The 105348-nt window shown below is 37.6% G+C and overlaps 1 protein-coding gene across 3 annotated transcripts; it reads right to left on the bottom strand.

The window, feature by feature from the left end:
- Nucleotides 1–16675: 16675 nt before the first annotated feature.
- Nucleotides 16676–67599, bottom strand: RBM26 (RNA binding motif protein 26). 3 transcript variants are annotated; one of them, XM_033051409.2, is made up of 22 exons: nt 67236–67599; nt 56380–56498; nt 55547–55683; nt 54585–54673; nt 53803–54014; nt 51675–51935; nt 49358–49597; nt 47727–47867; nt 47208–47348; nt 46081–46192; nt 45147–45306; nt 43611–43775; nt 40128–40259; nt 39033–39104; nt 35802–35930; nt 33586–33660; nt 32771–32941; nt 28913–29017; nt 26730–26939; nt 23656–23742; nt 20813–20926; nt 16676–17494 (listed from the first exon to the last, which is right to left on the bottom strand). In XM_033051409.2, exons 1-22 carry the CDS (start codon nt 67304–67306, stop codon nt 17405–17407), a joined length of 3033 nt encoding a protein of 1010 aa, XP_032907300.1. In that variant the 5' UTR covers nt 67307–67599; the 3' UTR covers nt 16676–17404. The 3 variants fall into 3 exon arrangements, with proteins under 3 accessions (XP_032907300.1, XP_032907299.1, XP_032907301.1); XM_033051408.2 differs by having other exon boundaries at nt 47700–47867; XM_033051410.2 differs by lacking the exon at nt 35802–35930 and having other exon boundaries at nt 47700–47867.
- Between the last annotated feature and the right edge of the window lie 37749 nt (nt 67600–105348).

Genomic DNA, 105348 nt, shown 5'->3' on the forward strand with positions numbered 1-105348 from the left:
AACATATGGTTCTGTGGCTGTTGTCACAAGCAATTCGCTTATTGGATGAGGTCACATTTTTAGCAAATTGCTTGAAATTTTGTATGATTTCTTTTATTATTAATATGTACCAATAGAGAACCCTGTAGAAAACACTACAGTAGTAAAATTATCCAGCAGAATTTCAGAGCAATGAATATTCTGCCATTTCAATACAATATATATCCTATAAATAGCACTCTAATGGATATGAAATTACAAATACTGTTATGTTGTCGAAACCCTATGGCTTGTGCTATAGAGGAGGTCAGGCAAGATGATCATAATGGTCCCATTTGGCCTTACGATCTATGAATTTCCAAGAGTTATAGGTCTAGTTTAAGTGCACCCTCAGCATGAGTTGCCTTATTATTTAGCAGAAAGGGCGAAAAAGTAACCTTGTTCATGCTTATACTGTAATGCAGTAGGTCACCACACATTTTACCCATAGGGCAAATAAGTTTACTTTTTTTATGTAAAAAGAACAGGAAATTTAATATATGTCTTTCTTTATACATACCCCAGACCACAGAGATGTGCAGTGTGACCTGCTAATCATGTCTGTGTATGCTTATTCTTTTGCATTTAGTCAAGAGTGTAGCTCATGGGAAGGAGGTCATCCTTGTATAACAAAATACATAGGGCAAGATGGAGCAGTTGTCTCTCTTACATCATGATGAAGTTACTTGCAATCTAAAGCGAAACAAAAAGCAAGTTAATGGAAGTTTGTTTATTCTAACATCCAACCTAAGAGACTGAGCCAAGAAGAAACCTTTATTTACCCAAGCAGACCTGGGAAAACGAGAAAATCCCCATGAATTACATGAAGGTACTTACAAAAGCAGGGGAGACTGTTTTTAATCAAACATCAATAGATATCTAGTAGACGAATAAATGAAAAGTGCACATTTTATTATAGCTGAGGGAATATGGCAAAACATTTTTCACTAGTACTTGTGGAAAATTTTAAACACGTTTATTGCTCTCACTCTTTCAGTTTCTCTCACTTGCCTAGCAAAATATTTTATGGATATCAAAGGATATAGAACTTAAAAGAATCCTGCAGATTAGTTTCTGAAATTATAGATTGGACATTTACATCAAGAACTAAGTTTGGAGACCTGTGTATTCCCATTTACTTAGGAGACAGATTAACTTAATGAAGAAAGTTCAGAACTTAACTTCCCTTTAACCCCTACTGTCACAGGTATTTTGACTGCCAAACTCAGTCTCAGACCTGGCATTTTGTTTTCCAGCTGTTTAATTTGCTCTCTTCCATTCTCTGTTTCTCATTTCAGAAGAAATATAACAATACACATAACTACAGTAATTTCATGAATACAAGCCGCACTGAGTATAAGCCGCACCGCCGGGTGTTGGCAAACATTTCGTTCTTTGTCCATAAATTAGCCGCACCTGAGTATAAGCCGCTCTGTCCTTCGCAGCGAGGACCGCGTGCAACAAAGTTGCCAAATAGTAACAGAATCGCGGCATGGTGGGGGGTTTACTGGCTTGGCTTGGGCCATGAGGGCTCAGGGCTGCCGACAGGGCTGGGTGGCCCAGCTCGGTGCTGCCTCTGGGATCGCTCGCCCCGGCCCGGCGCTGCCCCGCGGTGGCAGGAGGGGCACAGAGCCCGCCGGCACCCGCGGCAGCGGTGGGAGGCGGGGATGGAGCCGCCCTGCTCCTGCGGCGGCGGCACGCGGGGACGGGAGCCCCCCGAGCCGCGGGGCCAGCAGGAGAGAGCTGCCCCACCTTCCCCACCCCCTGCGCTGCCTGCACAGAGCAGCTCCACCCGCCGCGCAACAGAGTAACCAATTTGTAACAACCGCGTAAATGCAGGGTTTTACTGGCAGGAGCTCGACTTTGCAGTTTGCACTGACTTGGTTTGCACTCCTGGGGTTGAAAATGTCAGAAAATTATTCACATATTGGCCGCTCCTGAGTATTAGCCGGATTTCTGTGTAGGAGCAAAATTTTGGTCAAAATGGTGCAGCTTGTATTAGTGAAATTACTGTAAGTTCAGAAAAATGCAAAGGAGGTAAAACAATAAGGATTTTTTTTTAATTAATGTAAAAATTCCAGGATTTAACAATAAAATATTCATGCTTCAAGAAGTTAAGTCAGAACCAAAGCAAGGCATTATTTTGTATTGTTTTCTGGTTAAAACCTGAGAAAATAATCCTATCCATAAGCATAGTTTTTTCTAAGACTGATACAACGTATAAGCCCAAATACTTAATTAAGTTCTACCAGTTTTAACATATCTATGGGATTTTCAGATCAAATCATTGCATGGTAAGATGAGATAATAGTTTAGCAATAAACATGAGCCCGGCTGTTCTTTTCCTCGTATGAAAAAAAATTTACTTTGAAAACACTACCTATTTCCTTGAGTAGAAAAATCTTCTGCCTCTTTGGTCACAAAGATCTCTCAGGATATTTCTGCTATTGAGATGCATTTTGTAAATGGGAGAGGCTGGGAGAGAATACTAGATTCACTCTGGAACATCTTGTTGAAGTTTACTCAGAGTAACTTAAAAGATGTAACAACATTCTGAAATTTGCCAGTGATCTTTTTGTTCTGGATCAGGAGCTGCTACTTCATTGATTTTCAGAATCAAACCTATTGCCAGAACAGTTGCAGTTTTTCAAGTACAGAATGAAGTTTTTTGTTAATTAACAATTTCTTGAATTTTTGCTGCTTCTCAGTTTGATGCTGTGGGCTTGATATGCTAATGAATAGTCTCTTCCAATCACCTGTATCTCTATTTTCCAAACATTTTATTTTGTAAATATGATTTATATATTTAACTATATATATGTAACTCATTAGCAAACTTGAGAAAGAGGGCAGGAAAGGAGGTCAACATTAAAAAGCTGTTAATGAGCAAGGAGATAAAGTAGTATGATGTGGAGGAAGGATGAGAAAAAAGAAATAATAATATATATATTCTATATATATTCTAGAGATTACAAGCCAAATATAGGAGCACAGAGTACAGCACAAGTTATTTCTCCAGGTGCATTTTTAATTACAGTAGAATTCAGACCCAAAAATGAGGACAGTGCTCTCCAACATACTGATTCGTGAATGATACAATCTGATATTGCTGCAGTTAAATACACCAGGTTTTGCCAAAGGCCTGTAAGAGTTCAGTCCATTTAGCCTTGTGAAATGAAGGCTACTACAACAGGACATTTTTTTGACAAGCATATCAAGGAAGTAAACATCACAAAGGGAGAAAAGCCATTTAAAACAAAGGACACCTAACTACAGATAACCTGGATGAAAGTCAAGTTTAGGCTATAAATTACAAAAATGAAAAGAAAATAAGGAGGGGTGGTGGTGTTTGGTTGGTTTCTGTTTGTTTTGGGGGTTTTTTTGGTACAAACTTACCAGAGAAACAGTTGGAAATATCCCACAGTTTTAAGATACATCCTTGATCAGTTTACGAAATAGATTACATCCTACTACTACAATTGTTTTCAGTGAACTTCACCTGACATGAAAGCCACTTTAGGGACTTCTACTCCTTCATAAACACAATAAAATTAAATTTTAAAAGATTTTAAACAAAATATTTCCTTTTTTTTTTTAGCAATATTTCAGCCACAGCTGCTGATGAATACTTCTTCCATTTGAAAACAACTGTTTTGATATTTTAGAACTCCTAGAAAAATACAGATTTTTTTGTTATACATCTAAATACCAGTTTTTCTTATCAAGTTGTTTTTAGAAGCCTTCAATGGTCTTGACAGATTTATATTCATTATGCTCATGTCATCATCCACCTTCTTAAATGATGACAGCTATGGGCATTCAGAGTATAACCAACCAATGACAATATCAAAGAGATGGATGATTTGGATTTGTAGATGATTCTATTGTTTTTTTAATAGATAACTGTTTGGCTGAACCTCCTGTCCCCTCACAAAAAAGCAACATGATATTCAACTGTTTAATTGTTGATTTCTTGGTATAAATCATAAAAAGCGTTTACAGCTAAGTAAAGAGAAAGTATCCTGAATTAGAAATACAAAAGCAGTTGCAGGGACATTTGGAAAGCATATTCAAACCCCTGAATTCTGAAAAATCACAATAATTTGAACAATACTTCATCCATGATCTTTCATGCCAGTTCAAAAACGGGTCTTAATTTCAAATGAATACAGAACCTCTGTAATAAGCTGCCACAAAATATCCAGAAATAAGAACGTGTTTTTATTCACTATTTCCATTTCAGGACAAAATATTAGCTTTCATTTTGAAATAATATATCTCCCTCCTATATACAATCAAAAGCAAAGACATTTTCTGGGTTTACAGAAGGACAAGATAAAAGTGGCAAAATGGAAAGGCATATACCAGTAATAGACTGCAAAATCAATTTAAGAAGTGCAACTGCAGTTGTCTTTCCCAGGTTTTTAATTATGTGTTTGTTTGCCATGGTGGCCTAATTTAGTCAAGTAGATGAGCCAACATTAAAAGCTGGTAGGAGAGGTAAGTAATCCCCAGGGTGGGCTGCTTGTGTAGAGAGTTTAAAAGCTACATGTACAGAAGCAGAAGCCAAGGCAAATTTGAGAAGGGGGTCCATATGATAAACAGTGAAAAGCCAGCAAATCAAATTTTTCACAATTAGTTGAACAACAACTGTGACAGGTTCAGCGCTTAGCATTTTCATTTGTGTGCTCAAATTTGGTTATCCGTCCTCTTTTATGCAAATGTGATGTGACAGGAGAAGCTGGGAGCACTCAAGCAGGCCGATCACTCACAACAGGAGCTAGGTCTGTACAGCTGAGAGGTCTGGATTAAATGGACTGAGTGCTGATGGATAAATGACATAACCCAGGCTGAAAGCCTCATGAAGTGATTTAGAACTTCCACAAGATGATGCCCAGAATATAAATTGTATTTTATTCTCAAATGTAAAAATAAAGGAGAGAAAAACATCAGCTTCTGCTAGTAAATAACCATACTTATAATCTAGCTAAATCCAACATGCTTGTTGCCTATTACAACAAGGAACTTGGGAAAACTCTAATAGGTATCTCTAATAATTGCTTATACACCAACCTTGTAACTCTACAACTCACTGTGATGTTTTTGTGCTTGCATGGGAGACTTGGAAAACTGATTAGGCAATTAAATCATTCAATCTACTTTGACAGATGGGAGCATGGCTGATGAAAAACATGCACAGACACGGAAAATACTTTCACAATGTACTTGCAAGTAATTTAGCAGCAAAAATTATCAGGTCAGAGAATTCTATCCTACTGCAGAAGGTGTAACACTTAAGATGATGTATTGTGCTAAAAGCATACTTTCATATGAAGGGCTAAAGGATGAATTATCTATGTAGAGCTCCCCCTTTGCCAGTTTACAGGAAACTGAAATTCTAGAGGAAGGCACACCAGAAAAGTATCACAGCTTGTCCCTTCGACTACACCACTGCATTATTGCCAGGTTAATTTTCAAGACTGTTGGTAATACTCAGAGATTGTTGAAGAGACCTCCAGACCTTACTAACGATAGGAAAGTTTGAATAAAATTGCCTACTTGAATTTCAACTGGAAGACTACTATTAATTTTCTTTAATAAGTTTTCTTCTAACTCTGTATCTCAGAAGACCACCATGTATTTTACACCTTTTATTAAATCCAGTAGTTACTACGGTCTACAAAATTTTAATTGTTAATTGCCATTTATTTCCCCATTAATTAAAGTACTAGGATTTTTAATTTTTTAGTACCCATTCCCTCTGTCAGTTAGTGACATTTATCTTTAGAGAGGATGGATTCCTTGTAGAACATTGTTGACAATTGTCACTGCTTTTGAAAAGAACAGATTTTCTTTAAGGTCCCTTCAACTACCAGTGGAAACAAACCATATTACCTACTGTTGGATTAAGCTTGACAATTCAGACACATCTGAATTAGTGAAACAAACAGGTCCAGCATTTATCACAGGCACTGGAACCCTACTGTGGGTTCCACAACTATTGTGTTGTTAGGCCATAGCACCTCAGACACCCAGATCAACTATCCCAAGACAGATTATTTCCAGCAGAGAATGTGGATATGGTTGTCCTGTTTTGAAGCCTAACAGTGTGTGTGAGACTTGTTCCATGCCAGTTGGCCTCAGCATCAGAGAACAGTCCCAGCCATGTTTAACTTACTAGTATTTATGTAGACCAGGAGGCTGAGTACCAACATTCCAACGGGGAACAAGACACTGAAATAACCTACGTCTCTAGTGAGTTCTACTAAAAGCAAAAGCTATGAAGACATGCTGAAATGTGATAGTGCTGGATATGCAGCAACTAAACCACAGCATTACTGCACAACTTTAAGTTATTTGGAAGCCACCACAGTCTACCATCAAGATCTTCAGGCAAGTTGCTACGGCAGAAATTGGTGTTACAAGTACATTTATGGGCTTTTCTCACCATTCATTTGGTTGTTGGTGTGGAAGAAAAATTCAGAAGGTCCTAGGATACCCACATCAATCTAAAATACCACTTAAAATTCATGCAGAGGGTTCCTAACATTGTTCCCATAACCACTAACCAATGCTAAACAGAGTGATTAGAGAAGACCATTCATTGTTCAGGCATTTGGAGGAAAACAAACAAAATGCTGAGTTCTTCAAAACTCTATGAGTGCTTTTACAAGTAACAGTATATATAGTATTTTGGGATATTTTAGAGATTTCCATGTGGATCCATGGAGATAAAAGTAGAAAATTCCTTTCATTGTGATTTTTGGACTCCAATAAAGACTGAAGATTACAGTCTACCTTTTCTTTCATATAAGTATTTTAATTTTGAATGGTTTTGATTATCTGATTTGAGAAAGCAGACATCAAAGCATACACAACCTCTCTCAGATAAGAAAGAACTAGGGATGGCTCCTAACACTTTTAAGGTTCAGAACAGTTACAAATCAGTTCAGAGAAAGACTGGCATGACAAGACCATTGATTCTTGTGCAGCTGGAGAGATATCTAAAAGAAATTAGGTACTGAAATTCTTTGCACTGCAAAAGTGTCCACTTCAAAGGTTTAATTGACACAAGCTCCTGTTAGTGTAACCATAAGAGTTTAGACCAGTACCTTTCATCTTACTCTGCAGCCATGATAATGAAAGAGGATTCCCTTGTTCCATGACAATAACTCAACATCATACAATTTCCCATCTGATATTATGATCTGCCCATTAAGCTGTTAATGTAACTGCTTCCTAATTTGTTCACTCAGGCAACAGGTTATACAGCTTAAAAAACAGGAAAGTTCCATTACCTGACCTGTTGATGTTATCTTACCTAACTTGGATGAACAGATTTGAACACACAAACACTGACTGAAAAAGTAGTCTTTCAAAAGAGTGGCTGTTGACACAACATACTCCATAGGAACTCATAACAAGGAGCACTAAATTCTGCAATTACTAAGTCATGCAGAAGTAATCACTAAAGTGAGGCTTCTCTTTACTTCTAGGTATCTTGGATTATAGTCTAAAGTTCGAGATGGAAGACTCTGTGAAAGTACTAGGCAGAATCAGTATTTCCTGGTCCTATTCTCTGGATTTAGTAGTATTTTCCAAATCTTATACAGCATGGCTTGTATGGAACAAACTAGGCTACCCACAGGCATGACAGACAGGCTATATTGCAGGAAAGGAAACCTGCACATTAACAATTGTTTGGCCAAGAACTTGAAACCTCAGCTTCCATCTGCCTCAGCACCCCCTTCTAGAATTTTAATACTGATAGTTTATTTCACCAACACCCAACGAATTTAAACAAAGCCAGCCTAACATCTAACCTAATTTCAAGTCCTACAGTGCAATGTACATCCCTACACTTACTCTGTTTTCTACCCACCTGCTGGGTTCTGTGACTAACGTCCCTAAATGCTATCAGAATTGCCTTTTTTCCCTGCCAATGGTTTGGCTTTTCTACACAGATCCATTAGAGAAAATGGTCTCTTCCTGCTCCAACCTAGCCTAAGGGCTGCTTCACTCCACTGGCAAAGCTGAGTTCTAGAAAGTGCAAACACAGTGACTCCGCTGCACAATGGTGAGTAGAGGAGGAAACCCTGCTGCTCCTGCATTTGCACTGCACTAACATATGAGCCATGCAGCCTTTGACAGAAAGCTACAATACTCACAATAAGCTAGATGAAGGTCCTGAAAGTCAGATCAAAATCTTTCAAGGTTTCTCACCTCTTTTGGAGATGATCTTTGATCTGAGACTGCCTTCCCCCCATCAGAACCACTGAGGGATATGTCTAATGGAGTCAGAGATCCTACAGCAAAGTCCCTGTTTGTAAGGATATTAAGAATGCAAACGGATCCAGAGAGTCAGCTCAAATGCAGGGCCATGCAGGTTTCAATTTAGTGGGTCACAGCTGAAGTACAGCATGTTCTGCGCCTGTCCAGAGTCCTGTGCAAAGTGCAAGGCTTCTGTTCTCAACCGTTCCTCTGATCTTCTGTGGAAGCACTTCAGCTTCCACATTCTGCTCACTAAAGGTTTTATTAAATGTTTTGTCCTGGCTCCTGTAAATCAGGGGAAGAGATAAACCAAGAGTTGAAGCCGAACATAGGCAAGCAAGAAGAGCACAATGGTGTGGGTTTTTTCATTGAATGTAGCATGGCTTGGAACAGAATCATTGGATTAAGAGGTCTACTGATGTCACCTCCTCACTCCTGTCCCAGCATCCCCCACCAGCAACATCTTTTCAGTCATCTGGTAGATTAGGAAGGTAATTCATTTGTACTATCCCATTTTTAAAGCATACCCCATTTCCTCAATTACTACATTATCACTCAAATACCTGCTGTGTCAAGCACAGAGGATGGGCAGAAGTGACCAGCCAGGACCCTCTCTGATGTTGTCACAGAACAAGACTATTTATGAAAACATTTTTGACAACTTAGTTCCGGCCTTAATGCTGCTTTAGCTAGAAAATGAAATCTTGAAAAACACTATAAAGTTCAACAGTGGGCAGAAATTATTTCACAGAAAGATTCAAACGCTAAAAACTAGGTCAGTATTTGTTAATTCAGGGTGACTCCAGAGAGTAATTCATAAGCTTCTAAATTAATATTTTTAAGGAGGTCATAAAATGTGAACTTTAGTAACTGCTACAGCCAATCAAGGTGCCATCAATCTTGCCTTAGACTACTAACACACTAGTAATTACCTACTCAAATTACTTTAAAAGTTTAACAAAAGCTTATCTACAGATAGTATTGTAGCATGATATACTGCCATCTTAAAAATGGTAGTGAACTGAATCCTCCTGGATAATCTTTTAGTTATTTCAGATTCCAATTTCTGTAATTTATTCTCCATTTATTCTGTGTTTTCCTGGTAAGCTGTCTTCAAAAAATTCAATATATAGTAGATTTGGAAAGAAGAGACAGTAAAGAGCAAGGACCTCAGTATTTTTAGTCAAGGATTACAGAAAACAAGGATGGAAAAGAAATAGTACTTACTTTAAACTCACTTGAAATGATATTTGGAGACAGTTCAACACAGAAACTGAAGAAATAAATATATTTTAAATTATTTCAATATTCAAAGTATTAGAACATAAATTTAGTCAAGACATGCAAACAATATTGTGGGAATTCAACACAAAACTGCATATACAGAGAGAGCTAACCTATTGAAACTTAAAAAGATCTAATATGACTTACATTCCTTATTTTTTCATTATATATTGACAGCAAAAGTGCTCTCTATCATTCTGTTGTACTGCCAATATCCTTATGTTACTTCTAATAGAAAACTTATTTTGTAATTCAGGTCACGCAGTAAGTGTGCTGACCAGCGCTTTGCTTATCCCACCATAAAGGCTACAGCTATTGCTTTTTGCTCTTTAATCCCACATTTTCCAGTAACAGAATACTCTCACAGATAAATTTGGCTACCTCACATTCATACATCTAAATACACAATACACAGGATGTTGCTTCTGGGAACAAAGAATTATAAATCCTAAACAAGAACAGGTAGTTTTGCAAAATAACTGATGAAATTGGAAAACTGGAAAATAAAACCAAACAAAACCACAAACAGCCCCTCCCCCAACCAGAAACCAAACCAAACAAGAAAACATGAACAAATGAAAACACCAACAAAGCCAACAAAAAACAAAACAAAGAAAAAATCCAACAGAAGTAGATTGTAGGACCACCAGAGTCCAAGCTCCTGAATATTGGAAACAAATATTCACCAATTATTGACTTTGTATTTTTAAAGTAGACAGAGTACCCCACAGATACTGAGTATGTACTCTCAGATGTGGCTGCAAAATCAGATTTTTAATCTTTCTATAGAAAGATTATCCCATTTAAAATGTATTCAAGTACATGAGCAGTTATGACTCCATATCCAGGTTCATTTTGCTACTAGAACAATGAATGTAAGTGAAGTTTTCAAGTATGAACAGGTAACATTTCCCTTCAGTATAAGAATTTGTTTGAAAGATGGTCAAGATTTTAATTACTTGGGTATAGAAATGCCACCTTTCTGAACATCTACACAAAATTCTACGCTTCAGGAAAGTTTTCTAACCCTGCTCACTTGCTGCTTACTGGATATTTCTATTTTTGTGCTCTTGATAAAAATTCTAATTTTACTTAACCTTACACAACTTTTTTTTTGCCTAATACGTGAAGGATGGTACAACCAATAGGAGAGTTTTGAAAATAGCACCAATGGAAAAAGCTGAAGATTGTATAACAGTGCAAATAAATAAATAATATCCAAACACTCTTCTCTGTTTTCTAAGGTAAAGTATTACCACAGAGAAAGTAGATGGAAAAATATAATTTAAAACTGTATTAAAATACTCTTTGTTTTCCTATTTAATGGGTACAATTCCCACATGGGGAATGTATAATTTTAAACATTACCTCTCTGAGAGTAGCAGTGGATGTTAACAATCCATCTGATCTGAATGCAAAGAAATAATGATAAATAAAACCAAGTAATTTTTACAACCAGAATTTCTCTTCTCACACTTCTGGTAAGGTTTTCATCTTTAGGTGAACTCAAAGATACTGACTCCTTGGAAGTCTTGAAACATTCTGTGATGCTTATCCACAGGTGCTGATACAGCAGCCCCCTTCAAGAAAAAACGAGAGTGCACAATAATCTCCACATAGCTGATTTTGTGAGTTAGGAGGAGTGTAATGAAATCTGTGGTGCCTCAGAACTTTCTGACATTGCACTAATGACTGAAAGGGAATAGATAACAACACAGAATGGGTCACATACATGTCCTGCATGGTGTTTGCCTAGTATGATTTGTGTGCGTGGGCATTGCACTTTCAGAGTTCCAACTGCTCCACTGCACTCTCAGTGTTCCAATGCATGGGCCAGCAGCAGCTTCCTGGTGCACACAGGCAAGACAGTGAGACAGTGAATGGGTGTACAAGGATGAGCAAGTATTGCACATCATAGCTGAAAAACTGTTTTGTGTAATTGCAGTGCACCAGTTGGTGGAGCTACAGTAGTAATTGTTTGGTGTATTTAAGATGAGTCTACCATAAAGCAAATATAACCAGCTGCAGTGGTGAAATTTATTCAAACTATGCTAGGGTGGTGATTTATTTTGTAGTTTGTATGAAAACCCAATGTTGTGTCCCATTTCTGTACACCTCCAATTTCCAACAAAAAGTTCTAGCCTTCCCTATTCCAGAGCACAAACACATTTTTAAAATATTAATTCTTACAAAAGCTTTGACATACAGGATGAAACCATCCAAAGTTTTCACTAAGTTCAAGTGTAATCTATCAAACCTAATTCAACTCCCAGAGCAGAAAAGGCAACAGATACATGCCTCTTGCAACACAGAAACATTCTTCTGTTTTATTCAGATTTAAGCACCTGGAGTCATGTTTTATCACTGGTACCTAAATCCAGAGAGATACTTTGTTTCAGCTCACACAAATAGAATTTCTGCTGACATAGTAGAGATGTATACAGGTTTTTGCAAGAAATGCAAATATTAGCATGAGAACTGAAACAGGAAAAATATCACTGAAGTGTTAAAATGGGAGCATTTCCTAGCTTTTGTGTTTCACTTGTGTAGCCATAGTGCCCTCTAGCAGTCGAAAGAGAAAATACAAAGCTTTATCGCTAGAAAGAAAAAGGGAAAAAAAAAACCACTCATGAAATCAGAAGTGTATTAGTCTTTTTGTTTGGTTTTTTTAAAGTAGAGAAAGGACAGTTTGAAATGAGATGAAGAATATTTCTTCAGGTTAAAACAAGGTACTTTAATGGAAAGGACACTTCTCTTGGCTTTTATGCCGCACAGCTCTGCAGAGCCGGGAAGCTCTATAAAAATGGGGGGGTTTACCCTAAAGGCATTTCTGTGTTTCAGCAGATCTCAGCTACACTATACATGCATTAGCAACATGCATTTTACTTTAGCAAAAGATGTAGATTTTTACATGCATAGATCATCAACACAAATTTTTGTGAAGTCTATTTTTTCTCTTTGGTTTTATTGCACAAAATTTTGTGCAAGACAAAGAATAAATTACGACATTTAAAACCGAAGAAACTTTTGCCATTTCCCTAGAGAGCAAATTATTGGTTAGAGAAGAGTTCATATGCCTTAGAGCTGGGACATATCCTGTCTGGCTGCAGACTATCACAAAAACATTTTTGAAAAGCTAGTGTTTCTTCTTCTTTTGCATTTAAAAAACACTAGGTTTAAGAAACAAAAGTCATTCTTCAAAAACTAGGAAAAGAACATTTGCACTGTTGAAGCTCTGAGGCCTATAAACATTTCTAATTTCCAATAATCTTCACAGCTTGTCAAGAGAAACTCTAATACAATTACTTCTCTCCCCTTTCTTTGCAAATACAAGAGAATATGCTAGATGATATTAAAGATCTGATTTTTTAAAGAAAATTTTTACCCATCAAATTACTATCAAAAAATGTATGTGTATCTGCAATGCAGAAAAATAAAATAGTGTAAAAGAATAAAAAGACTATTCTACCCTCTCTGCATCCAAGAGGCCAAAATGAAACAAACAGGTCTACTGCAGATGTTTTTCAGAAAAATTAATTTTGAAGAGCGTAGGTCTCAAACTTTTTCTTTCATTTTCTGGTAAGAAAATACTAAAATTCAGTTCCTCAACTAGACCAGTCACAGTTGCTAAATATAATATTCCAGTCTACGGTAGAGAGAGTTGAGAAACTGAATCAGTCTGTTCTGCTAACAGGAAGGATCATGGAATTCAAGAATTTGAACTATTATAGAAAAATTACTACAATATACCACAGGGTCAGATGAGATGATTTTCAAAGACATCAACTGGTCTCAGGATAACAAGCTTACTGCAAGAAGAAGAAAAAAATGTTAATCTTTTAACCAAGAATAAAGTACAATCATTCAGGTAAATTTTAGCATTAACACATATAGAAGGATTTTAAAAATAATTGCCTATTAGGAAAAAATAGATAGTATGGTTGGTATGGTATGGATGGTATAGGGGGTATGTTCCTGAAATCCTTCTCACTAGAGTTCCCATTAGATCTCAAGAGAACTCAAATAAAGATTGAAATCACTAAAGTATTTTTGTTGCAAGTGTTTTTGATGTTCTCATAGTTAAAACATGGTTCAGAATAAAACATGCAGAGGTACATTTAAATAAAAAAAAATATTATTTTATAAGACTCCACTATTCAGGTACCTGTGTAACAAGAACATCAGCACATTTATAAAGGTCTATGCTGATCTCTTTACACTGAAACTTAAGGTTCATCTTCCCCAAGGATAAATTTACAGCTATACTGGCTCATTTGAGAAAGATGAAGTTTTTTTCTTTTACCTTGATCAAGAACTTTTACTCTGACTTAAGAGGTTCATTTGAAAGTAACCAAGTATAACATCAATACAGTAAGATACAGCTCCCTTCAGAACATGATGAAGAACAATAAAATGTTTTCAAATTTCACTTGTTTTTCCAGAAAGCCCTCTAATTTCTGTTATTTGTTCCAGTTAATCTAATCTTAATTTTCTCATTTTAAGTTACTGTCCTAGTAGCAATAAAAAATAATACAGGATTAAATCTGACTATATTTTCATTAGTTGCAACATAAAGAAATCAAAGTTGAATTAGAGTAAATGAGGTGCTCTATTGAAGGTCTCTATCCCCTTACACTACTTCATAATTTGTACAACTGTAGTGTATGATTGGTCTTAAGAGAAGGAAACATATGAAGAGTACTGGCCATAAGCATTACTTCAGAGATATTTTTTCATTTACTGTTTTGTAGAGATTGTAATATAGTCTGAATTACTGATTTCTTTTCACTTCAAATGTTTTGTATTTCAACCAAATGTAGTTTTAAACAATACTGCCATTGAACCGCATGTCAGCTCACATCTTACTCAAGCCCTTTAGCATCCAAGTGGAGAATAAAATACCTTCTTAAATGTTACCTTTTATTCCATGGAAATTTTGAAAAGCTTTCTTGAGGAAAACCAAGTCAGCAGGATGTTTGGTTTGTTGATTGAAACAAGGATGCTGCTCCAGGTGACAAAAGATTTCACTGCAAATTATGTTAATAAGGATCTGACTGAACTGAAGTGACAAGCATTGGCTAAGGTAGTAGCAAAATGATGGAGGAAAGAGCAGAGCTAGACAAGCAAGAAAGAGTAAGCCAACAAAAAAATCAAATGAAGAAAATAATTTGATAATGACAGAATCTGTATAGAATCCATTCAGACTGCACCTGGGACACTGTTTTCTTATGCTGAATGACATAAAACCAACAAGATTGGTTTTGACTGGGATTGGTTTTAAAGTGAGAATAAACCAACCCATTCTCAGCCAGATGTTTTTCAGCCATTCAGAACGTCACAAGGTAACAGCAGGGAACAAAATACACACCAGGAGGAAGTTTGCAGAAGGAAGGTGACAGAAAGAATTTTAAAAGGTTTCCTCCCCTTACCAGTAGAGCAGGGTGCAAAGTTTCAATGAAATGAACCCAATATGGATACATTACCAGGCTGTATTCAAAACAAGCAGGCAAACTTGGAACCCAAGTTTTCAAATTATACAATACAGCAATTTCAGATTATTTGTAAGAAGCATCCATGTAAAAAACTACACCTATAGTTGCCATTAGCTTGTGTTGAATGACTGCAGTGAAAAGGCAGGTTTCAGCAGCAGTAAAGCATGCCACACACTTTATGGAGCATGGACAGTGTTTCCTATTCTGTAAGACAACACACAAAAAATCTCCACCTCGTGGACTGCCAATTTGGCACCAATTAGAACAGCTCATTCAGAGCGCTGGATAAAAAGGTTCTTAAAATATTTTATTTTGCCTGAAATTTGGTGTAAAAGGAAATCCATTTCCCAAATACAATTCCTTATGGCAAAATTTAGAACTTAGTGTAACAAGCATGGCAGTCAATTGTGACATTTCAATGTGAAACTAGGACTGTACAAAAATTTAAGTGCATGTTTTTTGCAAGAAGATATGCATACACATCAGGACAGAGGGGAAAACCAAACCAAAAGCTCAACAAAAAAAAAACAAACCCTAACCAGGATTCAGTTCTTAAAATCCCTTCAAATAATTGAAAAGCACAAACAAAAATGCTATAGCTGGAGTTCTTCTCAACAGAATGCTACCACTTCTACTTTCTTCCATTCCTGCTTCGAAATTGAAAAAAAAAATGACAGGGACATGACTTATACCAGTTCTCCCTCTTTTTCCAGCAAAAGACAAAAATATGGACTAAAGAAAACACCCTAATAACTGAAGTACTATCACAAAATCACAGAATATTTCAAGCTGGAAGGGACCCACAAGGATCATCGAGTCCAACTTATTTATCTGATGATAAATAAGACTGGTTTTATGATGTACTCATGAATGAATGGAGGGGAAATATTAAATCAAAACAACACCCCACCCACTCCCTTCAAAACCAAACAAAACAAAAAAAAACAATATCAAGACTAACACTTAACAAACAAGTTTCCTTTTGAAACTAGTCCAGTAAAATGCCACTAAATGGAAATAAAAACATGTCTTTCTGAGAGGTCTTTTACTGCAAAGGAGTAGGCAGTTCCCCTTCCGAAGCAGCAACTTCAGACCTCATATATCAGAAAGACTTGCTAGAAAGAGCCAATGAAGATTTTTTTGTGGAGTACACTAATATTTCATGTATTTTGTAATGGTGAATATGTGCTATAGTGTGTACTTAGGATTTTCCAAGTGTTCCTTTTGAAATTAACAAGTGCAATCATAAAAACACAAGAATATAAAAAACGCATTAGTTGTATTCTCAAATTTTTAGAATATTACCTACTAACTATTCAGATTCTCCTCACATATTTTTCTAAATTGTTCTTCAGCACTGCATGTTATTTTTGTGGCATCAAAGTTTCTTCTAGAGTTGCACAGTACAGAGATATTAAAAAATTCCTTATTGCTGGAGTATTATTCTATTTAAAATTTGACTTGCACCACTTTAAATTCAGAACACCCAGAAATAATTATGCAGAGTACACCATGTGTGAATGTAGATAAAACACGATTGAGATTGGGTTTATATATTCAGTATTATTTTAGTGTAAGTGATAGTGATTCAAGCTCCTTTTGTGAACATGGGGGTGGGGGTTGCCATTTGGAATGGTCTTTTCTCTTTTTTTTTTTCTTTTTTTTTTTTTTTTTATCATGAAGGACCATTGCCTTAGTTTTTTTGGTTATTGCTTTTTTTTTTCTTTTTTTTTTTTTTTAAGACCATTCCATTTCTTTATTTTTTTAACATCTTAAAGTCATAAGGACTTATATGCAAAGCAGTCATACACTTTATCATTAAAACCCATAGGTAAAATACGTACACAAATCCAACAAAAGGCTAGTACATAGTAAAGCCTAAGCATACTACTATGCAATATTATGAATACATAACTTTAGAGACTTCAGTTTAGTACTGTTATCTATTCATTTCTGAAAACATTCACAAAGATTTTAAATGCAAATTTTCATTCCGTATCTGGAATAGAACAAAAATTATCTATGTTATAACAACTTTTGGTCATTTGTGTTTGACCAATTCAGTAAATTACAAAGAACCCAAAGAATTCTGTAACTTTCTGTAGAACTATGTAATAAAAACATTGCATATGTTCCTAGTATGATGTCTTTAGCAATCATTTACTGAAATGTAACTCAAACATCAATCTCTCAAAATGTATAACTGACCAGCTGCTTTTTAATCTATATCTGAATCCAACTTCATCACAAAACCCCTTTTAATACAAAGATGCAGAAGTACATTAGGTAATACTAATGCAACACAGGTGCAGTTCTAGCATCATCGTTGATCAGTTGAATCATCTTCTCCATGAACGAGATTCATTCTCCTCTTCCTCTTCATCATCATCTTGAAGCAGTGAGTCATCCACCAAAGACTCTTCTTGAAACTTCAAGAGAAAAATATGGTAAGTGTTATATCAGAAAATGTTAAAAATCAGAAGGGAAAATACACATCTCGGGCACTTGCACTTTAGTAAAGAAAAAAATTTGGTTGTGAATAGGCAAACATTAATGCTTTCAAGAAAGTACACTGGATATGTATCTTACATACATATATTACTAAATAGTAAATGGAACTTTTTTCTTCTCAATAGACTTCAAGATGACGACGCACCTCATCCTTAAACAGCTTTTCTGATTCTTCAGTATATGTCATGTCCAAGCTGCTATGTCCCATGAAACTTAATATTCTACACTGAAAACTAATGGGTTTTGCATGCTCATAGTATCTATGTCTGTTTTTCATCCAAGAGCTTAATCCACCTGTTCCACAGTATCAAAAAGGTTGAATCTGGGATTTTTTTATTTTGACATCTTAATCAAGACTTAAATCAATACAAAAATTTAAACGATTGACGCAGGGCAACAGGTATTAAGAGAAATTCAAACTAACTATGTATTTTCAATTCCAGACTTCAAAGCCTTTCAATATAAGTTGCTTCAATTTCTATCTACATATAGGCACAGGGGAGTATATAAACTACCCTGTCTTGGGAATTTTTTGACAATCACACCTAACACAGCAAACTCTGCCATAGCTAAAGAAAGGATTAAAACACAAGGATGTCTTTCCCTAGCAAAACTGCCCAGCTATTATAGAGCAGCTGTGTTCTTTCTTGCTTATTCTTTGTGTCTAAGGAATTGTAGGTTTTGTGCTACAGTATTTCCAAATTCAGCAAGAGGTGCGAAGATTGATTTGCAAAATTAAAAAGTCTTCTGAAAGCGAGGAGACTCTAGGCTAAAGAAAGCCTAGAACTAAGCCTTCTCTCTTTCCAGCAGGCTCTTTTACAAGAGGGAGAAAAACTACTGTCTTCATTACTCTTGCACACGGAAAGCACAGCTTCAAAGGGAGCTCTGTTGACACCGGACCCATCTGTCAATGTATGCCTGTGTAGCCTGACCCTGACTAAAACACAGAAGCTTTTTGAGGACTTAGATTCTTCCTTGGTATTCCCTGATGTTCAGTGAGCTAAAATACACCAGTGCAACAGCCCAAGAGGAGGAGTCCTGGGCAGTGCAGAGTGCAGAACACTACAGAGCACAAGACTGAGGGGTAGTAGAGATGATCAAAAAGCCAAGCTTCCATAGAGGGAAACAACTACAGGGTGAGAAAATACCTGAGGGGAAGTATGACAGCGTCCCTGTATATTAAGAATCTTAAAGAAAGTGAACAGAGAACATGTAGGTGGCAGACCCAATAGAACAGTACTTATTCAGGCTAGACACAGCTGAACAGTAGAAGTCCCTGTTACAGGACATTACGCAGATTCCAAAGAAACCAGATAAATTAATATCATAAATACATGTCAAGGCCTTTCAACTACAAAGACACCACATCTGACTCGAGGTCCCTGAACTGCAACTCTTTATGATTAAAAGCTTATATCTACTTGTATCTACACGTTTTATACTCTTCCTAGGGTTTAGCTATTGACTCAGCAGAGTCAACTTCTTAGTCAGACACCCAGGTGTAGAACATAAAGGCATCTAGGAAGACCAGATGCTTTTGAAATTAGCTGGCTACTCACCAAGGATTTTCTCAAGCACTCAAGTCCAAAAGACTTTTCTCTTATTTTCATAAATGGAATGGGGAACCCTGTTTCATTATTAAGAATCTCACTGGTCTGAATTATATAGCTCCTGGTTTTTTTCTTTTTTTGAGACAAATATTCAGTTTCATTCAAGTCTTAAACCAGCTACCTTCTCTAGCATAGTACTCAGCTGAACTAACATCGCAGTATAGATATGGAATAATGAAGAAAACATTTTTCACGTGTTTACAATAGCTGCTATCAAACCAATTAAGTAGCAAGCAGACAAAATCAATGAACAGTAAGGGTTTTGATCAAGTTCAACTCCTAGGTATTTTCCATAGGAATAATTAGCTAAGGCAGTTAAATGGTGGATCTCTCTCTAGTTCACCTACCAATGAATCTGTGTTTTCGTTCCTTTACTCTGCTGAAATGTTTGCATATCCCTGCATGCCCTTCCTTCATTACACATAAAGTCTCAATGAAGTGGTTATTCAAGGAGACCTCTCAATAATGCAGACTCCTTCCATCAACACAATGCTGTTGATCTTCCCAGGCAATACTTCCCTGAAGGAGAAAATACCTGTGACAAAACACCTAAGATGCTCTGAAGATTCTGTAACATAGTCTCTCAGCTCAATCACAGCTCATGACCATCTGACAATGCTTGATGTTTGTGTATATGAGGAAAAGTAGCACTCAGTAAATTAGAATGTACAGATGTCTAATATGTCTATCTTCAACCGGCACACAAAAAAAAAATTAGCATTTCTGGAGACAGGAAGGCAACACACAAAGTGGCTTTCTTCAGGAAAAAAGCAGAAAGTGAACACCACCAAATGTAAGAAAACTAACTAAATTTGGCTGTATCAAAGCAAACTTGTGAAGTTGCTTCTGTGGTAGACTTGACAAAAATCCAGAGGAAAAAGATGCAGACGAAATATTGTCATCGAGTAAGTCAAGGGGCACTTCAACATTTCCATGCCAATTATGTGGATACAGTTAACTAACAGTAAATAAATTTGGTAAAAGATTGCTTGACTTTATCCCCAGGTGACATTTATCTTTCTGAATTCACAAGCACAGGTATTTTGAGTTAATGAATTAGATTGCATTAATACATATTGCCCCACTATTCCTACATTAACCAACCAGGATTATTTGGACAAGGTTTTAGTATCTCTCATGAACCATGATGAAGACTAACACTCAGCAAGAGTACTTTAGATGTCTGAATGAAGTCAGAAAATGCTCTGAATTATTCCTTCACCTGTTATCATCTGAGTCATATCTAGGAAGGAAAATTAGAGTCTGAAATACGATCTGCTAAGAAATTAGAGCCAAAAGCAGATGGCACAAACTCATGTTTTGGACAAAATCCCCTATCTCTCTCACGCAAACTCAAACTTGTGCCTTCCATTTTCTAAATATATCCTCTGAAGTTTTTTGTTATGTGAGAAATGAAGTATTTCTGCAAGGAAAAGCAAAGCATCTAGACTTTCAACACCCTAAACCTCAAGAAACACACAAAAATTACTTTCTGATATCATAATACAAGTTAGATTAAAAAACACAAGTATGAATCCACAGATAAATTTTCTTTTTGAAAAAGCTGTATTATTTCATCTTAAAAAAAGAAAAATTAAAATAAAAATAAAGAAAAAGCAAGCTTACTTCTTCTTCATCAGGTTCAGCTTCTTCTGTTTCAACAGCTGACATACTAGCAACAGGCTTGTTCCATGCCAACTTCAGCTCTTGTCCTTTGAAACGAGATCCATGAATTGCAGCCTAAAACAAGTTTAACTACCTTAGTTACACGTGACTTTAGAAAAGGAAGTCTAAGTTGCAATATGTTCATACTGCTACTAGGTTAAATGAAAAAACTTCATTCACTGCACATAGATTTCATACATCCTTTGAGGAAAATGATGAAAATACATTCCGAAGAAAATAAGCGTGGAAAAGCATAAATCATTTGGTAATGTGGGTAACATACTTAACCAACACCTTCGTGTTTTTTAGTATTATTTTGCTGAGTTCCTCACCTTTCAAAGACAGACACAAAACTGTTAATGCATAACTCACTGGAAGAAGTAAGACATCCCACAAATGATTTAACATATTTTTAAAAACCCAACAACCAAACAACTGAAAAAAGCCCCTCTGTGATTACAATTTAATCTACCGGAAAACGTTCCACTTCCTGTAAAGCTGTTGTAATTGAAATGTAAAAAATTCTAACTTATGGGATATTCATGTCTTTCTAAGTACCAGCTACATTAAGTGGTTGCTTTGGAAATAGTATGTTCAAATTAAAGTAACATGAATGAGCATAAATCAGCGTTAGCAACATTCCGAAATAACCGTCATGGTCACAAAAGATTTATAGTACAATCTGAAAGTACAGCATAATGTGAAATGTAGAAACAATTACATGTTCAATGACATCTGAACATGAATTGTGTGATATTAAAGTCCCCAGATATAAATTTTAAATCTGTACATATAAATTTATGATAAATTTAAAAGATTCTGTGCTTATTAAAATGCAGCTCAGGAGCTTTTTGTCCATGGTCTCATCACAATGTCACACAACTAGAATTTTTAGAAGTACTTATATGTGACATTTAGGTCCAGAAATAACTTGTAATCTTTGGAAGAAATTACTACTACATAAAAATGCAACATTTTACAATAGGGAATCTTCCTCTTCCTTCTAGGCTAGAACATATATGATCATAAAGCCTAGGCCTATTTTCATTTAAGAAGGTAAAATATTAGAAGCATTTACTTCACCATTTGCTTCAGCAGAGGTGTTTTATGATTACCTTCTACAACTTTTCAAATTGCCAGCCTTAATGCTTTAGTTGTAAACAAAGACATTCCTATGGAAATGTATTTAATATGTAAGAATAACTTAAAGAATACACAAATTTTCCTAGATTTGACTGAAGAGAGTTTTCATAAAACCTTCATTTTAAAATGATGGTGAAATTAGACACAAAGTGTAATCAAACACAAAATTGACTATTAAATATTTTAATGATCACCAGAACCTGGACATCTCAAACACTGATCATGAATCCTGAGCCATCTGGGAGAAGTAAAGACATTTTTGGATAGGCCACAAAAACAGATTATTGTTCTAGGTGACCTATTTTTTTTTCAGGGAAGCAGAGCTTTCTTTCCACACTTAAGAATATTTCTTATGTAAATGACAATGCCAAAGAATATGAAACTGCAAAAGGAAGTACCCAATACCAGGAAGCCCCAAAACTACAATCCCAGCTTCAATTCATCTATAAATATACTAATTACAGAAGCTTTTATCTTCAAACAGAACTTTTGTTCACTGCTGAACTTGTGCTCTTTCAATACAGCTGTGCAATACTGTTTTTCCTATATTAGTCAGTATACACCATGTACCATTAACTGTACCTCCTTTTTTACAGAATAAATACTATCTCCATACAGCTAAGTGCTCAACATTGCTACAGCTAAGAGTTTCACAAACAAAACAAATTCTATGTTTTTGTAAAACTACTTTGGGACATGGATATCAAAATAACTAACTATAAATTATACTTTAAGTGTTCAAAACTATTGTCCCCAGCAGTTAATCTGCACTGTAAACAGCAGTTATTTCTGACAATCACCTCACTGGTATCACAAGACAAGAGAACAGTCTGGTCAGGTATGAAAACTGTGTTCAGGTAAACCCCACAAGACAAAATCTGTGCAAAATAAAAACACAAAACGAAATCTTTCCACAGAACCATACTGCAAATATAAATCCATTCTTTCTATAGTCCCCACTATTTCCAGGAATACTCCAACCCAACAGTGACACAAGGATTTTAAAGAAAAAAAGTCATTTGCAGAAAACCTATGTTCATTAATTTGTTCAGCATCACATAATATACCTATATTACATGCCTACACCATGGACTAAGTAAGGCAGGAGTCCTGCTGAGCCAAATGTTTTAAGGTCTAATGACCCATATGTAATGAGACTGAATTATAACATAAGTCAACTCTGGATTTTAGTTTCTGAAAGTTACTTCTGCAATTCTTTGCTTCTGTAATTTCATATATTTCTAAAAAACACGTTAGAAAGGGGAAAAAAAGAAATAGATCAAATCCCATTTACACTACCAAAGTAAATCTACTACATCCCAAAGTAAATATACAGGTTGATTCTGCAAGATGTCAGTGAAATTCCAGACAGATTATAAGGGTACCAAGTCTTCAGGTGAAAAAACCTGGCAAATAAATGAAGACATCTAAATAGCAATTCCTAAGTGTTTCTCTTAATTTCCCTCTTACATCCTGCACTTCACTTTGCTATAAACTTAATTTCATAAGAATTTCAGTAATAACCAGTTCCGACATTTTTGTTTAATTTAAACTTTTATGTCAATAGTTTAAAAATAGCTAGCAGTATTACATTTCTTTCTGTGACATAAACAGAAAGTATTTGAATGCTGCAGTGTATTTTCAAGAAAGATTGTACTCACAGCTTCAGCTTCTGCTCTTGTTTTAAAAGTAATCACCGCATGGAGAGAAGAGTCATCTATCTGGCAATCTTCAATTTCACCATATTGCTTTTGATAAATAAACAAAAAAAAAGTTTAGTAAAATAGTTCTCCCACCTCTAAAAATGCAGTCCTAAATCAAATGCCCTCCAAAAACAGTAGAAAATTATAACAGTGTATACTTCACAGTCTTAATGCCAGAGTATTTGTCCTAGCCAAGAATACAGTTACTTGTACATGTACTTCTAGAACACCGAAGTGCTCTCATCTCTGGATTTCCCAACTCCTATAGGTATGAGGTAAAAAACTATGATAGAAATAGGCTGTTCTGCTTCAGTTTTTCTCTTCTGATTAGAAATGAGGGATCTTGAAATTACTGCATTAGCCTATTATGAAACTCTTGCATAGAAATATTTTTTGGGAGCCAGGAGCTGTAGAAAAAGTTTGAAAACTTGACTGTATTTCAGCATCTTAATAATATGACCTGTAATAGCCACGATGATACTGCTACCTTTGATGCTGCCACTACTGTAAGCTGCGAAGATCAACAGAAAACTACATCTGTGCAAGTGGATTGCACTGCTGATGTGCACAGGGTTATGGTATGGTATCAAAGAAACAGAAATACAGCTCAGAACATTTCCAATGGAATTTGAAACAACCTTAAAACACCAAACTTGCAACCTGCAAAATTCAATCATTTTTTTTTTCTCAGTGTTATCCTATTAACATCGTGAATAGAATTGTATTTGTTCATGTCACTAAGTTTCTTTTTTATTATTATTTTGACTTAAAGATAGTAAGTTCCCCATAAAAAGAGAGACGGGTCATTGTTTGATTTTTTTTTTTTTAAAGCTTCTTAAATTACTGCCTCACAGGAAATATTAAGTACACTGTCTGGAGTAAAATTCAGTGGACTAACTGGCTCCTGGACTTGTCCTGTCAGAGAGAATCACTGCCAAACAAAGAAAGGGGAGGGTGGCACACATGGAGACTGACATTATATTCTTAGCATTTATTCCAGAAAATAGGCATATTTACTTTTATTATACTCTTTAAATGGAGGATAAGTGTTTTTATAAATTCATGTTGATTCTTCACTATTATATTTGTAAAGAAACATTTGTTAAAAATTATGTTTGTCAATTTATCATTTTTTAGACTGAAAATAGAAGAAATAAGTAGAAAGAAGATCTGACTACTTAAGCTTAAGTACATTATTAAACAGAAATGCTTGGATGACTTTTCAAGATTTACAGTAATTTCACGAATACAAGCCGCACCAATTTGACCAAAATTTTGGTGGAAACCCGGAAGTGCGGCTAATATTCCGGGGCGGCTAATACATTAACAAAATTCTAAAAGCTGCCAACACGGAAGTGAGAGCCCGCGGCAGCCCAAAGCCAAGCTGGAGCCCGGCCGGCCCCGGCAGAGGTGGGAAAGCCTGGCAGAGGCGGGGCCAGCAGTGTGGGGGGCGGGCGGCAGAGCCTGAGCCAGCAGGGCGGGGCAGGGAGGGCGGCAGAGCCTGAGCCAGCATGGCGGGGGAGCCCGGGAGAACTGGGGCTAGCAGTGCAGGGGAGCATGGCAGAAGCAGGAAGGCCGGCGGGTGGGGCTGCCTGGCAGCGGGGGAAGCCCAGCAGAATCGGGGCCAGCAGCATGGGGGAGCCCGGCGGTGCGGGGGCCTGCAGTGCCGGCCAGGGCGAGGAAACGCGGCGGCGGTGCAGACGGGAGGGGGCGGCCGGCGAGCCCGGCGGCGGCAGCCCGCCGGCAGGGCTAGGGAACGCGGCAGAGGGGCGGTGCTGACGGGAGAGGGGGGCCAGCGAGCCCGGCGGCGGCGGCAGTGGCTGGTCCGCCGGCAGGGCGAGTACGTAAACAGCGCAGCGGCGAGGCGGCCGGTATGCCTGCCAGCGGCGGCAGTGCCTGGCCCGCCGGCAGGGCGACTACGTTAACGCAGCGGCGACGCGGCCGGCATGCCTGCCAGCGGCGGCAGTGCCTGGCCCGCCGGCAGGGCGACTACGTTAACGCAGCGGCGACGCGGCCGGCATGCCTGCCAGCGGCGGCAGTGCCTGGCCCGCCGGCAGGGCGACTACGTTAACGCAGCGGCGACGCGGCCGGCATGCCTGCCAGCGGCGGCAGTGCCTGGCCCGCCGGCAGGGCGACTACGTTAACGCAGCGGCAACGCGGCCGGCATGCCTGCCAGCGGCGGCAGTGCCTGGCCCGCCGGCAGGGCGAGTACGTAAACGCAGTGGCGGGGCGGTGCTGACGGGAGAGGGGGGCCAGTGAGCCCGGCGGCGGCTGCAGCACCACCCGGCCGGCCCCGTCAGCAACCATGAGCGGGCCGAGCCTGCCTGGCCCCGCCCCGAGCCAGTAAAGCCCGCTATGCCGCGATCCTGTTACTAATTGGCCAATTTGTGAAAGCTGCGCACGGATTCTCGCGACGAACGAAAGTGCGGCTAATATTCGGGGTGCGGCTTATCTATTGACAAAGACAGCAACATTGTCGAGGCACCGGGGTGCGGCTTATAATCCGTGCGGCTTGTATTCGTGAAACTACTGTACATATAATTGCACAATTTTCACTGTGACTTTCAAATTCTGGAAGTAGTGCAAAAGCACTGAAAATATTCGAATAAAATTTTCATTAAGAACTTGATAAAATACTTCAACAAAGAACGAACAGACCTCAGGTACTGAAAGGCTGGCGATAAATCAGTATTTGTTCTCACCTTTCCTTCAATTATTTTACCTTTCTGTACCTAAAAAATTGTAAAAACATTACATATGTCCGAGCAAATAACTAAATAACTATCACAAGCCATTTAATTTTGTAAGGAAAAAAAAAAAAGCCTTGTAAATGCTATATGATTACAGCTATAACTAGCTGAAGCAATAGTGTATTTTTCCTGGTTTACCTTTCCCTCACGCATCCTCTGCACACCATGCGCTAAAGATTCATTCCTACATAATACTTCCAGATGAAGTGAATCAGGAGAAAACAAGTCATTCAATAGAAGGATGTCATCCAAAGCAAAAAAAGAAGTGCAGTTGTGCCATACCGCAAAATGAGGCAGAAGATCTTCTCTGTCGCTTTCGGTAAATGCAGAGATTTCCAATGCCCTGGGCCGATGATCCACCACAGCATGCACAGGAACTCCTCTGCCTCTGCCCCGGCCCCGGATTCCTCTGCCTCTGCTACGCGACGCACCCCGGCCTCTCGTGTGAACCCCTCTACCGCGAACTGAAGAGAGAATCCCTCGCTTGGCAGCCTAAGATGTTTACACATAATGGACCAAGAGATTAAAATTCACTATCTCACTATTTAGACAGAATTAACAAACACATATTCTGATGTCTCCTAAAAGAACATCCCCAAAAAGCCCCAGAAAGAGAAGCTAGCAGGTCTTAAAACAACAGAAGGTGAACACTTAAATAACATTCAAAAGCTAATTCACCAAAGGTTAATTATTACCAGACCAATAATGGGATGGAAATAGGAAACAAGAATCAGGTATCAAAAGAGCCCTTATCTGTGAAGATTAATTCCTCATAGGAAAAAGCAACGTGATACCCATGAGGAGATAATTTTCTTATGGCTTTATTCATTAAATTGTTCAGATAATTTTACAATAGTATCTAATTTGCTTTTTAGTTTTTTATAAGCAGAACCCTGAGGTATTAGGTTTTTTTTAGTTTTGTTCTTTGTTTGGGTTTTTTTTAAACACCTTAAAATGTTTAAATGAGTAATTTGGGGCATGCTGACTCAAGAAACAAGCTGTAAACTATTTGGATTTTCTTTCAGTAAAGTCAGGCTCACCTGGAACAGAAAAACAGGTTACGAGTCAAAGAAACAACACATTAAATATTGTAGGAGTCAAAGCCTCAAGCACAATACGTGAATAAAAGTTTTTAAAATAATTTTTAAGAATACTGAAGGATCAAACAAACATCAAGGAGGGGGGTAGAACCCTCTTGTAATCTGTACAAGGGATATATCTCTTCCTGTTCCCTGAACAGGTAAGCGTGCATCACTGATGACCCTGTTTTTCTTCATCTACTTCTCTTGGTATTTGCTAAAGGTTTCAGAAAATTCATTTAACTATTACTGTCCTGAAAGAGCTCTTTTTTATCTAACTCAAAATACAAACAGACTTACTGAGAGATGATGACTTAATGAGGTAGGATTAGTGCAGTCAGCTATGATGTAACTTTATCTTGAATGTACACCTACTTTTCCTATTTTATATGTCATTCAATTCACGTACTTTCTGAGATACAGAATTTATAAACAAGCTTTCAGTACACTTATCCAACATTACTCACCATCAGAAAACTCGTTGTTAACATAAGCTTTTGTGTCATCTCTATTCAACTGGTTTGCTTTATTAGCAAAACTATTTTCAAAATTACCAAAGCTGCATAACAAGTTCTAAAGTAAGGTTTTAATGCAACTTCACTGCACCTATGTATTCCTATGCAGTAATACATAAGACATGACCAAACTTCATTAAGACAAGAGCAATTTAAGCGACACAGCAGCCCTGCTTAACAGTAAAAAGAGATAAGATTATCAAGTGATTCAAGTAGATATTACACAATCATATAGGCAAGAAAGTGCAATATACCACAGAACAACACCCACATCGTTCATAATTTCTCAATTAGACACACATATGAAGAATTTTATACTACCATCTCGATTTTTTTTCAAAGCAAGTACTGCAAGAAAAAACTGTGTTTCTACACATTCAATACCTCTTGAAACAATGTATCTGCTTTTGTTAAGTTCTCCTCTTGAAACCAACACTGTAATATTATAACTTTTGGCAGCTCAGGCTTTTTGATTAATCTCATTAAAAGGATGCTAACACGTAAGAACAAAAGATTAAGCAGTGTTTCTTAACTTTTCTGTGTCAAACACAGAAAAAAAAGACCTTCAGGCAACAATTTAAAAACAATACACATTGTCAAGAAAGCATTACTACCACAAATCTATAGAACATTATATCATCTAAACAGTTACAGAATTTAAACAGATTAGCAATCACAATTAAAGACAATACCATTTCTGAATTCCACTGCAGTAAAATGTTTTTTTAAAATATTACTGATAAATGTCTCCATCTACATGTAACTTAATACTGCACTCTGAATTAAAAATAGTTCATGATACAATATGTACGATAATAAAAGGAAAATATTTGATTAAAAGTTAGTTGCTACAAAAGAAGACACAACATACTTCCAGTTGCAGTTCTGTATATTTTCGTCTTAATTCAGTAACTTCTTCCCCAGCTTGCATCTTCTTGTATAAATCCAGTTCAGTATCTAGTAACTCCTTCTGCATCTAAGAAATTGTTACAGTAAATTATTAGTTCCACAACTGACATTCTCTACTACGGAAACAACTGTTCATTAAAAAGCTGTAACTCTGCCGGTATACTGCTTATTACACTGGGTTTCCACCTTCAAAAACAAACCGAGCACAAGCTTAGGAGCCGAGCCTTTGTGGTCAAGTAAAACTTTCATTTGAACTCTGTGATGTCAAACATTTTAGACCAAGCAAAGTCAAACCTAATGGATTTTTTTCTAAAGATACACACAATAAGAATTCAAGAGACTAAGGTTATGATGATAAGATGAACCAAAAGAAAAAGAAAAGGTAGTAGAGCTATGAATGAATACAAAATCTATGATCAGTACTGAGAAAAAGTGTCTAAGTTTATTAAAATGTCATCATGCAAAAGCACAAATGGTAGTTCTGCTCAGACCGCACTGGAAAAAAGGCAGGAAGTAACAAGACCTTTGCAAACAAAGGACTGGTCTCTGATGCACTCAAAGTTACCTTCCAGGACACAGTATCTTAAAAAAATTATTAAAGTTCACGAAACATATATGAAACAGAAAGATATCTCTGAACACCAATTAAGACATGTTCACTGGAAACACACAGGTGCAGGGATTTATATGACTGCGAAAACTTGAAGTTCCAATCCAAAGTGAAGTTTTTCTGTCTTCTCTGTTTTCATAGAAGAAGCAGGACCCACCCATTTCAGTGACATCACAAATGAAGGTTAACTATAAAAAAAGTTATGAAGGATTGTGAAACACTTTATGTTTACACATGCTGATGCAAAACAACAGCATGGAATGTTTGGAAAGGCTGGATGTCAAGAGATGAACGTTCTGCGCTTGTGACAGCTGGAAACCAAGCATCATCATTGACAAAGAAAGGTGATCCCTCAAGGTGATTCCCCCTCCCAAGAATCTTTAAAAGGAAAAAAAATTGCATTATTCCAGTGGCAACTTCAACCTCAAGTTTATTCAGCCCCATCTTCTGATTACCTACTGCAACCAGATGAAAAAAATCCATTATCTCCTGTATAATGGTTTTCCAAATTTTTAAAATTGGAACTAGTGTTTCTCTCAAATCCCACTGTGTTGCAATACATCAATGACATGACAAAGAAGCGTTTCTGAAGTTTAATGATGACCAGCAGTTAGCACTCACAGAGCAGCCAGTGACACTGGTGTAATGAAGACTTCTGAGGTTTATTATTAGTGGTCTAAATGAAAACTTCTCTATTACAGAGCTGTGCCAAGTATGAAGAAGAAAATACCTCCTTCAGGACACACCAAGAGGCAGCAAAGGTTTCTCACTTAAGGGAGATGAGCCTCTTGTAATCTGAATGAACTGGAAGAAGCAAAAATAGGTAAAGATAATGGCACAGTCATGGGGGCCTCATCTTCCATATCTTCAGGTCTTCTTCGGAGCTGTCCAGTTCTTAAACACTTGCAAAATGCAAGAGAACCAAGATCAAAGTCTTTCAGAAAATCGTCAAAGTTGTAAATCTCAACCAAAGGCTTTGTAAAACTCTCACTTTTACAAAAGTCAGATGGAGCTGGTCATTTTTGCTGTTTCAAATGTTAACAAAACTGCACACAGATAATGAACTTTGTCCGCTATGAAGTGAGTTTACTTAAAATCTTTCTTCATTTTCCATATTACAAAGGAAATGGAAAAGCAGCTAAAAAACGTCATTAAAACTTCAACATAAGTATTGCCTCACTTTTTCTTAGTATAAACAACTATCACACAAGGAAGTGGTGGACCAGGTTACCAAGCAAAGGGTGATGTGGGCAGAAGAGATCTCCAGATAAACAAAACTGGGTTGAAGAACCATCTCAAACATAAATTTACCAATCATACAAATGAGGGAGGGCCTAAACAACAGCATCACAGGGGCAAGATCTCCTTCCTTTTCTGGGAAATCAGTGTCTCTCTAAAGAGCCTATACACTAATACAAAAAACTTGTGAAATGGAGAAGGCACAGGATGTCTGTGTACAGTTACAGGGCTACAGTCTCCCTGGGACTACAGAAACAGCACAGAAAAACAACAGTGGAGTGGTACAGCGGACAGTCTCTTAAGGAAGGATGAGCCAGGATGACAAGGAGTAGGAGTTGCTCTTCATTAGAGAGTGCAGTATGAACACACAGAGCTCTGCCTGGGGACAGGTGATGAGCCATCTGAAAGTCTGAGTCAGGACGGATGGCAGACCTAAGGCAAGAGATATTGCAGTGTGTGTGTACTACACACTATCCAGTCATGTAAAAGTAGATGAGGCCTTCTTCAGACAGCTGGAAAAAAGCCCCTATTTGAATACTATGGGTCTGGGTAATTGCTAGAAAGGCAGGATGATTTCCAAGAGTTATATTCTCCAAGTTCCAGAAGATGTAGGAAATAAAGGTGGCAGGATGCTTGCCTGGATGAACATGATGATTCTAAGAACTTATATTCAAACCCAAGGTGTACAAGAGGTGGAGCACAAAAGGACCACAGTGAAATTGTCTTGAGCATGCAGGTAATTGGTTTGGAAAGCTGAAGTCCACCAAGGGCTTTGAATCTGGCAAGGGGGTGAGAAACAAGAAGGGCTTCAACACATCACTCAGCAGCTGTGAAGAATGTGGTTTGACTGCTGGACATTGAAAAGGACCTGGCAACAAAGGACATGATAACACTGGAGGTACTCAATCCTTCCTACTCCTCAGCTGTACTGGAAAGACTTGCTTTCATCAATCCCATATCCTGAGACTGGAAAGGCCTGGAGCAAGAATCATACTGATTAGTGTTGGAAGAGATCTTTAAGATCATGAAGTCCAACCATCAACCCAGCACTACCACTGTAACCCCTAAACTGCATCACCCAACACCTGATGCAAACATGACAGGGATGGTGACTCCAACACCTCTCTCAGAACCTATTTTGTCTGACCACCCTAGCAATCTATGCCTATTTTCAGAATAAATAAATGTTGGTTCAACTTTTTCCTGACACACTATATAAGAAGCTATAGTTGAGAACATAGAGGTAATTTCAGTATTTCTTTCTGGTATTTCTTTTCAAGGTTGTGATCTATTTATGAACAAATGCCTCTATATAAAGCAAAACACTGCATTTTAAAAAGGTAATATAATCGCATCTTTAGGCAACTGGGAAACTGGTAACAGCCATATATCAACAAGAATGGTAGGAGAGGAAAAAGTGCTTCTCACAGGTAAAATCCAAATATGGGCCCCTAGATCAAAGGAAAACCAATCAGTATAATTTTCAATCTTCAAAAGGTTAATATATTGACAAATTTCCGTGACACGAAAAAGTCACAGGAAATTACACAGCAGTACAGTTTGTTTTCCATATTAAGCCTGACCAGAAGATATTTGTGCAGCCTAACTATACTTCTTTCACATAAGAAATATTATCTTCATAATTTCTATTACAAATTTAAGAAAGCAATAGACTACACACAAAGCATTGGACAAAGTAAAAAAAAGAATCATAAGACTTTTGATTTGGTTTTTTTTGATCTTTTAGATGATGCAGTATCTCTGTAACAGCAGATACAGCCTTTAGACAACAGCATGGTTTTAATTAACTATGTTGCTTTGATAAGAAAGCAAAACAAATTGCACTTCAAAGAGGACTTAAAAACTAAACCAGTTAGGGTTTTAAATACTGCTGATGGGATTACTCATTTTTAATCTCCTGAAACAAACATGTGAATTCATCAATTAAAAAGCTGATCAAAACTTGAGTACCTGAGTTTTAGTTTTCATGCTTTTTAAAGGAGTCCCTCCTCCTGATGATACACCTTTCAATTCATCCTTTAACTTGGTAATGCTATTAGTCAAAATTTCCAGTGTTTTCATGATCTCTGCTTTGTCTTCTGACTTCATGGCTTTATTCTTCTCCAGCTTTGAAATCAGCATCTGTCCAGTTCAGAAAAAAAAAAGTCTTTTTACTCAGCAACTACTACTACAGATCAGTTTCTCAGTGGTCATTATAACTAAAGGAAAAAACAAATACTGCATTTCTATTGCTGTGACTTCCAAATCAACACATACAACTTCTAACACATTGTACTGAATCAAAATCTTTGAATCTCTGCTTTGTTTCCTCATGAACATCTGATATTTCTAATTCATTTGGACAGATTTGTTTAACACACTTGAATTATTTCAAAATTTTATTCAACTTAAATGACATTTTGGTTTTTTTCCTCTTCCTAAGCCTAAGTGCAGTCACGCATAATTTTCCACATCACTCTCTCCTGCTCTTCTCAAGCAGAACTTAGGCTTTCCCTTCTCCCAAACATATACACGTTTCTCCCAGATTAGGCAACATCAATTAAAACTGGACATAAATTGCATAAGCTTGTAATGCTTTTTTAAAGTGAACAAATGGGACAAGTTAGATTAAAACCATAAACTCAAAATAGTATGATAATGCCATTCTAAGAGAATGCTTATTTTATAGGTCATTTTTTTGTTCATTCTTACAAGTTCTGAAATATTTTACACTGAACTGAGATTTTATAACTGAATTGGTGACTATCTTTAATGCAATATTTTACCTTCTGTGTTTCAATGTGCTTCTCCAAGATTTCTTGCTTCTTTTTCCTCACATCTTGTTGAAGTCGCAATGCTTCCTAGAAGCATAAAAAGATTACAGAAAGTTTCTAGACTTTGAAGCATAATGCCAGAATAATATACTATACCTGGCAACTACACAGTAGTAACTTACAATAACAGAGAAAAAAATAGTAACAGGAAATGCAAGGTACTGATATTTCCAACTATGTTTTGGAATACAGTCCATCACTACATTAAACAAAAATCTAATTGTCTTTTTTAGTTAGATCTGTGCTGGGAAGATTTTATTATTGCTCACATATAAAGTAACATCATTCACAAACCCACTGAAAGCTGAAAGGCAACACGTAACACTATCTCAAGAGGTATAGCATGCAAGTGTTTAAACGTGTGAGCACAATTATTTTGAAAGCAACTGTAAATCAAGTCCATCAATTAAAACACAGTCTCCAGAAATGTTACAAGTTAAAAAGAAAACACATTCTATTTTCTAACCTTGAAGTGCCACCCAAAGAAAAGCACCTCTTTTGTGTCTGAGCCCTCTAACTGGGAAGCAACAAGTACAGCTATTCCATCTGCCAACAACAGAACTTGACCAGGCAATGGGCAAATTGAAATGAATTGAAACTGGTAAGTAAGAGACAATATTGCACTCTGAATGAGAAGCACAGGAGATGCCACCCTTGCTGTGCTCAGTGCCTACTAATGGTGCTTGTAAGAAAGCTGTTGCCTCTTGTTCTCAAATACAGAAGTTTTAGACAGCAGAAAACCCTTAAGAGCTTTGGTATCAACATATTTAATGGAATAGTAGGGGAGACGCAGAAGATGATCAGTTGGGATCAACTGCAAGTGGAGTATCTTACACGAGATTGTAAATGCACAACAACCACAGAAAAAGAAATAGTCGTCAGGTTTATGTATGTCTTCCCAAATACTGACAAATTCTGCTGCATGAAGTGTTAGTTTTGCAATACAGTGTGCAATCATTTTTCTGAAGGGAAAGGGGAAGGTAAGATAAGGGGATGAATGTGAAAAAAAGTCAGGGAGACAGGAGGAAAAGAAGGGAGCAAGTCCCACAAAATCATGTTTTTCCACAAGTTACTAGTATATTGTAACAGAAAACTCTGAAGGCAGGAAGGAGCACAAGATCACATTAATAAAGAGCCAATTAGGCACAATTTCAGTGCCCTCTCTCAAATAAAAACCTCTACAGGTGTTATGATGAGTCAACAATGTTATTACAAGTTTTTTACCATTTTACAAGTACTTAGCATCTTGAAAAGTAAAAGCTCTAATTCTACAAACATATGTTAAGGGACAAACATGAAATGAAATTCAAAAATCAGAACTGCTTTCTTTAAATTCTGGACCAATGGCAAAACTCACGAGCAGCTACAAACTGCTAGTTCAAATTACATTAGACATAAATTTCAGAAATTTAGCCATATTTGACCAAAATCTTTAACAATTATACTGATTTCAACACTTACGTTTGGACGTAACTTATACAATAGTATTGTGTTCATCATTTGTGGTTAAAAAACAGTAAGGCACACAACGTCCTGCATTTAGTTTCTCTAAATGGCAAGAATAAACCGGAAGAAGGAGTTTTGCTGTGCTCTCTTGAAAATTCTAAGCAAGCTAAACAGTAACTGAGTGACCTATTAAAGCCAAATACATTTCCTTTGAAATATAAATTTAAAAAAGACAGCCTAGCACTATGTAAAAATAAAAGTGGGTGCAGAAGAACTATAGCTTGGAAACAACAAAATGCAGAGTCATAAAATTCTCAGTTCTCTCGAAGAAACAATTTTTGCCACACGTACAAAACACACTGAGAATAGAGGCCAGTTCCAGAACAGTTCAAGAGAGAAGAACAGTGACTATACTATACTCCCTTTCACTCACAATAGACAATTCATACCTCAACGTGTAGGTTCTGATTCCAGGAAAAAGTGTTTCACATTTTGAATTTCTACAGTTTTAAACCTGCTTACACTGCCTGAACATACACTGAAAAATAACAAAACAATGCTGAATTTTCTGGTAATATTTAGGGGGGGAGAAATAAAACATTGTAGTGAATTCAATCTTGCAACAAGTTTCATCTACATTGTTGAGATGAATATACATAGTGCTCTACCTCTAGGTCACAAGCTCCCAACCTAGGTCCATTTTAAAAAGAAGCATAATTTACCTGTTTTTTCTTCTGTGCTTCATTAGAGTCTAGCACGGAAGTGGAAACAACAGGCAAAGATTTCTGTGCTGCCTTCAAAGCAGCAGGGTTGTACACAGTTTTTGTCAAGCCAGTAGAAGTAGATAAAACCTATAGGAGGAAATCGTTTTATTTTTTTTGCCAGTGAATTTAAATCTTTTAAAAAACCCATATAAGTGCTTGAAAATATATATGTCTTTTCTTTTGTCTCCTTTGATGATATGAATATAAAAATTTGGTGCAGCAATTATATTTTGAGTTGTTGAAGTCAAACAGTTTCTGAAGAGGCAGTACCACATCAGATATGTAAGATATCAACATCAGATTATAAATCCTCTCCATTGAAATTTCCTTATGTACTTCCAAGTTTCAAATATATAAATATTTACATACTTGAGCATAACTAAGGAAAGAGAAGATTGAGATTTTTGCAAGAGTAACTGTTGTTTTTGTGTTTTGAAGTCTAAAATAAGTATTTCATGGCTGTATGAATTTTCCAAGCAAAAGTTCAACATCATTTTAGAGACTAAGGTCCAATGTAGAGACAACAGTTTCTATTCATATACAGCTGGTGCAAAGCAGAACTTGCACAATCTGCAAGAAGTAACTCAAAGTACAAGAAGTCTTCAACATTATACAGAAAAGGAAGAGACTCCTATGTATCTTTATTCTCTTTACTACATTTGTAATGAGGTATGAAATTTCTCCAGACTTACTGAGAACACTGATGACTGCTTCACAATCTCTCTAAAACATACTATGCACATCTCCACAATACCTGAAGATTTGAACTGTACTGTTTTCTTAGTATGTTCCTTAAAGAGTTTTTTGGGCATGCTAATACTGGAAAATCCACAGCTAAGTACTAGAGATAATATAGGCATGATCTTGTCCACCTTGTTAGTAAATAGAAGAAATTATGCAATTGGTATGATTTCCAAGAGTTTAAAAATACTTTCTATGTGGAAAATTATAAGACGCATGCAGACTCTCTATTGTTCACCATGCACTCCATAAAATAGACAAAATGCCCACCAACAGGAAGAAAAACAAAAGAGACAGACAAGAAATAGACAGAAAAGACCAAGAGATTAGAAGAATTTACAACAGGAACAGTTCATATAAACCCTTTGCACTTCAGTGTGATATTTATACTATTGCTTCCCACAGTAAAGTGTTTTCAAGAGTACACAGTGCATAGAAAACAGCAGCAAAAAGAAATCAACACGTTATGGGGTACTGTAGAAGGTGGTACAAAATGCTCTAAGCAGACCATTACAAAGATTTTTTTCCAGATCTATTAAAGAACATTAAAGTATGCATATTCCAGTCATACAGTTTCTATTACACAGTAGATTTAGGATAGACTATAAGACAAACAAACAGAGGATCAAGCAAAGACAAAAATATTGACACATTCCTTTCACCCTGAATCATGAGTCACACCTCCTCATCTCTTTTATGTAGGAGATGTAAGGAGACATGCCACACCACCAACACAGACAAGTCAAAAGCAACACTAAGGTCTTCTAAATCGCTTAATACTATTCAAGAGAAGGAACAGTGTGAATAGCATGAATCTCTTCACAAGTCTAGAAATTTTAAGGCCCTATACAGATCTTACAAGGTCTCACAATTACTTTTTTATCACCTTTTCCTCCTGCTCTAATAGCTACCTCCCTTCTCATTGCAAACTTCTTGTCAAACATGCACTCCCATCATGCGCCAAAAGCCATCTAGGACATGGCACCCCTGTTTTTAGATGGATGTCAATCATTTTATTTCTAATGGTTATAGAATACAATGATTGCAAACTAAGCAAGGTATTTTCTTGTAGAAAGGCAGTAGTAGGTAAAAATAAGTCAAATCAAGTTTCAGAACTTGACTACAAAAAATGTCAAAGGAAAATGCTGTTTCACAGCAAATCCAGTGAACAGCCCAGCTACTCAGCAAAATCACATCTGTGCTATAAGACAACAGAAGAGAAAAACATTCTAGCATTAAATTTATTCTTTGTAGAAAAGTGTTTCAGGATAACTCAACTCTTACACAGTGAGAAAAAAAAGTATTTCCATTCAAGATGCAAGCTGAAGCAGACTTCCTATTTCTAAAATAAGCATCTATTATATATGCAAAATGTAGTTCAGGAATACACAGCAAGATACTTATCTGCAACTAATTTAGAGTACCAAAAATCGAACTAATCAAACCAACAACAAAATACAGTTAAGAAGCCTTGATCAATGCATGTAGGGAGACAACTCAGCTTGAAATGAATCAAATACACATTTTCCAATATTACAACTAATATTATCAACTTCAAGTATTGTTACTTTTCAATGGTAAGTATCTTTGGAGTGAATTTTACCTGTTAGATAATCCATCAACTGCCCTACTGAAAAGGTGTGGGAAGGGATGTGTGTGGGGAAATACAGTGTATGCTTCATTTATTTCAGGTCAAACTCACTCCCAATAGAAAAGATATATACCTAGACAGAGGAATCATGTTATAGGGTAAAACTTGCTATCTATCTACTACAAGTTTTCTCAAATGAATGCTAAAAGCATTGGGGGAAGCCTGTCCCTTGAAGGGCTAAACAGATCTGGAAACATGCATTACAAACTTTACTACTATAGTAAACACATCAACCACTTCATATTCTGAGAACTGGAACCACTGGCCAAAATACATAGCTCATAACCACAATTCAGATGCATCTTTCCCACGTTGCCTCTCTTTATCCTTTCTATACTCATTAATTTCCACCTTTATCTTTTCACAAGTACTGCAAACTGTAAAGCCAAATAAAACCATAGACGTTTACAACATCACCTTTTAAGGGGCACAGAAGTCCAGAAACATTTTTACTGAACTGTTTCCTATAATGTTATATATAATGGCAGAATTTATTTATTTTTAGAATTTATTTTTGTACACATCTACAGAACTCAGGATTATGGAACATATCAAGTTCTTTTTATGACTGAATAAAAGGAACTTGACAGATTAAACAAAAATCCACAAAATAGCAGCTTTTGTCCTTCTTATAATCATTTAACCATCTGCTGAGTTTTATTATGCTTTCTAAAATTAATCCTTCACAAATTATTGTATTTCTAGTTATGAAATAATATTGACACAAGGGGTTTCATAAAAAAATTAGTTCTTCTGAAAATAAATATGAGAGAAGAGAATATGAGACATTTTCTTACCTTTTCAGTTGTTGGTGTAACTGGTTTTGACATAAAACCCAGTCTATCCTTCACAGATAATTTAGTCACACTCTAAGAAAACAAAGCAAAATTATAGTTAAAATGTACACTACAAGCACTAGCAATTTAGAAAAAAACATTTAATAAAACCACACTTCTAAGCAACAAAATAAAAATATTCAAACAGTTGATAAAATTAATTTCAGGTATTTGGTTTTGCAGTTAATATATGTCTGTGTTAAAAAAAACAAAAACAAACAAAAAAAAATCAACCCCAAACAGTCTGTAACCGGGTAAGACAAATATGAAGCCAAATTTGGAATCAAAGATTACCCTACATATTTTTAGCAAGAATTTCAAGACATGCTAGCTGGCAGAGGATTATCTGCACAGCCCTTATAAATACACTACTGTTCTTGTGTTCTATAATCTGCCATTTGCAGATTACATGTGCATGAAATGCAAAAAGCTGTTTAAATTTAAACTACAAATGTGTTTTGATTTGTGCTGGTCTCCAGAAGTAAGCCAAAACAATGGCATAATGCTAATAATGAAATACTGCAAATATAATAAAACATTAAAGACTATTTCTAATGTAAGAGTCTGTCATTATTCACACTGATACTGTGGTTACATTCTTCCTTTTATTAGGGGTGATGTACAAATTCTGAAAATTCTTCTAGATACAGAACTTCATTCTCTAACAGTTTTAGGTATGTAACAGGTAAATTATATGTATATTTTAAAAAAAAATAGCTTGTAGTTATTTGGCTAGAGACTCACTTTATTTTGAAATCTGACACCAGCAATACAACACAACAATCCTGAAACAATCTGAGAGCCTTTCAGTTTTTCTTTTTAAACTATGTAAAAAGCTACAATACTAAAAAATTAAGTACTGTGCTCAGGTAAAAAAAACCAAATACCATTGCACTGAGGAAAACTTTAATAGGAAAACATCACTAAAAATGTAAGCAGATGCACTTTGAAGTAGTAAATGTGTACTTGCACTACAGAAGTATCAGGAACATTCATAGACTACAGAACCTATTTCAGAAAAGAAACGGCAACTCAGTTGCTCACTACAATACAAACCTGAGCAACTTCTGTGTTGGCACCCTGTGCTTCTGCAGGTTCAATATTACTCGCAGGTACTGGGCCGAGCCGCTCCTTCACCGACTGCTTCACTACAGGCAAAGTGGGTTGCTGCACTAAGGGCTGGATCACCTGGAACATCACCCCAGACCCCAAAAGGCACAGTACAAGATTAACAACAAAAGGCTGCTACACGTCATTCAGTTAGTACACGATGAAATTACAATGGCATTTATGTTTACACTTCTGTCCTTCTACCATTCAACGGCTTTTTCACCTGATCAGATAAACAACCACTTCAGGAGATTTATTATGTTATACTGAATATTTGCGTAGCACGAGTGTCAAAAACATCTGTTTTGCATTTGCAGCTTACAGAAGTGACCGAACAACTATGATTTATTTCTATTAATTACATTTACTCAGCTAACTTAAATTCTACCTGTTAGAACAAAACAGAAAAAAAAAGAAAAAGAAAAAAAAAAATCTTCTGATTCCTCTCACAACTCTTTGACCATCAACCATTTAGTTATGAAAAAATAATACAAACTTGTACCACAGACAATCTCACTTTTTACAGTGATATGTCACTTCTCATCTCCTATGTGTTTTACCTGGACAAAACATAAAAGTAAGGATACAGAAATGTGCAGTCATGGGACTGAAGGAAAAGAAAAGAGAGTAGATAATCTTTGAATCTGCCATGGATATACCCTGACAGCTAACACCTTTCCTTTTTTTTTCTTTGACAAAAACATTCAACAGTTAAGACCAAAAAATATGCTTCCAAGCAAGCTTATTGTCATATTTATAGCTCTCAGAAGGTCACCTAATCCATTTCTCCACTGTAGGGCAAAGTCAGTTTTGCCATTACTGACAGTATCTATCTATCTCGTTCTTTCAGGTTTCCAATGAAACAGGTCCTGTCACCCCTCTAGATAGAAGTGCTTCAGTAAGCTTTGGCATTAGAAAATGTTTTTTTAATACTTAACCTAAATCTTTTTGTGCTGCCTTTTAAGCCCACAACTTCCTGTTTTATCTACCTCAGATGTGGAGAGCATATTATTTTCTGTTTCATGGTAGAAGCCTTTTATTTGATGATTTATTGTAGTTGACTCCCACCATCTTTACCTAAGTACTTCCACCACTCTTGGAAATTCTACAGCAAAAGTTTTCCAAAGTAAACCTGCTGATAAAATAGCAATGGCTAAGAAATTGTGCTGGACCAGATACTACTGAACGGATAATTTAAAAATCAACTGACTTAACACTGAAGAAAATTCAAAAGCCTGTCTTTGGTGCCTCACAGAAAAAATCTGGTTGGAAGCCATTACAAATGCAGGTGAAATTAATTAACCCATAACTAATTAACATAACAGAAATCTCGACAAAATGCAAGTATTTATAGTATATAAAGAAGAAGTATAACGTTTCCATACTACTCACAGATATGATACCAAATACTAATTTCAGTAACAAGTAAACATTCATGCTCCTGAAAGACTTATGAACAAAAAATACCTGTTTACTGACTCAACAATTTGTTAAATATTACACCTTGAGGTAGAAGAGAGAAGAAGATAGAAGCATTGCACTTAAAATTTTGATTTCCTGTACGAAGTTTTTCTTGTTACTGTGTGCTGATAATAGACTTCAAAATGCAGTCTGCCTACACGTGCTGAATGGCTGGTCTTGGTGAAGCAGGAATATTCAATACTGTCCCCAGGACTAGGGGGAATTCATTCTCAAACCAGCAAAGTTAACTTGCTAAAGGTGGTGTTACTGGAAGCTGTTAACACCACTAAAACTTATGGGACTACTAAAAATAACAAATATATAGATTGAATGTTTGTTTGGCAATATAGAGTTAAATTCCAATAATACTCCAAACAGCATAATCAGCAACAAGCTGACAGTGCAGCCCGGGCTGTCCTCTGAGTAAGAGGAAACGTATGTAGGAATGCAAATGACGTACTCCGCTGCCCTCTTCTGGCTTAGATGAAAATCAAGCTTAGAAAATAAATACCATTTTGAGCAGCACTACTTTAGGCAAAGTATTAAGGATATCGATAAAATTGAAAGGATAATAATAGGGAAGATAGCAAGACAGATGTCATTAAAACCGAATTAATACCATCAAGAGAAAGCAGGAATTCTCAACTCAGAGCAGCAACTGAAAGAATCCTCTACCAAGTCATTCATGTATTATATCAGCATATATAATTAAGTGACCACTTCTACAGAGCCTCTATCATATTTCTGAAGCACAGAATGTGCTGCTCCACACTGATGGCAAATCCAATAGAACGGGATACACAAACATTTTGAAGGATTTGCTACACCAGCTGCTAACTGAGAAGACTCGACTCAGAAACCCATAGAGCCAGGGAGAACCCAAGGTTCCCTCTTCTCCTTGAGTACAGCCACTACCGTACTGCTGACAAATCTGACACAAGACTTGGCTTGGTTACAAATCTACCCTTCACAACAGCAACTGCAGTTTTGGGGTTTTTTATATGTTGCCAATGGTGCTATGAACATGACAACTTTCAAAAGGTGTTCCTCTGTAATTCAATAAAAAAATGTAGATTAGAATGTTTCAGTTGTAAGGGACCCACAACAATCATCTAGTCCAACCACCTGGTCACTTCAGCATTGACCAAAAGTTAAAGCACATTGCTAAGGACACTGTCCAAATGTCCAAATACCTCTTTAACAGTGACAGGCTTGGGGCCATCAGCCACCTCTCTAGAAAACTTGTTTCATTGTCTGACCTCTCTCTCAGTGAAGAAATGCTTCATGTCCAGTCCGGACCTCCTGTTATACACCTCCAATCCATTCCCAGACCATTCTGTCCTTGGATATCATAGAGATCAGCAACTACCTTCCTACTTAAAAATGTCCATGAACCCTTTCTAGAAAGTCAATATCTCTAATGCAGTTCTCCTCTTCCACTATTGTTCGCAAGTCCTTAGATGTATGTGTGCATATCTGTGTATGCTTAGGTGCCTCTGTGTAAAACAAATTCTTCTACTACATCATACAACAATATGCATGTTCAATGGGAAAGGGAAAAGAGAAATAACCAGAACCTCTTGGAAAAAAATGGAGATAATCTTACATGAAAAGAAATATAACTCTATTGCCTTTCTTATGCACAACAGAAGAAATTAAAAAAAGCCTATACGAATCTTACTTAGCAGAGCGCTGCATCAAATCTTGCTTGAGATGATAACAGAGTGGAATATACTAAAAGTCACTGAAGAGCTTTCTTTAAATACCTTGTCTCATCTTGCTAATCAACTGCTGACCGTTGTATATGAGGTCAAAGAACTTACAATTGAAAAGTGACTTTTGGAAATTAATTACATGAAGTAGTCAGTATTTCAAAAGGACCTAATTTACTTGATATAAACATTATGTTAAAAATGTTTTGCAGATTCTATTTTACATAACATGCTAGAACAGACTTAGATTCTCTACCTTCTGTGTAGCAGTCTGGATTTGTGGTGCGCTGCCTTCTCGATGCCAATAAACTTTAATAAAACGATTATTTAATACTGCTTCTGTACTTGATATAGCTTTCTTTGCTTCCTCATGTGTGGCAAACTGAATAAGGGCACCTTCTGGATCACCTTGATATGCAACCTAAGATTTAAAACAGAAGAACAAAACTTACCACACAGAGGATTCTCATTTGTGTCTAAATTATCATTAAATCATTAGCTTTTAGACTTAGAAGCTTACAATTTACACCCAGTATGTGCCATTACATAAATACTTTCCATTCATGAGCCCATTAGAAAGGCCTGGTGTCAAAATCAGCCTTGAGTTTATGCTAATAAACTTTAAGAATAGTTTAAAAACCTGAAACAAACAAAGTAAAGCAAAACCCCCAGACAACCAGTATTTCTGTTTGCAAATATGACTAGTTGTTTGAAAGACAAAAGGAAGTATCAGCAAAGTAAAGAAAATTACCACAAAAAATGCAGGGGTCAAATAGTAGATGTCCTATCGCATATCAAAGTTAGACAGCAAAGGTTCATTTTGATTTCCCTCCTTTGAGCATTAAAACATTATTTTGCTTCAAAAGCCAAAATTATACTTTTGCAAAAAGAGCATAGCTTGCAATGTCCATATACATATCTTCCTCTCCATACACATCCATATTTTACTTGTCTTAATGAATAATACTGCGTGCTAATACACCCATATCCTCAGGTAAACTATAGAAAGGTTTAAGAAATATTTAATAGCAATTAAGAGAGATGTAAAATCCCTCCAGTGTTCAGACAGGCACAGAAGGTGCATTCTGTATTGTGTAAGTACATACAAAAATATTGTTGCACCTCTTCATTCCAGCCCGCAGCGCAAACAAGAAAGGGTTTAGAAAACTGCAAGGTAGCATCTGAAACTTGTTGATAATGAAGCATGGTGAAAGGTCACAGGAAGTCGCTTAGAGACTGGGCATGCAATACTGACATTACACTTGCAGCCTGCAATATGTAACATCAGCCTACATCAGGCTCTGGTTCTTTCACTGCTTTCCTCTCTCTTCAATTGCATACTGGGTGACTCCAATAAGCCACAAAGTAATTTTAACCGACAAACCATCATTACTAGAACTAGAAAGCAATTATGTCACAGAGACTGCTTTCTGGATGAGAAATACAGGTTATCTGTATTTACAATTTATTTATGAATATACAGAGAACTTATGATAGTAGATTCAAACTTGAGAAAATGGGTGAGAAAAACTCAAAATTTTCAATATTTTAAACAATGTCTCTTAAAAGTCATCTCTGAGGAACATATTTGTTCAAAAGATGACTAGAACATTTCATTTCTGCTTCTTCAACAGCAAGATCATTAAAAACCAATGAGATCTCTTTACAGAAAAAAGTTAGGAAAATACTAAAGAGTTTCAGGGAACCAGGAAAAACCTGGCAACAACCAAGTTTTAGCTACTACCACTACCTTTATACCAAAGCATAATGCTTTCTCTTTATTGACTCTTACCTGCAAGTTGACTAAGTTTCCAAACTTACTGAAGTGCTCATTAAGTTTGCTGATGTTGTTAAGTTCTGGGGGAACTTTTCTCAATTCAAGTTTTGTATTTTCGTTTCCAAACTGCACTTTCTTCTGGAAACCTGGACTATTTGTTCTGTTAAAATTTTGCCTGCAACAAATAAAAAATCAAGCCAGAAATCCATAGCAAACTAGCAAACAAAACAATAAATTGCATATGCTTACACAGAAGCATGTGTGTATGAGACACAAAGATCTGCAGATTTAAAAAAACAATGCAATTGTAGAAAAGTAGAGTACAGGACACGTGCCCATATACCTGCCAGCTTCCCCACTGATATTCTCAGCATACCCCAGCACATAAATCTGAGATCATTCACATTCATTTCCTCATGTCAGTAATTCCTGACTTCCACATAACTTCTCTCCAAATAATTGTTTCTTAGCTATTCCATGAAATTTCCCTGCTACTGTTTCACATAACTATTACTTCAAGGCCCTCCTCAGTCCCAGCAATCTCTTAAAATCTCTTCCAACCTTGCACCCTCTTGTTTTTTTCTCAGTAACATACCTGGCAACTCAAATCAAAATAGCAGTGATAAAATTCACATTCCACAACTTTCACAACTAAAATCAGTCATCTCTAACAACCATCACAGTGCAGCCTCCCTGTTTCTTAGATCACACCAACTTTAAAAGAACAGATCTTAGTATCACCCAAAGCAATTTCATTTATCTGTATACTACCTTTGACAGAAGACAGCAAAATACAGATCACATTATAGTATGATTTACTTTAGTACCATCAGTGTACTCACAGTTTCACTTCTTGCAATTTATAGAGGTATACATATGTTTCAGAATACAGTAAAGAAGTTCATGAAATTCAAACTCTTAAGCCAACACTGTGTTAACAGTAACTCACTTGTCAAACCAAGTCTTCTTTGTAGGAACTCCACCATCCCCTGCACCAATTGTTCTTTTCCTGGATTCGGCATCTACCACTATTCTCATACTACTTTTATTAGGAGGTTTTTCTGTAAACAGATGAGAAGATTTCACTTTTTTAAAATTTATTTTCTGTGCATTTGATTATAAAAAAGTATTCTGTTCACACTGAATTTGCACTGAAAAGCACAATTGTTTATTTTGAAATTACTATGATTCTTGTTCTGACTGAATCAAACCTTGGCCACAGACTTCTTAGCCATCAACAGATGTTGTGACAGATCAAAATAGCTAATAGCACTCATTTTTGTCACAGTAACATCACATATACAGAAAACAAAAGAGGTGTGACAGAAGGCATCTGCCTCGAGATGACTGCACTCTGATTCACAATGATTCACAATGTCCCATGCAATACTCTGAGGCTCACACCACTCCAGCTAACACCTTCATTCTACTATCAGATGGCACACACAAAAATGGGCATGATGGGAAATGCACAGTACTCCAGGACACTAACACCTAGGAGCAAGATTTATGGATGGACTGGGAAAGGAGTCACTTTTGCTGAAGAACAGGAATCACAGTGGGGGACTCCTCACTGAAAATACACCAACAGAAACATAGTAAGATTAAATAGAAATACATACAAATGCAAATTAAAACCACACTAAAAATGGTTTTATTCCTTTTCCATTCTTATTTAGCGTGCTGCTGCTTCTTCTCAGGGCCACAGGAACTGCGAGGTTAAGATTATTCGTGCATAAAACTGCTACCAGGTAAAAATGACTCCCTCCTCTCTGCAGCAAAAATCATCCTGAGATTCTACTACAGAAACATTAACATTTTTCTGTACGAAAGATATACAAAGTGACCAGTTACTACAGCTAAGGGTAAACTGCAATACTCCAGCAAGAATTTCATTTTACCTGCAAAAATGCACAAACAAAGCAATTATAGACATAGCTCCCTATCCAGCTAAACATCTAATAATTCCAGAAGATTTTAGGAAAACACAGTATTTTCCAGTATTCTCTCGATAGTTCCTCAATCTGCATAAATGTAATATAATCAGCTAAACTAAGTATAGCTTTGAGAGCATACCTCTGGGTGGCAGATCCATATCACCTGATGTGAGTCCTATCAAATTTGGTCTTTGGGCATGTACTCTATGTCTATACATAGGTCTTGAAGTATTTGTTATACTTGGAGCTTCTGGATTATAGCCATCTGTGTCATACGTTTCTGGTAACAAAGAAATTGTCTAATTAAAATAAATTGCAGTTAAAACCCCTAAGGTTTCAAATACAATATTTAATTTAATTACAAGATAGAGTTATAATAAAAGAGTTGTATAACCACTATCATAAAAAACCATCGTGCCAAGTTTTCTGTTTAAACACAATGAAAATACTCTCCAGTCAAAATTCACACTTAATATGCAAATTTTACTTCCATCTTGAACTAAGTCTGAAAAGAAGAATGTTAATTTACTGTCACAGACTATATGATACAAACTTATTCTCCCAAACTATGACATTATAATCGCTATAAAGTACACTATAATATGAATCAATGTTATTCTATTTAGCAAACCTTGTGGGCAAAGCCTCAGTACTACACCTGCTGTAAAAAGAGAGGGTGGAGCAGGAGGCGGCTGGTGATGAATACCCGTGGTAACAACAGTAGGAACTGAGCTGGTTGCTGAGTTTGGGGGGGCATCCATGCCAGCAGGCTGCAATGGTGGAAGGGGAGGGGGTGGTCCTGTCAAAAACAAAGGAAAACACTGCACTCATTTATTATCCACTACACTTTCATTACATTCCACTCATAAGGAAACTGATCTAAAATGCTTTTAAGGCTATTTAAGAAAAAAGAGGCTGAGAAGACACGTCTGCACACTTGATGCCGCACCATAAATTCACAAACCACCCCCAATACCAAATGACTCAACCTGGATTAGAGAGAAAAGCATTTGAATAATTTAACATTTCTCCAAAAACCTTCTCTCTACCAGCAAAATTTAATTGCTAGCCCAGTATTCAACTTTACTAACAGAAGCACTTTAAAGCTAAGTAAAAGCTGGTCAAATAAAGAAATCTTATTTTTAAAATTAAAAAGTATTTTTTAATGTAACAAAAATATTCCATGATAACAATAACTAATTTGACTGAAATTATTTTTCCAAATACCCAAGATGAAACCTTCAACTCTACGGGAACTATTCTAAAAATTAAGGGGTTTTTTGGTTGTTTGGTGTGGTGGTAAATTTCCTGAAATGGCTCCCTGCCAGGACCTGGGCAGCAACTGGCTTGACTTTTCTTACAAGTTACATAACACTCTCAAAGCTAAGCAGTCAAGCCCAATCTTCAGTTTAATCATTGAGAAGAGAAGGTTTTGGAAGAAGTTATAAAGTGATATATCTGAACTTGTGAAGCAGATTTGAAAATAGTATTGTAAGGTGGAACCGACCAACCCAGACGAGACCACACCCTATATTAACTGACATCAATACATTCATTCATATCTTTCTTAAATATACCATCAATAGGAAATTAAAATCATTTAAGAAATTTATAAGCAATATCAAATATAAATTACTGCTGAATAATCTGACCAAGTGGGACACCTAAGTTAATAAAAAAAGAGAGAAAGGCACACAAGGCAACTGAGCACTAAACTTTGGCCACTTTATAAATGACAGCCAGGCACATTAAGTTTTCATGTAATTTTTAGTGCTTCAGCTGAAGTACTTTTCCAGTGAAACAGTAAACAAAGTGGAGAATTTTTCTTAGTTACAAGTTTAGTTTTACAATTAATCCCAAATTATATTTTCAGGTATAAATTTGATGTGGTCATGAATTACCTTTATTTCTATTAATATAAATGAAACAGAAAGGATCTGTTGTTTCCAGGATCTTCCCTTCTTTAACCAGAGTCAATTTTGGACAGCTTCTCTATAATACTCAAGGAATTTAATTTTGTGTTGCCATGTTTCTGCTTAAATACAATGAAAATATTATTCCATACTGAAGTGTCACATTTAGCGTGCAATATTTTACAACAACCAACTGTGCAACAACTATCATCAGGAAGAAGAATTTTGAGATAAGCTGTGCCATAGTAGAGCACAGTTCAACTTTCTATAATGTAATACAGCTGGGATTCCTCAAAACAGCTTTTTGCACCGTGTACAATTCAAGTAAGATCCAGGTTTTTCTACTCAAAAATGGAATTTAATCTTCTTTAATTACCTGTTACAGGTGGAAGGCTAGGTGGTAAGGGGCCTGGTGGTGGTACTGGAGGTCTAAGGTTAACAGGAGGAGGACTCAGAATTGGTGGAGGGGGAGGAAGTCCAGGAGGAGGTGGTCCTTCGACAACAGGGGGTTGTGCTGGAAAAGGCAGAATGCCAGGAAGATTCACATCTTCTACCACTACGGGATCGCTTCCATGATCAAAAGGGCACATGTCTCCTCTCATACAGAAACCCTTCTCTGAAACATCGAAAAGAATTTATGTTAGTACTCAACCACTGTAGTTCGATACAGAGTAGATACGAGATGTTCAATGTGTAATGTGGTAGTTTATAAATTAAGAGCTCCACATACCAGAAGTTTAGATTAGAAAATTAAATTGACCCTTTAACTTTATTCTTAACAGTCAACACACACGGACATTGTAGAAACTTGCTAGCATAAAAGTGTTCAACTGTTCTTGAAGAATTAATTCTGCACTGAATTGTAACAAATGCTGAAAGCAAAAAATGAAATCTAGATGTCATCACATTAACAAAATCAATTTGTTTCTAAGCAGAAAGTGCGATGAGGATTGAGAAACCCCAATTAAAAGTTAGAAGTTAATATTACAAAATTCCAACATGAGCAAATTCAGTAATTTTTTTCCTCTTTCCTCTTTTATGTCAGGAAGTATTTTAAACATTTGGCATAGTTTAATATGATTACTTAGGAGCAAAATTTTTTATTTACATATAACATATGCATTTGTAAATATTAAATATATATAAATAAAAATCAATATGCATTTACTTCTTTTCTTTTACACACGAGTCAAAAAGAAGCAGGTCAGAGGAGAGCCACAAAAATTACCAGGAGTCTGAAGCACCTCTCTTATGAGGAAGGGCTGAGAAAGTTGAGGCTGTTCAGACTAGAGATAAGAAGGCTCTGAGCAGTGAATTTAAGTACTCACTGCAGTCTTTAAGTACTTCAATCTTTCTGGTGGGACTTGAAGTGATAGGACCAGGCATGAGAGTTTTAAACTAAAACACTGTAGACTCAAAGCAAATATAAGAAAAAGAAATTACTATAATGAGGGTGGTGAAACAGTGGAAGAGGTTGCCCAGAAAAGTAGTGGATGCCCCATCCCTGGAAACATTCAAGGTCATGTTGGATTGGGCTCTGGAGCAACAGGATGTCATTGACAATGACCATGCGCACTGCAGAGATGTTTGACTAGTTGAGTTTTTTAGGGCCCTTCTAGCCCAAACTGCTTTATTATTATCTATTTAGCAACAGTGTCCACAAAAACAAACACCAAAATACCAGTCAATGCAAAACAGGGAAAAACACCTTCTAGTAAAATAGGAAGAAAGAGGACTGCCCACTTCCTCAAAACATGATGTGGGGAAGCCATATGTACTACCTCATCTTCAGGAAGAGTTATAAAGCACATTAAATTGCAATGTTAAACAAAACCAGAAATTTAGCAGAGGGTAAAGTGAAAATTTGAAAGTGCAAACAGAAAAGCAGTATGATGGAACCATACAGCCACTGAAGAGAGAAACTTCAAAACAAAATGACACATTCACAATTCCAGTTGCTCCACAGCATTGCTGTGATGTACACTGGCAAAGTTATTCTTTGGAAGTATAACACTGCAAATGCTTGAAAGCTCAGTTTCCTGTTTTCTTTGCTTAAAAAAATTTCTAATCAGAGTTCTGAATGTAACCTGGCCTAGAACTTAAACTCCTCATTGTGGTACACAACAATAACAACAGCAAAATCCCTCCGAAGCAACTTTATGAGGAGATTTCAATTCTCCTGAGCCTCCAGGTTGACCGACTGAATTAAGGCACTGCCAGCTGCAGCAGCCTCTTGTATGTATTTTGGCACAAGACATTTAAAATGAAAGCTTAAGATAGAGATAAGCAAAAACGTAGCAGTTTTAAGAAACACCTACACAGAAAGAAAAGATGGTCTAACATGAGCAAGGAAAGTAAGGTGCTACCACTGTCAAAACCATTAAATACAGTGCTTAGTTGGAACATGACATAAGACAAAAAACCTAGGTAAAACTCATTTTTTTAATAGATTTTTAATATACTTTTTATTTACAGTAAATAGTTCTAGCAAGTAAAAAATATACAAACACTAAAAGACCAAGCTGTCTTAAGTCACTAAAAAGTGGTACAAAATTTGCAATCAATAACCGTGCAATAGAAAAGTCCCACTATACTAGAGAAGATCAGAAAAAGAAAGGTGAATTACTCAATCTTTTCAAAAAAGGGGACAATCATAGCTGTAGGAAGCAATTAAAAAATTAAAATGTGCTTACCATCATAATCTCTACAGCGTTTCTTTGGCAGCGGAGGTCTTCCGTAGGAGTTGTGGTCCAGCTGCTCTTCATGGAACTCTGACCAACTTTCAGTAGTGTTATTTCCATGATGAGCAGGAGCAATAACAGTAATAGTACTGCTCAGTGTAGGGACAGGATAGTGCCCAGATGAAATATTCGTCACAGAAGAAACTGGAGTATAATTGTTCTCTAATGGATCTGTTCTATCCATGTCATATTTTGGCTTTCCCAAATCCCTTTCTGTAACAAAAAAATAAAAATAAAAATTATATTGGATAATTCCTTATCCACCTTTTCACCAGAAGCAGCCACTACTCTCTAAGCATCTCCACATCAACTCAATACACATACAAGATAATTGAAATGTTCTACAGGTTGCCCAAAGTGCCTGTGGAGTCTCCACCCTTGAAGTTGTTTATAATTCAGGATTAATAAATAATAATTAATAATTTAGCTGGTCCTAAGCAACCTGATCCAGTTTATTTGCTTTGATAAAGACTACACCACCTTCAGAGGTCTCCTCTAACCTCAACTACTCCATGATGCTACGTTCCAAAGGTTTAACCAGAAAAATAATAATCTGTGAAGTACATAGTCAGACCCTGGGCTGTTTTAATAACAACTATATCCACAGTAGAGCAGATACTCTACTTAACTGCAGGCAGAGTACATCATCTTCAGTGATGCACATATTTTAAGAACTTCACATGGAAAGTTTTTTTGAATAAAGGGAAACAATGGCAAGAAAAGGGTAACCATCACTTGAAAATACTATAAACGCTAGAAATTTTTAATGTTTCAAGACAATGTTATTGCTATTTCTTCATTCTGTTGATCTTCATTTTCTGTTCCACTCAAATGCATGTATCTATTGCATGCAAAGCTTTGCCATAATAGATGAAATAATAATGCTTGACAGGTGTGGAACACACCTGGGCAAATACAGCAAGTAAAATGACCTTTTATTCTGAATACATATAAACCATTCTCTTCATTTTCTAGCATTATCACCAAAAAAAAGAAAATATCCCAATTAAGACAGAACAGTTATGCCATGACATAAGTTCATTGACTTAAATAACTCCACATTAAAGGAACATTATGAAATATCTTAAAAGATGGCTCATCAGTGTGGATAAAACAGACTTTTCTTCATGTTCTAAGAAAAAGAAACAACACTTTCACTATAAAATAGTGTCCATAAGGTACTGTTATTTCAGTTTATGCAAATAATTCTTAAATTAAGACTTAATCATGTTGTAATCTTTTAGTTAAACTGCTGCATGTTATTTAATTTGCTTGTTAATAAGTTGTTTGGAAAATAACTGCTCTCATATTTTCAGAAATCTGCATCCCTAGTTTTAAGGTTGGGTTACCAAGGCCTGTTTTACAGAAAGAAAAATAATCAGGAGAGTTCTACCAGACTGTTTTTACCTGTACATTGTCTAAGACAGAACAAAGAGATAAAATTACTTTCACTGCTATTTTCCAATTTACCATTAAAAACTATTGAGGAAAAAAGCACTCTTTTCAGCTGAAAAAGCAACCCTCTTCATAAAGAAGTTTAATTCCACAAACTATTGCACTGAAGCCTTAAGTCCTACAGATATGTGCACAAACACAAACATTTTCTGTAATGATTTCAGCCCTTCACCTATGACACTGAAGAGGAAACAAGACTGAAAGTCTTGAGCTCTAGTGTTCTGCTTGTCAAGTCATTTACTGCCAAACAGGCAGCCTCCGCCAGTTCCACTTTTGTAGATGAGTATTAATTTCTGTATCTCCCTAAACCAGATTCTGAGTTTCCTAAAATTTAATGAAATGGAAATAACTTATATTTTTCTCCCTCTCTTACAACATGCTTGAAAGTGGCCAGCACAGACACCTCAACACAAACGCATTCAAGAAGAACAGAGCTTAAGAGAGGAAAACAAGCATTGAGAACACAATCACAAAAGCCTCATTTCCACCGAAAACAAAGCTAAATTTGAATAAAGAAACAAGAACAATAGAGGAAATTCTAGTACATTTCGCACACAGTTTTCAAGTTTAGTTTCTAAATTTTGTAGAAAACATTCACCGTATTTTAGAGACCAACTGTTGGTACCTCTGCTTCGCGTTCTGCTCCGGCTTCTGCTCCGGTCTCGATCACGGTCCCGCAACCTCTCCTTGCTCCAACTTCTACTTCGACTCCTGCTGTAGCTCCGACTCCTCCCTCTCCGTCTGTTGTATCGATCCCTATAGGAATCTCTTCTGGGAGGATTTCGGTCATAATCCCTCTTTCTAGAACGTTCATCTTTTTTCCTTTCATCGCGGCTCCTATAAATGAAGTATTAGAGGTTAATTACAAGAATTACGAGGCTGTACTTTGGAATCTTAACTACTTAAAAACTTTAAGAAATGTTAATGGAAAACTAGAGAAGAGTTACGAATTGTATGTCACTTATAGCCACTCCTTTCCTCTCAGAATGATTTTAAAATTAATTTTACTTATTTGTTTTATTTTTACCATACCTAAGATTTTAAAACAAATATAAATTTCTGTTTCGGCACAATACTGCATATTTCCCAAGTTGGAAACAAACAATAACTTTGGTTATTGAAGGGAGCACATTGAAATCAAAATTCAAACTCAGTATCAGGTAATATAAACCACAAATCTAACACCAGAATTACTCTTAAAACTCCAAGGATGGTAGCTGTGCAGAACTCAAGAGACAGGTTACACTGACACACACTCGCCACTTAACTACCTATGTGAAAAAGCAACAGAAGTCACTTTTTTAGGCTTATCAGATGACAACACAGAAGCAAAGTATTTAAGTCAGCAAAAAATCCAAATCTATCTGATTCCTGATATAATACAAGGGCTTAAGCAAAATTTTTTACCTGGTGTCTCTGTAGCGAGAACTTGACTGAGGAGGGCTGTGATTTAATCTTCTAGAGAACTTTTTCTCTCGCTCTTCCTCTTTAACGATCTGAATTCAAAGCATATATATTAGATCAAAACATGAGTACACCAAAATGCAGACTTCTGCATAACCAAATAAAACCAACAACTCCAAACACTGACCAATCAGCAGTAATACTGAAATTAAGTATTTCAGTCTCTAATATAATCAGAGAATCTACATAATGAGTTAATTTCTATTTCTAGGAATATTCAAAGCCCTGTTTGAGAGAAAATAAAATAATCAGTCTTTAATAGTGCTGCCCTGAAAATACAGCTGCTTTTACTGTAGGTAGACAGAAAACCATATTTAGGCTGTGGGAAGATTTGAAAAGGTATGGATATTCAACAACCAACACCAAAGTCTTTTTTTCATCAGCAGGTTATCTAGTTCAGTTCACACTTAAAAACACTTTCATGCAAGCAAACCTGGGCTGCTACTGAAAAACTTACTCTTCTGGCTCAATGAACAACATAAACATTTGTGACAAAAGGATGTTAATCCAGATCAAGCAGCTGAAGGAATAAGAACTGCCATTTAGAATGGCAGCCTGGATTTATGGAGAATTAAAATGCAGCACAACTACAACAGCAAATTTGACCAGAGAACTAACACAGGTTGTACTGCAGCTCTTACACTATTCATTAACTTCATTTACCTTTGCCACAGCAAAACCACTTGGGTTAGAAAAATCATGCAGCAGTGCTCAACATGCCAAGCACAAATCTTATGTTATTTTAATGCTATCATGTAATTATTAATAATACTATTAATGAACATAAATTAATATTCATATACATTACTAGCAACTATTACTAATAAAAACTATGAAGTTAAACACGCAAGTAAATTACATGAATGAGGAAAAAGATGTACATGTAAATTAAAATCAATTCCCACCTCTTCTTTTTTTGTCTCTTTTTCTTGGTGCTGAAAAAATTCTACTTTCAGGCTTCCTGATGACGGCTGCTCTGGTGGAGGTAGGTAGCTTTTTGTATTCACAGCATCAAACAGTTTTTCCACAAATATCTGAGTTTCTAAAAGTAGAGTGTACAAATATCATTATACAAAACCATGGTTAACATTTGCTTTAAATATTAATAAATAAATAAACCCAAAAACCCAGGCAAGCAATCAAAACCAGCACTCAGCAAAAAGTTTAAACAACAAAGAGTTTTTTCTTTAAATACTGTGTTCCTAATTTATATTTCAAAAGGACATTTACAGAGTCAAAAAACATGCCAATAATGAACAATGTTTCACAAAAGTTTTCAATTCTTGATTATTTAACGTCTCTTAATAATGCATCTGGATAAATATTTCTGGACATATATACAGTGGTTCGATACCTGCCCAGGGAAGTTGGGGGATGCCCCAGCCCTGGAAGCATTTAAGACCAGGTTAGACAAGGCCCTGATAAACCTGGTCTAGTGCGAGCTGTCCCTGCCCAGGACAGGCGGCTGGAACTAAAGGATCTTTATGGTCTCTTTCAACCCAAACCATTCTATAATTCTGTGCCTCTGTGAGTACTAACAAAACATATACCCAATATATGCATGCTAACCTATACACCTGGGTTTTCTAAAGTTACTTTATGGAAATTGAATTACATCCTACAAAGCAACAAAGCTAATAAAGAGATCAAAGCCCAACTCTATGGTAAATGACTACTTGAATAAATTGAACAGGACAGAATTTTCACTCAATCTTAATTGTTATGACAAAGCCCATACCTTTCTGAAGAAATACATCCAGCTGATCAACACACAATGCCTTCAGTTCCTTTTCACTTTTATCCTTCTTTACCAAAGCCAGAACATATTTAGCTAGGGCAGATGGATCTGCATCACATCTGCAAAGAGATTAAATTAGGAAAAAAGAACCATTTTAGTTGCAGTAATCAACGTCCAAAAGTGGAATGACCAATACATATATAGGACAAAACCATTTCCTACCAAAGCAACACTCAGGTGTATTTTTCAAAACAGAGTCCAGATATATAACATTTCTAAGTATCACTTTCCTTTTCAAGATAACAATTGCCTTAGAATATTTCCTAATACTGGACAAAGAACACCAGCGCAAACTGGGACAAACTATCTCCTAAGAAACAGCCTCAACTGCCTGTTTTGTATTAAAAACAAAGACAACAAATACTTCCCTAACTCCCCAAAGATGGAATCAATAGTTCTGAATGTAACACTGAGTAATTGTTATCTGAGAAAAGTCAGTCTATCCAATTGCAAATTAATACAGTGATACTATAGAAGTGATTTATGCTACATTAAAAAAATTAAATAAAAAATCAGACCCTATTCTCCTAAAACTTTTGAACATTCTTATTACTTCTTACATATGAACACCATGAAAACTGAAACTGATTTTTTCAGTTTCAAACTTGGCTTCAAAAGCCTAAATTAATATATTTTAACAGACACTTCCATAAGAGGTACACTGAAAATAGAGAGAAATTTAGGGGATCATTATCCATTTGACATCTGAGTACAGAATTCAAGAAAATACGATTAAATACAGAGCGCCTCAATGTAGATGTTGATGGTCTTATGCACATCAACAAAGAACTCAGAATGAAGAAAGCCATGTATCCACATTCAGTAGGATATTATCTAATATAAGTGGTATATTATTTTTACAATGTTTCACAAATAGGAATCTACAACGAACTTCGTGGTAGTCTTGTAAACCTGCCAAAGCAAGTGAGACTGCTGAACAAAACAATTCATGTTTCAAAAAGAGTAACTCAGGAAATGGTGAGACACTGATCTTAAACAACTTAATCTCCTTATTTAGCACATACCAAAGGAAGACTTCAGGCCCCACAAAATGACGCAGGATTGAATGGATGCATACTGGTCATGTGATACAGACAGCTTATCTGGGTGGTCACAAAGTTTGTACTAATGTTTTAAAGAACGACGGTTACAAAAAAACTGCATTGATGGATCCTAACTGTACATGCTTTCTAGCAAAAATAACCAATAAGAAAAATTTATCTGTGGTCAGGGATTTGCACTTAACATGGACATTGTACAAATACTACTCTAGCATAGAGGTCCAACAGTCATAATAAAGGAATAAGAAGTTTGAAACCCCTTCCACAATGAGTAAGATACAAATGCTGAAGCTTAATTATTAATCTAAATGTTGATAATTGAAATGGCATTATTTTGGACACTAGGTAAAAAACCCGAAATCCCTAAACAAACATATCACAGCACCTAATTCCTCTCACCAAAGAAACTTATCTCCTGCACAGCAAGCAACATCCCCCATGCAAACATATCCACTAAGCAAAGGAAGCCAATCTGTCAGCATCACTTATGGATAGCCTGGGCCCAGCACACAGAGGCCTGAAGTTAAAGGTCAGAGTTTCAAACATAACCCAGTATCCTTTAGAAAGCAGGCAATAGTAGAATTTCATGCTGAAAAAGCAACATGGACTGCTAGTGGACGTACCACTGTGTTCCATGTTAGTCTCCTTTAACTTATAGATAAAGGAAACAGGAGTTCATGATCAGTCTACATTCCAAAAGAATTCAAACACACTAAATGGACAAAATGAAAATACATACTGTGAATCAAAAACCAGACTGTAAACTGACTGAAAATTCTTCAGAAATTTTTTACATCTTGTTTGCCCCATTCAGGTCTAACAATTCTTTATCCAGATGAAAATACTGTCCAAGCACCAAGTCAGGGCACAACCTGACAAAATCTCCTACAGTGCAAGCAGTAGGACTCTTTAACACTGCAAGCACCTGAGCACATCAGCAAAGCAGATTATCTAAAAGCCCAGTGTTGAACACTATTCATCACAGGTTGCAATGAGGGCTCTCAGCCTTCAGCAGGCCCTAAGACCAGCATTTCACAACCTTTCAATCCTTGAATTTGCAAAGTTATTAACTTTTTTTCATTGTTTCTTCATGCAACTCCAATGGCACTTCAGATTTTCAATACCTCCCAGGTTTCAAGCTGAATCATGCCATGGAAAATAAATGTGCTGTTTTCATCATGACAGGTGGGGAGCAGACAATTTTCACATTATTATCCTCAATTTTTCTTTTTTAATGTCAATTTCCATAGATTTGGTTCTTATTCGATAGTAAGAACAGTCAGCTGTCATTGTTCAAAATCTGCTTAAATTATACATAACATTCAAAATTTGGGGGGGAGGCAGGGGGGGGGGGAGGCAGGGGGGGTGGGAGGGGGCAGAAATAAAGAAGAAAAAGGGGGGAGGAAAAAAAACCCCAAGTCAATCTAGAAGGTAAAAAACCTACTGCTCTTAGCTATTACAATGTGTTTTAAATCTCCAGCTCCTACAGCATTGACTATACAACAACCTCATACTCAGTTTAAAGCAATTCCCCTTTCATGAGAAGTATAAAAACTAGAAAATCTTCTCTGGAAAACACCTAGATTGTAACAAAATAAACAAACCATAAACTATCCCCCAAAAAACAAACCAAAAACCCCACAAAGCCACACAAAACCAACAAACAAAACCCCAAAATCCAAACAAACAGATGTTTTAAAATAATGAACAGTTAATGCTTTCATTATCCCTGCCATGATGACTTCAGATATCTTTTCAGTCCTGTTCACTCACAGGACTTGAACTCATTCACACAACAGATATGCTTATGAAAACATTCTCAGCGAAAATATACTTTTAATTTGCAAAACACAGGATCAATTTCTGCTGTGGACCCATGCACATGTTTCAACACATGTCACCCTGTAAGATCACATACCAACAATGCAAAATAATCACACTGAATTCTACTATTGTTGTTATTCAGTGTGTACAGAGGAACTTCTACAACAATAACAATCTACATGCTTTCAATTTTGACTACTTAAACACTATTTTAAAAAAATATGAACAGGCAAATTATTTCAAATTGACACTACTTAAGCAATAACGAATATATTGAGTTTTGTGGTACAGTGAGAGGAAGATGCTTTTGTAAATCAACATTAAGAGCTTTTGTAAATCAACATTAAGATTTTATGTGCTTTTAATTTTTTAAAATAAACTGCAAATGATCTTTACACAGAGGCTGATGTCCTTTTTTAAGTACTGACTTGAAACAGAAGTCTCCTCTTCTATACTTGTTCTTCAAAGCTTGAAAAAAACTCCACAAGCAATGTATCTGTTGTCTCCACACTACTGTGAAGACTGTTTCTGCAGACAGTACCTTAAATAGATCTAACACGTTTATAATTTGATCTTTTATTGCTTTTCAAACTCTTGTAAAATGCCCTTTTTGTAAGATGATGCTGAAATTAAACTGCTAGCAACCTCAAGTGGTGAAAAAGAAGACCAACTGATCTCATTAAGTAAAAAATAAATTCAGAGTTTACAAAACCGTGAATTAAGGAAGTCTGCCTGAAAATTTCTTTATAGCTATCAAGAGCTCCAGACATCATCTTTATTCATTTTGTTTTGGGGTAGATTTTTTAAAAAGCAATTACTTTCTACTTTTTCACTCAAACTTAATTCTGAAATGCTCTATACAAATTCTCCATCTACTAGTTTAGTCAAAATCCGCTGGTTTGGATTATGGGGCCTTGAGTTTTTCTGATAAACAAGATCTTATGTTCTCTAGTTTAACAGTATTTTCTTAAGAGAATAGCAGCCTTTGTTCGCAAATAATATGCAATACGCTTGCTCTGTCTTTGTTGGGCATACATGGATTTTTCACCAGTTTTGAGTTAGCTTTGTCAGTTTTTCTAAACCTCTCTGTCTTGCATTTTATGCTCTTATAATCGACTTCGGTTTTTTTAACAAGTAATGTGAGAATAAAAGGCACCCATGCTGGTGGCAGCAAATAGACTGTGTACTACAAGGATTTATCACACAGTATCGTACTGTGTTCTTGCAGATTGAAAGATAATAGAGAAAGATCCTTAACTGGTATCTCAGAAAAATGAGAATACCAGTAATACATTTCAAATACTCTAAAGTTGCTCTAAAAATGAACAAAAAATTTATATTATGATTCTACTGCTCACTGAATCATATACATTTTCAGTTACTAAATACAGGTTTGAATCCTTAGCTAAACTTGAATATAGTGTGGCACATCAGTCCTCACCATAAACACAATCCATGCATTACAAGTGTGACAGAACTTCATACATAAATTCACTCTTACAATAAAGCCTGGTTTCTAGAAAAATGGTCACAATACATCGAAGCAAGTAGAAAAACAGTTCTCAACTCTGATTTCCTTATCTCCATCCCTTCAACATTCTGTAGGCATTGGCTGCAAGCACTAATATGCATCTGTAATCACAAATTTCTCTTCCTGTTTTTGTGTTTTCTTTAACAGACAAACAAACAGCATCTGGTACAAGTAATCTGAATTCATTTCCACTGCAGCAAATAGATCCCAGTGTGTGCTACCATTAAACACCATAGCATGTTTTCTTACATCCAATTTCTGAAGATGTATCTTTGTTCCTAGCAATGTTAAATGTTTTCACCTCTAGTAATACTTTCTTGCAGTCAGTACTAAGTCAGAAAACACACAGTGCCTACTCCTCTCTTAATTATTAAACAAGGAAGGCTGCTCATGCAATCCTGCTTTAATAAATAGCATTGAATACATAGGCATAGATGGAAGAATTCGCTTGCTAGATCTCCACATGCTCTTCTGAGAATTATACTGATACCTCCAATTGCTATGTAACAGATAAAAGTTTCAAAAAGAAGAGCAACTCCAAATCAAATATTTTGCTTCAATCACAGAAGGAACAGTTCAACAAAGATGACAGGAAAGTTCCAAAACCGATGTTTCTGACCTCACCTGTTTTTGCAGTCATTATTTGAAACTACTATTTCAAATAAACGTAAACCAGAAAAGCTGAAGCTGTCAGGGTAAATGTAAGCCTCAATTTTTTGTTGTAAATAATACTTGAAAAAGGAAAAGTAATTTGGCTGAATCACCTCTCAGTACAGTCTTTTCTTCTCACTTGAATACTTTGCAATTCCTGAAACTCTTTTTAACCTATCCATTTCCACTATGTTCCGAGAACCCACTTTGTCTTTTTTAATCACCAGGCAACTACATACATTAGCCTTAACTGAAAAATGCAGCAAATGTGGTGTAGACACTAAAGGTGTTTGCAAAAACACATTACTGTTGTAGCTATATGTTCAAAAGTCCTTATTAATACATAGCTAACTTTGTATGTACATACTACTTTTTTAAGACACAAAGAAACTACAGAAAGGGGTTTTTTCTTCAGTTTTAAAATTAATATACAAACCAAAATGATTCTGCAAATCCTGAAACTAGTTCCTTGACAAATTTAAGCTACCACAACACACTGAAACCTCAAAAGCACGTCTGTAGTCCTCCAGGCAACAAATGGTGGTGCTGTAAAGGAAATAACATGTAGGTGCATGCTATTTGTCGTGCTCTGATCCTGAGAGTTAATAACCTAAATTTCAGAGTCTAGTTCTGTTGCCTGAAGACCGATTGTTAAAATACTGCTCAGTTCTTGACATTAACCAAGGTGGACATGGTTGTGTTTGAAGGCTGAGAGAAATGCTTTGTACTTGCAGGGCTGAGTGGGTGCAGAAAGATGTACACTGCATACTGGGGCAGCGAAGCCAGCCTAATTCAGGCAGTTGCACCACTCCGTTGTTACTATTAAAAAAAAAAACTACAAAAAGCTATGGTGTTCAATAAGAAAAATAAACAACCTCATTCAGCAAGATCCAAGTCTTATCTTGAGACACTATCGTGGCTAAGAAGGACCACTCTTACAATACTCACTTTCATTAACTCTCTAACAGTACTTAAAGCAATAGAAACACATTGAGGAATGCCGCAGCCTCCAAAGCTGCTATTCAAGCTAATGATGCCGTTAAATCAGTTCTGAATTATTATGATACCCAGATCTGACATGTTCATGCAGCTGCAACCAGTAATTGGCAGCCTAGAATGCCACCCCTAGATTCAAGACAGCTCTCATGAGGCAGAACAGCTGTCAGCTTGCTGGCTCTCCAACACCCATTCAACGCAGAAAGCAAAACTCATCACAGTGTTTCTGTGACTTGCAACACAGTCTAAAGAGTTTCACTTCACTGCTGATACTCACTGTCAGAAAAAAAAAAGGTTTCCTGTAACTGGAGTAATTTTCTCCTTTTTATTTTCTGATTATAACTATACTTAATTATACCAATCTTTTTATACTAACATAACATTTTTACACAGAAGCTTAGCAGTATCAGCACTCTAAGCTGGGAGCCTTGACTTCTCAAATACAGTAGCTCTCTGTGAGCCAGGTGAACAGACTATCGAGTTTCATAACAGATGTAGAAAAATAACTAGTGTTAAAAATGACATACCACTGGTGTGCACTTGTGCTTTATTTATCTTAGTTACAGCTTCATGCAAAGTGTTAAATTGAAATGAAGAGAATGCTTATTGCTTCTGAACATCTTAGGAAGTTTCATGGAAAATGACAGAAATCTTATGGTGGACCAATGAGCGTTATTGGTAGGATGATGTGCCACTTGAAAGGAATGACAAGGTTTTTCATTTTAACTTATTTCTATGCTTTCAATGTCCTGGTTCATTAGCATATTCCTTACACAACTGTTAAACCTTCTTTATACGCTACCTTTTGTCAGTAACCTGTGAAGCCAAAAAGAAAAGGTTGAAAAGCTTGACAAACAAAGAATAGTGAGGGCAAAACACCCTCACAAAACACTTAACATAAAATATTCCAATGATAAATATACTCAAAATATTCTTTAAACAATTTTAATTTTATTCCATCCAATGTAAGCTGTTACAATACCATAATCACTTACAGAATTCACCAATGCAAAATACCTTTCCATTTCAATGAGGTATGTCTAAATACTGCATAAATGTTGTTGCAGTATTTCATGTTTTTTTCAAGTTTGATTTAGTACAGGAACAAACCTCTACAAATGTGTAAATACAGTGAGGTGGAAAAAAAATAGATATGGGAGCCTTAATCAAATCAAAAGTAAAATTCAGCAGGCCACAGAAATATTTCAATTTAATTTATTTTACACAAAGTAATTAAAACCAAGGAAACTTTCCAGTGTAGAGAGTTAAGGCAAGGGGGAGAACATTACAATGGCTTAAAAGCTAAATTGTGAGTGTAGCATTAGTACAAAAAGCTAGGTTTTTTTTCACAAGTAGAGATTGAAACAAATTCAACAAACATAAATTAAAGAAAACCCTACCCAGAACTTTGCCAAGTCAGATCCTGATATTCCAGCAAGGACTATACACATACTTTATAGAGTATCTGGAATGGACTTGCAGAAAAGAAACCCATCAAATTGACAGGCTCAGTGAGTGCCTTGTTAGTATAGAAATCAGAAGTGACAGGTGTACAGTTATATTCCAAGTTTAACATTATCTTCCAACACTTGACAGAAATCAGGTCACGGACAAGAAAGTGTGTAACACAGAAACTTAGCTCGTTGCTGTCTAGAAGCAACAAGGATGTCTGGTAACAAATGCCTTCTTTACAGAGCTGACTGGAGTTGAACATACAAGATAATTCTAGTCAAACACAGAGTAGCCACAACACAAAAAGCCTCTTGCCACTTTATTTGTACTGGTACTACATTTACATGGCTGTATCTGTAATGATTCTGAGTGTATATTTAGCAATTCTCTGTGCACCACACAGAGTTGTACGAAGAGTTATTTCCAAAATCACAAAAGCAGCCTCTTCCTAAAGAACTGTAGAAAGCTCCTAGAGATCTATTACCCCTCAAACGGAACTGAACTGGGCAAATGCTCCAGCATGGTAGCATTTTTGCAGTTTCTGCCTCACTGCAACAAGACAAAACTCAGATAAGGCGTTTTTGTATGGATGATCACCAAGGCTTTGCCAAAGCCATTAGAGTACAGCAAAACAAACAACCAACCCCAATAACCTACCACTAACAAAAATTCCAGATCTTAAATCCTCCACCATTTCTCTCCCTCAACATTCCTGTCTATGAACAGTGTTTCCCAGAGACTACATGTAAAAGAAGTCCAACAACCAAACCACGTCCAGTCCATATAATTACATAACACACTTGTTTCATTGTATTAAGAAGTCAGCATTTTTAGAACTGTTTAAAGATTAAATGAGACAATCTTTTTGGCTATTGCTATATTTTAATTCTAAAACATTACGTTTCAGAAGTACATGCATTATGGCCTTCGGAGTAAGTTACACATCCTGATTAAAAATGCTAGCTCTTTGGAAAAGGCAACTTGGAAAGTGCAGCATGTTCTAACTATGCAGCTCTGGGTAACTAGCACATAAATATAGATCTAGACATGCTTGTATAAAATTTACTTATGTTTCTTCTTAAATGCACTTCTACCCTTACAAGCATCAAGACACCACCCACAATGACCTAATACAGTGGTGCCTTTCTTAGTGTAGTTAGAAGGTTAAGCTACATACCGTGAAGCTAAAGGTTTCTGAAACAGCCACTAGACAAAAATACCTGGCACTTTTGTTTCATTAACAGGAAAATACAAGTCAAAAATCATTTCTGGGCTACAGCAACACACTTCCAGAGGATCAGTAGTTAGTGCCTTACTCTACTAGCAGTGCAACAGTTACTTCTTTAGAAGTAGGTGCACACTGAAAATTTCATACAGCCAGAAGCTACAGCTGCAGTCACACACTTCAGATAGCTGAGTCCAAAAGCACCTCCAAGAGTATTTCACTGCTAGGACAGGACAATACATCTTCACCAATTCTAGCGTATATTCAACAATGCAGGACACTGCAGAAAACTGACAGTCACTGCTGGTTTGTTTCTCCCAAAGCTAAAAATTCAGGAACTCATCCTCCTCCAGACCAGCATCTCCCTAGCTCTCCATCGTTTTCCAAAACGACAACCACATTTGATCTGCTCACATACCACAACTAACCTAACAGATACATGGCTGGTCTTCTTAGTAGAAAAAAAAGCTGAAAATTGCACTGATCATGAAAGCTGAAAATATCAATTTCACCCTTTAAGTGCTGACTGTTGCTAACAGAGCTCATGGTCTAATATTCAAACAAAGAAACATGGACCAATCTGAGGCTGTTCCAAGCCTCTTAACCAGCACACTCTAAAACACTGATATCAAGCTATTAACTAAATAACCATACAAGAAAGTACCCAGAAACTAATAGTGAGCATTATGTAGCAGAGGACTAGGGAAGTCTATTACCCCAGAACACAACATATTGCTTTATACTGAACCAAGAGAAAAAGTAATTCCCTTCTCCAAACTACAGCTTTACAAGATGACGCTCTTTTCTCCCCCCAAAATAAAAATCGGCAACGTCAAACCTTTTATAACAAAGACACTCAGCGTAATTTGCTGCAGGCCTCATTCAAAGTCTACTGAAAACAAATTCATAGTTCATCTGTTCCAGTGTGGTCTGGATTAGACCCTATGGAATAAAGGTGAACCACTATCCCCTCCCTCACCATCTCAAAAAAAATAATTTAAAAAGTCACAAACAAACAAAAGAACAACCCAACTGAAGCTCTCCTGAAAATGTCCAAGCATTTTATAACATTTTCAGGTTATTTCAGCATAACATATACTTAACTAATAGCTATGGAAGCCATAAAGCAAATTTTCCTCCTCTTTCCCCCCCATCAGAACTCATCAAGATTAAAACCTACAGTGAGCAAACAGCTCGACACAAAAGTTAACACTAGACTGAATTCAGGAGTTCTAGTTCATTTAACTCAATTAAAACCCCAAGAATTCAATTCAGCCATATTAAAATAGTGTTTCAGAATGACAAGAGAAGTGTATGCTTTCATCTGTAGACACCATACTTCCAGAAGATAAACCTTTAAAACTAAGTTCACACTTCAGTTCCACTAAAACACCATTCAGAGAAGGAAGATGCAGAAGAGCTCCACTTACTCACACGAAAGTTATGCGTAGAGGCCACGCACGTATTCACAAACAGACAAATTATTCTTTGGGGCTCCTACTCTCAAGTCCTCCACTGATGCAATTTTTATTTGGGGGAAGGGAAACCAGACAGCGTCAGATACTCAAAACAACCAAGAATGATGTGCAACGAGTCTGTAGAAAATGCTACCGGGAAGATCCCAGGATCCCGCAAGACGCCCCAGTGGCACCTGAGCTCTCCCGGAGAAGGTCCCTGCACAGAGTGGCGGGCCGTGCTCATTAACGTGGCCTCTCCGGGGGCTGAGCGCGGGGCACAGCGAGCTGCACACGCACACACAGCGTCTCCCGCTCTCCCTGGGCTACAAAGGGAAGAGGAACGCGGTCGCTAGGGGGGGAAGCTGCATCCTCCGGAGGGAGATGGTCCTACCTCCCGGCCGAGGACGGCGAGGGGAGAACGGGAGAACGACGCAGCCCCTGGGAAGCCGGGGAAGAAAGGCGCTGAGAGGGCATCTCCCGGGATGCTCTCCCGGGACACGCCGGCACCGCGTTTCCCGCCCCTGCGGATCCCCATCTTCTGCAAGGGGAAGGTTTATTTCGAGGGGGCGAGAGGGTGAGGAAGGGTCGCGGTTACTCACATGGGCTCCAAGGTCTTGCTGAGCCAAGATTTCAGCGCCTCGAAGTTTTCTATGATCATTTTAACCACCATCCAGAGCGGCCCGGGCCCCCCGCCTCCCCGCCAGCAGCAACAGCAGCAGCAGCAGCCCCGGCGGCGGGGTCCGCGCCGCCCCGCCGGCCGGCAGCCCGGCTCCCGCCGCGCCTCCCCGCAGCCTCCGCCGCCCCCCGGTTCGGCAGAGGCCGCCGGGCAGGGGCCGGAGGCCCAGCAATACGGAGGGGGCGGAACCAGTCGAGCAGCGGCTGCTTCCCGCGGGCCTTGCTCTCGCCGCTCCTCTATGGGGGAAGGCGTCCCAAGCGCTGCGCGGGTCCCCCCCGCCGGAGGGCGGCGCGGCCGAGTGTGGCGGCGGCGCGGTCCGGGACGGGCGGCCCCCCCGCCGCCCTGAGCCGCAGCGCCCGACGGAGCGAGCGCCCGAACGAGCGGGTAAGATGGCGGCGCCCCGCTGTCGCGAGAGCCAAGAGTCTCGCGAGGACGGGCGGCGCGCGGGGGCTGCCGGGAGGCGGGGCCGCGCGGGTAGGCCGCGGTGCGGGGGCCGGGGGGGCATGTGGGGCGGCCCGGGAACCATTCGGGGAGCGCTGGGGCGCTGGTGCTGTGGCTGGATGGAGCGGTGCTCTAGGGGCAGAAGAAATACCACTGTGTATCCCGACTGGTGTTTGAAATGCGCATGTACTTGTTTGGTTTTCTGGAAACGCTGGTAGCCTTGCCTAATATGATAATAGAATTACAGAAAGGGTGAGGTTGGAAGGGACCATATTGGATCACCTGGCCCAGCCTCCCTGCTCTGGCAGGGACATCCTAGAACACATTGAACAGGTTTGCTTCCAGATCATTCTTGAATAACTCCTTCAAGAGACAATCTCTCTGGACAATCTGATCTGATGCACGGTCACTTGTTCAGTTAAGAAGTTCTTCCTCAGGTTCAGGTGGAACTTCCTATGTATCAGTTTCTGCCCATGGCCTCTTGTCCTACTGCTCATCACCACCAAACAGAGCCTGGCTCCGTGCTCTTGGCAACCTCCCTTCTGATACTTATTGATGAGATCCCCTCTCAGTTGTCTCTTCTTGAGGTTGAACAGGCCCAGCTCCCTTAGCCTTTCCTTGTAAGAGACATGTTCCAGCCCCTTCCTCATCTCCGTAGCATCTGGACCTGCTCCAGGAGCTTCATGCCTCTCTTGGACTGGGGAGTTCAGAACTGGACACAGCACTCCAGATGTGGCCTCACCAGGGCTGAGCAGAGGGGCAGAATCATCTCCCACAACCTACTGGCAATGCTTTTCCTGGTGCACCCCAGGATACCATTGGCCTTCTTGGCTACCATGGACAGCTTGTTGTCCATCAGGAACCCTAGGTCTTCCCCGGCAGAGCTGCATTCCAGCAGGTCACCCTCAATCTGTACTGGTGCTCAGGGTTATTCCCTGTTATAAGCCCATGACTGGACACAGTTGCTGCAGTCTCCAGCCTCCCACCAGAGAGCAGCCCCCCAATCTCCTGGGCTGCTGGGAGTTGCTGCAATAAGGAACCGCACCCTGGACAAGCAGGAAGGGAGGCACCACTGCTACTCCCTCGGCTCCCCAAACTCCCATAAATGTTTGCAACTGACAGGAAAAGGAAAAAACATCCAAATATATATATACCTTTTCGTGTTTATCAAGAAGTAGGACCAAAAAAACGTGTTTGAAAACATGGGAATTGCCAGCAAAGTTCCATGTACTCCTGATGCAGGGGGTCCCAGCTCCTCAGGGTGCACCCGGTGGGGGAGCCCAGCCCACACCACTGCTCAGACATCCCTATGGACAGCGGCAGTGGGAGCACATGGGACAGCACCCTGCACCCCTGTGCCTACCAGTGTGGCACCTTCCCACGGAAAGTTACATATGTGCTGCTTTCTGTGGTAGCCAAGCACTGAAAGAAAATATCCCCACTCAATGTCCCTCAGTCAGATTGATCTGTGCTTTGGAAAGATCAGCATCCTGCCTGAGCTCCCGAGCCAGGCATTCTGCAAAGGCTGTGCACAAAGTGTTTCATGGAAATCATTCACTCTGCCTTTCTCGGGTGACTCCTGAGCTGCCTGCCTGGTGTTCTCAGGGGGAGGGGAACTTCAGGTAATTCACTGCCACCAAGAGAGCTAAATGAGAGCTGGAGGAGGCTAAGGTTGCCTGCACACAATTATTTGTGACTTGATTATCATCCTTGAAAGTTTGTTGAAGACCAGACAGTGCGGCAAGCCAACTGAATAAGCTTCCAGCTTAGTAGGTACTTTGGTGTGGACTTCCCAATTACAAGATACACTTCGGTTTCCCTGCATGGTGGAGAATGAGCAGCATATCCTGTCAGTAGACAGAAAATCACCAGAGCCTGAAATTTTCTGTTCTATAAACAAATACGAAAAGTCCTTAACTCACAGTAACCAACTTGTACATTAACTTCCCATGAATACATAAAAAAAGGTCACTAACCTTGGGATTCCAATGGATCTCTGAAGGGACAGGCACAGAGAGTAGGCATGGTGATAAGAATCTTAATTTGGTTTTGGATCTGTCCCTCAATCCTTTGCAAAAGCCACTGTCTAGTCAAAATAGATTAGACAAGTACTGCAACCACCTTTGATCCTTGGATACACATCAGCCAGCATAAAAACACAGCTTCTAAGGCTTCCCCGCATAAATGTATGGATGTAATCACAGTAGCAACTTTTCTGATATTTCATTTTCTAAATTGCTTTTTCAGTCATTCAGAAACACAATGCTGTAAGTAAATTAAATTAGTGATCACACAGAGGTTTTCACAAGTATGTTTTATGCACTGGATAAGACTTGTCTGCATGTGGTTGTTTTTGAACATTTCTATGTTTATAGAAGTGTGCTGTTATCACATTTGGTGTTGATATTCAGAGTAACTGTAATAAATAAATAAATAAATAAATAAATGCTACTGGCATTCTCACTTCTAGAGTTTGTAGACTTGAAATCTTAAAAACCTTATAAATATTTACATTCCACATCCTCAGAAGTGACTCCAATGTTTTGTAGCATCTTTTGGGCAATATTAATTTCTTTTCACAGCTGGAATTACAAGAGTATAGAATAAAACTATTTATTAGATCAGAGGAAATAATTTCCTCTGAAATATAAAGTGTCTTCTATACATAAGGTGGTTCCTGTTTAAGATACAGTACCTTTAGGTTCATAATAACAGCTTTTAAAACACACACACACACACAAGAAAAGGAGTAGTTTTTACTTAACTCAAACTTCATTCACCTGTAAACCCAGTACATTAACTAAAACAAAAATCATAAAGATCATGTTTCATTTAAGGCAACATAATAATCTGTACAAAGGGTCAAAGTAATAATTAACTTCTACAATGTCATAATTCTGTAAGACAAATAAGTTTTTATTTCTCCTGTAGCTGTTCCATATAAAATTCACAAACTATTAATGGGAAAAAAACCCATACCCTAAATTTCATCCCTACCTGTACAAAAAAAGCCCTGAAGGGGATAAGAAGGAAAAAAAGAACACATTGAACAGCTGTCCTTAGGTTTCAACAATTTAGCACTATAATTTAAGAAATCAGTTGCAGCTGATTCATGACTGATACTCTGTATCATGTATATGACCTGTAGGTACCAAACATTTAATAGGAACTAAGTAACTAAATGATAATTTCAAAACTTTGAAAATTGGCAAATATATTCTGTGCGTTAATATAAATGCCGAATTTTAACATCAATAAACTCAAAATACAAATAAACTGTTGTGAAAATAAAATAATATAAATCTAATTCTCTTACTTATTAATGCATCCTAACAGCTCTTTTGGCTTATGAAACCTTTGTTAAGTTCTTCAGAGTAGTATAGACATTTTCACGTATAATAACTCCCAAAGTTCATAGGTTTGGTGTGCACTTAGTTTGCAGTAATCTTATCTCACACATTGTAGTGACCTTTGATGTCTAAAAACAATGGGTTGTATTTATTCACGTTTTTATTGGATCACCTACTAGCATGAGAGCTTAATGCGGCCAGTGAAGAAAGATCGATCCTTCCTGACATTTCTTGAGATTTTATTTTAGCTGACTCCTCTCCAAAGCCATTGAACTTGTACTCGTAAGCAATCTTTGTCAATGTGTAAAGCTGCAATTTTTAAGTGTTAAAGATTTTTCTTTGAAAGCTGACATTTTCTTAACTCTCCATAGATGTCTTTTAAACTCAGATTTGTCCCTTTTTTAAATACAAAAGGCAGCTGTAGAAGAGAATAACTTCTAGGCACATCATCCATATTTTTGCCAAACCTATACTGCCATTATTAGTCCCTGTTTCTGTCATGTAGAAAAAAAAGGTTAATTCTTCTTTCTTGTTTGTTTGTCTATGGTGTGGTTATTTTAGTTTGGCTTGGGTTTTTTGGTTTTTAATTGAGTTTAATTTTCTTTTGAAGACAAGACTGATCTGTGTCATTTAAAAATTCTTCAATCTATGCTTCTAACATTTCACCTTTTTATTTAGGAAAATGTGATTGCATTTGGAATTATATTTAAACATTCATCTCTGACTGGAGATTTTCTTCTAGTGTTAAATGTGATTCTGGTTTTGCATAGTGGGTATAACACACCAGACTTGGGGCTCATAGTGTCTCCCAGAAAAAGCATTTCAGCATTATAGACCTCAGATATATCAGACTGCATGACCTAGAGATCAAGGGTTCCATGTCCCTGCAGTTTATTGCAGTACCTAGCATCAACACACAGGCTAAAAAGCGAGTCTGCTGAAACTGGATGGCATCAAGATGGGCTGATGGAACTAAACCATTTTGTATATTGTTCAGATTTTTAGTTTGTACTGTCATTGAGTTTGGAGGCTTGCCATTGGTTGCTATCTAGATGTGTATCTTTACACGTACTGCCTTTATTCTATATAAAAGGGTCAAATGATATTCCTCCTGATGCTCCTCGTCTATAGCGAGTTTCATTTCAGGAGGTGTCAATATGAGTTTTGAAAATCATGTCACAGAATTGATCCAGACCTGAAGACTCCCTTCCATCCTTCACAAATAGCAAATGTTTATCAGTTCTTGATCATCTGAAAGCTGAGGCACTTTTGCCTTTCCCCATGAATACACCTACTGGTGCTTCCATAGGTATAACAAAGCAGGTCAGCTTTGTAATACTCTTACTTGCTTGTGGTCCAAAAAGATCAATGTTTATAGGAATGTGTCCTTTTTTACTATTGACTCGTGCAAAGTGAATTTAACCAAATAGAGCCATTGCTATGGAAAAAGCAGGGCCTGTAGAAGCTCTCAGAGCAGATGGTCTGTAAGTTGTGAATGTTTTCCTCTAACCTTGAAACAAAAAATTTAATTATTAAATAAGCTCTGGACATTAGTCAACTTCCTTGTTCATAATCTTTCTTTACAGCAGCCCTAAATTTTGGGATTACAGTAATTTCACGATTACAAGCTGCACCATTTTGACTTAAGTTTTGCTCCATACCCGGAAGTGCGGCTTGTATTTGGGAGCGGCTAATATATGAAAAAAAATTCAGAAATTTGCCAACTGGAAATGCGAACATGCAGCAGCCCCGAGCTGGGGCAGCTCCGCGGTGGGGGAGGGGGAGCCGAGCTGGGCCAGGGCAGCTCCGCGGTGGCAGTGGGGGGGCCGGGCCAAGCCCGCACAGCCCAGAGCCAGTAAACACCGTGTTCCCGCGATTCTGTTACTAATTGACCACTTTGTGAAAGTTGCACGGGGATCCTCGCTGCGAATGACAGAGCGGCTTATAATTGGGTGCGACTTGTGTATGAACAAAGAACAAAATGTTGCCGACACCTGGAGGATGCGGCTTATAGTCAGTGCAGCTTGTAATCGTGAAATTACTGTGTATATCTCTCTTGCTTTCTCTTGCTGCAGGAAGCAGATAGGTGACATAGCTGGAGAAAAGGGATCTACATGGCCCTGCTGAGCAGGGGAGGACTCCAGAAGTGCCTTCCAACCCAAACTACCCTACAATTCTATGAAAGGCTTTGTGCAGAGTGTCCCAAAGCCACAAGTGTTTGATGTATTCATAGCTGATGCTTGTAACACTTAGCTTGAGATTGCAGGTCATAGAATAGAGCATTGCTTTTTCAAACTGACCTAACAGTTGTTCAACGGGTTTTCTTGAAAGCCAAGGTTGCAACAAATTGCTACCATCAGAAGTCAAACCTAGAAATTCTGTGGGTTTAATTATTGTTTAAATACAGACACTAAAAGTGAGATATTTAGTTGATATTTAGCAGAACATATCGCACTTTTGAAGTCACACTGTATTGTATGTAAGTATGTATTGTATACCTCTAAATGGACTTGTGTTTTCAAAAGTAGGAAGTGTTTGTTTGTAAGTCAAGATGCTGGTATTTTAGAAACCTCATTAGTTTGTACTTATGCAGGGATAGCTTGTTGTGGACTTGCTCATTAGCTTGTACCAGCACAGGTGCAGGATTGCTCCACTTTGCCAATGGCAACAAAATAAAGCTTAGCCACTACTTATGCTTATGGGAAGGACAACTGAAAAAGGGACCGTGGTGTAATTAATACTCCTTCCTTTTCTTCACAAGTTGCAGAGTAGCAGGAAAGGAAAGGCATAGCTCATAACTCTGCCCCTGTGACACCAACCAGCAGAACTTCTTCTTCCAGAAATCTTCTTAATGAAGTCTCAAGCTACTATGTCATTCTGGTTTGCATGAGCACATGATTATGGGGCAGAGCCACACCTGAATTTATGCCTGCATGTGGGGAAAGAGGCTGCCCACATTCCCCAATTTCCTTGGGCAAACTGCTGTGAAGGAGGGGTTGAGGCTGGAGGCAACTGTGATGCTGCTGATGGTGCTGTGGTCTTGGGTGTCATGTTGTGAAGAACATATGTTGGTTTGGGACTTACTGCTAGGGAAGAGAGGCTGCCTCCCTAGTAATTAACTTGGTCCATCTCAGATGTTATTTTCCAAATCTTGTCTACAGTGTGTCTTGGACAGCACCTAATGTTCTGACTCAGGTTTGAGTCACACTACACAGTATGTGGACAGTTCCTGGAGTGGCAGATTTTTGCTTAGTGCTGTCTAGTGTGCTTTGCAATGTGGTATCCTTTCCATTTCAGATATTAATAATACAAAAATATAGGAAGAAACAAGCAGGATCTTTATTTTGTCCTTCCTGCTACCCCTCATGCCCAGCTCACCTTCGTATTAAATTGAGCAAGAGTAGAGGAAAATTGTTTTTCCAAGTTTTTGTGTAGGGTATACCACATTCGAGAGAAGGCATTCCCAAGTCACAGTATGAAACCTCATTGTCCCTGAGATGGCTCAGCTATCTAAGAGCATAGATTAAAGATTTATTACAGTAAAATAAATAATACTAAATGAGCGATAAAATTAATAATAAATGAAATAGGTAATAAATGAAAAAGTAATCTCAAGTGCCAGAATGTACTTTATCCATTTATTGTGAAACCACTAATTTATTTTTAATTATAAATAAATACATTTTCTTAGTTAAGACTGAAATAACCAGCCATTAAGACTGCTGAGAAGCCACATGTCTAATCCAGCAAGGATGGCTTCATCCTGCAGATGTAAGAGTTCTGTATAGAATGTAGCAGAACCAGTGCAAAGACTTTAAAGGATGCCTTCTGTCATATTTGAGGTGGAAGTTGTATTGTTCACACCACCTGTTCTTCTTCATACCAGACTACACATAATCATGTATGGTGATGCAATAAAGTCTTGGTTCTATGTGTTTTTCCTATAGAAATATACAAATAAATTGCTCCTGAGAGCTACTTTTTATTTCTGGTAATGTTGATTTTGGGGAGCTACTGGGTTTACAATTACACAGTTTAAAAGTATCTAATTTTAATTTTAATTTTAATTTTAAAAAGGTTATTTAAATCTTATTTGTGTACAATTTATTAGATAAAATATTATTTTAAAGATTTCAGATTGCCCACCATAGAGATCAGTAACTAACTCTTCTTAAAAATTACCTTCAGTATAGCAACTATTGAGAAAACTGCTGTTGTCCCTCGTGCAAGGCATTTTTATATTTTTTTCATTTTCAGATCTTGGAAAAAACTTTCAAGAAGCTTGGAAATAAAATACTTTTTAAATAATTTTAATTTCCATTTGAAGAAACTTTTAATTTTCCTCACTGAGGAAGCTGAAACAGTGCTTCACATTTTTGTTCTTTCTGTTTTGCACAGGCTTCAGCCCTGAACTAAATCCTGGTTAGGATTTGCCCAGATCAGTGTTGCTGCAGAGCCAGGAGAGGGAGCACAGACATTGCCGCTTCTTGGTCATGCTCTTAGAGGCAACTTGGATTGTTTCTAGAGGAAAATCACTTAACTTGTTTTAAGAGGCATTGTGGAATACTCTTTTTCTACTGTTTTTTTTTCCCTCCAAAGTTTTTGAATAATATTTAATTAGGGGAAATTAAAAATTGGATATTTTCATCCTATAAAGCAAAAAAAGGTCCTATAAAGCAAAAAAAAATTTTTAAACCTCAAAACATAAAAAAAAAACCCTGCAATTTTATGAGTAGCTGGTATAATATTTTAAAATTTTAGAAACTTTTAAAGAGTGTTTTTGCATTTTCTTCTGCAAGCACTGAGGAAGGTGAAGTTTACCAGAATCCAAATATAGGAGAAAGATTTGATTCACTGCAGTCTAATATTGGAAAGTGTCTTTCAGTATGTTTTAATAGTTTTGATCTAACTTAAGATCATATGTTTACTCAGTAATTTTCAGCTATTAAAAACATTATTTTGAAGATACAAAAGGTACATAAATTATCTCCAAGTTTTTAATAGCAATTGTTAGAACTTCCCATGTCTCACTTCTGTCATAATTTCCTCAATTTCTCAGTTATAATTTCTCATATCACTTAGACATTACTGACTTTAGAGTGAAAACCATACAAAAGTGCCTTGTTTCACCCTGATAATAATTTCTACTACTTAATAAATTGATAGAGAGTTGCACTGCTTTCTTGCAGCAGGACTTGGGTGAATAAAAGAAAAATGTATGGTCTGTGAGTTGGCTTTGTAGTACTGATAAAATATTCACTCATGTCTTTGGTTTGAGATCTGTGTCCAAAGAGCATTGAAAGCATTACAAAGATGACAGCTTACAAGTCAGGCAATGCTCACTCAAGTGAAGGCTGCCATTTGTCCTGATGGCCAGCTCTGTCATTCAGGGCTGCAGACGCTCTATGCCAGGTGCTCAGGGAGCAGGAGGCTGGCTTCTCACTCAAACTGCATGTGAGGCAACATGTCAGGTCGGTTCGTAGCTCTATGTGTTTCCCCATGGCTCCTTGTGTCAACAGATAAAACCTTATCACGTCATATCTGTGTATTGAGGACTCAGGAGAGGTGATGGTAGGTGTAATAGTACAAATGATAATCATCTGGCCACACTGATCACAAAATTATGGAGTTTAAAGTTTGCAGTGTAATGAGAATAAAGGTCAGTGAAGTCACTACCCTGGACTAGAAGAAAGCAAGCCTTAAGTTGCTGAGGGAGCCAGTTTTGAGCTTTTAGTGAGAGCCAGTTGATTTTGAAGAACCACCTTCTGCAAGCCCAGGAGCAGGCAATGCCATGGTATTGTAAGTCAAGTAGTAGCACAGTAGACCATTTTAGCTGAACTGGGAACTCCTTTTGCCACTTGGATGGAAGAAGAAATTATATTTTTTCTGGAAGCAGGGTGAGGCTTTGCAAAAAGATCACAGAGCAGTAATTCTCATGTATAGGGAGAAAACATAAAAAGGTAAAAAGTTGAAATTGATCAGTGCTGTGTCAAGACAATAAAAAGGGCTTTTTAAAATTATGATCATAGCAAGAAGAGCTTTAATGAGAATACTGATCCAATACCTGATGAAGCTGGTCACCTGACAAATGGTGATGAAGAAAAGGCAGAGGCATTGAATGCTTTTTCTGAGTCAGACTTTAGTATTCCTGATAAGCCTTGAGGTGCTGAGTCACTGAGTCACAGGGCTGCAGGAACAGTGGTTCTCTAATTTGTGGAATTTTAAGGGACCAGCTTTGTCAGCAGAGTGTTCACAAGTCCATGGGGCCTGATGGGATTCATCCCAGAGTTCTGAAGGTGCTGGTGGGTGTTACGGCAGGACTTCTCTTGGCCATCTACCAGAGGTCTTAGATGTCTGGAAACTGGCCAGTGTTATTCCCATCCATAAAAAGAGCAAGGGAAGACCCAGGAAATTAGAGACATTTTATTCTACCCTCAGTTTCTGTAAAAAACACTGTAGAAGATTATACCAGGTACTACCGAAAGGTATTTAAAGAATAATGTAATCATCAGTCACAATCATGGGCTCACAAATAGAAATTCCTATTTAACTAAGGTCATCCACCTCACAGATGAAGAAAATTAAGTGGATGTAGAGTTCTGGGTTTTAGTAAGGCTTTGGATACTGTCCCTCACAGCATCCTTCTGGACAAGTTGTGCAGTTGTGGGATGAGCAGGACATGGTGCACTGTGTGAAGAACTTTCTGAATGACAGGGCTCAAAGTGTTGTATTGAATGGGTGGCATAGCAATACAAAGGAAATGAAGGTTTCCCATTTTTAACACCTTTTCCACAGTAGGTTTACATTTTCTTCTGCAGCCTCCTTGGAAGTTAAAGCTTATCATAATGGATGAAGCTTATCAGAATTGACGAATCACAGTGGATAAAGGGCAGGCAGTTATGTTAAATGCTGGTACAACAAGAACACAGAATTTTCCAGAAACTAATCTGAAACTGGACTACTTTCTAGAATGATCAATAAGTATAAAAGGATTTTCTACCTGTCCTTTGTGCAAAGTTCTGAAGGATTTTCAGATATATTTTTATATAAAAGATGCAGCACTTCTGAGATAATAAAACTAGTTTTGTATGGAGTTTTTTGTTGGGTTTTTTTGGTTTTTTTGTTGTTGCTTTTTTTGGGTTTTTTTTTTCCCTTTAGGGAAGGTGGAAGATGACAATCACTCTTTATAGTTTCATAAAAAAAACTCCAACCTGGTCCACAATATTTTTTTCCCCTGCATCTAACTTCTGGTTCTTAGCTAAATGTCTTTTTTTTCTTACCTTTCTCATATTGCAACATCGACCTATCGTGTATATCTGTCATGTAGTATGATAGAAAAACACCTCTCCCATAAACTCTCCTCTTTTCCCGCTAGAGGGAGGGCTCTCCCAAAATACTCACGGGAGACCGTTCCACTGACTGAGACTCCTCTACTCTAAATAAATCCTTTAGGAATGTTCTCGTCTAATGGTAAAGAATGCTCGCAATGAAATTATATTTAACGAAATGTAATAAAATTTAATGAAATGAAATTTCTGTCAGGTTTTGGAAAAAAAAAAAGGAAGTGGATATTGGTATTGGTATTCGCTCTTCTTCCCTTTTTTTGGGTAGTTTGGTTTTTTGGTTTTTTTTGGTTGGTTGGTTGTTTTGTTGTGTTTTTTTAATTATGTAGGTATGTATTTGCTGGGGTTTAATTAAATAAAACCAAAATGATCCTATGCTCATTCTGAGGAGTGAAGCTAACAGAATTTTAGATATATAATTATTGGAAATGTAGGAATAAACATAATTTGTACACAAGTGTTTGTATCTTCATTGTCAGCCATATTAATATGTCCACAAAATTGTTGGCTCAATAAACCTTTACTGTGTTACTAATCTGAAGCCAAGCACTTGCACCAGCACTCAGTAAATATGTTGTTCAACTAAAAATAGAAATTACTGTCACCAGCAAAGGATATCCATGAGGGAATGATATATGCTATAAATATACTAAGATACATGTGGATTAGTTTAATCTAGTGAGGTATATGTAAACAAACCAGTGGACAGAGCTTTGAATGGAGGAAGTAGGGTGAAAGGAAAAGGAAGTTCAAGGGAAACTGCTAGATAAACTCCTTAATATTATGCCTTGATTAAAAACAAAGAAGCAACAAAAAAAGTTTCTTGTTTGTTGAGCAACAGTTACATTAAGAACTTGTACACAACTGTCCCTATGTAAGTCAATCAATTTTAGGAAGAATTTGAAGAGTAACAGGATTTTTTCTATATTTATCTTACATCTACAAATATCAACTTGAGGTTTCAAGTATTTAAATATTCCATCTGAGACACTTGAAAAGGGACAGATATTCAGGGTGTGATTGCTTAGTTTTCTAAATGTGGCATTTTACCTAAACCAGGCACATTTATAATTCAGGTGAGGTTCCTAAAAACCCATTCAAAATAACTGATGGCATTTTAAAATTTAGGCCATGGAGTTAGAGATGTGAGAGCATTTTATAAAGAATAACTTATTTGTTTCCTATATCCTTTTTATGTTTCCATGTTGATCTGTAATTAGGAAATCATGGCTAGAAATCACTTTGATATTCATGGTGAGGAACACAATCAGTGCCGGTAGGTCAGGGTGCAGCTGCAGTTCGAGGTGCAGGTTGAGCTCTGGGTGTTGGAGCCCATCCAAGAGGCTGTGAACTGCTGACCCTTTGCAGGACAGAGGGCACAGGGACCTATGACCCAGCCAGGTGACCGGGCACTCAGGGACACAGCAGGAGCCGAGGACTCAGCTGGAAGACCCCAGACTTCACCATGCACAGACTGTGAGGGCGTGAAAGCCCAGGGAATCCTTTGTTCAGGGTCTGTCCTCAAAGGCACCAGCTTGGGCTGTTATTCTGTGGTTGCACCATGATTAAATTATTTGAAGGTTCCAGATGTCTGAGATTCTACTGTGTAAATCCGAGGGTTGAGCCAGTATGAAAACCTGGTCTGACTGTGAGAGTGGGGTGTGAAGGACATCACAATGGGCACTTGTCATCTCCCTGACACTGCCCACAGGCAGTGACAGTCTCAGGTGGTGAGAATGTGACAGCCAGAGCGGCTCCTGGATGGTCAGACAGGGAAGTGTCCTTAATGTTCAAATAGTTTTGGCAAAACTCACACATAAAATTATATCAGAAGTTTAAAAAATATTGATAATAATGCAGTAACAACGAGACATCTACAGAAATAATTCCTTTAAATTTATTTGCAATGAAACACAGACACAGGCACACAGGAAGGGGTATCTTTGAGCTCCAGATTCTGACTCCTGTCAACATTTATTACAATCTTGCTGTTTTAAAAAAAAGTGTTCCTCACTATTTATTCAAGAGGGTATTGAAAGCCCGTGGATAGATACCATGTCAAATTAGGAGAAAGTGAGAGGAAGACCCAGCTCTGCTGACTAAGGAGATCTCAGCTAAGCCATGCGAGGAAAATACAGGCTGGCTTTGAAGTCCAGCCAGATTTAAGTGGGTTAAATTAATTCATGGCCCCATTAAAGTCATTTTTTATATGGAGTCAGTGGGCAGTTTCAGCTAAGAACATGAAATTACTTTGGGAGAGATAATCTAACTTTTCTTTGGCAAAAGTAAAGAAGTTAATAAACTATAACTTAGGCGGAGTATAATTAATCTCCCCACACATACACACACATGCAAACTATTTTAATAAGTGAAATTAAAGAAGTAACACCTTAGCATTAAAAAAAAACGCTGCAGACCTTTTCTATTGATTTTCTCAAGGTTATAGCCCAAGATTACAGTAATTTCACGAATACAAGCCGCACCAATTTGACCAAAAGTTTGGTGGAAACCCGGAAGTGCGGCTAATATTCGAGGGCGGCTAATACATGGACAATATTCTAAAAGCTGCCAACACGGAAGTGAGAGCCCGCGGCAGCCCCAAGCCAAGCTGGAGCCCGGCCGGCCCCAGCTGAGGTGGGAAAACCTGGCAGAGGCGGGACCAGCAGTGTGGGGGGCGGGCGGCAGAGCCTGAGCCAGCAGGGCGGGGCAGGGAGGGTGGCAGAGCCCGGGCCAGCAGGGCGGGGGAGCCCGGGAGAACTGGGGCTAGCAGGGCAGGGGAGCATGGCAGAAGCAGGAAGGCCGGCGGGTGGGGCTGCCTGGCAGCGGGGGAAGCCCAGCAGAATCGGGGCCAGCAGCGTGGGGGTGCCCGGCGGTGCGGGGGCCTACAGTGCCGGCCAGGGCGAGCAAGCGCAGCAGCAGGGCGGCCGGCGTGCCTCGCAGCGGTGGCTGGCCCGCCGGCAGGACGCGCAAACTCGGCAGCGAGGCGGTGCTGACGGGAGAGGGGGGCCAGTGAGCCCGGCGGCGGCTGCAGCACCACCCGGCCGGCCCCGTCGGCAACCATGAGCGGGCCGAGCCTTCCTGGCCCCGCCCCGAGCCAGTAAATCCCGCTCTGCCGCGATCCTGTTACTAATTGGCCAATTTGTGAAAGCTGCGCACGGATTCTCGCTACGAACGAAAGTGCGGCTAATATTCGGGGTGCGGCTTATCTATTGACAAAGACAGCAACATTGTCGAGGCACCGGGGGTGCGGCTTATAGTCCGTGCGGCTTGTATTCGTGAAACTACTGTATTTGGGCTATATATAGCTCAATATCTGTGTAGCCAAAATAATCCAATATACTGGATAATTTTTCTACTACAGGATAATGAACAGGAAGAAAAGACAAAGGACTTTCATATTAGACAATAAAAAAGTTGTTGGCCAGATATACTGTCTATACTTGGCCTTTTTACACTGTAATTCTGGCATCTTCTTGTTGGTAGAGGTCATATTTCTCTGTTATTTATTAATCTTCAAATGAATGTTTATGTTTGTGCAAATACATAGAAAGTAGCTGTGTTCATACCTAAACATTATACCAAAAATTAGCTACTGATACTTTGAGACATGCACAAAGCAGTAAAGCACAAGGCCACTGAGGAGGCAGAGAGACAGGGTGTTGTATGCAGAGCCGGATGAGGAAGGGTTATTTGGTTCATAACATTGCAAGCACTTCCATGAATATCAGTAGTACAACATATAATAAAATTATCCATCTGCATCTCCTACTGCCTGCTTTACAGATAGGTTCTGTCAGGGAGCAGCAATCCTGGGATACTCTACAAGGCCAGTGGTGCTGGCAGCTGGGAGGGATGGAGGGGCTGGCAGGACAGCAATTCCCATCACCCAAACAAGGGAAAAAGTGGAGAGGTGAGGATGGGGACCAGGTCAGCCAGCCATCCAGGCAACTAGACATGTCCATGGGAATGAAGCAGGTCTGGGGTCAAGGGAAGTCAGATCAGTTTGAGAAGGTTGTGTCTGTGACAAGCTAGCAAAGTGAGCCACCATCCAGTGATCTCAGGCAAGCCTGTAGTGGTGAGGCAAATCCAAGGTCATAGTTCTGGGATAATGGACAAGTGGATCAGAAAAGGATTCTTGCAACCATTCAAAATAATGAAATACTGCATGAGGTTTTTTTTGTTTTGCTTTAGTCAGCATTTCATCTCAAATATTAAAACACTGTTGTTGCCAGTAACATGGCCAAATGCTACGTTGCTGTTTTTCTACTTGACTGCTCCTATTTTTTGAAATACCTACAAATTGCAGCTGATGCTCAGAAGTCAGAATGTCAATGCCTAGCCAAAGATTGTAGTAGAAAGGTTTAAATGCTAAACAGAAAATAGCAATATTAGGCCCATTTTCTGGGTGAGAAGGAGCATTTGGCCAAAGCCACACGAGAAGACCTAAACTCTGTTTCACAATTTCTGTGCAAGACAAGTCTTCTCTCTGTCATTTGGCTGATGAATGGTCCAGGTTCCCCAGTTGTGACTAGCAGTTCGCTCGTATTCCTAGCTGGAAGTGGCCATGACACAGAACTGGAGTCAGTAGTAGGGGATTTCTCTTCTCTGACCACGATGGGTGAACCATTTTCACTACTTGAGCAGTGTGTGACCACAATGACAATGTTTGCATTATCAAACCCAGGAATATTTTCATATTTCTCACAGAAGATGCACAGCCAGGTACAAGGCACAGGCAGATTGCGGCATCAATTTCTTATTCATTTGTGAGGGAAAGAAAGGGGTACTGAGACTAGACAAAAACCAGAGACCCACAGTGCCTCCCTGTCTGTTCTGTCTGGGGTTCAAGACTGCACAGCATGACCCCCGCAGGTCAGGCTAGACATAGACACAAAGACTTACATGGCTATTTAAATCTTGTCCTAAGCAGAAACTTTTTGATTTGAGGCTTTTCCTGCTACCACTTAATCCTCAAGTCCCTTGTTTATTCCTATGTTTAGCCCCTTCCTGCTGCACACACTGATTGGTGGGCTACACAGAGGATTTATGATGCCCCATCCCCAGAGGAGTTCAAAGCCAGGCTTGATGGGGCTTTAAGCAACATGATCAGTGAAAGGCGCCCCTGCCCACAGCAGGGGGAGTTGATCCAGATGGTCTTTAAAGGTTCCTTCCAACTCAAAACATACTGCATTCAGTGTTGGACTCCCTGGTACAGGAAATTGAGATGAGTTCAGTGGAAAACCATCAGAGTGGTTGGGGCCTGTGAGAAGATGCTATGGACAAGAACTTGTTCAGTCTGAAGAAGATTTGGGGACAGCTAATAGAAGCCCTCACCTAACAGTGCCTGTGGGGAGATGAGCAAGGAGATGAGACCTTGTTCTTCCCAGTGGTGCATGGTGAGATGAGGTGACAAGCACAAAGTGAGACTGTACATAAAAAAGAATTTTTTCCACACAAGGACAGTTAGGCAGGGAAGCAGGCTGTCCAGGGAGGTTTTGACATCTCTGGCCTTGAAGGTGGTGAAGCGTTGACTGGACACAACACTGAGCAATCTGGTCTGACTTCAGTGAGCAGAAGGTTGGACTGGAGAGTTATTGAGGTCATTTGCAGCTTGGATTATGCTGTGTGTTTATGATCTGTGTCTCTGTTAGTCACCTTGGTCTCCCTTTATAATTAAAAACATTTCTAGGAAATGATTACTTGGACCTATTTATTATGAGTGTTTATTTTAACTGAGAGGAATGGTGCTATACAACTGTTTCTTCACTATGAAGACTGTTCAGACAGTGAACTCAGATCTAATTACCAAGATGTTAAGTATCCAAAACTAGGTCAGGTGGATCCCATCTGGGTGTATGTACTCCTTGAAGAGCACAGTTAGATTCGATGGAGGGAAGGATGGAGTTATTTCTGTACAGCATTAGAGCAGTTAAAACACTTTCTCCAAAAGAAACCTATCTGAAGTCTGGGTTGCATTCCTCAAATCCTTATATTTTGATCCAAGACCCCTTTGATACTAAACTGAGAAATGTGTAGAGCATGGAATTATCCATCTCTCTGTTAATTCTGTCTGAATTTTTCCCCTTTTCCTTCTCTGGCCCCTTACACCTTGCACAAGGCTGTGTTCTCTGCCCCTCTCTTCCATGGATGCATGGCTTTTTCCAGAGCCAAACACAGGCCAGCTCTGTTCCTCAGGGAATGGTAGGGCTCTGCTAAACCTAGCTTCTGTTGGCACCAGAAAAATTATAAATAGCTGATTTAGATGCTTCTGCTGGGACTTTGATTTATGGCAAAGGGACACAGTCTGATTTTTAAATTAAATTATTTAGAAATAACTTTCTTAATGTAATTTGTCAATGGGCTAAAGAAATAACATTCATGCTACCACAGCAACTTGTCCTTTTTATCACTGGGATAGTAACTCAGCATGAACTCTTTAATACATTTTGTGGCTTTATATATAGACATAAAAAGCAGTGGCGTGTTTATTTATGTTACTAATAATGTGTTGGCAACAAAAAATATAATTAAGTGCATCAATAAATTATCATAGGGATAATATTGATGATTTTTCCCCTGAAAACTTGATTCAGGTTATTTGTACGAAAAAGATCAGTAATCTTCCATCCATTTCAGTGTATGGATCTACTATACAGGAGAAAAATATCCCAAAGTTATCTTGCCGGAAGTACCCTTGCCATCCTTGCCTATTTTTATTCCAAAGAGTCCGTAATTCAATGGAGTGTCAATACCACTCTGATTTCTAGACTTCTCAAAACCATGCCTTTAGCTCAATAAACCCGTGGTTTTTCATGCCTTCTTAATGTTCTGTGCTTCATGACCTTTGATTTTTCATGTATATTCATTACACCAAGGCACTTCATATTACTTTTCTTCTATAGCTTTGTATGTTATTACCATTTTCCTTTGTGATCCAAGCAACATCATCTTTGCTCATAATAATTCAAAGCAAAAATGTGATACTACATTTGAAAATGTATACCTTCCTGACACAACTCTTCCTTCTATGTGGTATATTTTGTCTTCAAATGTTAGCACTCTGAGGCACATGTGTGACTGAGCCTTGGGAATGTGCACTTCCTTTTGAAGTTTGTTTGCATTGCTAATTCACAACAGGGTGCAAGTCAGGATTCCTGAGCACAGAAATAAGGACTGGCTACCATTCTTTTATTGTGGCATCTCACTCACAGGCATGTACATTTTGTTTTCATAATTATTGCAAACTGTAGACTTCACAGATATTGATAGATTTATTTTCTACTAGTCTATTATAGAAAACTCTAACTTAATCTAATATTTTTTATTATTGTTACTTGACAACATTAATGCTGTTGCAAGGTCCTCATTGGAACATCTGCTGTACACAGGAAACTTTCTTTGCTAAAATGTTTCAGTTATTTGCTTGAAGGCCACTGCAAGAGAGTCACATTTTCTCTTTAGGAACTATAGTTATCACTCAGTGAAATTAATTACCATTATGTCACCAGAATTTTTCTTTCAAATATTGCTTCTTGACCATGATTGGCCTAGGACAGATCTTGCTAGCCTGAGTTTACTTTTTTCATGCTGGTGTTGTCATGGTTATCCACTCAGGATTAAAAGATTTCTCTTCCTCCTTTTTCTTTTTCTTACAACTGTGGTAGGTTAAATAACTGAATGTATTTCCAGTAGACATTTGCTGAAAAAAAAGTCAAGACTTACAGGTCAGTGTTCTGTTGTCTTTATTAATGATTTTTACTGATTTTCAGTCCAGTTACTTATTTTGAGCAGCCTCTAGATATGAAGCCTGCAGTTTCTCTTTCCATTAAATTGAACCTGTCAGTACTTTTTTGTGAATATATGCTGAACAATCACCTACCTGAATGGCAGAAATTAAATTAAATTACATTAAAATGTGCTTTCATACAAGTCTTCTATGTTTTTCATTAAAGGCCTGATTATTAAAACTGTTATTCATGTCTATTTATTAAAGAAGGTATTGCTCAAATGTGCAAGCAATTATGCCTATACATCATACATGAAAAATATGCTATGGTAAAATAGAAATTGACCCTTGATTAAGACACTGTTACTTGAATGCCTGTGACTATTTCAGAGAGAAAAGATGTTTAGAAATACAGATTTCAGCCTTGCTAAAGACTTGATGAACAGTAAGCTGGAGTAATTAGCTAGGGGTTTTTTGTGTGTCCATGAAGAACGAAAAACCCCATACTAGATTCTTGCTCATTTCATTTTTTAGAAAAACAAATGCTGGTGACTGTCTTTGCCACTTATTATTCCATTTTGTGTTTTGATGAGTCTAAATAAAAAAAAAAATAAATATATACATATAATGGTTATATGAGTATACATACATTTTACGCCCTATTTGTAATGCCTTTCTACATTGCTAGGTATTACTCTTTTTGTACTTATGTTACTGGTGTCAGTACAGTAATATGCATTTTGAGTATTATATAATATTTCAAATGGAATTCGGAGTCTCAAAATCCATATAAAGTCCTTTGTACAGCCTGAAAATGAGGATGGAAAAAATGACAATCAAGATTTCTGTAGTTCTTATTACATGAAATATCTTCATTAGTCAGATTGACCACAGTATAACCTATAAGGAAGTTTTCAATATAATAAATATAAATTATATAACACATATAAATTAGATATTTATATGCTTTGGGAAGAATAATCTCTGATTCAGTTCTGCTTATTTCACTGGCATGGGATGAATTTTATCCTGCATGTCATCTCAGAGCAAAAAAAAAAAAAGAAAAAAAAAGAAGAAAAAGGAAAAAGAAGAAAGAAAAAAGAAAAGAAAATACCAAAAGTGTCTCTGAAGAAAGGAGAAAAAGATAGTAAATATTTTCCAGCTCCTTTTCTATCTGTGTTTGTATAGCTAATGTATTGAGGCAATTCAACTGGAGACATAAGCACAATAGGCAGCCACTCTAATAATTGTACCAGATGCTTAAAAGCTTCTCCTCAATGTTTTGTTAAGATTTTTTTTTCCTTTCTCTGGGAGATCTTAAGGCTTTCTCAATAGGAAGCAGTGTCTTTTTTCTTATGGAGGAAACTAATGCCTTAATCTTAGCTTTTGTTACAGTTTAGCTTCTCTCTTTTACAGTAGAACCCAAAAAAATAGTTTCAACAGCTCATGTGTAGATAATTCTCTCCTTAAATCATACCAGAAGTAGGCATTTTAGACAAAACACATTTTTTAATACGATTTTTTAAAATTCCAGGAGGAATAGCAGCTCCTTTTATGGATCCTTGTAATTTTCATTCAAATAGAAGATAAAAAATCTCCCTAATGAATTTTTGAATTTAAATGATTGAATTCAGTTTGAATCAACTTTCAGACTGTAGTTATCAGCTATCACATAATTAGTCATGTCCTTATTGCCACTTTAAGGCTGTGGTGGACTTACGTAAGGTAGACTTCTGTTCTCTTTCTCAGTCTTTCTAAATATTAAATAGGAGGAATCTCAAAGCAATCTGAGGTCTGAAAGAATATTGTTTTCTTAAAACATGTGATTAGACTCTGATACAGTTCTTTAATGCCCATTGGATAATGGAATTTTCCTATCTTTAAGTTTCCTTTCATATAATCCTGATGGCAGTTCCCTTCTGATTAGTCCTTCTGTCCTTCCATGACACAGTACATCTCATGCCACCCACTCGTGCTGGGCAGTGCCTGGAGATATTTGAGGAACTAAGGACATATTTCTGCTAAACAGTGAAACAGCAATTCACGAAGGTAACTTTGTAGGAGTTGTCTTTGAAAAGTTCATTATGTTTTGCCTTTCAAACCAAATAACTACTTTGTGTGTGTGTGTGTGCTATAAAGCTTAAATAAGCAAGAAGAGGTGCAAATACTTGTCTAATCTTTCTTTCTTTTTAAATAGCCTTAGTCTTACCATGAACATCTTCCATTTTTTACTTTTAAACCAGCATCACAATATTTTCCTTTTTCTAATTAATTTACTATCTCTTGAAAGCTCCAGTTTCAACTACTGTGTGACAGAAATCAGAAAAAAAAATCCCAAGCCCATGGAAAATAAGATGGGGACTGACTCCCAAGAACTACATATACCAGTGTTTTTTACCACTGTTATTTATTTTCAGCAGAAGTAATCACACTGATGCCAGTGCACTACTTAGAGTAAGATACTTTTTAATACAAGAAAGAGGATTATGGTCTGTCTGCCTAAAAAATACAGTGCAAGGAACAGAATTAATCCACAAAGGCTGCACAATCAAAGTCTAACTTTCACAGGTTAATGTGTTAACACCATATCTGAGAAAATGAGATGCTGAAAAGGTGGAAAGAACATCCTAGTCTAGTGGGAAAGATATTGTGGGAAGGATATAATTGGAAGGTTTTCTCACTAATATTATTATAAATGAACAGAGTGGATTAGGCTAATCTGTAGCAAACAAGAACAGTGAAATAGTAAAAAGCCCTATCAAACAGGCTCTGTTTTTAGAAATCCTGAGCACCTGGGAATGCTTACTAGCCATGACTGTGCTAACAATTTCAAAATACTGGAGAGAATCCTGAGGCACTTTAATTTAATGCTTTGTACCATTAAACTCCAAGTATGATCCCTAGGAAAAGCCTGGGCTTTGCCCAGCTTCTTAACAGTTCCTAGGCATGGTTTGGGTAACAGCATGGGTAAGGGACCTTTCCCAACAGGCAATTTAGGTCAGGCCACCCTGCTCAGGACAGATCAGTCACAGAGCTATGGGGTGAAGGCTGCTCCATGCCAATTGCCTTTAGTGCCAGTAAACAGTTTGGTACATTTGATTTCTTAATATAGCCCAGCCAGCTGATGTGGAAATTTCCAGGTGCCTGATAATTTAGAAAGTTCGATTGCTTAAGTTAAATGTATGGATTTAGGGCCTAATTATAGACCTATTTTGAAAAATACATTGGCCTGAATAACTGAATGAGTACAGGGCAGAGTTCTTCCTTAATGCGGGAAGGAACTTGATGGTTAGGAGACATGCCAGATGCCACTTGCCAGCTGGATCACTCCTTCTGAGCACTGTGTTGGCTTTCCCCTCCTCTGGTTGCTCAGTAAATGCCCAGAAATGCTCCTTCCATTGCCCATTTGTCATAATTTAGGCACACAAAATGATTTAGGTTATGTTCAGCAAATAGTTGTGAATAAAACAGCTATAGTAATGACTTGACTTGGTTTGCTTATATTCCTTTTCCTTCTTTACTACAGCAATGCATCTTCCAGCAAGTCATGTCTAAAAGCTAAATGATAAGCTAACAACTTTCAGGCTGCAAATATGTAAAATATATCCTCATGTTAAATGCTCAAAGCTGGAAAAAAAAAAAAAAGCTGCATAGACGCGTCACTCTTTGAAGTGCACATGTTCTTTTGGCTTCAACAAACCATGAAAATATCAAAGGGATAACTTACAACTCAGTATTTTGATGTTCATCAGTCCTCAAATTGCTTTACTAAGAAAAACAGTGGTATCAGCATGTACAGCAATGCATTACATGCTTCAGCTTTTTTTATTTTTTTTCCTGTTGGTGTGACTGTCTCAGACAGTTAGTTCTGTTAAGGAGCACAGAATTTTCAGTGGTCCTTGTGAGGTGATGGTCCTTCAAAAACATAAAGTGAAAAAAAAAACCCTATTTGATATGAAAATGATACCTGAGTGTATCCTTCCTTTTGAATCTATTTATTCTTTCAAGGTATTCTTAAAAAAAGGATGGAAAATTTAAGGGAAAATTATGTTCTATAAATTTATGAAAAATGAAACTCACTGACCCAAATATAAATTGGTACTTAATTTTATAATACACTGAATTGTCTTTCTTACTCAAATGTTCCATCTGTAAAAACAACAACAAAAAAATCCTGTTAAGAATCTTTTACGTGAGAAAGTATTTCACAATTAATTTTTGGTACTGAAATAAGCTGAAGAGTAATAATAAGCATTCCATATTTTCCTCCAGGCCTTAATTTACTCTGTCCCCAATAATTCTTAGTTAATGCTTGTAGTAATTCAATTCCTTTAACTTACTAATGTTTATGTTTACAGGCTCGTGGCTAATATAATTTGTCAGTTTACGATAAGTTTCTTCTTATTGCTGCTGTTGATTCTTTTGTCCAAATGCAATAACTCTTTTTTTCCCCCACAACCTATGTATCTTATTTAATAACCAAATTATTAGTATATCTAAAAAGATGGTGGAACTCTTCTGTAGTTGTGATATTCTGAAAATTTTATCTTCTTATTAAACCATTTTTTCAGTAGTTATTTTAAAGAAGCAGTACTCTTAAATTGATATACTGAAGAGATTTCCTTCTTTATCTATATAGTACATCTTGCAGCTTCCAGCACCTAATTTTATCATTCAAGTATTTTGAGATTCCTAATTTTTCATCAAAACTCAAGGCTATTTTACAGAAAGTCACAATATGCCTTCTCCTCCCTGCCACCAATTTTATTAAATCAACATATTTAACAGTATTTTTTATGTTTTTCTTGAGTAGCTGACAAATATAAAAGATTTGATCCCCTAGGAGTGGCTTTATTTTGAATCTGCTATTGATGTTGCCTTCTTATTTCCTTTGATTTTGGGATTGTGTCATAAAGATGGCATTAATGATTGAGATGCCAAGATAGTCTTTCAGATTAATCTAATCATATTTTCTCCAAAGTTGTTATGTCTAACTGTTCATCTGTTCCACTGAGATATCTTCCAGCTACTAAACTCAGCTTGTTAAGTCTTTTTGTTATCTTTTGCATTTTATCATTAATCAAGAGATTTACCAGTATGTCATTTTGCTGTTCCCAAGTAGTCTGATTTCCTCTTGTCCATTAAAAAAAATATTTCTGCCGTATTAGATTCCAGAAAAAGCTGTTTGCTTATGAGATAATTGAGAAGCTTACTCAAACATTCTCTCAATTTTTCTGTAACTGTATTCTTTGAAATAAAAAGACACCCATTTTCATTCTACATCAGATCTTCTCTACTTCAATGATAGTATCTTCCATATTTCCCTCTGCCTCATTCCATCTCCTTCTGACCTATACAGCCAGTGCTTCTACCATGGCCTCTTCACTGCTTTGGAGGTCTAAAACGGAGAAGGAAGCAGTCTACATAACTAGAGTAAAGCATATGGGTAGAAATCAACTGCTGATTCTTTTTGGAAAAAAAAAAGTAAATTAGGGGCACCAAATAAAGATGGTGAGGATCAGATTTAAAAAAAAAAAAAAAAGAAAAACAAACAGAAAAGGAAATATTTCTTCACACAATGTAGAAGTTTTGGCCATGTGGCACTGGAAAATTAAAATGTCACGAGAGTTCAAAAAGCAATGAATAAATGTATTGAAGGAAATTAAGTAGGGACTGTTGGAAACAAAGGCGCTTTGAGGATACAGGCTTGGCAATTGTTCTGCAGTGTGTCACTATGTGCTCTTCTTGTTCTTACTCACCTCTCTGAACAGCTGGCAGATTTTGGGTTCCAGGTTGAAGTAGTCAACTTCCCTTACTAGCATTCTGACAGACAGAAAAAGGAAAAGCTAAGTGGCCACCACCTGACATCATAAGATTTCAAAGCATCTTATGAACTCATCATTTTTTAATATGTTAAGCACATCTATAAATTCTACATATCTGATATAGAAAACAAAATTCAATATGTCTAATGCAAGCTACAGATACCCCTCAAATATTAAATGCTTGGGAGGTAGAGGCTATTATGCTAGTGTAATTACTGTTCATAGTTTTTACTTCTCATCAATACTTAATTGCAATCCAGTCAGATTCCAGGAAGGAATATTATAGAACCAATTGCAAGATTATTATACACCAAGTGCAGGGTGTTACACCTGAATCAGGGCAACTTCTGGTCTGGTATCAACACAGGCTGGGGATGAGCAGATTGAGAGCAGTCCTGGATGGAGTCCAGCCCTGCTGAGAAGGGCTTGGGGGTGCTGGTGGGTGAGAGGCTGGACATGACCCAGCCATGGGGACTCAAAGCCCAGAAACCAAACGTGTCCTGGGCTGCATCCAAAGCAGCGTGGGCAGCAGGGCGGGGAGGGGATTCTGCCCCTCTGCTCTGTGAGACCCCACCTGCAGTGCTGCATCCAGCCCTGGGGTCCCAGCACAGGAAGGACACGGACCAGCTGGAGTGAGCCCAGCGGGGGCCACCAAGATGATGAGAGGGATGGAGCATCTCTCCTGTGTGGGTTTACTGAGCAGAGTGGGGAGAAGGAAAATAATCAGGCAGAAAAAATACAAAATATTGGTTTGGTTTCTTTAACTTCCAGTCGCTGTTTCAAAGGCCCTCTGGATTCTGAGGCAGATGCCTTCAGACACCACAGAAAGCTAAGGTATCTTCTAGGTTGGGCCAGCCCTATAAGGATGTCGTGATTATCCCAGGGAATTTCAGATGAGCCTCACCTAGAACCTCAAATGATGGGAAAAGGGTGGGGGTGGGAGTGCGTGTTTGCTTGTTTGTTTTTGTGTTTTTAATCTAGCATTTCCAGTTGATTTGGTAACTTGTGTAGCACAACTGAGCAAAGGGAGACAATGAAAGGAAATAATTGCAGTCATCCAGCCTTACTTTCCCAGGAACTGGGGCAAATCTAATCACTGCCACAAGTTATTTCATGGCTATGCTTTTTTAAAATCCAGTGGCCTGTGTTCTTTTCCATGGGAAAGCAACTCTGTCTGAGAAAATGCTACTTAAAAAAAAATAATTTGGAGCAATATAGCAGTTTGATGACACCTGAGTTTATTTCATTGGGATTAATTAATCATTTTTTAAAAGATACTTTCTTCCTTTGAGCATATGAAAGCAGTTAAGGAGATGCAAAGTATCTGGCCCTCACAGTGCAAATAAGCCTTGCTTATTTTAAACACAGGAAGTTCTACTAAGTTGCTACTGCAAAAGGCAGTATTATTTTATTCTAGACCTATTTTAAAATAAATTATGGTGACTCACTCAATCAATTATTCATACTTCGCCAAAGTGACAATGTTATTGTACCAATATACAGGAAAATACAAAATTGTGTTTGTTCCTTAACTTTGGACACAATGGCATTTAAAAAAATCAAATACCAATGTGTACTTTGGCACAGTATCTTCAGCATTTGTACCTCCCTCTGATAAAGTGCAATGCAAGACCTTTAATCCAGCCTCTGTACAGACAAGGACACTGCTTCAGAGGAATGCCAGACAACGTAGTAGCTCCCTGAGGTAGCCAGGGAAAACATGGTTTCCCTTACAGTTAGCTGCTAGAGTAACATTTTTTTTTTATCATCTTTCCTTTATAAGTAACCAGTTTTGCTCTCATTCATATGAATGAATGTTTTTGCAGGAAATCTGCTTTGTTCCATAGAAATTTATAGGAAGGAAGTGGTCCTTCAGGAAGAGATAATTCCTGTGCATTTATGAATTTTCTATAGCAAGATTTACAGCAACAACAATTTCACTACATTTACCTGCAATTCAGAAATAACCTTTAACTCTCACTGCCTCAACTACCTCTTTTATTTGTCTTTAATGGTGACAGCCATTTAAGATCCTCCTGTGGCCTTAGTAAACTAACTCTATGTGTTTCCATGAAACACCAAACAAATGTATGTCCTTCTGTATCCATTGCCACCCTCTTGAGGAGATAACTGGTGCTGAGGGGCTGTACATTAGATGCTGCTTCCGTTTTGCGCTCATAAGGGGATCTTGGTTAGTTTGTATCACTGACTGTGTGTTACTTTGAAAGAAAATTAGATTGCACCTTGAATTTTGAGGTAAAAAGAAGAGGAAATTGCCCCAGATTTTAGCATCTACAATAGATAGTGAATGGTAAAGAAACTATTCAAAAGTCACAGAAGTATACTCATTCTTGCACGCTTCACTTTGTGAAAACAGAGGTGTTTAAGATCTGCAACTTTTCCTGGTTATCATGGACATAAGTACGTCACAGCTTGGAGGCAGGTACTCCAAATCTTGAACTCTGCATGACATTCAATACAAAGTCAACATACAGTTATTTATTTTTCTGAAGAACCAAGTTCGAACACTTGTCTGTGAATATTCCAGCTGTGGTGTACATAGTGCACATATTTAAGATATATTCTAGTTAGCAATGTCCATGGGGGTTGTTTTTGTGTCCTAAGTATTGACAGACTTCTGTACTGAAAATAGGAAGAATGAAGGAAGCCTAATCACCACACAGTGGTTTGGTTTTTTTCCTTACTCATGCTGTCGGGAAGTAAGCCAGTCACTAACTGCTGGGGCCATCCATGGACTGACTCATTGCCTTTTCTGCCTTAGTCATTTGTTTCTGTACAGACTGTATTTTTTTCCTGATAGAGGTATTAAATCTAAGTTTTTCAAATTTATGAGCTCTTATAGCCAGACTGTGAGAGGATGATCACATAAACCAGTTCTAATGGGGTTTACAAATAGAAGCACTAAATACAATTATGTGCTTTCAGTGGCAACAGTACTTAGTAGTGAAATGAATTAGCAACTTGATCTATTTGATATATTAATTCACCAGGCAGAGTTCGACAAAATAGCCTCTTTATCTGGGAAAATAGAGGATACTGGCACCGATTTCCTGAATTGCTTCACTATTATTCTCTCATATAAATCACTATACTTTTCAGTAGCACATATCAGGTATAATGTTTAGAAACAGCAGAGTAGCAAGTTACAGCAAAGATCCATACCACTCTGTTCTTTGTTAAATCCGAACTTTGTACCCTGGTGATAAGAGCCTTCTCAGAACCAATAGAGGTTAATTATGTGACAGATGCCTAAACTCCTATGAAAATAAAAAATTCTCTTTAAGCAGTACCTTTCTTTCTGGGAGGGAAAAAAAAAGAGAAAAAAAAATCCTGAAAAGCTGTATTTTTTCCCCCTCTTAGCTCTGGTCTTATGGACATCTGGTTCCGATGGAATTAAGGGTCTTCTAGTTCATTCAGACATCTGGTGCTAAAAATATTCATGGTTTGGTATGATTCCAATTTTTTTGTGTCCATTGGCTTCTTTCACTAAAAATATATGAGGAGTTTATACGAGGGGAACTTTCCTGCATGTGAGAGCTTGCTCAGAATTATGACTGTATCTCCAAAAAACTGCTGAAGAAGGAAGAAAATTGAGGTTGTATGAAGGCATTATAACTAGACTGAGTCAGACAAAAAGAACCCCCACAAACATTTAGATCAGCATCCTCTCCATGACACCAATCCACAATTACACATTTGACTGTGATTTTACATTGAGTTCCTCAGTATTTCATCAATCCCTGTCTACAGAGAAGCCCTTCTTATAGCCAACCTAGAGAACAGAAATAATGTTTTACAGCTGAAACAGATTCTCCATTCTGGGAGTTATCCAAAATTTGACTGGGCAAGGCCTGAGCAGCCTGACCTTACTAGGCCTGCTTTGTGCAGATTTGGCCAAGCATGTCTCATATAAGCTGCATGATTCTGTGACTCTGATTGTATGTAGCCTCTGTGAATTGACTGCTAACAGCTGGCATCTCTCCAGTTGTACAATGAGAATGTCAAAACATACATTCAGTATCTTTTTGAAGGCACACAGGATGTAGCTAGATGCCTGTATATGAGCTTGACGCTCCACTTCCCATTACATTCTGTGGAAATCAAATCAGTAGAGTTGGTAGCTACATAAAGTTTTAAGAGTCTAGGCCCACAAACTAGGTTCTCCACAAACTTAGTACTGATTTGTTGCATTTAAATCACAGTTTAGGTCATCCCTGCCAGTTTGGTGCAATACAACTTCTGCAGTTTATGTGGGTCACTTACTTTTACACAGAACTGGGAATTCAGTGCTAACCTAATCCATGTCTTGATAGCCTAATCAAAGAATTTTTATTAGTCTGAACATAGTGGTACTATCAATTTTAATTCCAATTATCCAAACATTATGGTTCATCCATGATGTATGGCTCATCCATAATCATAGGGTGAAAATCAAAATACTCCAACTTTATAGTAATTGTCCCTCATATTATGCTCACCCTTCCAGTGTCACTCTTACCACAGATCCTGTCCTAAAGTTGATAGCTTCTGTCTGGGGGGTCTGGGTATGTCATGTCAAGACATCCATAGAAGAGGCGTGATATGGAGGGTTTCTTTCTTCTTTTTACTGAAAATATGATGTTTGTATTGATGGTTTCCTCCTCACTCTTGGGTTCTTTTTATGTCATTATTATGTACTTCCTAACACGATTTGCTTGCTCCTTACTCATTGGTTCACAATTCCATACTACAGCAAAATTTACTCTCTACAGCATGTTTTAGCATATATTAGATACCTGGTTTTCCCTCTTTTTGTCACCCCTAAATTGTTTTACCCATCTGCCAAGGTAGTAGCGCTTTGGCAGCCAGTAACTGGCAGCTCCCAAGTTGTTTACAATCAAAGACCTCTGTTATCAACCTGTGTTTCCACTGTTAAGGCTCCAGTTATCATCTGATGCCTGTACCCCTCTACGCTGTATTTTTATTGCAGCATTATCGTAGATGACTAGAGAAAGAAAAATTGCGTGTTGTATTTACTGCATATAAAAATATATATTGCAATAAGCCTTATACCATTCAGCTGTACAAAATTAAGCAAAGGCTGAAACAAATCAGGTAACTGCCAGCTGGTAATCAGACAACAGCTGTTACAGTTAAACAAACTAACATCAACCTTCAGGTAGGTCAAGGTAAGTCCAGATGAATCCTGATATGTCTTAATAATTGTCTTAACTTTAAACACACTGCTACCCATATTGGTAGTGTATGTACTGGGCTGTAGAACTGAAGAATTTGGCCACATAGCTCATTCTGTAGCAGATGCCTCCATCTGAGGCACCCAGTCCTGCCTGCAACGTCCTGGACAAGTTTGGAATCCTTGCAATGCATTCCTTGATCTTCAAGGAGAGTGAATTATTAACATTTACTTTACCTAGTTCTGATAGTGTTAAGATAAAATAATGTTTCTAAAAGCCATCCTGAAAGGCATATGCTTGGCAAAACCATTTTGATATGCAAATACCATGGTCTTATCTCAGATGCTTTATCTCAGCAAGAGCTCATACATCAGAAAAACTGGTATATTCCACATTTGGAGCCAAGTTTTCTATCACTCATAAGTCTGATGTCCAAATGAGCCAAACGAATGCCACACTTCCTTCCTGACTGGGACAACTGTCACAGCTTGAAAGTAGTTGAGACCAGCACATCCTGCCGAGTGCACATTTGTGTGCTGAGTTGAGCAACATTCTGTGTTATTTGTTGACACCTGAGTTGAAGCCCTGTTCCTGTAGCACCTCCTCAGTCCTAACTACAGCTGCTACATGCGGTTTCACTTTCACTGGGATTCTGGCATAATTCCAGATGAAAATACCAGAAAAAGATGCTGTAAAACACTATGGGTCCCATTCAGCTCACAATTCCTAGCTTTGTTTCTGTCGAAACATGTTATGTTAAATACCAAAGGCTAAGGAATTGGTATAATGCATGCCTGAATATGTTTCTCAAATGGAGCTGGGATATGGTCCAGGGAAACTGGACCTAGGAAAGCAGTCTTAGATCTCTAATTATCGGGAGCAAAGGACTATTTCTTAGTTGTAGTCAAACTCTCTTAATGAGTCAGCCAGCATCTTAGGCAATATGGTTTCTCCCATTTGTTGGTTTCCATGTTTCCAAAGATTTTGCAAATTATTTTTCACCTGTTTCTCCTTTTCTGGTGCCTACTATCCTTTCTGAGACAGAATATTTCCTGCAGATTTTACAGAGGCTTCCATTTTAAGTTCTCTCTATCTTAATAGCAGTATTGTCAGCACATGACCCAGCACTTCTGGAAGACCTCACTGAAGAGTTTCCCAAATTACATGGAAATAATCTCATTTAATTGTTACTCAGTGTACTTATAGACTTATGGCTGGAGCATACCATGGTCTTGATCTCCAGTCACTTGTTCTCTTTCCTGAGATATGTACCTGGTTTGTGGTTTTGGGTTTTTTCTTAATTTCTGCTTTGGCCACATTACAGAACTAGCATGATGGTTGATGCCCACAAGGTTTTCATCTCCAAAATAACATGGGTGGCATGTGAACATACTTCCAGAAGCACAGGAAACTTATCTGCTATTAAAATTCTTGAATATCCTGCCCCCCTTACATCTTTCCTCCCTTATTTTGTGGTAAGAAAAATTAGCCCTTAAATGTGCTTTCCCTCAGCTTTCCAGGTAGAAAGGGCTAATCAAATGAGATATCCAAATAAAATAAAATAAAATAAAATAAAATAAAATATCTTCAACATTGAGATAAAGTACTTTCTGCTATTTTATAACATTCCCTTATAAAGATACATTCTGCACACCCCTGTGGACCCCCTGTCATTTCCCTCATCTCATGCACTTCTTTTTTTATCACCCATGCAGGATTCCTGATGCCTTTTTTTGATCTCTTACTTGTTGGGATGCAGCTTTCTTAAGCCTGAAGGAGGTGATGTTAGAATATAAACCAGCTCTCCTGGAACCTTCTTCTTTCTAGAGTCAAGGGTCATATCCTATGGGATTATTCCAAGAAGTTGTCTGAAGAAGTTGGAGTCAGAACTCCCAAAATGCAGGCTTGTGGTCCTGACTTTGCCATGCATCTTCCTCTCTGGATATTCTTCCCCCTGTATCCTTCTGGATCCTGTTATCCCAGTGGTCTTATGGCCACTGCAGCCAAGGCTGCTCTAACTTTCATATCCCTGACCAATTATTTCTTGTTTGTAACTATCAAGTCCAGGAAACCTCCTCTCATTGTTGGCTAGTTGAGGAGGAGTTGGGCATGGAGAAGAGAGGCTGAGGGGAATCCTATCCATGTTTATAAATGCCTGCAGGGAGGGAATGAAGAAAAGGCGGCCACATATTTTTCAGTGGTGCTCAGTGAAAAGATCACGAGCACGTATCTTAGAATGAGATAAATTGCATCATGAAAGTGCCCTTTTTCTCCACTCACTATAAAAAATACCCAGATATCTGGATCCAATGAAGACATCTGTAACAGAAACATCTAAATTTAGGTGAGCTAACTGCTCTGTAGTAGAATAAATTGGGGCAACACAGCTAACAAATATTTCAAGACAAGTGTTCCTCCTTTAGGTTATCTGAACTCACCTAAGCATGTGCAGGATCAAGCCCTTGCTGAACTGCTTGGTTTAGAGCCCTTCTGCATATTGCCAGCAGCATTTAAGACTTTCAAGCACAGTGCTGCTTTCTTTGCCTCCAAACTGACAGGAATGCTGAAATGTCATGCCTGAAGCTACCTACACATACCACACAATGGAACAAAAGCTAGCTTCAGTGGAAATCTCCACCGAAGATTATTTCTCAACATTTATTTTTCCTTTTTTACCACTGCAGCCCTGGGTTAGATCAGATGCTGATGGACACTTCCACTCAGATTCACCGAAGGAGGTATTTTTTTCCAGAGAGCTACATACTTTTCAAAACAAGAGTATGCAAAAGACCTGAGCAACCTTTATGTGCTTGCATATTACCAGTTCCTGAGCAGTGACTGAGTAAAATTTAGGCAACTGCTCATATCTGAAATGTCAGGGTGTGTTCTGACAATGAGACACAATGTTGTTTGACTGTTAGCAGGCTGGACCAATGAAAAAGAACGTTTTTCTCCAGGTTTAGGAAATTATCTGTTGAGGTAAATGGTCATATTCACATGCTACCTAAGCTTGTGAGGCTAGCTAACAGGTAAAATCTATGCATATCAGAAATCCTCTGAAAGTCATTTCAAGAGTCATTTGAACCAAGAAACGGAATGCTTACTCAACAGGAAACTTGAGGTATGGGGCCTTAGCCAGAATTTAGGCTGAGTTAGCACTGCAGCTGGCTAGGTCTGGCTGATGATCTGGTGGTTAACAACATTTCTGTTATATTCTGCTCCATTTCTGTTTGTATTCTGCCTTATGTTCAAAGGAGACTAAGCTGGCATTACAAGGAGCCACTTTAACAGCTTAACAGCTTTGTAACCACTATGTGGGTTTTAATGCAGTTGCATTACAAACACAGGCTAAAAGGGGGTTCATAATAAAAGAGGTTTATAATTTATGCAGAGCTTTATTTTATGTAGAAGAAAATCAATTAAGGCATAAAACCTGCTCAAGAGCTGTATATATGGGGAATATATACAATAAGAAACAGACTGTTATTTGGAAAAACCCACTAACAGTACTGTTGCAGGGCAGTGTCACAGCATGTCTGTTTCGAATTATCAGCCTCATTTGAATAACTGAAAAGATAATTTTCATTTTAAAGCTTCTTCAAATAGATTTTTATATTGTGTTATAAACATTAGGAGAACTGCCAACACTTCAGACTTACTGATCTGGCAGTAAATTATTGTGAATATATATCTAGCTTACTTCTGTTCCTCTAGAATAGAGACTATACTTTGCAGTTAATACTTACAGCAATATTGACACTCCAAGAGCATGGTACTTGTGTACCTATTGCTTTCCTCTTCTACTTGTATAAGAAAATGATTTTCAGATAACATCAAGGCCTTAACTGATTAGATTTTGGTTTGCATACAGCCAATTTAATATCAAGGTAGCTTTCAGATAAATGGATTAACAAATATTTGAATTATCTTTTTCCTAAGGAATATATGCTAAAACTGCTTTCTACTTAATCATGCCATTTCAATATTGCAAAAATGAATAGTGTTGCCAAGATCAGACTATTTAGACAAGAAATATCTTGTCTAAATAAGACTTCATAACAGCATTGTATTTCCTCTTGTAGCTTGCATCTGTATTGACTACTGATGTACTAAGCCTACAGACGTCTGTATTTTCTACCATTTTGTCAATTTTTTTTCCCAACAGATTTTGAGGGTTTGGGGATTGTTTTGTTGTTCATTGTTTTCCAACTGGAAGTATTTTCTCACATATTTTCCACATTCCTTAACAGTTTGGTGTATATTTAAATTCTTTATTCTGTATTTCAAATTTACTGTCATCAGTTTTATCAACTCTGGCTGACTTCAGCACATTTCATTCAACGTCACTTGTAAAATGAAAACTCAAAGACACCGGGGGATTTTTTTCATTTGTTAAACATTGTGTATTTACATTACAGCACATGTTGGCAACTGTCAACATCAGGTTTTTAACAACAGGTCTGTAGCTAAAAACACACTAAAAAGCTAGGCCATATAAATTTTTCAAAATTCTAGTTACTTCTCAGCTTTTGACATTTGCGGTGTATTATGGTAGTGTTTACCATCAGTGTTCACAACACACAAATATTTAAATTATTATATTTTATTACAAGGGATTTTTTAAAATAGTTAGAAACTCACAGATTTTTAAGATAGATTCTAGTTTTAAAGCCAGCAACTTCAAACTGGCACACACTCACGTATCTACTCCTATGATACTTCTGTTTTAAGCTGACTTCTTAAGTACTTGTGCTTCTCCAAAAAGGTGGGATTTGGCAGATCCTTTTCACTCAGTGTTAGACCCTCCTCTGTCACCTGTGTGAAACACCAGCAGCTTTTGCATTCATTCTTCATTCTCAGACTGTCACATTAGATTGAAATATGACTTTTAAGAAGAATATACTGAGGGACAAGCACACACTGCCTCAGCCTTTATTTATGGACTCTGTACCATTTCCTCTAGACTCATAACTTACTGCACAGAACTGTCTGAGCGATCATCTTGCAGTGGCAGCTCATTATGCTCTTTTTTTTTCTCCTTGCAAAACCATTGAGCTGTACTGAAGAAGCTGTGCTGCTGCTGCTAATGTGAGTGTTGGCTCCCTAAACCTGTCTGAAGCCTTTTTAAAAGATGATGTTGCTTCACTTCTGTGGTGTCCTGCTTGAACTGCGTTTCCAGTCAGCAAAGGTAATTAATGTAGGTAGTAAGGGAGACAACAGAGGTGTAGGGATCTAACCATGCTACCAGTTTAGACAGAGTACAGCTGTGCAATCCACAGCTGTGAGGAGCTTGTCAGAATATATCTGAGCTAGTTCAGAACTGCTCTGTGACTTATCAGGAAATAGCTGCAGCAGTAAAGAGATCTATGCAGGCTGCAAAATCTGTCCTAGACCAAGGCAAATATTTGAGGTATTTCCCAGCCTGAGCTCTGTGTTGCAGTAATGACTTTTAAACCTGGTTCAGACACATCTGCATGGTATTTGGACACATCCAAAGGCCAGGTTTGCAAGACTGTACACATGTATGTACACACTGAACATAGATGATGACAATGTAATTGAAAATCTACATTTGGCTATAAAATCTTAAAAGCAGCCCAATGTTCCTGGTAATGATGGCTCTGGCCTTGCCTATGTTGCCTAAAAAAAATAAGAAGAATGATGAAGAAAACCAAGCCAAAGTCCTGCTGTTTCTCTCTAAGGAGTTCAGTCCCAGTGGTTTGTTTAAGACAACTTCCTGCTTAAAGTAACTATCTAAGCCCATAGAGAGATCACAAATTTTGTGCAGTTTACATAACCAGGAACATAGAATTAAAACCAAATAGTTTATAAAAGGAGTTTGAAAACACAAAGGAAAATAAATACAGTGAACAAATTAACAACCTGCTTTAGGATCAGTCCATGACTAATTTAAGCACAATTATTTCATTAGATTTACATTTGGAAAAAAGCTGTTTATTTCTCACTGAATTATCTGTATTAGACATTTAAAAACACATGCTAAAGGTGTAGAACAAAGCTAGAAAACCTGAAATTTTACTTTGTTTCCCAGATTTTGGATAGGAATGTACAGCTTGTATTTTTAAATTTTTTAATCTTTATATGGTATAGCAAGTAAAATATTACAGAAACTGCTATATTTACTTAAAATAATACAAAATTATGTACTATAAGTGTAATATAAATATTTGTATTTTGACCAATATAAGTTTTTGATTTATATATCTTTATTCTGATAAAATTAACTTCTGAAATCTACCTACTCTCTAAGTTCCACAAGAAACCTTAAAAGTTTGCATAGGCTTATACACGTGAAGAAATGTAAAGATAAACACTGTGCTTCCTTATTTGCTGGCCATTGATTGAATAATGAATGAAAAATGAGATTAAAATTGTTAACAGTCCTGTACTGCTTGCTTTTGTGCAATTAAGTTCAGACTTGTCGGAATTCAGATGCCGTCCTTCAAGACAACTTTTCACAGAACTGGGCTTGCAAGAGCTGTTATTATGAAGAAGAATCTTTGCTTGGCTCATTTTCATAGTGGAACAAAGTTTAAACTGTTTTAAGTTTGCTGACTAACAGCAATTAAGTTTCTTTTTTCCTAAAAAAAGTCTGAAGCAATACTTCCTTTTAAATGTAAATTTGAAACTATTTCGATTACAGGCTATTTAGAGCACTATTTCTGTTTCTTTAAACACAGTTCTTTGACAAAAAAGAATATTCTGCAGGATCCAGAAAATAGTCCTAACCATTACTGTTGTAGTCCCTTAAGGTTTAAGAGGGTGAAAATGAAAAAGTAAATCCTAAAACTAATATTCAAGTGTTTTAGTCAACAGGACAGTCCACATGATTTGTTCAGCTATGTAATTAAGTTCTAGCACTCATGAAAGACACATTTCCTGTGTGCAATATATGTATTCTGTCCAAGAGAGTATGGGAGAAATATGGACTGATGGGAGAGAGTTCAGCAAAGATCCACCAGGGTGATGAAGGGAGTGGAGTATCTTTCCTGCATAGAAAGTCTTCAAAATCTGGGACGCTCCAGCCTGGAGCAGAAATGGCTCAGAGGGGATCCCATCCATGTATATAAATACCTGAAGGGAAGGTGTGTAGGGGATGGAGCCAGGCTCTTCTCAGCAGCGCTCAGTGACAAAGCCAGGACAATAGGCCCACATAGAACATCAAGATTTTTTTTTTTTTTTTTTTTTTAATATGAGAGTGGCCAAGCACTGACTTAAGTTGCCCTGAGAACTTGTGGAGACTCCACTCTTGGAGATGTTAAAAAAACCCTCTGGTCCTGGGCAGCCTGCTGTAGGCATTCCTGCTTGAAAGGGAGGTAGGCCAGATGGCCTCCAGAGGTCCCTTCCAACCTCAATCATTCTGTAGTTCTGTAATTTTAAGGAACCTTAGTGCTTCCCAATTGCTTTGCATTGTAGATTAATATTATTCTATGGTCAAAATCTCCGTAATCAGACAGTTAAATTAAAATATACACATAATACTATTTTGAAAATACAAAGATCTAGAAGAAATGCATAATCTTCCTTTTTTAAAATATATTTTGATGTTCTAGAAAGAATAAAAATCAAAAGAAGGGCATATTTAAAGCCTAAATTAGTCACGTGGCCTTCTTTGGTATACATCACATAGCTACACTTATAGTCCCAAAGTAAAAGAAATTTGGTCTCTGTACATAAGCTAGATCATCCATCCAAAATATGTCCCTAAATATGAAACTCCCTTTCCACAATAACTGTATTATCTCTACTGAATGTGCTCCTGCCTCTACTGACTCTTTTACCAAGAGCAATGGAATATTTTCCAATTTTTGCTGTTAAATACCCTTTGGTATATTTAATATAAGGCCTATTGTCCTTTCTTCCCTTAAAAGACATGAATTGCACGAGTTCAAAAGTGAAGGTTACATCTTAATAAATGCTTACTCAGTTGTATTCCAACATTTGCAGTCTCAAACTCCATTTGGCAGCTCTTAACTAGTTGGAGTTTCTAGGACAGTGTATGGCAGAGCTGAGACACAACACTTAAAAAGCCACGGAGATCAGATGACAACTTCCTGGGCTGTGACATGTAACAATTCAGAAAAAGTTTACTTTGGAGATAATTGTTACTAATGATACAGAAGATGTTAAACTGA

This window comes from Catharus ustulatus, chromosome 2 (assembly GCF_009819885.2).
Source record: "Catharus ustulatus isolate bCatUst1 chromosome 2, bCatUst1.pri.v2, whole genome shotgun sequence".
NCBI classification, from domain to species: Eukaryota; Metazoa; Chordata; class Aves; order Passeriformes; family Turdidae; genus Catharus; species Catharus ustulatus.

Bases quoted from the DNA above. Each gene is read 5' to 3' on its own strand.
- RBM26 (XM_033051408.2), bottom strand. From the start codon at position 67,306: ATGGTGGTTAAAATGATCATAGAAAACTTCGAGGCGCTGAAATCTTGG. The intron at 46,193-47,207 runs GTATGCTCTCAA...ATCTGTTTACAG, and splicing joins TATGGATCTGCCACCCAGAG to AAAAACCTCCTAATAAAAGT. The intron at 45,307-46,080 runs GTGAGTTACTGT...TATTTGTTGCAG, and splicing joins AAGAAGACTTGGTTTGACAA to GCAAAATTTTAACAGAACAA.